General features: G+C 43.9%; 1 protein-coding gene across 3 annotated transcripts; it reads right to left on the reverse strand.

The window, feature by feature from the left end:
* Nucleotides 1-10810: 10810 nt before the first annotated feature.
* TBPL1 (TATA-box binding protein like 1) lies at nt 10811-110662 on the reverse strand. Of its 3 annotated transcripts, XM_030198461.1 has the most exons (8): nt 110559-110662; nt 104548-104733; nt 94702-94784; nt 80802-80865; nt 50768-50871; nt 50568-50662; nt 13606-13652; nt 11214-11315 (listed from the first exon to the last, which is right to left on the reverse strand). In XM_030198461.1, the coding sequence occupies exons 2-8, from the start codon at nt 104680-104682 to the stop codon at nt 11304-11306; spliced, it is 540 nt and encodes a 179-aa protein (XP_030054321.1). In that variant the 5' UTR covers nt 104683-104733; nt 110559-110662; the 3' UTR covers nt 11214-11303. The 3 variants fall into 3 exon arrangements, with proteins under 3 accessions (XP_030054320.1, XP_030054321.1, XP_030054319.1); XM_030198460.1 differs by lacking the exon at nt 13606-13652 and having other exon boundaries at nt 10811-11315; XM_030198459.1 differs by lacking the exons at nt 11214-11315; nt 13606-13652 and adding an exon at nt 14432-14643.
* Nucleotides 110663-144179: the final 33517 nt, after the last annotated feature.

The raw sequence follows: 144179 nt of genomic DNA on the forward strand, positions 1-144179 counted from the left end.
CAGCAACGATTGTGTGGGGGTGTGGCAGCGGCCCTGTCCCGGACCCAGTTCAGTCTCTCAGCGGCCCTGCTGCCAAATACTCTTACATATTAGGTGTTCCTCAAGGTGCCATTCTGGCTCTGACTCTAGTCCGTTTTTTTATCTCTCCTTTGATCTCACTCATTCAGGCCTCGATGATCAAATCCCCTACATTGTTCCAAACATCACTGGAAATTAGCGCTAGAACAGTGCAGGGGCTTAAAGCTCTCATGATCAAAACTAACAGTGCAAATTTTTGCACTCTATTAGTTTTGATCTTTGGGGGATTTCTGCAGGAGGATTGTGCCTGGGCATGCTCCCAAGGCACAGTCCTAGCATAGAAGCTGTTTTGACAGGTCCGGGCTGTCAAAAAAGCCCAGAGGTTCCTCCCTCCCTCCCCCCGCATGCAAGGGGCTGGAGTTCCAATGGACTTGCAGCTCCCTATCCCCCCTGAACAAGTTTCCTTGGTGGCCCAGTGGCCTTCACCATCCACCCCTCGACACAAGGGCACAGGGGGGTTAGAGGTCCTCTAGCCCCCCCTAATCCCCAGATACCAAAAGACTGACCCTGGTGGCCCAGTAGACAACCCTAACCCCACCCCCACCCACCCTAGTGACCTAATGCCCCCCAAACCCCCACTACTTTGAGAAGGGAGGAGGATTAGCCCTCCCTCCTCCTTCCAGCTCCGCATCCAAAATGGTGGTACCCTGCCCTGTCCAGTGCATCCTTCCTATCTTCTCAAGGTATGGGGGGTTGGGGGCACTAGGCCACCAGGGTGGGTGGGGGGTTGGGGGATAGGGTTGCTCACCGGGCCATGGGGTCAGTTGTTTGGTGTCACAGGTAGAGGTCCACAGGACCTCCAGCCCCCCCCCTTTGCCCTTGTCAGGACCTCCAGCCACCCCCCATGTCTGGGTAATTGGGGGAGAAGGCAACTGTGCCACCAGGGAAATTGGTTTGGGAGGGGTTAGGGGGGCTGGAGGTCCACCGGACCTCCAGCCCCTTGAGTGCAGGGAGCCCCTGGACCCCCAGAACTGATGGTGGCAGCCTGAGCTGACAGTGACATCCCAGGCTGCCTGGCTTGGGCGGTGGGGGAAGGAAGAGAGGAGTTTTAATCTAATGCCAGCTCCAAGCTGGTGTTGGGTTAAGGCACTATTCTGCCCATACAATCAGTGCGCTGTACTCTGATTAAACGGGCGGAATACCGCAGAGCTCATTTAAATATAATTTAAATGAGCTCGGCGGTATTTCCTGGGGCGGGCGCTGTTTGCCATGCCATACCCCTCTGATCATATGTGCTCTGGTAAATGCAGGCCAGAGATTGGTTGGAGGATGTGGCATCAAAAGTCTGTCTCAACAAGCTGCCCTATAAAGAAAGGCTATAAAAATCAGAATGTAGACCAAAATGATCCAAAGTAGTGTTTATTGAACAGACAACAGAACTAGAGGGATAATCATATGCCCGACTCAGCCAAGCTTTGCCCTGTGTTGGAAATACCAAACTGGTGTAGGGTAGTTGCAAACACCAGGCTGGATAAAAGCACGTCTCTCTCTATCATCAACACTACGTCTGCTGCAATTGTCTGTTCAATAACCTCTACTTTGGATCATTTTGGTCTACATTCTGATTTTTATAGCCTCTCTGTATAGAGCAGCTTGTTGAGACAGACTTTTGATGCCACATCCTCCAACCAACCTCTGGAGTCACAGAAACCAACAAATAGAATCTAAAGTGCCAGACTCTTAGCTGAAGTCCTAATCAAGTCATACATCACATTCATCAGGATGGCCATGCCTCTCTCGAGATGCACCATCTCAGACACTTCCTCTGAAATTCCTGGCCACAGCCCATTAGTACAACTGTCCACCCACCTAGAACAGACCTGAGCCATGTAACTTCTGAAGACTGTGGCCTGCAAGGCAGCATCACCACTTTGAAGGACATATTCAAGAGGTCCTCCACATGTCAGTCCTGAGATCTTTCAATACTGTTCCACCTTCCATGGAATAGTTGTTTTCTTCATCACTGTGGACACCAATGGGTCCACTTTTGGGGAAGCAAAATCTCTCCTTATCAACAGGGATTGACTGTCCCAAAGATCAGCATCTGCCATTCTGTAATGCTCTTGATGTTTACACAGTGCATTGGAAAGCCCCGGTGGGCTTCCTAATGCCTTTGAGGAACAGATCTCCATGTAATTGGCTCTGTCATAGGTATTTCAGTGATCTCCAAAATTCCCAAGACCTGAGAAATCAACTCACCCTCTGAAAGATCCAGCAGGGTGTCTTTCTGGAAGGGCCTCCCCCTACTCTAGGAGGCCCTCCTTCCATGGGACTGCATTCTGTAATGCCGCCTCCACAGGATCTGTTGAATCCCCTGATGCTAAGGATGCACAATCTTCTGAGTCCCATCCCAGCAAAAGCTATGGTCTCTTCACTCCTGATATGCCCTTGGGCAAATGCTCCCCAGGGTCCTCCTCTGGCACCCAGGCTCTTCTTCAGACATAAGGCTTGGTTCATCACAAGGATGAATACCGGAGTAAAGCATGCTACTACACAGATCCAAGTCTGAAATCAAACTTCTGCAATATAGAAACTAACTTCAGTGTTTTTACCCTTCACAGCCACTTCTAATTCTATACATCCAGCATTTAGATGGCATGCTGGTTCCTCTTCATTACTTAAGTTTTTTTTTAAAATTGATATTAGAGTTCCCTTTTAATTTCAAGCAGTCTACAAGTTCAACTCCTGAAGAAGGCTGAATAGCCGAAACATGGCCTGTGTTGAGTGAACCTGTTTGGGACTATGTCTTTGTACTCAATTTTAATTAAGATTGAATATATAGCCATCAATAAAGAAATCATTTTTCCACCATTTTGGATCATCTTGGTGCTTTATCACTTCCATTCCTGATAAGAAATCATTTTTCCACCATTTTGGATCATCTTGGTGCTTTATCACTTCCATTCCTGAGATTTGCTTGTGCTTTGGTGTGGGAGTATTGGTTTTCTCCTTGTTTTTCAGACTCCAGGTCTGAAATCACCATCTGCTTAACTGCAGGAGGCTCCTCCTCTCCATGCTGTTCACCAGAAAGGGCCGAGACAAAATGATAGCATTTCTCACCAAAATAGAGTTCTCAGTAAGATTGGGCCTTCTGCTCACAATGCTACCTGATCCTCTTCAGCTGAGCATCCTTCTCTGAACCCCTCCACCTGTAGGTTCCCAGAACTGCTGAGGGTGAATTGCATCAGTCTACTCAGCAACAGCCCTGTCTTGCAATTCCCACAGAGCGCACATTAGTAGCCGTGCTCTACTTGCTCTGCCATGCAATCACAGCTGCTTCTTCAGTTGGTCCTGTTCTGGTTCTCTCCTACACCCCCCTTTCCCAGAGAGTCTTCTGAGAAACTAGCTGATGTAGTCATCTATTTCTAGTCTCAAGAAGGCCCGGTGGGGGGGGAGAGGTGAGGCATACATGGAACAGCCTCCAAAGTCAACTGAGGTGGGGTAAGGAGCGATCCGAACCATCAAGGCATCCCAGATGGCCTTAGACCTGTCATTTCCCCCCCCCCCCCCCCCCTCTTAATAGGATATACGGGGCCAAGAGCAGCATACCCTAAGGAGAGGGAAAAATGGACTCTTCTGGGATTTCTCAGTCATAACCAAGCTAGTCTGGACTGCACAGGAGCTCACCTACTATCTGCTGGAGATTGAGAAATACTGACTGGTTGCAGACTACACAGGATCTTTTATAGGGTGAAGGCATTAAACCAGTAGTTTCCTTCTACCTTTCCCATGAATGCTTGAGCTTTCCTGAGCCAGATCAGCTTACTCCTTACTTGTGAAGCACTGCTAGGCTGCACTATTTTCAGTGTGCTACAATATGGGTAAATTATCATCATTCTTAATATACCATCTAATATAATAAGCTCTAAGTGGTACACACTATAGAATGAAAGGGATGAGAGTAGGTTCAAGGCAACCTGGGATGGACGAAGGCTCCCAGGGTTCCCCTAGTGTTAAATGTTGTTAGTGTACCCCTAGGGCATCACATTAACATTTCACTAACTCCAGAGATGATGTTAAGACAGTGGCCTAAAAGACTTTGATCTAATTTGCATGTATTACACACATTAATGGGTCGTGGCTGGTTTAAATACGAAAGCCAAGGATGCAGTGCATGCTAAGCTTTAGTAGACAGGCCCCTTATTGTCAACTATTTTGGCTCTTGCATATTCTGATTATGAATATGAAATCTTCATTGTCTACAGTGATGAAAAATAAGCCTCCTGCAGCACAAATTTGGGAATTATTCCAGCTTTCACTATGAGCTTAAGACACATCTAGGTTCTCTCTTCCATGGTGACAGCTCATAAAAGCAAAAAGAATTGTGTTCTTTGATGAACGAGGAAATGCCTTCCCTTCATTGTATTCACTCTTTACAGATAATGTCAATACATACGCACAAAAGCCACCCAACTGCCAAGCCAGAAACAGCAGCTGACACACAGCTCAAAGATCTGCCCAGGCTCCTGCTCTAGAAGTACTGTGTAGGATCTACTTTCAGGTTGGATAAGGACACAGACTGTAGACTACTTTTACTGAACTGAATTAATCATTAGCCATTAACACATATTAATAAATAGGTTCTACTGCACAAAAATGGGACCTGAGGTAAAACAAACAAAAAAAATGCATAATACTACTACTACTTAGCATCAGGGTTACGCATGTTAAGCAACAAAGAAGAAGCAATTTCCACATCTAGAACAGCAGCAAACAGACAGTGGAGATGACCAAAGACCAGGGTGTGACCAGAAAGTGTTCAAATCTTTAATAAATAAATTCACATAAAATCATACAAACAAAAATGTGCATAACCATAGTGAGGACTCAACATGGACTGGGGTTCAGCAATAGTGCCGGCATCAGAAGTTCACAGTATCTCAAATCTAAATACAGCATATATACATTTAAAAAGAGACTACGTTAATATCTTCATTTATGTATAATGAATACACATAAAAAGAAAATCAACAAAATCAAACTCCAAGTGGGAGAAAATGAACTGAAAAGTGCAAGAACACAAACGAAAATAGACCCCAAATTATGTGGGGCTAGATAGGATTATAGTGAAGAGATTGTGGGAGAAAAAGGTGCAGTGAGAAGCCTGTGGGATAAAAGTGGTAATTATGGCAAGGAGGGTTTTCAACCCACACCAGGGAGGAACCAAAGTAAAAAAAATGAGTAACACTGATTTATATATGAAACATGTACCAAAATACTGCTATGATTGTGGCTAGAAACATGCAGAGCAATGCAGAAATGAATTCCCTCAACATGACATGCAGTGATTATAAAAGCAAACCGTGGCACCCTAAAGAACACCTGCAAATAAACAATGCAAGATGTAAATATCACAAGCTGGAAAGCTGTACAAAGCTTTTCTTTAAGAAAGGAGAGGCATCTTTACAAAAAATAATCCATTTATTGAAAAGGGCACATACCTTAGGGGAAGATAAAAATGGCACTTTCCCTTAAGAACATAAATTTAAAAAATGAATAAAAAGCAAACAGAGGGAGTGAGGACTGAATAATTTCTGTAAACATGCCAAAGCAATAAAGGCAAAAAGGTTAAAAGAGCCAAAAGCATAAAAGCAGTATTTAAAGTAGTGGCAATCAACAGAGGCGTACCCAGCAGTATCCCTTCTCTACTACCTGAGAAAGAGGAGCTGCCATAGAGTTAAAATGGTTAGCTTATAAGCAGTCTTCAGAGATGAGAGCTCACAAAGCTGCGCTAGCGTTTTAGCTCGCGGTAAATGCCGAGACGCCCATAGGAATATAATGGGCTTCTCAGCATTTACTGCCAGCTAATTTTTACTATGAGCTAAAAACGTTAGCATGGCTTTGTAAAACACCCCCTTAATTATTAAAAAAAGGAGCACTAAAACCACCAAGTTAAAAAAGAATAAAACTGAGGATGGGAATAAAATCAGGGAAAAGTGGACCAGATTATGGGGGTCAAAAGGTTAGCTTGAGTTATCTGCAGCAAGTCCCATTTTATTCCTGTGGGCCCTACTGCAGATAACTTGAGCTAATCTTTAGTCAAAGACCCCCTATATTGCCTATCATAATAATTATCGTTCAAATAGGAAAAAGAACAAAGTCAAACTTTCAAAGTTACAGATCTTAAAAAAAACGATTAAATTCCAATGGTAAAGTATATACACACCAGAAACACTATCAAAACAAAAAAGTCCACAAGGGAAACTTGAAAACTTTGTGGGAATGCTAATAACTTTATGCATTCCAGTGGCCATTTTTTTTGCATTCCAGTAAGATGTACGGCCGCTGTTACACATAAAGTTAAGAGTGTGCCTGCGTACTTTCCAAGTTCCCCTTGTGGACTTCTTTTCATTTAAAATTGCATTTCCAGGTGTGTATATACTTTAACATTGGCATATACACTCAGTATTTTTTTTTTTTTTTTTTAAGATCTGCAACTTTGAAAGTTTGACTTCGTCTTTTTACCTGTTTGGCCAATAATTATTATGATAGGCATTATAATTGGGTCAACATTTTCCTGATTTTATTTCTGTTTTATCCTTTTTAAAATACTTTTTGGTGGTTTTAATGCTCCTTTTTTTAATAATTAAAAAAGCAGTGACCTCTGAATACTGCTTATAAGCTAACCATGGTAACTCTATGGCAGCTCCTCTTTCTCAGTCAGTAGAGAAGGAATACTGCTGGCTCAATAAAGCTATGTATAGTATATGTGTGTGTATATATATATATATATATATATATATATATATATATATATACACACACACACACACACACATACACATACAGCGAGCGAGCCAGGGTAAGGATCAGAACAAAAGCAGAGAATGAATCCATATAACACAACAGACCAAATGTCACAAAGAATGATAACAACCAGCCCCTTAAACACAGTATATAAAGCTACTCAGTCAAACAGTACATGAACATCCCGCCTTTGACCAATTTTTTATAAAATAGAGAAAAGGCTAAAGAGGTTAGCTTGGAAAAGAGACTGATAAGGGGAGATATGATTGAGGTCTACAAAATCCTGAGTGGTGTAGAATGAGTAGTAAATCAATTTTCTTCTTATTCCAAAAGTACAAACACTAGGGGACACTCGAGGAAGTTACATGGAATTACTTTAAAACAAATAGGAGGAAATATTTTTTCACTCAACAAATAGTTATGCTCTGGAATGCATTGCTGGAAGATGTAGTAACAGGAGTTAGCATTTCTGGGTTTAAAAAGGGTTTGGACAAATTCCTGGAGGAAAAGTTCATAGTCTGCCATTGAGACAGACATGGGGAAGCAACTGCTTGTCCCAGGATTGGTAGCATGGAATGTTGCTGCTAATTGAGTTTCTGCCAGGTACTTGTGACCTGGCTTGGCCACTGTTTGGAAAACAGGATACTGGGCTAGATGGACCATTGTTCTGACTCAATATGGCTATTCTTATGTTATGACCTGAGCCAGTTCTGGTCATTGGCACTGCTTTCTGTCACGCAGGACGCCCACTGTATGGACCCATTCAGTACACATTATGTTGTCTGGAATTTCCATGCCCAGCTGACCTGGCAACCATTGCTCAACAAAGTCCCAAAGATCTTTGTCCTTCAGATTCAGGTAGGCCTATAATTCAGAGGTTATTACCCTACCACAGTTTTCTTGGTCATCAACCTGTTGTAACAGCTGCCGGCACCGAGACTCCAGTGCATTGATCCTTGTGTCTGCAACCTCCGCTTGGTCCTCTTGGCATGAAATGCGGTCTTCAGCCTGTTGGAGTCGAGCGCCATGTCTCTCTTGTGATTCCTTAATATGGTCTACAGAGGCCTGAAGTTTAGAAAGTCATTCAAGAGTCGCAGTAATCTGTTGGGTAATCTCTCGGATTGCCAGCGCCAGCAAGGTTACCGCGGAGGAGCCTACTGGTGGCGTCACCATCTTTGGATTCGGGAGCTGCACGCGGTTTCTTCCTGCCCAAGGGGTCTTCACTGGCATACCACTCTCCAAAAGTGTATTGAGGTCCAGAAAACTCCCCAAAAGGAGCTCCCAAGACAACAGCACTTAATTGGGGAGAGACAAAGCCAATTCAGGGGAGTACAAGCAGGTTATTCAACGGGGTTTAGGGCAGCTGTAGTGCAGCAGAATTAAGAGACGTCTGTTCAGCTAGAGAGCATCACGTGACACCATACCTGCCTCTTTCAACCTTTTTGTCTTTATTGCGTTGCAATTTTAAAAGTCATTCAGTCCTCACTCCCTTTGCTTGCTTTTTATTCATTTTTCAGATTTAATGTTCTTAATGGAAAGAGCCATTTTTATCTTCCCCTAAGGTATATGCCCTTTTTAATATGTGATTTTTTGTAAAGGTACCTCTCCTTTCTTAAAGAAACGCTTTTGTACAGCTTTCAGGCATATATTTACATCTTGCATTGTTTGGGATTTGCCTTCAGGTTTTAGGGTGCCACTGTTTGCTTTTATAATCACTGTGCATATTGACAGAACCAAATTCTGCTTTGCTCTGCATGTTTCTAGCCACAATCATGGCAGTGCATTAGTATACATTTCACATGTTAAATTGGTGTTACTTGTTTTTCTTACTTTGGTTCCCCTGTAATATGGATTGAAAACCTATGATTCAGTATTCTATTTCACACTACTTCCCCCTTGTCATAATCACCACGTTTTTCCCCACACGTTCTTCACTATAATCCTTTCTAGCCCCACATCATTTGGGGGTCTATTTTCATTTGTGTTCATGCACTTTTCAATTCACTTTGTCCTGCTTGGACTTTGATTTTGTTGATTTTCTCTGTTTTCTTTTTTTGTGTGTATTTATTAAACATAAAGATATTAATGCAGTATTTTTTAAGTGCATGTATGTTCTATTTAGATTGGCATTCTGTGGACTCCTGATGCAGCCGAAACACGACCCATGTCGAGTCCTCACTACAGTTATGCACACATTCTTGTTTGTATAATTTTATGTGAATTTATTTATTAAAGGTTTGAAGACTTTCTGGTCAAGCCCTGGTCAATGGCCATCTTCACTGTCCTGCTGCTATTAATAAATGTTAGCATGCAGTAATGTGGTAAAAGCTAAGTGGACTAACTGAAAGGAAGAAATCTAAGCACATCTTTCTGCATATTGCCTCCCCTTACTCCATTCCTTTTCCCTGAACTTATGTGTGTTGTGAGGTGGAAATGTTATGTTTTGGGGGTGTTTCTCTGCTAAGGGCACAGGACTACTTCACCGCATCAATGGGAGAATGGATGGGGCCATGTACCGTACAATTCTGAGTGACAACCTCCTTCCCTCCGCCAGGGCCTTAAAAATGGGTCGTGGCTGGGTCTTCCAGCACGACAATGACCCAAAACATACAGCCAAGGCAACAAAGGAGTGGCTCAGGAAGAAGCACATTAGGGTCATGGAGTGGCCTAGCCAGTCACCAGACCTTAATCCCATTGAAAACTTATGGAGGGAGCTGAAGCTGCGAGTTGCCAAGCGACAGCCCAGAACTCTTAATGATTTAGAGATGATCTGCAAAGAGGAGTGGACCAAAATTCCTCCTGACATGTGTGCAAACCTCATCATCAACTACAGAAGACATCTGACCGCTGTGCTTGCCAACAAGGGTTTTGCCACCAAGTATTAGGTCTTGTTTGCCAGAGGGATTAAATACTTATTTCCCTCTGCAGAATGCAAATAAATTCATATACTTTCCACAATGTGATTTTCCGGATTTAATTTGTGATGTGCTATCTCTCACTGTTACCAATAACCTACCCTTCAATTATGGGCTGCTCATGTCTTTGTCAGTGGGCAAACTTACAAAATCAGCAAGGGATCAAATACTTATTTCCACCACTGTACTTTATTTACTGAGTGAACAATTTTCAGCCCAGAGAATTCATCCATATTGCTTTCCCAATCTGTTTGTATCCCTCCCTTGGCTTCAAATAAAAGCACCATTTTTAGTCTGCTTTTTTTTCGTTTGCAAAATGATACATACTATACTTAGGGCCCTGTTTACTAAGCTGCGGTGTAGGCGTCAGTGGCGTTCCTAAGCTGCCTGACACCCGGGGCAGATCGCCGATGCACTCCCCCAGGTGCAGCGCAGCCCTCCCCCCACCGGCGAAATTACACCCTCCCCCCTGGATGCATTTTTACCTGCTGGGGGGGGGGGGGGGGGCACGCACCTGTTGGCCGAGTCCGCTCGTTCCCTCCCTGCTGCTTCCTCTGCCCCGGAACAGGAAGTAACCTGTTCCGCGCAGAGGGAGCAGCTGGGAGGGAACGAGTGGACTCAGCCAACAGGCGCGCGGCACAACCCCCCCCCCCCCAAGGGCCTGCACCCAGGGCGGACCGCCCCCACCGCCGCCCCCCCTTGGTACGCCACTGGTACGCGTGCAATCTTTTTAACGTGCGCTAATGCTAGAGACACCCATTGGAATATAATGAGTGTCTCGATCATCAGCGTGCACTAAAGTTAGTGAGTCTAAAGTGCAGCTTAGTAAACAGGGCCCTTAGTTCTATCTAGATTTATTCTTTGGGGGTAAAAAAAAAAACTTGAATTGTGAGCACACTAGAGACAAAGAAAGTACCTGCATATAATAAATGTAAACCACTATGGCTGTATCACTGAAAGGCAGTATATCAAATCTATAACCCTTTAGCATCTTTTATTAAGGCTAGTCCTGTATGTTTTACCAGTGTAAGAACTTAAACAGGAATTTTAAGTTATGTACAAAAATGCCAGAGATTTTCCAATCTTTTATTATTACACATCTGAGTGAAAAAAGAGAACTTGTACAGCTTCTTTGGTGCCCATATTCAGCATAAAAAATGTAAAAGACTATTCACAAATAAAAACACACAAGCTCCAATAAAATGTTTAACATTAGTGCACATAGTCACAGCTCTGCTTATGAGTACACAGGAATTACTGAACAAATAAATAGTACGTCCTTTAAAAAGCAGCAGATTCACTTCTTGTAAACATGTTTTCCTGCAAAAGTAATGTACAAAACAAAATCCGAAGAGGCTGGCGTTCAGACTGCAGCTGTGAAGAAGTAAAATGGAGTCTGTATTCCTCAATTAAAATTGGTCCAGTTTTTTTTTCCTTTAATCCAATCTGCAGTAGCATTTACAAAGGTGTTAGGTTAAAGAACCTAAGTAGGATTGTATAAGATTTCTTTCCTGCATTCAAACACAAATGGATAAATCTGCTCCACAGCGTTGGCAACCGACTTTACGTTCGGACCTGAAGTACCGGAAAAAAAAACTGAATTAGTGTTCAGTAATATTTCTGGTTGATATCTGGTTCTAATATATTAATAAATATTAAATGCAAAAAAAAAGCCTCTCATTACGTCTGGGTATTTGAGTACCATTCTGGTCATCTCCAACACCATTAAAAACATAGATTTAAATAGCTGGCTTGTAGTAAACTGTTCTGTATCTGGATGATGCTGTCATCACACCATGGATTCAGCATCATGGCAGAATATATCATATCACATCATCTTACAATTAATAAGTACAAAACCACCACCAACACAGGAGACTTTGCATATTTATTTCAAGCTGTGTTTTTTTTTTCTTTTAAAAAGTATTATTTGCTTCACAGCACGGCAGTGGAAGTGAAGGCTTTTCTGACAAACACTCCAAGGAATGACTGTAAAGACAAGAACAATTAGCTGGTATTATACCAGATAGTTAATGGATACAATACTTTTTCCACTTAATTTGGGCCTTTTCAAATATTAAAGCTGTACTGGGCTCTTCTCAGCTAGCAATAAGCCCTTTTGTTATGAGGTTAAGAAGTTTGTTGTTGCAGTAAATATTACAGGCCTCAAAAATAGGGGAATTAAGTAATAAATCAACACTGAAAATAAAATAATGTTTACTTAGGGCCCCTTTTACAAAGGTGCGGTAAAAGGGGCCCTGTGGTAGCATCAGCACATGGATTTGCCATGTGCTGAGGTCCCCTTTTATCGCAGCGGGTAAACGGCTTTAAAAAAATAAAAGAAAGAAATGGTCATGTGGAAAGTGTGGCCATTTCCTGGGGAAGTCCTTACTGCCACCTATTTAGAAGGTGGTAGGGGCTCCCACATTAAAAAAGAAAAAAATATTTTTTAATCGCTGGAAAATGACACACACTGGGGGCAGGCACTACCACCGGACTCCTGAGGTAGCCCAGCGGTAGTGCTGAAATGACACGGCAAAGTGGCAATATGTATACCGTTGCTTTGTAAAAGGGGCACTTAATTAGTCTATCATCTTCTTATAGTTGCAGATAGGACCTAACCCTATTGGCATAAGGATAATTCACATACGTAGCCCAGAACACAGTCATACCTTAAATATATAGCACACAACAAAATGTTTAAGAGCATGGAAAGTTCTACAATTAAACAATGGTTTTAGGCAGTGGTGTGCTGGTAAATGTTTAACAACGGGCTCTCTCTCTCAAACCCCCCCCCCCCCCCCCCCCCCCCCACTGTATACATGAATGTACCGTATGTGTAGCAACCAATTTACCAATAATATTAAAACATACAATATTCTTTAATGTAAATTCCATATGGCCAATTGAATTTCCCAGAATGCTTTGATTGATTTTTGCATAACTCTTGTATCTGTAGCTAACCTATGTTTGCTATTCACTTAAGATTTAACAAATGGAGTTGCATCCCAATCTGATAACTCTTTTCCCAATAAATTTATCGACATAAAATGTGCTATATTAGACCTGCAAATCAGGGAGAAGAAATGAGTCTTGAGAAGGGACAAGATGACAGGGAGAGTCTTGGGGAAGTTCTGGGATGCTGGTAGGTCCAGATGAACACAGAAAAAACTTGTTCCAAAAATAAGGATGAGCTTAGAAAAGTTGAAAAGGATTTCATCCCTACATACAAAGAAAACCAACATTTTGATCTAAGAACACGCCAGTAAGTGTATGACTACGAGCCTCTTGTTGACCACCTACATGCCCAGAGTCTTCCAAGATGTCCAAATACCACCTCCTCCTCCCTTCAATAATTCAGCACATCTGCATTTGCTCTCTGCCAGGCTGAAGCAGCAAGCCTCACTGTGACACAGCATGGGCCAGCTGCATGTGGAGGCCGTCACAGACGTGTCAATAGATCAGGTGACCTCTGATGGTGCTGGCCAGTGCACGTGTCAGTGTGAGTCTTGCTCTATCAGTCTAGGCAGAGAGCAAGTGTGGCTGCACTGAATTACTGAAGAGAAGAGGAAGTGGTACTTGGGTATCTTTGAGGACTCTGGGTAGGAAGATGATCACCGAGAGGCTCATGTACTCCCGAACCTCGCGGACCTACACGGGGTTCCCGCTGATTCTTGCAAACCTCATTCCTGTGCAGTGGCTTGCCGTGGCCTAACAACTGGCTCGCAAAATTCGTGGAAACTTAACAGCTGGCTCCAGCACACCACTGGTTTTAGGGAATTATTTTGCTCTTTGATAAAGCAGCACACTTCTAAACAGGAAATATTCCAATATTATTAATTTACATTATTCTAATTTCACATACCTTAGGCATTTGCCAGATAAGTTTACAGGTCTTTGCTTTCTCTCTCCCTAAAGCAGACAAGTGAAGACGAGGATCGAGTCAAAGCTTGATTTGAACAATCTTGAAATTACATGTGAATTTAGATACACTGTCTGCTGCCCTAGTTTTTATCATGGGCAAGGGCCTTCTGGATCATCTGAGATCTTTGCACTACAATCACTTTACAATTTACATATACAAAAAATGTTTGACTTACCAACCTAATAAGGAAGGCTTTAAAAGTACCTTTATCAGGGAACAGAGGTAAGATGGGCATGCAAAAATTACAATTAAATCCTGGGAATGGGGAGAGATAAAGTTCTGTTATTAAATGCTGGAATACTGAAGCAGTAAGAGATTGGAAGACAACAATATCATCAGATATAAAATGGAAGGCTGTGAAATGGGGAGATCAAGGCAAGTGGTCAAATAACAATGGGACAACTGATACAACTTCTATAGGGGAACAAATAAGAAATAAATAAAGGTAAAGGAACAACTTTGAAAGTCATGTGTACAAATGTTCACAGTCTACCCAACAAATTCACAAAGGGAAGCAGGAAAAGAAATAGGGAAGCAGGAAAAGTAATAAGGCAGGCAAAAACTTAAACAGATGCTTATACTGCCAGTCAAAGGAAGGAGATAAAACTTTCCTTAGATATCTGAGAAAAAGAAGACCAAAATGGAAATAGTAAGCATCAAATAGACCAATGCAATTAGTGAACAGGAGGATCACAAGAAGGCAGACCTCTTGAACAAACAATTACTTTTGTTTAGCATTCACAGTAGAAAATGAGGTTTTATAGGCTAACGGACAAGGGCAAAAGAGAAAAAAAAACTTTACAAAGTGAACACATTGCTATTTACTAAGGACGCAGTATTCAAAATGTGACCACAACTAAAATTAAAGAAGGCCATATGATCTGATAGAATTCTCCTCAGAATAATGAAGAACAAGATGAAACCTTGTTAACCTACCCCAAAGTTCCAAGAGACTAGAGAAGTAGAGTGGCATCACATCTGTTCAAGTGTGTGAACAAGGAGGAAGAAAAACAAAACAAAACATAAAAACTATAGAACTCTAAACACTGTTGGCAAATAAAATAATGGAATCACTGTATCTTGATATTAGTGTGTTTCAGAACAACATGGTTACAACAAGAGAAAATACTGCCAAACAAGTTCTTTGATATAGTGACCAGTGGTGGATCAGGGAGATGCAGTACTGATGGCCTATCTGGATTTTAGTAAAACCTTTGACAAGGTTCCACACAGAAGACGGGTAAGCAAGTCAGTCAGTCTGGGAGTTGAAACAAATTATAAACAGGGTGAGAAATTGATTGAGCAACAGAACTTGGAAAGTGGTAGTCTATGGGGTCCATGCAGATCAAGAGAAGGTCAGAGACTGATTGAATGGAGTTTCAAAATGATTGGCTGCTTTTGAATATAAAAGGATTAGTTGTGCAAGTTGATTTTCTTTCTCTGTTGGTGGAGCTGTGTGCTTGTTGACATGCAAGTATTTTTTGGTTCGCAGGGATATGGATATGTCTTTATCCCCCAGATTCCTTATAGTGCGACTGGATTTGCATGCGCAACTAAATTAGCTTAACAAGCCAATCAGCACTGATAATTGAACCTAACAAGCAATTATTGACACTAATTAACATTAATTATAATTTATGAATAAGCTGAAAGGGCTGAACTTAGGACCGAAAGTGGTAAGCTGGATAAGAAACTGGTTGACTGACAGGTGGCAGAGGGTGGTGGTAAATGGAATCCGCTCGGAAAGGAAGGTGAGCAGTGGAGTTCCTCAGGGGTCAGTGCTGGGGCCTATTCTGTTTAATATCTTTGTGAGAGATATTGCTGAAGGGTTGGAAGGAAAGATTTGCCTTTTTGCGGATGACACGAAGATAGCCAATAGAGTGGATACCCTGGAGGGAGTAGAAACGATGAGAAGGGGTCTCTAAAAGTTAAAAGAATGGTCGAGGGTGTGGCAGTTAAAATTTAACTGGGGAATTAATAAAAGTTCTGGTTTCTCAATTGGTAATGCTCAAAAAAATATAGAAACCTAATTCATTTATCAAAAACATGTAAATAACTATATTTTTTTATATATGTATGTGATAGTGCTCAGTACTGGGTGCATATCATTGAGCTAGTGGATAACTCGTTAAATAGCACCTACGCCCACCATCATTGCACTGTGCGTCCCTACCTCCCTACCACTTGCTTTTGTTTTGGTTAATCACAGACCTCTCCACTGTACTATGACATTAACGATTTTTTATATATCAGTGAGAGACCTCTACGTTATGCTATAACCTTAAGAATTTATGGTATCTCTAAAAATTCAACTTATCTTGTAGGGGCGTGCTGTCTCAAGCTCTCTTTTGTAGTGCCAATTGGTGGGTCGTGGCTCAAGTTGTTGTTCTTTTTTTCTTTGCTTTTTTGAAAATGCTCCCCAGTTCCACCTGTGAATAACATAGCGCTGCACGCTGTGCTCTCTATCTTGGTTCTCACACTCCCGCTCCCTACAAGCTCACGTTCCGCTATGCGCGTCTTCACAGGAACGATTCACTAAAATAGAGAAATTTAAGAACAATATTTTCCCTTCACATCATATCCATTTAGTTTTCCTTAGTACGTAGAGGTCTCTCACTGATATATAAAAAATCGTTAATGTCATAGCACAATGGAGAGGTCTGTGATTAACCAAAACAAAAGCAAGTGGTAGGGAGGTAGGGATGCAGAGTGCAATGATGGGGCGTAGGTGCTATTTAATGAGCTATCCACTAGCTCAATGATATACACCCGATACCGAGCACTATGACATACATATATAATATATTTATTTACAAATGAATTAGGTTTCTATATTTTTTTAAGTTAAAATTTAACGTCAAGAAGTGCAGAGTGATGCATTTGGGGTGCAGAAACCCAAAAGAGAGATACCGAATAGGAGGGGAGAGATTAGTAAGCTTGACTCAGGAGAGAGACCTTGGGGTGTTGGTGTCCAAGGATCTGAAGGTGAAGAAACAATGTGACAAGGCGACGGCCGTGGCCAGAAGGATGCTAGGCTGCGTAGAGAGGTGTATAACCAGCAGAAGAAAGGAGGTGTTGATGCCCCTCTACAAGTCATTGGTGAGGCCCCACTTGGAGTATTGTGTTCAGTTTTGAAGGCCATATCTTGCTAAAGACGTAAAAAGACTGGAAATGGTGCAAAGAAAAGCTACAAAAATGGTATGGGATTTGCAATGCAAACCGTACGAGGAGAGACTTGCCGACCTGAACATGTATACCTTGGAGGAGGAGAAACAGGGGTGACATGATACAGACGTTTAAATATTTGAAAGGTATTAATCCGCAAATTAACCTTTTCTGGAGACAGAAAGGTGGTAGAACTAGAGGACATGAATTGAGGCTGAAGGGGGGCAGACTCAGGAATAATGTCAGGAAGTATTTTTTCACAGACAGGGTGGTGGATACGTGGAATGCTCTCCCGCGGGAGGTGGTGGAGATGAAAACGGTAATGGAATTCAAACATGCGTGGGATAAACACAAAGGAATTCTGTTTAGAAGGAATGGATCTATGGAATTTTAGCGGAGATTGGGTGGCGACACCGGTAATTGGAGAGTAAAACTAGTGCTGGGTGGACTTCTACGGTCTGCACCCTGATGGATGGGCTGGACATTAGTTAACTTCAGAACTTTTAGTACAGGAATAGGGCTGGGCAGACTTTTACGGACTGTGACCTGAGAAAGGCAGGAACAAATCAAACTCGGGTACACATATAAAGTATCATATACCATGTAAAATGAGTTTATCTTGTTGGGCAGACTGGATGAACTGTTCAGGTCTTTATCTGCCGTCATTTACTATGTTACTATGTAAATGTCTAAGCGTATTCTATAAAGTAGTGATGTGCATAAATTATAAGACATGGATTTGAAAAGGGTGAGTGGCCATGGGTGGGTCATGGGCAATCCTAGAATTTATATGCCCTGTTATAGAACATGCCTGTTCTGCACATAATTTAGGTGGAGGCTTTTATACCAGGTTTTTTTTTGCATAAATGGCTGCGACTAAATGTAGTCACAGAAAACGGGTGTTGGGCGTATTCTATAAACACCTAGATTTAGGTGTATGCTATAAACTGCACCTAAATTTAGGAATGGTTTATAGGATATGCCCAAGCGTAGGTTTTTTTATTGCACCATTTTTTTTTTTAGGTATGATATATAGAATCTGACCCTATATGTATGTTTGTTTGAAAATTGTTTTTTTAAATAGTGTATGAAATAAGGTGTTTTATTTTTCATAAAGCACAGAACTATAAATACAGAGAAATTTTAAAGCGTCCATGAAAAAGCCCTGTTAGGTGAGTGTTTTTTTAATAAATTGTTTTGTGGATTCGCTTTTTTTTTCCTATTTGTATGAATACAGCAAAATATGTAATAAAAGTTCTTTAGTTGTTGTAACAGCATTAAAAAATATTATTAAACTATATAAAGGATTTATTTCTATACCGCTCTAAACATTGTAATCCTTGATATGCCCATCTCAGCTTGGATCTGTCAGGGCATGGATATACCAATTCTAGGGCCGTCAGGATTAAAGAAAAACAAAAAGCTAAGTAAGCCTACCACCACTTTTGGTCTGCTCTAGATAGACAACACCTCTTGAAATTCAGCCTGCACAAAGCTGCTGTTTTCTATCTGGTTCTCTCTTATGTTTCAGGGTACAAAAGGGTTTATACATACCAGAAGACTTTTCACCCAGAGGGCTGAGAAAGTGAATGATACATACCTGTAGCAGGTGTTCTCCGAGGACAGCAGGCTGATTGTTCTCACGACTGGGTGACGTCCGCGGCAGCCCCCACCAACCGGAAAAAAGCTTCGCGGGACGGTCGGCACGCAGGGCACGCCCACCGCGCATGCGCGGCCGTCTTCCCGCCCGTGCGCGACCGCTCCCGCCAGTTGAATGACTAGCAAAAGATGAAACACGCAACTCCAAAGGGGAGGAGGGAGGGTAGGTGAGAACAATCAGCCTGCTGTCCTCGGAGAACACCTGCTACAGGTATGTATCATTCACTTTCTCCGAGGACAAGCAGGCTGCTTGTTCTCACGACTGGGGTATCCCTAGCTCTCAGGCTCACTCAAAACAAGAACCCAGGTCAATTGAACCTCGCAACGGCGAGGGTACAACAGAAATTGACCTACAAAGAACAACTAACTGAGAGTGCAGCCTGACCAGAATAAATTCGGGTCCTGGAGGGTGGAGTTGGATTTACACCCCAAACAGATTCTGCAGCACCGACTGCCCGAACCGACTGTCGCGTCGGGTATCCTGCTGGAGGCAGTAATGTGATGTGAATGTGTGGACAGATGACCACGTCGCAGCCTTGCAGATCTCTTCAATAGTGGCTGACTTCAAGTGGGCCACCGACGCTGCCATGGCTCTGACACTATGAGCCGTGACATGACCCTCAAGAGTCAGCCCAGCCTGGGCGTAAGTGAAGGAAATGCAATCTGCTAGCCAATTGGATATGGTGCGTTTCCCTACAGCGACCCCTAGCCTGTTAGGGTCGAAAGAAATAAACAATTGGGCGGACTGTCTGTTGGGCTGTGTCCGCTCCAAGTAGAAGGCCAATGCTCTCTTGCAGTCCAATGTGTGCAACTGACGTTCAGCAGGGCGGGTATGCGGCCTGGGGAAGAATGTTGGCAAGACAATTGACTGGTTAAGATGGAACTCCGACACCACCTTCGGCAGGAACTTTGGGTGGGTGCGGAGCACTACTCTGTTGTGATGAAATTTGGTATATGGAGCATGAGCTACCAGGGCTTGAAGCTCACTGACCCTACGAGCTGAAGTAACTGCCACCAAGAAAATGACCTTCCAGGTCAAGTACTTCAGATGGCAGGTATTCAGTGGCTCAAAAGGAGGTTTCATCAGCTGGGTGAGGACGACGTTGAGATCCCATGACACAGTAGGAGGCTTGATAGGGGGCTTTGACAAAAGCAAGCCTCTCATGAATCGAACGACTAAAGGCTCTCCAGAGATGGCTTTACCTTCCACATGATAATGGTAAGCACTAATCGCACTAAGGTGATTCCTTACTGAGTTGGTCTTGAGGCCAGACTCTGATAAGTGCAGAAGGTATTCAAGCAGGTTCTGTGCAGGGCAAGAACGAGGTTCTAGGGCCTTGCTCTCACACCACACGACAAACCTCCTCCACTTGAAAAAGTAACTCTTTTTAGTGGAATCCTTCCTAGAGGCAAGCAAGACCCGGGAGACACCCTCAGACAGACCCAACGCAGTGAAGTCTACGCCCTCAACATCCAGGCCGTGAGAGCCAGGGACTGAAGGTTGGGGTGCAGCAACGCTCCGTCGTTCTGCGAAATGAGAGTCGGAAAACACTCCAATCTCCACGGTTCTTCTGAGGACAACTCCAGAAGAAGAGGGAACCAGATCTGACGGGGCCAAAAGGGCGCTATCAGAATCATGGTGCCGCGGTCTTGCTTGAGCTTCAGTAAGGTCTTCCCCACCAAAGGCATGGGAGGACAAGCATACAGGAGGCCGGTCCCCCAATGGAGGAGAAAAGCATCCGACGCTAGCCTGCCGTGTGCCTGAAGTCTGGAACAGAACAGAGGCAGCTTGTGGTTGGTCTGAGAGGCGAAAAGGTCCACCGAGGGGGTGCCCCACGCTCAGAAGATCTGGCATGGAGCGACCACTCGTGCGGTTGCATGACTCTGCTCAGTCTGTCGGCCAGACTGTTGTTTACGCCTGCCAGGTACGTGGCTTGGAGGAGCATGCCGAACCGACACGCCCAACGCCACATCCCGACGGCCTCCTGACACAGGGGGCGAGATCCGGTGCCCCCCTGCTTGTTGACGTAATACATTGCAACCTGATTGTCTGTCCGAATTTGGATAATTTGGCAGGACAGCCGATCTCTGAAAGCCTTCAGTGCGTTCCAGATCGCTCGGAGCTCCAGGAGGTTGATCTGCAGATCCTTTTCCTGGAGGGACCACAGACCCTGGGTGTGAAGCCCATCGACATGGGCTCCCCACCCCAGGCGAGATGCATCCGTCGTCAGCACTTTCGTGGGCTGCGGAATTTGGAATGGACGTCCCAGGGTCAAATTGGTCCGGATGGTCCACCAGAGCAGTGAAGTGCGGCAACTGGTGGAGAGGCGGATGACATCTTCTAGATTCCCGGTGGCTTGGAACCACTGAGAAGCTAGGGTCCATTGAGCAGATCTCATGTGAAGACGAGCCATGGGAGTCACATGAACTGTGGAGGCCATATGACCCAGAAGTCTCAACATCTGCCGAGCTGTGATCTGCTGAGACGCTCTGGTCTGCGAAGCCAGGGCCAAGAGATTGGTGGCCCTCGCTTCGGGAAGGTAGGCCTGAGCCGTCTGGGTATTCAGCAGCGCTCCTATGAATTCCAGAGACTGAGTTGGCTGGAGATGGGACTTTGGGTAATTTATCACAAACCCCAGCAGCTCCAGAAGTTGAATAGTGCACTGCATGGACCGGAGGGCTCCTGCTTCCGAGGTGTTCTTGACCAGCCAATCGTCGAGATATGGGAACACGTGCACTCCCAGCTTGCGTAGGTAGGCCGCTACCACCACGAGGCACTTGGTAAACACTCGTGGGGCAGAGGCGAGCCCAAAGGGCAGCACACAATACTGAAAGTGCCGTGCGCCCAGTCGGAATCTGAGATACTGTCTGTGAGCTGGCAGTATCGGTATGTGAGTATATGCGTCCTTTAAATCCAGGGAACATAGCCAATCGTTTTTCTGAAGCATTGGCAGAAGGGTGCCCAAGGAAAGCATCCTGAACTTTTCTTTGACCAGGAATTTGTTCAGGCCTCTCAGGTCTAGGATGGGACGCATCCCCCCTGTTTTCTTTTCCACAAGGAAGTACCTGGAATAGAATCCCTGCCCTCCTGCCCGGGTGGTACGGGCTCGACCGCATTGGCGCTGAGAAGGGCGGAGAGTTCCTCTGCAAGTACCTGCTTGTGATGGGAGCTGAAGGATTGAGCTCCTGGAGGACAATTTGGAGGCAGGGAGGCCAAATTCAGGGCGTATCCGCACCGCACTATTTGGAGAACCCACTGGTCGGAGGTTATGAGAGGCCACCTTTGGTGAAAAAATTTTAACCTCCCTCCGACCGGCAGATCGTCCGGTACGGACACTTGTAGGGCGGCTATGTTCCCGTGGATCCAGTCAAAAGCCCGTCCCCGGCTTTTGCTGTGGAGGCGCAGGGGGCTGCTTAGGCGCACGCTGTTGACGAGAACGAGCGCGCTGGGGCTGTCCCTGTGCCTGACGAGGCCTTCGGGCCGGCTGGTTGTACCTACGCTTTGCAAAAGAATAGGGTGCAGCCTGCCGGGCCCGGGAAAAACGTCCACCTGTTGAGGTGGATGCTGAAGGCGCCCGGTGGGAGAGCTTGTCGAGAGCGGTTTCCCGCTGGTGCAGTTGGTCCACCATCTGCTCGACCTTCTCACCAAAAATGTTATCCCCCCGGCAAGGGACGTCGGCCAGTCTCTGCTGGGTGCGGTTGTCCAGGTCAGAGGCACTCTGCCATGAGAGCCTGCGCATCACTATACCTTGGGCCGCAGCACGAGATGCCACGTCACAGGTGTCAAAGATACCCCTGGACAGGAACTTTCTGCACGCCTTCAGCTGCCTGACCACCTCCTGATAAGGCCTGGACTGCTCCGGCGGGAGCTTCTCGACCAGGTCCGCCAGTTGTTGCACATTGGTCCGCATGTGAATGCTCATATAGAGCAGGTATGACTGGATGCGGGTCACGAGCATGGAGGATTGGTAGGCCTTCCTCCCAAACGAGTCCAGAGTGCGAGACTCCCGCCCCGGGGGCGCCGAGGCGGTATCCCTCGAACTCCGTGCCCTCTTGAGAGCAGAATCCACGACCGCCGAGTCATGGGGCAATTGTGGCCGCATTAGCTCTGGGTCAGAGTGGATCCTGCACTGGGACTCTGCTTTCTTGGGAATGGTGGGGTTAGTTAATGGTCGCACCCAGTTCCGAAGCAGCGTCTCCTTAAGGACATTGTGCAGCGGCACCGTGGAGGACTCTCTAGGTGGTGATGGATAGTCGAGGACCTCGAGCATCTCGGCCCTCGGCTCTTCCACAGAGACCACGGGAAAGGGAATGCTAATAGACATATCCCGCACAAAGGAGGCAAAGGAGAGACTCTCGGGAGGTGAGAGTTTCCTCTCCGGTGAAGGCGTGGGGTCCGAGGGAAGGCCCGTAGACTCCTCTGAGGAGAAATATCTAGGGTCCTCCTCTTCCCCCCACGAGTCCTCATCCTCGGTGTCGGACATAAGCTCATGTAGCTGAGTCCTGAACCGGGCCCGGCTCGACGTCGAGGCACCAGGGTCTCGGTGTTGTCGAGCGGTGGACTCCCGCGCCGGCGGGGACGGAGCTCCCTCCATCGACGTCGACGGGGACTCCACCTGCGTGGCGGTCGAGACCGGCACCGCAAGCGGCGGCGGTGTCGACGGCCCCGGCGCCACAGTCATCGGTGCCGAGGGCGCAAGCACCCCCGGCGCCGGCACAGCCTGGCGCATCAGCCCTTCCAGGATCCCCGGAAGGATGGCTCTGAGGCACTCGTCCAGGCCCGCTGCCGGGAAAGGCGGTGGGGCCGGTAGGGGTGTCGGTGCCCGAATCTGGTGGGAGCCAGGAGACGGCACCGAGGTGCCGGGACCCTGTTGCGTCGGCACCTCTATCACCGACGGGGATCTCTCCTCTCGATGGAGACGCTTCGGCGTCGACTCCTCTCCGATGTGCATCGAGGGCGACCGGTGACGGCGCTTCTTATCCTTCTTCCGATGCCCGTCACCGGCGCCGGGAGGCATGGAGGAGGAGGATGACGATCCCCCTCGGTCTCGAGGAACCGGGTCAGACAGGGTTCGGTCCCGTGGGCCATGGGCTGAGGGAGTGACCGGGGCCGACTGCCCACGCGGCCTCTCACCTCTACCCTCACCGGAGGACCGGCGGGCCGACGGGACCTGTTCTCCTGGGGTCGATGCCATCGGTGCCGATGTTTCGGGCATCGATACCGGTACCGAAGGACCGGGCGTCGATACCGATGCCGTCGAGGTCGACGTCGAGGGGCCGGCGCAAGTTCCAAAAATACGGTCCCGTTGAACTTGCCTCGCAACCTGAGTCCGTTTCCGGAGACCGAGACACAGGGGACACGACTTGAAATTGTGCTCCGGCCCGAGGCACTGGAGGCACCAAGCGTGGGTGTCGGTCTGCGAGATGGGCCGGCCGCACCGACCACACTTTTTAAATCCACTCGGGACCTTCGAGGACATCGACGGAAAAATCGCGTCGGCGAAATTAAAGTCGTCGATGGTGGCGGAAATCACACCTCGAAAATGAAAAACGACCGTGCGGCCACCAGGCCGCAACGCAACGTCCCCGCTGGAAGCGAGGGAAAATGGGAGCGCGTGCTCCTTTTTTTTTTTTTTTTTTTTAAAGAAAAGAAAAGAAAAGTGGAGCGCGCGGCAATTAAATAAATATAAAAGAAAAAAAGAGAAGTTCGCGTAAACGCGACGGTTTTTCCGGGGCTGAAACAGAGAGAGCGGCACAGGCACGACTCTCTCCAGGCGCGGAAAAAAAGGAACTGGCGGGAGCGGTCGCGCACGGGCGGGAAGACGGCCGCGCATGCGCGGTGGGCGTGCCCTGCGTGCCGACCGTCCCGCGAAGCTTTTTTCCGGTTGGTGGGGGCTGCCGCGGACGTCACCCAGTCGTGAGAACAAGCAGCCTGCTTGTCCTCGGAGAATATTTGACACAAGCCTCAATGCAGAACTGGAAGGTTCTTATTTGATTCAGGAAAGGATCATGGACAGGCTAAACAGATTTCTCAGAGGTATGTCCCACTCAAGATACACTGTTTGACATCCTGACCCAGAGAGCAGTCATAGGCATCCAAAATCTGAGTATATCTGCCAGACAGTTCTGTCTCCCCTACCAAGTATATGGCTGAGGGTGGCCCAGTGCAAAACAGCTAGTTTCACACTCAGAGAGAGAAGGGGTGATCCTACTTGCAAATTCAACTAAACCACAACTACATACTTATTTTTATCAAGACAACTTTGGTGGCCACTAGACCCTCTGAAAGTCCACAGAATTATGTATCCTATTGCCCACAGTTGCAAGCACCTGAAGTGCTAATTTTTTTTTTCCGGGGTGGGGGGATAATAGGATTTCTGGATATGAAGCCCTTATGCCCGAACTCTCCAGCCCAGGTTAGAGACACCTGTCTGATAAGGCACTCCCAAAATCAGATTTGAATGGGAGTGCCTCAAGATAAGTCTCCGAGCTGCTCCATGACACAGGGTCCCTGAGCAGCTCAATTCTATCACATTTTTAAGGACTATTGGACTTACCTCAAATGCAAATATGCCATAGGAGCAATATGTGCAGTGAAGACCAACATCCTCAACATGTCCTAAGCTGATTACTGATTCAGACATATGACATCATTTCTGTGATCCCGTTGGCATGACGATAGGCCTTTGTTTGACCCATGTTAAGCAAACCCCACAGAATTCCAACTAACTTTAAGAAATTATGTTAGACTTAGTATAACATTTATGGTGAATCCTAGAAGTCCAGCATCCAAATAGTGATGCACATTGATTTATTCATTTCTGCTTCAGGTATACTCTTGCCCAGCCAAATTATCCAAGAAGTTCCTCCTGAGAAAATTAAAAAGTCATGGGATAGGAGACTATCCAGCTTATAATCGAAAGACAAAAACGCCTATATTGCGACCTAAATCGGGAGATAGGTGTTTATCTCCCAAAAACGAATAACGCGGTATAATCGAAAGCCGAACTTGGACGTTTTCAACTGCACTCCATCGCGGAAGCGTACAAAGTTGACGGGGGCGTGTCGAAGGCGTGGTGAAGGCGGAACTGGGGCGTGGTTATCGGCCGATCAGAGATGGGCGCCTTTCGCCGATAATGGAAAAAAAATATGCGTTTTTAGCGAGAATTTGGGGCACTTTTCCTGGACCCTGTTTTTCCACGAATAAGGCCCCAAAAAGTGCCCTAAATGACCAGATAACCACTGGAGGGAATCGGGGATGACCTCCCCTGACTCCCCCAGTGGTCCCAAACCCCCTCCCACCACAAAATATGCCGTTTCACAACTGTTTATTTTCACCCTCAAATGTCATACCCATCTCCCTGGCAGCAGTATGCAGGTCACTGGAGCAGTTATTAGGGGGTGCAGTGGACTTCAGGCAGGTGGACCCAGGCCCATCCCTCCCCTACCTGTTACAATTGTGCTGCTTAATGCTTATTAGTCGTCCAACCCCCCAAACCCACTGTACCCACATGTAGGTGCCCCCCTTCACCCCTTAGGGCTATAGTAATGTTGTAGACTTGTGGGCAGTGGGTTTTGAGGGGGATTTGGGGGGCTCAACACACAAGGGAAGGGTGCTATGCACCTGGGAGCTGTTTTACCTTTTTTTTTGTTTTTGTAAAAGTGCCTCCTAGGGTGCCCAGTTGATGTCCTGGCATGTGAGGGGGGACAGTACACTACGAATCCTGGCCCCTGCCACGAACAAATGCCTTGGATTTATTCGTTTTTGAGCTGGGCGCTTTCATTTTCCATTATTGCTGAAAAACAAAAACGCCCAGCTCACAAATTGTCAAATAAAACATGGACGTCTATTTTTTGCGAAAATACGGTTCGGTTCGCCCCTTCACGGACCCGTTCTCGGAGATAAACGCCCATGGAGATAGACGTTTTCGTTCAATTATGCCCCTCAGTGTCCTCCTGTAGATTAGGAATTGGGTACTGGACAGAAAACAGACAGTGTGGTTAAATGGAAATTTTTCTCAATGAAAGAGGGTGAATAGTGGAGTGCTGCAGGGATCTATACTGGGATCGGTGCTATTTAACATATTTATAAATGATCTGGAAATAAGAACAATGAATAAGGTGATTAAATTTGCAGATAACACAAAACTATTCAAAGTTGTCAAAACACATGCGGATCATGAAAAATTGCAGGAAAACCTTAGGAAACTGGAAGGCTGGGCATCCAAATGGCAGATGAAATTTAATGTGGACAAATACAAAGTGATGCACATTGGGAAGAATAATCTGAATCATAGTTACCTGATGCTATGGTCTACCTTAGGGAGTCAGCATCTAAGAAAAAGATTTAGGTGCTATATTAGACAATATGCTTAAATAGGCTCCAGCTGATGCAGAACACTGCAGCAAAACTGATATATAGATGTAGGAAGTAGGATCAGGTATCCCCATTGCTAAGAGAACTTCATTGGTTGCTGGTGAGAGATCGGGTGGATTTTAAGGTGGCTTGTATGGTTTATAAGATTATGTATGGGCTGTTGTCCTGTTTCTCATGCTCACCTGGTTAGCCTTCCCTTCTAGTAGGATAATGCCCCATTTCATTTCTTTGTTAAGGCTAGGTTTCTCTTTAGATAAAGATGTACAACTTAAGTGCTTTCATAATACCGTGTTCATGTATCAGTCTTGTAACATTTTGAACAATATACCTGTTTCCGTTTGGATTATCCCCATTTATTTAATGTTTAGGAAAGCTCTGAAGTACTATTTATTTGGCAAATATCTTTTTTTAATGTAACCTGCTTCGATACCGTAGTTGATTTAAGCGGGATATAAGCAATGGAATGGAATGGAATTTTCTGCCCAGTGTGTGGCGGCGGCCAAAAAAGCAAACAGGATGCTAGGAATTATTAGGAAAGGCATGCAAAATAAGACCAAGATTACAATGCCTCTATATTGCTTCATGGTGCGACCTCACCTTGAGTATTGCGTTCAATTCTGGTCGCCGCATCTCAAAAAAAGATATAGTGGAATTAGAAAAGATTCAAAGAAGAGCAACCAAAATGATAAAGGGGATGGAACTCCTCCCATATGACGAAAGGGTAAAGAAGTTAGGGTTCTTCAGTTTGGAAAATAGATAGCTGAAGAGGGGATAACATTGAGGTCAACAAAAACCTGAGTGGAATAGAACGGGTAAAAGTGAACTGATTTTTCACTCTTTCAAAAAGTACAAAGACCAAGGACACTCAATGAAATTACATGGAAATACTTTTAAAACAAATAGGAGGAAATATTTTTTCACTCAAAGAATAGTGATGTCTGGGACTTGTTACCAGAGAATATGGTAACAGTGGTTAGCATATCTGGGTTTTAAAAAAGCTTGGAGAAGTTCCTGGAAGAAAAGTCCATAGTCTGTTATTGAGACGGATATGGTTGAAGCCACTACATGTCCCAGGATTGGTAGCATGGAATGTTGCTACTAATTGGCTTTCTGCCTATTACTTGTGACCTATGTGGCCACTGTTGGAAGCAGGATACTGGGCTAGAGGGACTATTCGACTGACCTAGTATGGCTATTCTTAAATGTTAATATTACAAAAACCATCAGTTTGAATAAGCATATAAACAAACCTTAATGGTTTTCAAAAAGGCATATCAAAAATATTTATCAAAAACGAAACCTCAAAGTCTCCCAGTGAGGAAATTCAATTAGAATAATGGTATCACCAAGTGATACTCAAAGTTACTATCATCGGTTTCTGCTATTAATAATGGGGGAAAAAGAACCAGTGAAAAAAAAAAACCCAAACACTGGAGAAAAACCATTGGTTCCAAAAAATCCAACCCAAAGTCTTACCAATTAATTAGCAACCATGAGTGAATGTACATGTGAAAAATACATAACTCCTCATGATCATGTTAAAAAATACAAAAAAAAAAAAGGGCAGTAAACTGCAGGCTTATGTCAACACATTGGATCTCAGAAAATCAGAAGAGCAAACAGGCTACATCCACATACTTATCAATGAGTGGCGCAATGGGATCATCCTATTAAAGACTTGTTCTGAGGAAATCGTGGACTTTGATAAGTATTTGGTTGTAGACTGTTTGCTCTGCTGATTTTCTGAGATCTACTGCAGTTTACTGCCACTTTAAAAAAAAAAAAGGTTTTTGAACGCGATCGTGAGTTGTTATGTATTTTTTACATTTACATTCACTTGTGGTTTCTAATTAATTGGTAAGACTTTGGGTTGGAATTTTTGGAACCAATGGTTTTTCTCCAGTGTTTGGAGTTTTTTTTTCACTGGTTCTTTTCCCCCCCATTATTAATAGCAGAAACCGATGATAGTAACTTTGAGTATCACTTGGTGATACCATTATTCTAATTGAATTTCCTCACTGGGAGTCTTTGAGGTTTCGTTTTTGATAAATATTTTTGATATGCCTTTTGAAAACCATTAAAGTTTGTTTATATGCTTATTCAAACTGATGGTTTTTGTAATATTAACATTTAAGAATAGCCATACTAGGTCAGACGAATAGTCCCTCTAGCCCAGTGTCCTGCTTCCAACAGTGGCCACATAGGTCACAAGTAATAGGCAGAAAGCCAATTAGTAGCATTGGTTCTTCCTCCCCCCCCCCCCCCCCCAATTATTAAAAGCAGAAACTGATGACAGTAATTTGCTCCTTTATCAGTTGAGTATCACTCAATGATGCCATTATTCTAATTGAATTTCATCACTGGGAAACTTTGAGGTTTTGTTTTTGATAAATATTTTTGATTTGTCTTTTTGGAAACCATGAAGGTCTGTTTATGTGTTTATTCAAACTGATGGTTTTTGTAACATTGATATCAATTTGTTTCCTATTTGTTTATATTGAATATTCTTAAATGTTGCAATGATTACCAAATATTTTGTAAAAGTTAGTGGAGCTGTTGCTAGTTCTATGCTAGAAACTGTTTAAGATACAGGATGGCTTGGAAGTGGCAATGAAGAATGTTTTATAAGATCTTCCACCTCCCAGTGGCGTTCCTAGGCTGCCTGACACCCGGGGCGGATCGCCGATGCACCCCCCCCCCCTTGGCTAAATTACCCCCACCGGCGAAATTACACCCCCCCCCCAGCAAAATTACACCCTCCCCCCCCCAGGTGCATTTTTACCTGCTGGGGGGGTGCCACGCGCCTGTTGGCCGAGTCCGCTCGTTCCCTCCCTGCTGATCCCTCTGCCCCGGAACAGGAAGTAACTAGGCACATATACAACTTTAAGTGGTGAAGGGAGTTCACAATCAATCTGTTCTCAATATACTCAACTTCACAACACATTCATCCCTTATATCACAAAGGTCCAGGTGATCAGAGAATCATAATAGGATCCGTCAGATCAGTGTACCCGCCTCCAAATTGGCTAAATGATTTTTATGAGCCAAGCTTACTTCTAGAGGCAGTACCGCAATTCTCATCAATCCAATTTTGAGATTTTTACTTATTTTTCATCAAGACAGTTATTTATATTATTTATATTATTTTTTGCTTTTTCACAAACATTCTTATCCTCAATCTTCAAATTAGTACTTAGCTTTTCAGCTACAATCAACGATACATGGTGGAGACCAGTTGTCACCGACATAGATCCATGTTTCGCTTGTGAGCTGTTTCAAGGTAGTCTCCTGTAGAATAGATTAATAACATAGTTGATCCTCAACTATTGACAGAGCTATTATGCCCCAACACAAAACCTGACTGGCGCTAGATATTACGTGAAGATTAATTGGCTATAAAAGCCTCCCTTAAAAATACTGGGCGGCCATCTTAGAAACCACCAGCTAGAAGTATTATTGGATAATAAGAATGTTTGTGAAAACGCAAAAAATAATATAAATAATATAAATGACTGTCTTGATGAAAAACAAAAAAAGTAAAAATCTCAAAATTGGATTGATGAGGATTGCGGTACTGCCTCTAGAAGTATGCTTGGCTCATAAAAATCATTTAGCCAATATGGAGGCGCGTACACTGATCTGATGGATCCTATTATGATTCTCTGATCACCTGATCCCAAACTATTACGGCAGAATTGTGTGAGAGGATGGTAGTAGTCCAAGCTTTCCATCATCCAACTAGAAGAAATACAATAGTCCAATAGAGGTTAAGATATCAAATAAAGATAGAAGAGGACCAACATTTAAAAAGAATATAAGGGAAAAAAATAAACAGAAAAATGCACTGAAATATGTAAAAATAGATAAGCAACTGAACGTTTAGGTCTTGCCAGTCCCCTGCTACTACTTCAATGTGAGATCCTTGGTCAACATGGCCACAGTAGTGAGGGACTGGCTGGAACTCAAACAGCCCGGATTGGTGTTTGTGACAGAAACATGGTTACAATCAAGAGAGGATCCAGTCCTACAAGATCTCTTACCAGGAGGATATAAAATCACGCATGTATTTTGCACACTCAAAAGAGGTGGCAAGGTGGCAATAATATATAAAAGCATTTTTAACATTCAGATTGAGGTGAGTTATCAGTCATCCTGCTTTAGAATTATTATCATGCAAGATCAGAGATACTTCACTACTAGGTAGCTTATTGTATGCTACTGCCCTCCAGGGAAGTGGAATGAAGCCAAAGGAGAATTCTATGAACTTACAGTGACTCCAAGTCTAAAACCCAGAGCACAATTAATTGTAGGTAACCTAAATCTTCATTTTGATGATGAGAAAGACAAAAACACCAAGGACTTTAAAATGTTTTTAGAAAACAAACATGAAGATAATTCCAGTCCAAGGAACACATTAATTAGGCCACCAACTAGACTTTGTAACCTGGAGTACAGAATCTGAGACCCAAATAAGGATAGAGGCTGGTCACCACTAAGGTAAAATTATGTATAATCATACCTGATAATTTTCTTTCCATTAATCATAGCTGATCAATCCATAGACTGGTGGGTTGTGTCCATCTACCAGCAGGTGGAGATAGAGAGCAAACTTTTGCCTCCCTATATGTGGTCATGTGCTGCCGGAAACTCCTCAGTATGTCGATATCAAAGCTCCATCCGCAGGACTCAGCACTTAGAGAATTACACCCACGAAGGGACACTCTGCCCAGCTCACCACCGCCGAAACGGGGGAGGGGAATTAACCCAGCTCATCCCCACACAAGTGGGGGAGGGGAATCCGTCCAGCTCATCCCCGCGGAGCGGGGGAGGGACACCACACCCGCCGATGCGGGGGGATCTGGCTTATCCTGCAACCGCAACCGCGGGAGGAGCTGACTGACCCTAACACCGCCGAAGCGGGAGGGGTACAAAGCTGCCCTACAGCCGCACGAAGAGGGAGGGAGTGCCGGCAGAATTTTAAGTCTCAATCCAGCCCCGTAAAACGGAGGGGAGAGGAATGCAGCAGCTCACTGTAACACAAACTCGTCTTAACTCTTGAAGAATCCAAGTGAAAAAACTTGAACACGAAGTCTTTCTGAAGTAACTGAAGACTAAACTTGAACCTGAAATGCAACCAGAATAAAAACAGTACAGATATCTGGGAGGGGCTATGGATTGATCAGCTATGATTAATGGAAAGAAAATTATCAGGTATGATTATACATAATTTTACCTTCCATATCATCAAGCTGATCAATCCATAGACTGGTGGGATGTACCGAAGCAGTACTCACCCAGGGCGGGACATTGAAATCCCTGACCTCAACACTGAAGCTCCAAACCGGGCCTCCGCCCGTGCAGCCACAGTCAAATGGTAATGCTTGGAGAATGTATGAGCCGAAGCCCAAGTTGCCACCTTGCATATCTCTTCCAAGGAGACGGAACCGGCCTCTGCCATCGAGGCCGCCTGAGCTCTCGTGGAGTGAGCCTTCAGCTGGATAGGCGGCACCTTCCCCGCGGCCACATAAGCCGCTGCAATGGCTTCCTTGACCCATCTTGCCACTGTAGGCTTAGCAGCCTGCAGACCCTTACGAGGACCTGCAAACAGGACAAACAGATGATCCGATTTCCGGAAATCATTGGTCACTTCCAAGTATCTGATGATGACTCGTCTCACATCCAGATATTTAAGAGCAGAGTACTCCTCTGGGTAGTCCTCCCTACGAAAGGAAGGGAGACAGAGCTGCTGATTCACATGGAAGCGAGAAACAATCTTGGGTAGGAAGGAAGGCACTGTGCGAATAGTCACTCCTGCCTCAGTGAACTGCAGAAAAGGCTCTCGACATGAGAGCGCCTGGAGCTCGGAAACTCTTCTGGCTGAAGTGATAGCCACCAAAAAGACTGCTTTCAACGTCAGGTCTTTCAGAGATGCCCTCGACAAGGGTTCAAAAGGCGGCTTCTGCAATGCTCTTAGTACCAGGTTGAGATTCCACGCAGGCACCACTGAGTGCAGAGGAGGGCGCAGGTGATTAACTCCCTTGAGAAAGCGCACCACATCTGGCTGCGAAGCCAGGGAAGCACCCTTCAGGCGGATCCTGAAGCAAGCCAGAGCCGCTACCTGGACTTTAAGGGAACTGAGCGACAGGCCTTTCTCCAGACCTTCTTGCAGGAACGCCAACACTGAAGAAATTGGAGCAGTGAAGGGAGAAAGTGAGCCTGCTTCACACCACGCTGCAAAGATACGCCAAACCCTGGCGTAAGCAGTAGAAGTAGAGCGCTTCCTCGCTCTCAGCATAGTGGCGATGACCTTCTCTGAGAAGCCCTTCTTCCTCAGACGCTGCCGCTCAATAGCCAGGCCGTAAGACCAAAGGGGGAGGGATCCTCCATCACCACGGGACCCTGATGTAACAGGCCCTGCTCCACTGGCAGCCGCAGAGGATCGTCGACTGAGAGCCTGATCAAGTCCGCATACCAGGGACGCCTGGGCCAATCCGGACCCACCAGGATTACCCTGCCGGGATGCTTTGCCACCCGGTCTAGCACCCTGCCCAACATGGGCCAGGGCGGGAACACATAGAGAAGCTCTTGTGTCGGCCACTGTTGGAGAAGAGCATCTACTCCCAGGGATCGAGGGTCCCGTCCTCTGCTGAAAAAGCGCGGCACTTGGCAATTGGCCGATGACGCCATCAGATCTAGGCTCGGCTGGCCCCAGCGCTTCGTGATGTCCAAGAACGCCTGAGCAGATAGCTGCCACTCTCCGGGCTCCAAGGTATGGCGACTGAGAAAGTCCGCCTTGACATTCATGACTCCTGCAATGTGGGCCGCTGACAGCTGTTCCAGGTTCGCTTCCGCCCACTGGCATAGACTCATAGCCTCCTTGGCTAGAGGGGCGCTCTTGGTACCTCCCTGGCGGTTGACATAGGCCACAGCCGTGGCATTGTCCGACAGGACCCGTACAGGCTTCAACACCAGTACAGGGATGAACTCCAAAAGCGCCAACCGAATGGCTCTGAGTTCCAGGAGGTTGATAGACCACTTTGCCTCTGCAGGAGACCAGAGCCCCTGCGCTGTCCTTCCCAAGCAGTGGGCTCCCCAGCCCGACAACGAGGCGTCCGTCGTGACGACAATCCACTCTGGGGTCACCAGAGGCATTCCCGCAGACAACTTGTCTGTCTGCATCCACCAGCTCAGCGCCTTGCGCACTGCTGGGTCCAAGGGAAGGCGCACAGCATAATCCTCCGACATCGGAGTCCAGCGCTGCAGCAAAGAGTGTTGAAGTGGTCTCATATGAGCCCTGGCCCAGGGCACAACTTCCATCGTGGCCGTCATAGAGCCCAACAGCTGCACATAGTCCCAAGCCCGAAGGGGAGAGGCTACTAGGAACTGGTCCACCTGAGCCTGAAGTTTGACAATCCGATTGTCTGGCAGGAACACTCTGCCCACTTGGGTGTCGAATCGAACCCCCAGGTACTCCAGGGACTGAGTTGGGCGCAGCTGGCTCTTCTCCCAGTTGATGATCCATCCCAGGGAGCTCAAAAGAGCAACTACCCGGTCCACAGCTTTGCCGCACTCTGCATAAGAGGGGGCTCGGATCAACCAGTCGTCCAGATAAGGATGGACTTGTACCCCTTCCTTTCGTAGGAAGGCCGCGATGACCACCATTACTTTGGAAAAGGTCCGCGGAGCAGTAGCCAACCCGAAAGGGAGGGCTCTGAACTGGAAGTGTCGTCCCAGGACTGCAAAACGCAGAAAGCGTTGATGAGGAGGCCAGATGGGTATATGCAGGTACGCTTCCTTGATGTCCAAGGATGCCAGGAACTCTCCTGCCTTCACTGCCGCTATAACAGAGCGGAGAGTCTCCATGCGAAAGTGCCGCACTTTCAAGGCCCGATTGACCCCTTTGAGGTCGAGGATAGGCCGGACAGAACCTCCTTTCTTTGGTACCACAAAGTAAATGGAGTAACGTCCCTTGCCAAGCTGACTTTCTGGCACCGGAACGACCGCGCCCAGGCGGATCAGATTGTCCAAGGTCTGCTGCACTGCCACAGCTTTGACCGGAGACTTGCAGGGAGAGAGTACAAACCCGTCTTTTAAGGGTCGGCAGAACTCTAGTTTGTAGCCGTCTCTGATGACTTCCAGCACCCACGCGTCTGAAGTTATTGTGGTCCACTCGCCCAGAAACGAGGACAGCCGTCCTCCAATCTGCACTGGGGCGTGGACCAAGACCCCGTCATTGGGTACGAGACCCTGGGGGAGGACCGGAGAGAGCACCTCCGGGACGGCGGTCTCTGCGAAAGGAATGCTGCTTGGGGGAGAAATTCCTCTTGAAGGAAGAGGGGGCAGAGGAACCCGACTTGCCCGGGCGGTACCGACGGGCTTCCTGCAACCGTCCTCTGGAGGTACCGGGACGAGTACTAGCCCGAGCCCTGACCTCTGGTAATTTCTTGCCCTTAGACGTGCCGAGATCGGTCACGATTTTGTCCAGCTCGACCCCAAAGAGCAGCTTGCCTTTAAAAGGCAACCTAGCCAGGCGGGATTTAGAGGCTTGGTCAGCAGACCAATGTTTCAGCCAAAGCCACCGCCGCGCAGAGATTGTCTGAGCAATGCCTTTCGCTGAGGCCCTCAAGACATCATACAGCAAGTCTGCCAAATAGGCTAAGCCCGATTCCAGGGCCGGCCAATCAGCCCTCAAGGAATGATCCGAGGGGGAAGCCCGCTGCACCATAGTCAGGCACGCCCTGGCCACATAGGAGCCGCAAACTGAGGCCTGCAAACTTAAAGCAGCCGCCTCAAAGGACGACCTTAAGGCCGCCTCCAATCTTCTGTCTTGGGCGTCCTTTAGGGCCGTGCCACCTTCCACCGGCAACGCCGTTTTCTTAGTCACCGCAGTGATTAAAGAATCCACGGTAGGCCACAGATAGGCCTCACGTTCACTCACAGCCAAAGGATAGAGGCGGGACATAGCCCTAGCCACTTTAAGGCTCGCTTCTGGGACATCCCATTGAGCCGAAATTAAGGTGTGCATGGCATCATGCACGTGGAAGGTTCTAGGCGGGCGCTTCGTCCCCAGCATAATGGCAGAGCCAACAGGGGCTGAGGGAGAGACGTCCTCCGGAGAGGAAATCTTCAAAGTGTCCATGGCCTGTAAAAACAGGTTGGGCAAATCCTCTGGGCTAAAAAGCCGCGCTGCAGAGGGGTCATCCGCTCCATCCGAGCGGGGATCCGTCTCCTCCAAGGAATCCGCAAAGGACCGTTGGGAGACCTCAGACACGCTGCCCTCATCTACATCGGAGGAAACAAATTCCTCCAAGGCCTGGGAATCAACCCGAGGGCGTTTACCTCTGGGAACCTCAACCTCTTTACCAGACGAGGGAGCAGGGGCAGCGTTGTGCATGAGGAAGGCCTGATGCAGCAGCAAAACAAACTCGGGGGAGAAACCCCCCAGACTGTGCACTTCCGCAGCCTGGGCAACAGCCCTAGACGCACTCTCAACCGGCGCTCGCAATAGCGGGGGAGAGACATGCTGCGCATCCAAAATGGCGTCCGGCGCGAAACTCCGCGAAGGAGCCGCGCGGGAAGAACGGCTCTTAACTTTAGCCGCTTCTGTGCCGTCGCCCAAATTAAGGGCGTTCATGGCATTAATGTCTCCAACCTCAAGGGCGGCCCAAGAAGAAGCCGTCCGAGCCGCGTGGCCGGCCAACATGGCGGAGGCGAGGAGCGGGAGATGGGCGTTTATGGCGGGAAAAACCGCCACGCCGGAGGAAGGACCGGGACATTCATCGGTCACGAAACTGTCACCCAACAAGGGCGAATCAGGCTTTAAGACCCCCGCATCCCCTCTAGAAGCGCTCAAGCGACCCGGGGAGCGACCCTTTGCGCCCTCGCCCTCCGACGCCATATGCCACGAGGAGAAGAATCGGGGAACCCCCTGCCCGCTATAAAAAGGTAAAAATTACCTGCTGTCCGCTCCGAGTTGTAACGACCTGGTGTCCCAGTGAGTAGCTGCAATAGACGCTTAAATAAACGTCGAAATAAACGCCTTTAAGGACGTTCAAAATTTTTTTTTTTTTTTTTTTTTAACGGAGCCAGCGGGAGGGGGGAGAAAAGGAGGGACCTGGCACCACCAGGTTTGCACTTGCTCAAAAGAGCCCTCAACCCCAGGCACTCAACAAAACCTAAAAATTAGGCTTGGAGGCCTAGCCAGAGCTGCTGCTGTGTGTGACCACCACCTGCTGAGATAGAGAACATACTGGGGAGTTTCCGGCAGCACATGACCACATATAGGGAGGCAAAAGTTTGCTCTCTATCTCCACCTGCTGGTAGATGGACACAACCCACCAGTCTATGGATTGATCAGCTTGATGATATGGAATTTGGTCTTACCATTACCAATCACATGTAGTAGTATATTGGCAAGAAAACCCCTTAGGCAAAAATTAGGAAAAAAGAATACGATAACCAAACAGGAATTAAGAGAAGTATGCAAAAAAAAAAAAAAATTGATAACAATGTCTTCTGGTCCAAAGTGGAAGAAAATCTGAAACAATCAGATTATCAAGTAACTACCACCCAGTGGAACAGCTTTAGAGCCAACACTAAACAAAATAGTCCCTATAAAACTGAAAAAGGTCACAAAAAGGAGTAAGGACCATTGTTTTAACGAAACCTTACTAAAACTGAAACAATCCTGTAGGAAACTGGAGAGAATATGGCTGAAAACCCAGAGCAAAACAGCTAGAGAGAAGAATGGTAAATGTATAAATTTCAAATATAGCCAAATAACAGTACTTTTCTGAAAAAATAGGGAAAGGTACACCAGATATAAAAGAAAACTACAGTGGGGGAAATAAGTATTTGATCCCTTGCTGATTTTGTAAGTGTGCCCACTGACAAAGACATGAGCAGCCCATAATTGAAGGGTAGGTTATTGGTAACAGTGAGAGATAGCACATCACAAATTAAATCCGGAAAATCACATTGTGGAAAGTATATGAATTTATTTGCATTCTGCAGAGGGAAATAAGTATTTGATCCCCCACCAACCAGTAAGAGATCTGGCCCCTACAGACCAGGTAGATGCTCCAAATCAACTCGTTACCTGCATGACAGACAGCTGTCGGCAATGGTCACCTGTATGAAAGACACCTGTCCACAGACTCAGTGAATCAGTCAGACTCTAACCTCTACAAAATGGCCAAGAGCAAGGAGCTGTCTAAGGATGTCAGGGACAAGATCATACACCTGCACAAGGCTGGAATGGGCTACAAAACCATCAGTAAGACGCTGGGCGAGAAGGAGACAACTGTTGGTGCCATAGTAAGAAAATGGAAGAAGTACAAAATGACTGTCAATCGACAAAGATCTGGGGCTCCACGCAAAATCTCACCTCGTGGGGTATCCTTGATCATGAGGAAGGTTAGAAATCAGCCTACAACTACAAGGGGGGAACTTGTCAATGATCTCAAGGCAGCTGGGACCACTGTCACCACGAAAACCATTGGTAACACATTACGACATAACGGATTGCAATCCTGCAGTGCCCGCAAGGTCCCCCTGCTCCGGAAGGCACATGTGACGGCCCGTCTGAAGTTTGCCAGTGAACACCTGGATGATGCCGAGAGTGATTGGGAGAAGGTGCTGTGGTCAGATGAGACAAAAATTGAGCTCTTTGGCATGAACTCAACTCGCCGTGTTTGGAGGAAGAGAAATGCTGCCTATGACCTAAAGAACACCGTCCCCACTGTCAAGCATGGAGGTGGAAATGTTATGTTTTGGGGGTGTTTCTCTGCTAAGGGCACAGGACTACTTCACCGCATCAATGGGAGAATGGATGGGGCCATGTACCGTACAATTCTGAGTGACAACCTCCTTCCCTCCGCCAGGGCCTTAAAAATGGGTCGTGGCTGGGTCTTCCAGCACGACAATGACCCAAAACATACAGCCAAGGCAACAAAGGAGTGGCTCAGGAAGAAGCACATTAGGGTCATGGAGTGGCCTAGCCAGTCACCAGACCTTAATCCCATTGAAAACTTATGGAGGGAGCTGAAGCTGCGAGTTGCCAAGCGACAGCCCAGAACTCTTAATGATTTAGAGATGATCTGCAAAGAGGAGTGGACCAAAATTCCTCCTGACATGTGTGCAAACCTCATCATCAACTACAGAAGACGTCTGACCGCTGTGCTTGCCAACAAGGGTTTTGCCACCAAGTATTAGGTCTTGTTTGCCAGAGGGATCAAATACTTATTTCCCTCTGCAGAATGCAAATAAATTCATATACTTTCCACAATGTGATTTTCCGGATTTAATTTGTGATGTGCTATCTCTCACTGTTACCAATAACCTACCCTTCAATTATGGGCTGCTCATGTCTTTGTCAGTGGGCACACTTACAAAATCAGCAAGGGATCAAATACTTATTTCCCCCACTGTATATCAGATAATGGAACAATCACACTACCCACTGCAAACTGTTTAGCACAACACTTTGAGGACAAAATCAAAAATGTAAGAAATACAGTAAAAGGGAAGACAATAAATCTCAATGACTACGAAGAAATTATCTCCAGTGAAGAGTACATAAGTACATAAGTAAGTACATAAGTAATGCCATACTGGGAAAAGACCAAGGGTCCATCGAGCCCAGCATCCTGTCCACGACAGCGGCCAATCCAAGCCAAGGGCACCTGGCAAGCTTCCCAAACGTACAAACATTCTATACATGTTATTCCTGGAATTTTGGATTTTTCCAAGTCCGTTTAGTAGCGGTTTATGGACTTGTCCTTTAGGAAACCGTCCAACCCCTTTTTAAACTCTGCTAAGCTAACCGCCTTCACCACTTTCTCCGGCAATGAATTCCAGAGTTTAATTACACGTTGGGTGAAGAAAAATTTTCTCCAATTTGTTTTAAATTTACTACACTGTAGTTTCATCGCATGCCCCCTAGTCCTAGTATTTTTGGAAAGCGTGAACAGAAGCTTCACATCCACCTGTTCCACTCCACTCATTATTTTATATACCTCTATCATGTCTCCCCTCAGCCGTCTCTTCTCCAAGCTGTATAGCCCTAGCCGCCTCAGTCTTTCTTCATAGGGAAGTAGTCCCATCCCCGCTATCATTTTAGTCGCCCTTCGCTGCACCTTTTCCAATTCTACTATATCTTTCTTGAGATGCGGCGACCAGAATTGAACACAATACTCAAGGTGCGGTTGCACCATGGAGCGATACAACGGCATTATAACATCCTCACACCTGTTTTCCATACCTTTCCTAATAATACCCAACATTCTATTCGCTTTCTTAGCCGCAGCAGCACACTGAGCAGAAGGTTTCAGTGTGTTATCGACGACGACACCCAGATCCCTTTCTTGGTCCGTAACTCCTAACATGGAACCTTGCATGGCGTAGCTATAATTCGGGTTCTTTTTTCCCACATGCATCACCTTGCACTTGCTCACATTAAACATCATCTGCCATTTAGCCGCCCAGTCTCGTAAGGTCCTCTTGTAATTTTTCACAATCCTGTCGTGATTTAACGACTTTGAATAACTTTGTGTCATCAGCAAATTTAATTACCTCGCTAGTTACTCCCATCTCTAAATCATTTATAAATATATTAAAAAGCAGCGGTCCTAGCACGGACCCCTGAGGAACCCCACTAACTACCCTTCTCCATTGTGAATACTGCCCATTTAACCCCACTCTCTGTTTCCTATCCTTCAACCAGTTTTTAATCCACAATAGGACATTTCCTCCTATCCCATGACCCTCCAATTTCCTCTGTAGCCTTTCATGAGGTACCTTGTCAAACGCCTTTTGAAAATCCAGATACACAATATCAACCGACTCCCCTTTGTCCACATGTTTGTTCACTCCTTCAAAGAATTGAAGTAAATTGGTCAGGCAAGATTTCCCCACACAAAAGCCATGCTGACTTGGTCTCAGTAATCCATGTCCTCGGATGTGCTCTGTAATTTTGTTTTTAATAATAGCCTCTACCATTTTCCCAGGCACCGACGTCAGACTCACCGGTCTATAATTTCCCGGATCTCCCCTGGAGCCTTTTTTAAAAATGGGCGTTACATTGGCCACCCTCCAATCTTCCGGTACCACGCTCGATTTTAAGGATAAGTTGCATATCACTAGCAGTAGCTCCGCAAGCTCGTTTTTCAGTTCTATCAGTACTCTAGGATGAATACCATCCGGTCCAGGAGATTTGCTACTCTTCAGTTTGCCGAACTGCCCCATTACGTCCTCCAGGTTTACCGTAAAGTCAGTAAGTTTCTCCGACTCATCCGCTTGAAATACCATTTCCGACACCGGTATTCCACCCAAATCTTCCTCGGTGAAGACCGAAGCAAAGAATTCATTCAGTCTCTCCGCTACGTCTTTGTCATAAGATAGAAGAAAAGAGAATGTGTGGCAGATAGAAACTGGTCAAACTTTTCACCTATTGAGACAAAAGTATTCAAAAATTTAATGCTAAAATACTCAAAGTCCCAATGCCAATTAGATACCTGTCCAGCCTATTTACTGAAAAAACCCTCAGAAAGTTCTTGCTCTAGGAATTACATGGATAAAAGAATCCTTAAATACAGGCTCTTTTCCAAAACAATCTGGCAAAATTATACTTACCCCCTTCCCAAAAAATCAGAAAGGAGACCTAGGAGATGTCACCAACTACAGACCGGTGGCTTCAAAATCTTAGAAGGTATAGTCGCAGAACAATTAACACATTTTCAGGAATATCTATTACATCAAAACCAATCTGGTTTCAGAAAAAAACTACTGTACAGAAGCACTGCTAGGTACCTTGGTTCATGAATTCAGAAAAAGTGTGAGTACTGGTCATCAAATAGCACTGATGCAAATTTGACCTCTCAAGTGTCTTTGAAATAGTAGACCATAAGATACTCCTGAAAATCCTAGAATCCCCCCCTCCGAAGGGACACCACCTTGTAGGGGTGGAGGGGCTTGTGTGTTTCAATGACTTAGAGGGCTATGCTGAAGGGTTACCCATATCAGACAGGCCTCTGAAGAGAAACCAGACAAGGAGTGTCCCAAACTGGGAGAGTGGTAAGATGGTGACCTGAAGTTCGTATGCCCAATGGCCCAGCTGCCCTCTGAAGTTTCGTCTTCTTTTTTTTTTTTTTTAATTGGATTTCAATACAATACAATAGAAGCAGGAGCTCACCACAGTACGTTACCTTAACTGAGAGGAAGGGGACAACCGGCGGTCAGCCGCCGATAGCCAGCGTTTTATCCCCTCAGCAGCAAGTGTGGGACCGCTGCGCGACGAACTGCCAACAGATGAAAGGGTTGGCGAGTCCTTAGATTAGCGCCGGTGAAGGAGCGTCGACGCTCTTGGACCTGGAAAAAAACAACTCCATCGCTCCCGAATTATTCAACCACCATGTCCAAAGGAGTGGAGGAGTGAGTTAGAGGTATATGCTAAAACGGAGGACGTTTACAGCAGAACCCGAATCGGCGGAACCACTCCTAAACACCTATGAGAAATCAACTTGGAGTTTTTGGCTCCCATGGAGGTTACATTGAATACCATCTGGAACGCACCTCGGGACCTAACGGTGGCAGTAAATAATTTTGTTTCAGATATAATTTTATTAGAGAGTTACATGGACAATTCAACTGAACCCTTTGAGAGTAAAAAATTGATATAACAAATGATTCTACATGAGCAAGATGTGGTTATGATTTTGAAAATGATAATAGACCAGAAATTTTGAATAATAAAATGAATATTATTATAGATGATTAATATTGAGATTATTGTTTTTCCCAGAGTTCCGGGTATGACTCCTAAAGTTTTCTTCAGAAATATTTCCTCAAATTATTACTTTAAAAGGAGTGAAGCCTGTGAAAACTGGGATTACTTTAATCAGTGGGATTTGAATTAGAGACTTAAGTATATGTATTGTTAAATAACTTCTGGTTTTTTAAAGAGAAAGAATGTAATCAGATGTATTATTTTTAACTAATATTGGACAATAAGTATGTTTTCAATGAAATGATTTGACTATACACCGTATTGGCCTTGAAGAAGCCAACCAGATGATCAATGTGGAATAATGAATTAGACGAGTAATATCTGGGGATAATCAGGTTAATACCACGTTTTTTTTTTCTGTTTACTGTTTAATTGATCTCCTTATCTTGTTTCACTCTCCCTATTCAGTGGTCTAAGGAAGAGAATAGAATTACCTGACTGAAATAATTCCTACATATTACTTTCTCTGTATTTCCAGCAAGTTGTTTTATCGCTTGTAAAAATTTAAATGGTTATAAATAAAAATTAAAAAAAAAAAAAGAAAATCCTAGAATCCCTTTCCAGTCTCTTGCAAGCCACCTTGAGACTGCATTCTGTGGGAAAAGGTGGGGTATAAGTGCTCTAAAATAAATAAATAAATGGCATAGTTTTGGAATGGATGAGAGGTCTCTTCACCCTCAGATCTTACAGTGTGAAATGGGGTGGAATCCTGTCAATGGACTGGAGCACATACTGGAGTTCCACAGGGATCTCCTCTATCACCAGTCCTATTCAATGTCCTGATGTCCACCCTGGGTTTCTATATGGAAAGGAATGGAATTAACTGTTTCTCATACGCAGAAGACATAACACTATTTTCCCTTTTATAAAGGCAAAGATGATGTTAACACACTGGTCAACCACGGTCTGACGTTGGTTGACAAATGGGCATCATAGAAACATAAAAACATAGAAACATGACGGCGGATAAAGGCCAAATGACCCATCCAGTCTGCCCATCCTCTGTAACCCCCAATTCTACCTGTTCCTAAGCAATCCCACATCCTTATCCCATGCCTTTTAAAATTCTGGAACAGTCCTAGACTCCACCACCTCCACCGGGAGGCCATTCTACGCCTCCACCACCCTTTCTGTGAAATAATACTTCCTTAGGTTACTCCTAAGCCTATTCCCTCTTAACTTTGTCATATGCCCCCTCATTCCAGAGTTCTTCTTCATTTGAAAAAGGCTCTCTTCCTGTACATAAATGCCCTTGAGATATTTAAACGTTTCTATCATGTCTCCTCTCTCCCTCCTCTCTTTCAGGGTATACATGTTGAGGTTCATAAGCTTGTCCCTATAATTTTTGCATTTAAGACCGTTTACTAATTTCGTAGCCGCCCTCTGGACCGACTCCATCCTGTTTATATCTTTCTGTAGGTGCGGTCTCCAGAACTGCACGCAGTACTCCAAATGGGGCCTCACCAGAGACTTATACAATGGCACTATCACCTCCTTTTTCCTGCTGGTCATGCCTCTCTTTATGCACCCAAGCATCCTTCTGGCTTTGGTCGTCGCTTTTTATGTTTGAAAGCTTTAAGGTCATCAGACACAATCACCCCCAAGTCCTGCTCTTCCTTCGCACACTGAAGCACTTCACCCCCTATACTGTACTGTTCCCTCGGATTTTTGCAACCCAAGTGCATGACCCTGCATTTTCTGGAATTAAACCTTAGTTGCCAAATATCGGTCCATTCTTCTAGCTTTGCTAGGTCCTTCCTCTTGTCATTCACACTCTCCAGGTTGTCCACCCTGTTGCAGAGTTTAGTATCATCCGCAAAGAGACAAACCTTACCAGACAGCCCCTCCGCAATATCGCTCACAAAGACGTTAAAAAGAGCCGGCCCTAGGACCAATCTCTGCGGTACTCCACTGACAACCTCCTTTTCTTCAGAGCAAGCTCCATTTACCACTACCCTCTGTCTCCTACCAGTCAACCAATTTTTAACCCAATCTGTTACTCTAGGTCCCATACCGAGGGAACTCAATTTATCAATCAGTCGCCTGTGCGGAACCGAGTCAAAGGCTTTGCTGAAATCCAAGTATACCACATCAAGCGCCCCTCCCACATCCAACTGTTTGGTCACCCAGTCGAAGAAGACAGTCAGATTTGTCTGACACAACCTGCCACTAGTGAAGCCATGCTGCCTCGGGTCCCGCATTCCATGTAGTTCAAGAAAGCTCACAATCCTCCTCTTTAGAAGCGTTTCCATTAGCTTACTCACCACTGAGGCCAGAATGAGAGGTCTGTAATTCCCAACCTCCTCCTTACTTCCACTCTTGTGCAAAGGAACCACATTCGCCCTTCTCCAGTCCGCCGGGACCACTCCAGTATCTAAGGAAGCATTGAAGAAGTCCATCAGCGGAGCCGACAGAACTTCTCTGAATTCCTTAAGCACCATCGGGTGCATCCCATCAGGCCACATCACTCTGTCTACTTTCAGTTTGGCGAACTCCTCACGAACACAGTCCTCTGTAAACGGGTCTTGGTCTACCATACATCCATCGCCTTTAGCCTTTGTTTTCTGCAGCCCTACCCCAGGTCTTTCATTTGTGAACACAGAGCTGAAATAATCATTAAGCAGTTCAGCTTTATCCTTATCATCTTCCACATATTTCTCTCCCTCAGCTTTGAGCCTCACAATGCTATTATGGCCCTTCATCTTGTCACTTACATATCTGAAAAAGGTCTTATCCCCCAATTTTACCGTATTAGCTATCTTTTCCTCCATTTGCCATTTTGCTTTCCTGATAGCTTTTCCAGCTTCTCTTCGCTTATTTAGGTATTCTCTCCTATCCTGAGACGTCTTGTAACGTGCAAATGCTAGCCTCCTTCCCCTTATCTTTTCAGCTACTACATTCGCGTACCAGAGAGGCCTTCTTTTCCTCTTACTTTTATGTAATTTTCTAACATAAAGGTTAGTTGTCTTTAATATAGCTCCTTTCAGTCTTGTCCATTGGTGTTCTACATCCTTCAGCTGTTCCCATCCCGCTAACTGTTCCTTGAGAAATTTTCTCATCTTGGCAAAGGTAGTTCCTTTGAAATCCAGGACCTGCAATCTCGAATGAGCCCTCTCTTCTGTTTTAATATTGAACCATACCATACGATGATCACTAGATGCTAAATGGTCCGCCACCTTGACGTCAGAAACGTACTCTCCATTCGTAAGCACCAGGTCCAGAACAGTTCCATCTCGCGTCAGTTCCGTCACCAACTGCTGCAACAATTCTTCCTGTAGGGAATCTAAGATCTCTTTGCTTCTGGACGACCCCGCCGCCGGGACACCCCAATCAACATCCGGCATATTGAAGTCACCTATCAGTAGTACTTCCCCTTTCCTAGCTATCTTGCGGATGACTTCAATTAAGTCCCTGTCCATTTCCTCTGACTGTGAGGGTGGTCTGTATATCACTCCGATATAGATACTTTTTCCTTTCCCTCTTTCCAGTTTAACCCACAGCGCTTTTTCCCTACCCCACATGTCCTGCAGTTCTGTATATTAAACTGAATTGAAAAAAAAAAACAAAGATTTTAGTAATCACAGCACCTACTATGGATGTGTCAAACATACATCAATGGAATACAACTGAAAATTGAAAAAGAACTGAAACTACTAGGGATAACGATCGACAGATACCCAACCTTTGCTAAACAATGTCAGCAAATGGGTTAAAAAGCCTTCAGTGTACTCAAAAAACCTCAGGAGAATACGTCATTGCTTCAGCCGAGACAATTTTAGACTATTGGTACAATTTCTCGTCCTTGCACAAATCGATTATTGTAACGTATTATATGTAGGCTGTGTAACATCAATTAGAATAAAAGATACAAACAGTACAAAATGTTGTAGCTAGACTGATCTTTTCTAAATCAAAATATGAAAGTAACTACTTTGTACATCACATTACACTGGCTACCGTTTGAAGAGAGAGGGATTTTAAAACTCTGCACCATGATACACTTATTTCTACAAGGCAAAATGTCAGAATATCTAAACCGTTGGATAGTACTACCCAAAAAGAGACTGAAGAATGAAAGGAAATCTTCCTGGACCTAGTATTTCCATCAACAAAAGGTGTCAGATTTAAGATAGCACACTCAACAACTTTATCGTATCTAATGGCAAAATGGTGGAACGATATACTAGTGACAATAAGATCAATATCAGAGTACGGAATTTTCTGTAAACAGTTGAAGACTCACCTATTCAGAAAATATGCTAGGGAATGAGGGATAATGTGTACAGCACCCCAATATCCCCCCTAACCACAACGATTATGACCCTAAAATGTAACAATGTTTTTCTTCTTGAAATGTGTTGAGTCTAAAATGTAACAATGTCCTTGATCTCTTAATGTAAGTCGCGCTGAACCCAGTCTGGGAATGCTTGCGACTAATAAGAAATAAAGTAAAGTAAAGCAGAGAGGATCTCTAAAAAAGAGGAGAGGATATTAGAGATTAGTAGAGGACATGGAAGGGCAGACAGGATCGGCCATATAGCCTTCATCTGCTGTCATTTTCTGTGTTCTTCTGTCAGCTTAGCCTTCTGTGCTGTAATTAAGCTGCCCAAGTATCTAGGGGCCTACACTTTTACTAGCTGTATATTTCCCCTTCCATCCCTGCCTATCCAGGAGAACACCTCTCAGACTAAGAAGGAATTGAATAAAAGGATCCTTGAAGCTGTCTTTCAGTAACTCAAAGTTATTGGCACCAAGCATTTCTCCTCTAATACCAGTGCAACGGAAATGTCTTTGAGACCTTCACCTCTGCACTTATATTTGTGTTTTAGATTTTTGATATACCACCCAGGTGTCCCAGCAGAGCTGGAAGGGAAATCTTCTTCTACTGGACAGCACTGCTCAACTCTAAGGATAAGAGGACCATCCTGCATGCCTGCTGAACTTATCTTTCAGGAATTTGTACAGTCTCAGACTAATTCCATCACCTCCACCAGGATGCCGTTCCATGCATCTACCACCCTTTCCATAAAGGAATATTTTCTTAGATTATTCCTGAGTCTATCCCCTTTCACCTTCATCCTATTCCCCCTCATTCTAAAACTTCCCTTTAACTGAAAGTGTCTGCCTCCTATACATTTGTGTCATGGAGTTTTTTAAATGTCTCTACCATACCCCCCCTCTTCCACCCTTCTTCCAAAGTCTACTTATTGAGATCTGTCCTCATATGCTTTTTGACAAAACCACCAACTATTTTAGTAGTCACCCTCTGGACCGACTTAATCCTTTTAATACATTTTTAAAGGTGTGATCTCTCAAATTGCACACAGTACTCCAAATGAGGTTTGACCAAAGGCTTATACAGTGGCAACATCACTTCTTTTTTTCCTGCTGGCCATACCCTTCTCTATTCACCCAAGCAGCGTGGGGGGGGGGGGAGGGGGGGGAACAAGTGATATTGCCTCTCCATAATTCTGTTTGGCCACCTTAAGATCATCACATACATCATCCCAAGTTCCATTCTTTTTTTGTATACAGAAGTACTTCATCCCCTATACTGTACTGCTGATGCAGTCATTTGGGAGGCTGGATAGTAGCTGCCACTATCTTTCTGTTTAGAGCAGATGGCAATAAACGCCCATGCTTTGGTTCCTCTATACTCTTGGTGCCAATGCAGTTATGGAACACATTACCCACAAACTTGAAAGCAATCAACGAAACAACTATCTTTCGAAAATCTCTGAAGATATTCTTCTTCAACAAGGCCTACAACGAGAACCTACAGCCTCACTAAGTCACCTCACCAACTCACTCAATTATGAACGCTTACCTTCTATAACTACCCTAAGCACTCTCTTCCTTCTTCTTTTTTCCCTTCCTAATCGCTACACATTACTAACTGTATCTGATCTGATATCCTGAAACGACAATTAACAAATCTATGTAAGCCACATTGAGCCTGCAAATAGGTGTGGGAATGTGGGATACAAGTGCAATAAATAATAATGCAAATTCAGACACTCTTTCCAAAGTCAAGAAGATGCAATCTTTGGAGCCTTTAAAGTCTCCTAGGTGATATTTTTGAGCCAATGTTCCAGGCTGTGGAATCGGAGACAATAAAACTGAACCTTAAAATTCAGATGGTTAAAAAAAATATGGGTGGAGGGTGGGGAAGAGGAGAGATGGGTATGACCAAGACTGATAGGCCTTGCATGAAACACAGAGCAAAAAGTAACTAACATCACTGAAAAAATATGACCAAGGCTAAGAGGCTTTACATGCAACACAGAACAAAAAGTAACTAATATCACTGAAAAAATAATACAATTTGAAAATGGTGAGAAACGCGTCAAGCAATTACTAAAATGGGGCCTGATCACATTAAAAAAAAAACCTTTGTAAAAAAAAAAAAAAAAAAACAATAAATAGGACTGCGGGAGCCTTACCTTTGCAGTAACAGCTATGTGAAAAACCCTGCCCATATTCAGAAGAAAAACCTTTTTGAAATGTGGTCTCTGTTGGCACCATCAAATGAGGTTACTCATATGCATGGCTCACAAAGAATTTTACCAAGTTATTCTAACTTTTCATCCATAGCCACAACTCGTTCTCTTCCCTTCCACCTACTACCTCTTGATTTCCACCTACAGTCCCTGGATGAGTGCAATAGAACTGGAGTCTATCACTGTTCTTGTGGTGCTTCAAAATTGTCATCTAGCACTTTTTTTGTTTTTACTATTTTTAAAAATGACATATGGAAAGCTGATAACAAGCAACTCTAGGAAATATGGAACTAAGATGTGGGAGGTAGGTGGGAACAGAGTGAGGTGAGAAAAGTAAGATTAAAAAAAAAAAGATGCCAGTTTCAGTGGGTAAACAATGAACCGAAGAGGGGGAGGGGGAAACACAGAGATAGAGAGCATGAGAGCAGATTATTAAACAAAGAAAGCAAACTGTAGAAGAGAAAAAAGGATGACAGGGGAGAAGCAAATGTTGTGCAATGTTGTCAGTCTGCCAGCCACGTCATTTCTTCCTTTCTTGTGCATTTTGCTTTCCACACACCACCACCTCAAGAAGCTGCCTGGCTTCTTGAGTAACATTGCAGTCTAAGACCTGATGAAGGCTATGCTATGGGCTCTTCCATGCCTTCTTCAGAATATTGCATTCTCAAGACCCCTAAAATGTATATTATCTGTAATAAGCATTTTGTAAAACTGAATTTACAACCAGAAAAGGATGCAACCATTAGGGCTCATGTACAAAATGTCTCACAGACACAAAAAGGAGCAAATGCTCTACTACATTTGGCCAATTATCTCTCAAAGAATATCATATGGTCACCAGTTTCTAACACCTTCAGTGACTCAGTCATTACTTAGTACACCATTGCTCAGCTGGTCATGCACAATACTATTCTATTTCATAACCTCAGTGACACTCAGTTCTGCAGAGCATTATTAAATATTATCAAGGTTGACCATCATTTACACACAGCTTTGGTCTTTATACAAATTCTCTATGACATTATGTCTATCCTTGTATATTTCACACCAGCTTCATCTATTCTCTACTTGAAGGAGTAGCTTCCTTTTAACTAGCCAACCAAGTATATCATCCAGCCATCCAATTTCTGGATTAGAACTGTCAAAAGCCTCCATAGCAGAATAGATGCAGTACCTAAAAAACATAACCTAGGATCTTCTGGGAGTCTCTGTGGTGAGCACTTTTTTAATTAACTATTTTCTTTAAATAACTTACAATACTTCTAAATTTAAAAAAAAACCCACACACATTTTAAAAATGAGGTGGTGGTAGTGGTGGGGGAGGGGGCAAACAGGAAATAACGTTAATAGATCTGTTTTTAATCTCATGTATAAGCAAACCTTCCAGGGACATCAGTGTCAAGTTCTGTAAAACTACCTGTGACTGTGATGCTTCCTGTTGAGAAAATCTGCAGGGTTGCTCTTAGAGATTTGATTCTGTAGCATGCTGCAGGATGAAGTTCTGGTTCATAACTACAACAAAGAAAAACTTTAGATGCAATGCAACAATTCAAAACCAGATAATTGATTTAAATAGTAAAAATCACTTTGGTTTTAAATCCATATCAGAAAACCTACCTAGCGTGAGGTCTGTTGTTCTTTGTGAATTCTGGCAATCTTATCTCAAATGGCATGGTACACACGGCCAAAACATTGACAACTTTAAACTCAGTGAATTTTACCTTTGTGAAAGAAAAGGAGGAAAGAAAATGTTAAGAGCACATTTGAAGGTTCTTCATGTTTTAAAACTTGACTCCAACCACTTAATCTGCTTCAGGTTTCAGCAATTGATGAATCAGATTTTATTCAAAACATAAATGTGTATTAACAAAAACCACAAAACAGCCTATGCAGGCACCACAATACATAACACTCAAAAATGCATTGCAAACTAACCCACTTTACAGATGGATACCAAGCATGTAAAACCTGGAAGCACACTGGAATGCTTTTGAAATTAAAGACATGACAAAAATCCTATTAAAGAAAAAAATACTGCTGATGTTTTAAATACATCCAGGGGTGTGCTGGTAAATTTTTAACAGGCTCTTTCTCCGGACGTAGCCAGCTCTGCAGTTGGAAGGGCCGGGGGGGGGGGGGGGGGGGAGCAACACTTGCCTCTCTCTCCTCCCTCCCTTCGTGCGGGCACGCTAGGCATACCTTTGCTGGCAGCCACCACTCCCAACGTCTTGCTCTGAGCAGCATGCTGGAACTTCTCTCACATGCTTGAGAAGTCTCAGCCTGCTGCCCAGAGCTGGAAACAAGGAGTGGGGAGCAGCAGTAGTCTATTTACTTGGTGGCAGGGCTCAGCATCCCCACCAGCAAAGTAAAAGAGAATTCAGCAGGGGGCCCAAGCCCACATTTTGGGAGCCAGTTGTTAAAGTAGCCATGGAGGGCCTTACTTTAACAACCAGCTCCCAAAATTCTTAAAAACTTAACAACCGGCTCTTAAGAGCCTGTGAGAGCCTGCTCTAGCACACCACTGAATACATCTGATATTAAGTCCAATCTGAAAAATGGGTCACCGATTTAAGCAGTAAAAGTCATTTTGGTCAAATGAAAAAGTAATACCTCCATAGCTTTTAAGTGGAGATACTGCAATGAATAAAACATTTATTTTATTTATTTGTTACATTTGTACCCCACATTTTCCCACCTATTTGCAGGCTCAATGTGGCTTACATAGTACCGTAAAGGCGTTCGCCAAGTCTGGTTGAGAAACAAATACAAGGTTATGTTGTGGTCGAATGAGGAAGATGTGTATCAGATATCATGAGGGTCAAGGGGAGTGGAGATTATATATTGTCCAGTATGATCATTGGTATTGCTGTGTTGCCTGATGTAGGGGTTTATGTTGGATCAGTGGGGTAAGCCTTTTTGAAGAGGTTGGTTTTTAGTGATTTCCTGAAGTTTAGGTGGTCATGGATTGTTTTCACAGTTTTTGGGAGTGCGTTCCATAGTTGTGCACTTATGTAGGAGAAGTTAGATGCGTAAGTTGTTTTGTACTTCAGTCCTTTGCAATTTGGGTAATGTAGATTTAAATATGTTCTTGATGATCCGGTTTTGTTTCTGGTTGGTAAGTCTATGAGGTCTATCATGTATCCTGGGACTACGCCGTAGATAATTTTGTGGATCAGGATGCAGATTTTGAAGATGATCCGTTCTTTGATTGGGAGCCAATGCAGCTTTTCTCGGAGGGGTTTTGCACTTTTGAATTGTGTTTTGCCGAATATCAGTCTGGCTGCTGTGTTTTGGGCAGTTTGGCGTTTTTTTGTGAGTTGTTCTTTACATCCCGCATAGATTCCGTTGCAATAATCTGCATGGCTTAGGACCACTGATTGCATTAGGTTTCGAAAAATTTCCCTCGGGAAGAAAGGTTTTTCGCGTTTAAGTTTCCACATTGAGTAGAACATTTTCTTTATTAAGGAGTTTACTTGGCTCTCAAGAGTAAGGTTGCGGTCGATTGTGATGCCGAGTATTTTTAGGCTGTCTGAGGTGGGGAGGGTGTGTCCTGGAGTGTTTATGGTTGTGGGTTTGTACTTGTTATGTTGAGATGAGAGGATGAGGCAGTGTGTTTTTTCAGTGTTCAATTTCAGTTGGAATGAATTTGCCCAAGAGTCCATGATGGTCAGTCCTTCATTGATTTCATTGGTTATTTCTGTCAAATCATGTCTGAAGGGGATAAAAATTGTGACATCATCTGCACAGATAAACAGGTTGAGGCCTTGGTTGGATAAGGACTTGCCAGTGGGATCATCATTACGTTGAAGAGTACTGGTGATAATGGTGATCCTTGAGGTACTCTGCAGGCTGCTTTCCACTGTGGTGATATGGTTGAGTTTGATTTTACTTGGTATGTTCTGGTGGTTAGAAAACCTTTGATCCAATTAATTATATCTCCAACAATCCTGAAGTGGCCAAGGAGTCTTAGTAATATATTGTGGTTTATCATGTCGAATGCACTTGACATGTCAAATTGGAGGAGAAGTATGCTTTTACCTATAGCTATTTCCTGCTTGAATTTGGCCAGGAGAGTGACTAGTACTGTTTCCGTGCTGTGGTGGGAGTGAAATCCTGATTGTGAGTCGTGTAGTATTGAGAACTTGACTATATAGTCAGTAAGCTGTTTGGTCACCAGGCTCTCCATCAGTTTGGTTACAAGTGGGATAGATGCCACTGGGTGGTAATTGGTGAGATCGTTAGTATTTTTCTTGGTGAATAAAAAATGAAAATAATGATTGAAACTTCCTCTTTTTATTTGAAAATCTTTTTAGAAACTTGCTCTTTTATCACATGTCAACACCATTCATCACACATGACTAACAACTATGGACAAGTTTTTGAAAGCCGTCGAGGAAGAACTGTATATCTTGTCTCTTCAACCAGTTGCTCACAGTCCTTTCCACCCCTCATTCAAGCAGAACAGATGCTTCCTTCAATTCTGAAAAAAAAGATGGAAATCACACGGTGCTAAGGCTTGGCTGTATGGCAGATGAGGTAACAGAGCACATCCCATCTTTGCAAGTGCCTCTGTGGTGTTTCATGCTGTATTGAGTCCTAGCAACAAAATTTCCTTTTTGTGCTTCCAAACTCTTCCCAATTGTTCTTTCAAAGTTTTCAGGATGCTTTGACTTGATCCTCCGATTGTCTTTTAGAAGTTTGTCAAACTCTTGTGTGAGACTCATCCGTAAGTGTTATAGGTCATCCACTTCATTTTTGATCATACAAATCATCCCCTTCCTGGACCACATTCTTTACACTTTTTGGCCCCTCGACACACAAATCAACACATTTACCACCATAAACAACTTGAATGCTGTAATGAACTTCAACTGGAGGGACTCCTTCAATAGTCAGATATTCTATCATGGCATGTTACTTAAATCGCACCAAGTGCTCCACTGCATACTTCCTTTTCACAAGCAACAGCAAAACAACTTTTTCACACAGACACTTCTATTCAGCTGAGATGAAAAAACAGATTTCAAAGAACAAGTGAACACATGTAGCATGTCAGTGCTGCCATCTGTTGATGGAATTATGGAGATGGAAGCATTACTTTTCATTTAACCTTCAAATAGTGGAGAGGCCAACTTCAAGTTGAGGTCATTTTCTGGCTGAGACCTGCCTGAGATCCTTGAAAGGATGACTGTTCTTAATTTTTTAAATTGCTGGTTAAGTTACTGGGTAGATTTTACCGAACAGTATTTTTATTTTCTTTAGGAAGTAAAATTGTTTATTTAGCTGTAGGGTTTTCGTTTTCTCTAGCGTTAATCTCTGAAGTTGGGGGTGTGGGGCAATAATACTGTTTGAAGACAAATCAAACACCTGAAGTAAACAGGGATAGACTAGAGAGAATTATCTCTGTTTACTCTGGGCATGTGTCTTTCAGATCACTTGGGAGTTATTTCTCTTTATATATCCATTTATATATACACATTTTATATATATATATATTATTTTTTTCATTTTCATCTCATAGTGTAATTTATAAATATAACAGTAGTGCTCGTTTGATCTTTTATGAGTGATTGGTATAGGTATGTCATTTTAGTATCCCTGTGTCTCTTCAACTTAATCTCAATTTTAATTAAATTTTTGTTTTTCACGGATCCAAGATGGCGACGGTCTGAGTTGCGCGACCAGACGCGATCTGTCTCCTCCCTTGAAATGCGGCGGTTAGCGGTTTCCTACCTGATTCTCGCCATGGGAAAAAGGAGAGGCAAAGTCAGGGAGATTCCCTCTCTCCCTGGCGGGTCTAACCAGCTACGCCAAGCGAAAATGGAGGAATTTAACATCGCGCTGGGTCCTGGGAGAGTTTCTACTCCTTCCGATAAGGCTGGCGCTTCGACGCTGGTCGTCAGTGAAGACGGGGCTTCTCTGAGCCCTGTCGAACGTGCGGCGCCCCTGCAACCAGGAAGTGAACGTTTCCTTCAGAGCCCAGATGCCTCGGCCCGGAATGGAGTTCGATGTGCACAGGGAGGGAGCCAGATGGAGACGCATAGAGATCGAAGTGCTGTCAGCACAGAAGTTCCAGTGATGTTACCATCTTCGACGCTGTCTACACAGACAGTGAGTACCCTGGAGCTGGCTGCAAATGCACCACTTCCTGAGTTTAGTGCTGGGAAAATGGAAAAGCCAGCCGTAGTGACTTTAGAGTCACTATGGGATTTAACCTTCACAGCATACGCCTCCCTACAATCTCTGGTGGTTAAAAATGCGGGGACTATTAAAACTTTATCAGAGGCTGCATTATTACAAATGAAAAAGACTGACTCTCAAACCGAAGAAGTAAAATGTCTTACCGAAAGAACTTCTAAGATGGAACTTCTGGCTCAATCCCTGATTAAAGAAAAGAATTTTACTTCACGACGGTTGGAATATCTTGAGAACCAGTCTAAAAGACTTAATTTAAGGCTAATAAACTTTCCTAGCTCTCCTCTAGTATCCCCAGTACAAATGGTAAAAAAATATCTTGTAGAAATACTGGGTATGTTGGACACTTCTCTCCCACCCATTACTCGAGCATTTTATTTACAAACTGATCCTAGGGTATCAGAAAAATTTCCTCAAGAGGGTGGAGAGATGAATCTAACAGCCTTTTTGGAATCATCACTAGAGGTTATTACGAAGAGAGCAACGTTAATAGTCACCTTTGCTTTAGAGATTGATAGGGATGCAGTTTTGAGGCTCTCATTAAGACACTTGGATTCAAACTTTTTGGGGTCTAAAATAAGAATTTATCCTGACTTATCAAGAGAGACTCAAAAACGGCGTAAAGCCTTTTTGGCTTTGCGCACAAGAACTTTGGCAATAGGAGCTAGTTTCCTGTTGAAATTCCCTTGTGTTTGTAGAATTGTATTTCAGTCTAAACAATTCCAATTCTTCGATCCCAAACAGTTGGAGGAATTTATAATAAGTAGGGAAGAAGTAAATGTTAAGGTGTAATCCTATATGTACACTGATTAACCGGAGCAGGTGGAACTACCCAAGTCGGGCGCATCATTGTAAATTGTGTTACTGATTTATTTCTTTTTAGGTTATTTGAATAATCTTTCTTCTTGGATCATTTCTTTAACTTGTGGTCGATATAAAGTTTGTAACTTAAGTTTAGAAATTATTTCTGTTGGATATTTCTACATAGTGTAATATCATTCATAAATGTGAAATTATGTTTGTTAAAAGCTTAATAAAAATAATAATAAAAATAAATTTTTGTTTTAACTGTAACTTTAATTCTAAACTATTATATATTTTTATTGTGTAACAGTGTTATTATGCTTATTTTTATAGACCATAAAGTTTATACATTTTTGACATTGCATTATAATACTTAACATATAAACACACACACACACACACACACACACATATATATATATATATACACACACACACACACACACATTTGAGTTGTTTTCTTATTTTTGTTGTATATAATTGTACTTTGTTGACATGTACATGTATTTATTGTTTTGTTTGTAGATTCCTGATGCAGGCCTTTTGGCCAAAACAAGATGTGTCGAGTCTTTGTTACCTTCCAATAAAGCTTTTGCACCATACTGTTCGTTTTGGACTTTTTGTCACCTTTGCTGCTCGTTGCTTTTGCATTTTATGCAAAGGTTTCTTCTTCTTTGTGTTTGTTCTGGTGGACTATAGTGCCACATAAGTGCATTCTGGATGTCACTATAAGTTGTACCAGGCATATATAGAGGGGAGAGGATAGGTATAGTGTTTGGTGGCCACATCTCTGCATCAGGGCCATGCTTAAAGGCTGGTATTGTATTTTTCTGTTTCTGGGGTGTTTCCACGTTCTTGTTATGGCACCTGCATTACCCTCTATTCCAGTAGTTTGGAGAAGTAAAGCTGTGGACCACTAGAGCTATGGAATGCTCTCAGGGACTCGGAGGGCTTTCAACTCCAGGGTTTATTAATTTTTAATTTATTAGGATTTAGTTACCACGTTTTTGAAGGAATTCACTCAAGGCGGTGTACAGCAAGAATAAGTCAAACATAAGCAATAGACAATTACAGCAGTAAAAATATTCAAAGTATGGCATAATATGCTGCATTACAATGTCAACAATATGTAATAAAACATTTTCATAAACAATCTAGAGTATAGCAAAGGTAGATAGATACATAGATAAGAGATAAGATAGAGTCACAGGAGTAAGAAAACAAGGGGATTAATCTTGAATTCTATCCGTTTTTCAACAGGCAACCAGTGTAATTCATACAGTACTGGTGTAATAAGATCTGATTTTTTAGCTCATGATAACAATTTTGCAGAGGTATTTTGTACAAATGGTAAACGGTTTAAACAGACCTTACTCGGACCAATTAATAATGAATGACAGTTCTGTAGCCTACTACTAATGAATGTATGAACCAATTTTATCAAATTTTCTTTAGTAAGAATCACTCTCAATTGTTTTATCATGCATAGATGGTAAAAGCATGATTTCACTGTATGGCTTATCTAAAGATGAAATGACAAGTCACTATCAGGCTTATTTTCGAAAGAGAAAGACGCCCATATTTTGACCCAATCGGGAGATGGGCGCCTTTCTCTCATGGGCGCCCAAATCGGTATAATCGAAAGCCGATTTTGGGCGCCTCCAACTGCAGTCTGTCGCGGTAACGGCCAAAGTTGATGGGGGCGTGTCGGAGGCATGGTGAAGGCGGGACTGGGGCGTGTTTATCGGCCGAGGAGAGATGGGCGCGCTCGGCCGATAATGGAAAAAAGAAGGGCGCCAAAAGCAAGAATTTGGGTCACTTTTTCTGGACCCTTTTTTTTCACGAACAAGTCCCCAAAAAGTGCCCCAACTGCCAGGATGACCACCGGAAGGAATCAGGGATGTCCTCCCCTGACTCCCCCAGTGGTCACTAACCCCCTCCCACCCCAAAAAAACAACTTAAAAAACTTTTTTTGCCAGCCTGTATGCTAGCCTCAAATGTCATACCCAGCTCCATCACAGCAGTTGTATGCAGGTCCCTGGAGCAGTTGTTAGTGGGTGCAGTGGACTTCAGGCAGGTGGACCCAGGCCCATCCCCCCTACCTGTTATACTTGTGCTGGTAAATGGGAGCCCTCCAAACCGCCCCCAAAACCCACTGTACCCACATCTAGGTGCCCCCTTCAGCCAAAAGTGCTATGGTAATGGTGTAGAGTTCTGGGGAGTGGGTTTTGGGGGGGATTTGGGGGGCTCAGCACCCAAAGTAAGGGAGCTATGGACTTGGGAGGTATTTTAAAAAATTTTTTAATTGTTACAAGTGCCCCCTAGGGTGCCCGGTTGGTGTCCTGGCATGTGAGGGGGACCAGTGCACTACGAATCCTGGCCCCTCCCACGACCAAATGCCTTGGATTTATTCATTTTTGAGCTGGGCGCCTTCGGTTTCCATTATTGCTGAAAACTGATACCGTCCAGCTCAAATCCGATGCATTTGCCCGGCACCAACCGTATTATCGAAACAAAAGATGGACGCCCATCTTTTTCGAAAATACGGTCTGGCCCGCCCCTTCACAGACCCGTCCTCGGAGATAGTCGCCCATGGAGATGGGCGTCCGCATTCGATTATGCCCCTCTATGGGCCCCTTTTACAAAGCGGCAGATTGTACATTAGTCTGGAACACTACTCTAGGCAAGCAATTTAACGTAGTAACATAGTAAACAATGGCACATAAAGACCTGAACAGTCCATCCAGTCTGCCCAACAGTCACACTCATTATCAAGTCATGATTAAACCAACAATGAATGTGAGATAGAATCTGTTCCTTGGTTAAGAGTAATTTGTGGCATCACGATGGTCTTGCAACAAGTAGGATGTGTGGAACGACAATGGCAGAAATGCCAGTCAGCAGAGCTGTTAGCTCATTGTAAGAAACTACAGAAATTATAAGGGACTGAAACTGGTAAAACAGGTGTATATGGAAATTGTTAGTAATGCAAATCGCCAAGCACAGTGAGATAGTTATGGATCATCTTCGAGAAAGTTCCCTCAGTGTTCCAGTTCATATGCCCTCTCCGGAAGAGCTGGGGAATTATTTCATTTCTATGGCATATACCTTGGAATCATCTCTGCCTTTGTTCTGGATCAGGACTGAGGACTAGTGTTTTCCCCTTATTTAGCCTTGTTGAGTTTTTGACAAGTTGTCACATCTCAAAGATAGGGATGCCCTGGGAGATCAAGCTAAGGTAATGAGGGGGGGGGGCACACTTTCATTAACTTATTTATCTAAGCTGCTGTTGCTGATGCAATTTATATACAGTAAACTTAGATCTATTACCATCCAACTGGGTTAAATTGCCTAGCTACCATTGATTTTATTGATGGTGAATCACATCAGGCATCCAGGCTATTTGGAAGCAAGCTTTAGTTTGCGCTATTTTGAAGGCACTGTACTCATATCCATTGATCCCTTCTAATGATAGACCTATTTCAAATGTTAAACTTTTATTTATTTATTTTTTAATCTAAAAGCAGTGGAGAGGGTAGTGGTATAATAGTTGATGGCTTTTTTGGAAACTACTGTCTTACACAGCCAAGGCTGCTGGGTTTTTGTAGAGGGCACAGTGTGGAGTGAAATGAATGAGATGCAAGGTAATGGTCAGATCTTACTGATGGGTTACTGGATCTGGCAACAGCATTTGATCTAGTGGATCATGTATTTTATTGCAGTGGTTGTATTTGATTTCTGGTGTAGTATATGATTGGTTTAAATGTGTTTTTTATCCAAATGTGTTTTTGTAGTATCTATAAAGTCCTTGGTGTCAGGATTATCCCCATACATGGGAAGTACTGCAGGGATGTGTAGTCGCTTATCTTGGTTCATTTTTTTTTCAGTGCATTAGCTTCTTCCCCCCCCCCCCCCCCCCCCCCCCCCACCTCCCAAGACAATTTAGTTAATTACACAATAGTAAAATTGTGGCTTTGCATCTCTCTATCAACAGCTTTTGATTCTTCTCAGCAGACCAATAGGTTTCAGGGGCCACATTAGATTCAAAGGGGCTAAAGAAAAGCCAACAAATATCTTCCCATGTGGAGCCACGACACCGACTAGTGTGTGCCAAATGACATGCATCCACACCAATCTGTCTGTTTCTCTGAAATGCCCCTCCCCTTATTTAGGCTTATGCCACCAGTCTCTGTCAGATCTTTCCCATCTCTCCATCCTGCACCTGTTCACCACCATTTTCTCTCTCTCTCAACTTTGCCAACCACTCTCCTTCTCAAACCCCACCCCTCCCATCATTTTGTTTGTTGTCTTACACAATCCTCCCTTCATAATTGAAAATTAGCATAAATTACATTAATCATAAATAGAATAACTAGCAATGCAAACCTCTAAAACACAATATCTTCAATTTCTTATCAAATCATTTTCCATTTTGACAAAAACTAAACTGGAAACCCCAAGACAACAAGACTCTGCAGCATGCAGTGCAATACTATAGATACTAACAGAAAAACATTTCCTTGTACTTTTCTCTACCTTTATGTGGGCATTTTTTTCTAATAGTCTCAGTCTCTTTGGTTTTGCTTTCTTCCCTCTCCACCTGGCCTACTTTCACCCTCTCTCTTTTTCCATGAATCCTCCAATCCCCACATGCCTTCGTCACCCAGTCTCCGAGTCCCTGCATTTTAATTCAATCATGTAGTCCACACTAACTTCCCATCCCTGGGTCTATGGCCCCTCAATATCTCCAACACCAGGCTCTGCTGTCCCTCTTCCCCCCCCCCCCCCCCCCCCCCCAATCCTGTTTGCCATTCCCCTCCATACAGTTTGTTGCCATCTGGTATACTGTCATGGTAGTTTACAAATCACAAAATCAACAAAAAAAGGAGGTAAAAGACCTCACTATATATAGTGTACAAATCACATCATAATGTAAGAAATAACATACAGCCCGCAAATCCAACAGTACCCTGCTAAGTCTCGACTCCTGTGGATGCCTGCACTGTAGGCACCACAGTTCCTCACCTCAGAAAATGATGCTGTTTTATAGGGGTGAACAATAGGGACAGTGTTTCCGGGCTTCAAGAGAGAGATCCCAGGAGTGAATTGAGGGTGGGTCTGGACATGGACCGGCTGTGCCAGGCCTGGAGTTATTTCAGAAGTGGTGAGTTCCTGTCAGGTCCACCCTCAGCTCACGCCTGGGTCTCTCCCTTACTGCATAGGAGCCATGCTTCATGAGGGACGTATGCTAGGCAGGTGTAGGTCTGTAGACATGATACCCTCTCTTTTAGCCTTTTTAGACAAATTCACTGTTAGATATTCCATCTTTAGAATTCTTGGTCCTTTACTGTAAAGCATAGGAGAAAACAAAAACACACCAGAAGAGAGTTTCTGCACATCTCCACTCTGACATGCTTCAGCTATTCATTCTTCCCAGACCAGTAGAAAAATGAAGGAAATAGTTTATATTTTGTCTCTTCCAAAAGCATTGTTAAAGATGCATTTCAGTCACTTTTTAAAATGCTGAATATTGACACGTTGTGCCACTTCACATCAAAGGTACTTTTCTTTCACTATTTTCTCTACAGCAATCCTTTAAACATTATTGTTACTTTTCTTTGGATAGCCTTCTATTGCTACTCTTTCCTTTTGGCTATGGTGGTAATTTTTCAGTTTCTATCTGTTTTTGTTCACTTTTTCACCCCAAGTCTTTTGTAAATTGGCAAGGTCCCTTTAGACCTAATGTATGTTCCTTTTTATTTATATTTTTTAAATGCGCTTTCCTTTCACTTATAGAGATTTTATAAAGCATCACTTTTTATACACTGAATGATTTGTCTCTCATTTTTACATATATACGCATACAGTTTTTGAAAAATATACATACATATCTTTTGATATTTCACCTGGTCTAATAATATGATATCCGATCCGGTCAGTCTTTTGGGTTTATATTTTTGGGTATGCCTTTCTTCAGTGCCCTTCTGCCCGATATTCTTGATGCATTCATTTACTACTATTACTACTTATCATTTCTATAGCACTACTAGACGTACGCAGCGCTGTACACTTAAGAGACAGTCCCTGCTCGACAGAGCTTACAATCTAATTAGGACAAACAAGAGATAAGGGAATATTAAAGTGAGGATGATAAAATAAGGGTTCTGAACAAGTGAATAAGGGTTAGGAGTTAAAAGCAGCATCAAAAAGGTGGGCTTTTAGCTTAGATTTGAAGATGGCCAGAGATGTAGCTTGACTTACCGGCTCAGGAAGTCTATTCCAGGCATATGGTGCAGCAAAATAAAAGAAACGGAGTCTGGAGTTAGCAGTGGAGGAAAAGGGTGCAGATAAGACAGTAGATTGTAAGCTCTTTTGAGCAGGGGCTGTCTCTTTGTATCAGGTGTTCAGCGCTGCGTGCGTCTGGTAGCACTATACAAATGCTAATAATAATAATAATTTACCCAGTGAACGGAGTTCCCGGGGAAGAATGTAGGGAGAGATGAGAGTGGAGAGGTACTGAGGAACTACAGAGTGAATGCACTCATTTCTTTAGTTTCTTTGATGTATACACCTGTTTTGTGGTTGGTTTACAACATCTTTTTCTCTAACCTGCTCATGCTCATTCACTTTACATTTATTTTTATTATTTATTTATTTAAAAAATTTATATTCCGCACTATCACCAAAGTTCTAGGCGGATTACAGAATTACATACACAATAATACAACTCATACACATTTTACAACATTACAAACAGATAATTCACTGTTATTTAGGCCATCTTAATGTTTGTGTGTGGAGTGGAGAAGTAGCCTAGTGGTTAGTGCAGTGGACTTTGATCCTGGGGAACTGAGTTCAATTCCCACTGCAGCTCCTTGTGACTTTGGGCAAGTCACTTAACCCTCCATTGCCCCTGGTACAAAATAAGTACCTGAATATATGTAAACCGCTTTGAATGTAGTTGCAAAAACCTCAGAAAGGTGGTATATCAAGTCCCATTTCCCTTTGAAGGAAGTATCTCTGTAACTTATTGACAATCATCTCAAACTCAACCCATCCCAATGGTCTGCTAGGTGAACTTTATGTTAGCACACTTTTCCAGCAAGCTTACCCACCTTGTCTGGTCTCTAGCTGTCTCCCTGCGTGTAGCAGGGTTCAAATGGACCCTGGACTGAAATTTAAGCAACAGATTTTCTCATTTTTTTCCCCACCTAAACTGCATATGGATTATTCACCCCTCCTTATATAAAGAGACTCTTCATGTACTTTAGTCACTTCTTGATTATTAGTAGATTAGATTACTGTAATGGTCTGTACTATGGACTCTGAGGAGGCTCCAGAAAGTCCAAAATGCTGTTCAGAGACATTCACTTTGCCAAAAAGTTTGATTGCTTAACCCCCTTGTCTTTGTGGAGTCACTGGCTCCCTACTGCTTATAAAATAAAGTTTGACTTTCAAAATTCTTACGTCTGGGTTGTTCAGGCTCTACATTCCCAGAGAATAAACTACTTAGTACCCTACCTGTTTTATATGCATGCTTTGACCATACTTGAGGATCAGTTTTTCATTTTCTTGCTCCCAAGCTTTGGGGAACACTTTACCACTATCTTTTCTGGTAAATTCCCATAAGACATTTTAAGGCTGATTACTTTGCCTTGGCATTTGGCCTAGATTGAATATCTTGATGTCTGGTTTGTCCATGTCTCTGTGTGTTGGGGGAGACTCACAGCGTTAATTGCCTTTAGGTATTCTTTTCTTTCCGCTATTTTAATCTTTGATTAAATTTTGTGAACTTCTTTGCTCAGAACATGAAGGATAGAATAGCAAACCGTGAAACAATTTTTTTTTATTTTAGCACCATAATTGCCTTTAAAGTGGTGCAGTTAATGTATCACCACCAGTGCATATCATCTAAGAGGAATACTCATTTGTGTACCCCTCTTATTTTGAATGGGTGTTTAGCTTATTTCATTTATTGTTTTTACCTTTAGTAGGTTCATATGAGAGGCTTTTTCAGTCCTAGGCAAAAAGGATTATTCTAGCTGTCTTGGTGAAAGAAGATATGGGATATCAAACCCCATATGTGAAACATATGATCGAGGCACATCAGCCATACTTGAATGGTCAGGTGGGAGGTGCCTTGGAGGAAGCTGAATTTTAAATACACTGAATCTGAGGTTGCATCTGGCCTGGAAATAGTTCTAGTTGGAAACAAGAAACTTAGTTTATGCCTTGTATATCGGCTTCCTTGGGATGATACCTAAATCTCTTTCAGCATGTTGTTCGCTTTATGGCATCTAAAACTAACACCTTGCACTATCAAATCATCGGTGAGTCTACCTACAAAAAAAGGACAGATGGTATATATAGAGGGGCATAATCGAAAGGGACTCCCAAGTTTTGCAGAGGACGTCCTCGTAAAACGTCCCGGTGGAGAAGCGGGGAAACCCGTTATCGAAACAAGATGGACGGCCATCTTTCATTTCGATAATATGGTCGGGGACGCCCAAATCTTGAAATTTTGGTCATCCTTAGAGATGGTCGCCCCTAGACTTGGTCGTTTCTGATTTTCGGCGATAATGGAAACCAAGGACGCTCATCTCAGAAACGACCAAATGCAAGCCCTTTGGTCGTGGGAGGAGCCAGCATTCATAGTGCACTGGTCCCCCTGACATGCCAGGACACCAACCGGGCACCTTAGGGGGCACTGCAGTTGACTTCAGAAATTGCTCCCAGGTGCATAGCTCCCTTACCATGAGTGCTGAGCCCCCCCAAACCCACTACCCACAACTGTACACCACTACTATAGCCCTTACGGGTGAAGGGGGGCACCTAGATGTGGGTACAGTAGGTTTTGGAGGGCTCACATTTACCACCACAAGTGTAACAGGTAGGGGGGGGGATGGGCCTGGGTCTACCTGCCTGGAGTGCACTGCACCCACTAAAACTGCTCCAGGGACCTGCATACTGCTGTGATGGACCTGAGTATGACATTTGAGGCTGGCACAAAATATTTGTAAAGATGTTTTTTCGAGGATGGGAGGGGGTTAGTGACCACTGGGGGAGTAAGGGGAGGTCATCCCCGATTCTCTCCGGTGGTCACCTGGTCAGTTCGGGCACTTTTTTGTGGCCTGGTTGTAAGAAAAACAGGACCAGGTAAAGTCGTCCAAGTGCTCGTCAGGGACACCCTTTATTTTTCCATTATGGGCCGAGGACGCCCATGTGTTAGGCATGCCCAAGTCCCGCCTTCGCTATGCCTCTGACACACCCCCGTGAACTTTGGCCGTCTCTGCGACGGAAAGCAGTTGGGGATGCCCAAACTCGGCTTTCGATTATGCCGATTTGGGCAACCCTGTGAGAAGGATGCCCATCTTCCGATTTGTGTCGAAAGATGGGCGTCCTTCTCTTTCAAAAATGAGCCTGATAGTCTTTCTGCCAACAAGAATGGCTAAAACTTTAGTCTATCTGTGCTGGTTATATCGGCCCCATAGTCAGACAACTCATCCTTATTTCCTGGTGGCTTATTTTCCCATCTAGATCAATTAGGATCATAAGGTCAGAGCATTTGTGGCATGCCACAAATATAGATAGTGCTATAATCAGTAAATAACCGAGATAAAAGTTTTCTATTGCTGAAACTGATCACTTAACTGTCAAAGTGAATACCTGTAATGAAAGCCTACAGGCTCTGTATCCATAAGGCAAACTCTGGTGTTAATAAGTATGAATATGTTTTTAGTTAGGAAAAGTTATCCAGCCAACATAATGGACCTCTTTTACTAAACTGCGCTAGCGACTCCTGTGCGGCAAATGTGCCGCAGCCCATTAAAAATGAATGGGGTATGGCACATTTCCCACACTGGGAATTACTAGTGCAGTTTAGTAAAAGAGGCCCATTATGTCCTAACCACATAAATTTCAAGAAAAATATTCAAAAAAAATAGTTGAACTCAATATTAAGGTTCCCCCCCCCCCCCCCCAAGAAAAAAAACAAACAGAAATTTTTTTGGGACCATCAGCGGACATGCTTAAACATTCCTTCTATTAAGTAACAGCCATATTTCCTCATAGGTCCAATTGAAATACAGTGCCATTTTAAAGAATTCATAATCATAACTTCAACTGCTGTATTTCCTTATAGTTAAAAAAAACTAATCTTAGTTGATCAACAAAGTGTTACATAATGTTAAGATTACAAATACTTTAAAATATTTTTCAAGCTGTTGCTTAATGGAGGGAATGTTTATTAATGGTCCCAAAAAATTCTCTCTTTTTTTTTTTAAGATAATATACCTTAATATCAAGTTCAACTATTTTCCTTAATATTTTTCTTGAAATTTATATAGTTAATATTCTATCATAATGCAGCATGGTATACCAAGGAGCTTATTTTTAAGAAGGTTACATTTAAACTTAATAGGGCTGAAGTGTTTTCCCCTCCCCAGGGACAAGGGACAGGATTACACACTAGATAGATTTATATATTTCTCCTATATTTTTATGACTGAATTTTGTTTCTTTTATTTATTGCTTGTTTTTGTTAATTGTCTATTGTACATTGCATTGAACTCTGAAAAGAGAATATAGTGGTTAATAAGAATTGATTTGCCCTACATTCACTGTACAAGGAGACAAATGCAGCATGGTAAATGAATTGGTAGGCTAGCACAAGTGTGTTGACACTTTTTGCAAATGCATATACCAGAGCCCCACAGTTAGTCCCAGAAAAGCACATAATCTCCCTTGCACCAGTCCGTTCCCCCCCCCCCCCCCCCCCCCCAAGCCAGAAAACAAATATGTCTAGCGATTCTCTCGCCAAACATAAAAAGCCATGTTTGGTGGGAAAAATCAGTAGACATATGTCTTTGCTAGGCTGGGTTTGCAGCTGTTTACATATGAATGGCTTACTCTACCAGGAAGGTTGTTGATTCGTTTGATATAGATCTAGTCTATTTCTACCGCTATATTTCCTGTATGCCAGACAGACTCCTGATGCAGGCCCTGCCACCAAAACACGGTTTGTGTTGAGTCAGATTGAAGAATTGTTTAAAGATCTACAGCCTTTCTCACCCACTCTGCTGTTTGTTTTCCTTTTGTTCGTTTTGTGTGGCTTGTGGACTCTTGTGCTTTTTGCTTTTACCACGTTATAAGTGCCATTTTGTGTATGATTACCAAACATAAATCGAGAAATTTTGACTTCAAAATCCAATCAAGCCAGGGTCATCTTATCTATGGATTATTCTCATCAGTACCATAGCACTTTTGCTACTGCTAGCTTCATGGAAGTATGGTGAAAGACTCTGGCTGCGCTGAAGCTGCACAAGAGGATACAACCAGTACTAAATATGTCCCTGATACAGGGTGAGCTTCAACATTGCATACTTACATAAATATTGCCATACTAGGACAGACCGAAGGTCCATCAAGCCCAGCATGCTGTTTCCAACAGTGGTCAATCCAGGTCACAAGTACCTGGCAAGATCCCAAAACAGTACAATACATTTTATGCAACTTATCCTAGAAATAAGCAGTAGATTTAGCAAAACCAGTGGTGGGCAGACTTCTACGGTCTGTGACCTGTTCGTGACTGAATAGATATGGATGGGCTGGAGTGTAAATTTTAAGGGGCTTTGATGTTTAACTTCAGAAGTTGTAGTACATGTACAGTGCTGGGCAAACTTCTATAGTCTGTGCACTGAAAATGGCAAGGACAAATTAAACTTGGATATACATATAAAGTATCACATACCAAGTATCTTGTTGGATAGACTGGATAAACCATACATGTCTTCAACTGCCATTATTTACTATGTTACTATGTAAGTCCATTTTGATAATGGCTTATAGACTTTTCTTTTAGGAAGTTAGCCAAACCTTTTTTAAACCCAGAAAAGCTAACTGCTTTTACTACATTCTCCGGCAACAAATTCCAGAGTTTAATTACACACTGAGTGAAGAAATATTTTCTCTGATTCGTTTTAAATTTATTACTTAGCTTCATTGTGTGCCCCTTAGTCCTAGTACTTTTGGAAAGAGTAAACAAGCAATTCATATCTACTCATTCCACTCCACTCATTATTTTATGGATCTCTATCATATCTCCCTTCAACTGTCTTTTCTCCAAGCTGAAGAGCCCTAGCTGCTTTAGCCTTTCCTCAAAGGGAAGCTGTCCCATCCCCTTTATCATTTTCATCCTTCTCTGTTCCTTTTCTAATTCCACTATAAGTTTTTTTGAGATGCAGTGACCAGAATTGCACACAGTATTTGAGGTGCGGCTGCACCATAGAGCAATACAAAGGCATTATAACCTCATTTTTGTTTTCCATTCCTTTCCAAATACTACCTAACATTCTATTTGCTTTCTTAGCCACTGCCACTGCATACTGAGCAGAGGGTTTCAATGTATCAACGATGACACCTAGATCCCTTTCCTGGTCAATGACTCCTAATATGAAACCTTGTATTACGTAGCTATAATTCATGTTCCTCTTTCCCACATGTCTTCAAATTAAAGAGAAGAAATTTGGAAGAGGTGTGCAAGTGTAAATGGGGAATGATAAAAAAATAAAGAGTAGTGATTGTTTAAAAATCTGTAAATGTTTTGGCTGGTTGAAAGTTTGTGCTAAGCATGTACACAAAGGAGGGCATGCCTGCAGGAAACTGTACATGACAATATCAGGAGTTACATGAAAATACATCTAAACTTGTTGCCAGAGGATATGTTAACAACGGTTAGCTTTTCTGGGGTTTTTTAAAGTTTGGACAATTTTCTGGAGGAAAAGTTCATAGTCTGCTATTGAGATAGACATGGGTGAAACCACTGCTTGCCCTGGGATTGGTAGATTGAAATGTTGCTACTATTTAGGTTCTGCCTGGTACTTATGACCTGAATTGGCCGCTGTTGGAAACAGGATACTGGGTTAGATGTATCAGTGGGCTGACTCACTATGGTTATATGTTCTTAAGACAGATAAAAGCCATTTGACTGGCTGATAGCTTAAGCAGTAGGTTCAAAGAGGAAGTTTAGCTGAACTAGTATGGAAAAAGTACAAAGCAGATCGTAAAGAACGTAATTTATTAAACAATTAAAAATATAATAAAAAATAATAATAATGATATAAATACATATGAAAAGTAAGCCCGACACAGGCCGTGTTTCGCCCAGCAAGGGCTGCTTCAGGGGCTACACAAAAATCCTTTCAAGTTGGAAAAATAATAAGCAATTTGCAATAATGCAATATGCTAGCAATCCCAGTATGAAAAAACAGCTCTTCGAGAGGGCCAAATCAACATAACCTGAAGCTGCCCACCAACAAGCCCGCAGCTTTGCTTCTCCGCTCGAGCGAGTTGTGTGTGTCACAGACGGGAGACGGGGGTACGGGAGAGCGGAGAAGCAAAGCTGCGGGCTTGTTGGTGGGCAGCTTCAGGTTATGTTGATTTGGCCCTCTCGAAGAGCTGTTTTTTCATACTGGGATTGCTAGCATATTGCATTATTGCAAATTGCTTATTATTTTTCCAACTTGAAAGGATTTTTGTGTAGCCCCTGAAGCAGCCCTTGCTGGGCGAAACACGGCCTGTGTCGGGCTTACTTTTCATATGTATTTATATCATTATTATTATTTTTTATTATATTTTTAATTGTTTAATAAATTACGTTCTTTACGATCTGCTTTGTACTTTTTCCATCTTGGAGCTTGCAGACCGTCTGCCTTTGTGCTTGCTTGGCTGAACTAGTATGGAAAGAATTGGCGAGCGAAATTCTGATTTTCTTTTATTAAAAAAAAAATAAAAATATGGGTGATGAGAAAATACTGATTCTTGCATAAAACATTCTCCTTAGTCTCCAAAGTTTAGAGTGAGGGACTTATAAATATACAATTCTCATGTACTGAAATCTGATGATTTAGCTGTTTCCTTCTGGCTTTAAGTCTGTTCTGACTGCTGTTTAAATCTATGAAGCTGTGGGCTATGGGAAGGGGGGGGGGGTGGGTTTGGGAAAAGAAGAGGAGATGCTGGAGGGGAGAGCAAAACAGAGCAATGTTGGACCCAGAGGGGAGGGAGCAAAGTGGATGCAGTCTCAACATATACATGGGTCATAGCACATACGGCCATTTTTAGTCCTAAAACTGTCCTCGACTTATAAACGAGATCAATTTATAGACAAATATACAAGATAAAACTCATTTATAAATGAGGGTGAAGTTTTTAAGACCACAGTCTGAAATTTGGTTAGCTTTGCCAAGACCTTCCACAAACTACAAAATGTCATAGCTTATGGACCTGTCTTAGAATGAGTTCTTCCTATCGACTGTTTAGACAGCAACTGAAAATTTGCCTTTTTCAAAAATACCTGGGGTTTTTTCCTGTGAATTAGTGTGATATATATGTACTTTTAAAATTGTAACTGAAATATTTCTATATTTTTACTGTAATTTGCCTTGAGGTGAAAGGTGAAGCGGAATATAAATGCTCAAGTTTAGGGCTGGCCCACGCCGATGGTTACAGCACACTAAATCCTCTATTAACTGCTTAATGTTGTTATTTAACAACAAACCTAATGGGAATGATGGTCCTCACACGTGACATAAACAAAGCAAAGAAGACATGATAAAAGGACATTAACATTTTTACCTGAAAGATTGCAACAGAAACTTCTCACTGGCTTCACAGTAAAACAAGAACTGAATGGAATTGTGGGGTGGGGGTGGGGGGGTGGGGGAGGGGTCCTGTATGACAACGATAGCAAAGGAAGTGTACCTTGGTTAAAGCATTTACCCCTTAATTCTATAAGCTTGTGTGCCCAATTTTATGCTTAGCTTGCAAAGTTGCACACACAAGTTGTACAATAGTGTCAGTTGTGCAAGTAACTGGTTTAATTACCTGCAAATTGGCTATAACTGGTATTAATTGGCACTAATCAGCAGTTATGCATGCAAATGCCCTCAGTCAGAATTCTGTAACTTGTGTGCGCAACAATCTATCGTGCACAACTGCAAAGGGGCTGTAGATGTGGGAGGCGCATGTGCAGGTCAGAAGTGTACCTAGCACATACACGTGCAGGTACTAAAATACTAGCAGTTATGCACCCCCATGAGCCTTTACACCAGCCATTGAGTTTGCCTAAGCAAAGTTAAGTGTGTAAATGCAGATGAATGCCAGTAGTCTGTAACGGCAACTGTGTGCACAATTACTGTTATAGAATTCATGCTTAGTGCACATCATTCCAGTGTCTCACTTCAGCCAACTTTTTGAGAATTGCCCCCTGAAAGCTTCTACAAGTTTGCCGACATAGAAAAGCTTTTCTCCCCACTCAGATTTGTCACCCACTTGTGAGGACTTGCAGTAATGCCTGTACTTGTAGAAGCTGAACATATTTTAAGCTTGTGCTCACACAAAAAGTAGCCTTGTCTATGTGTATGTGTACAGGTGTTTGTTAAGTATTGGGGGGGGGGGGGGGGGGGAAGGTTGTAATGGCATACACTGCTGTACACTGAAACTCTCTTTTAAAAATTGTTCCACTTGAGAATGCTTTGGGAAAGAAAGCACTTTATGGGATGGAAGGATTAGAGAGGGAGAGGATATTGGTGGAGATCTCTGCTCTCTACTTACACAGAAAAATTAAGTGCTCAACGGTAAGGCACAATCGCACATGCCCTTGTGAAAGTGCACATACTAGAAACCATCAGCAAGCATTTAAAGATAAACTTTACTATGCGTGTTTGAACACATCTTTTAACTGGCTGAATACATTTCACAGTGACATATGCAAGAAACTGAAAAAAAAAAATCCCAGACACACAGCCACTGAATAAGAGAAAAATTTCTGTGCAAAGATGATTACTGCTTCTTGCTTTCTGGGAGGGGGAGGTTCTCATCTTTCTTTTTAAAAGACAATGGTACATGCATTTCAAGCTGCTGAGAAGACATAGGGAGAAAGGTAATTGAAAAAGAAATAAAAATAAAATAAAGCTTGATTTGAAAATCACATTATTGCATAGGAAACCTGAGATTCTATTCTTTATTCCCTGGGGGCTGGCACAGTTCAATCATATTGTGGACATGAGCAACTCCACATATGTTGGCTTACAACATCCAAGCCTAACTGAAGCACTGGTGGCGAATTTCACAGTATCACTGATGCTGCCACCAAAGGTCAATATGGATAATACAGCCTGCCTATGCAAATAATAGTATTAATTTAATACTATTAAGAGATGTCTAAAGGTCAATCTGAACAGCTATACACAAGAAACTGTGGGAAAGGGAAAGTACTGTAACCCACATAACACTTTCTGTAGGTTGAACAGATGGCGTGGGTGACATCCTACAAAGTAATGATGCTAAATCATTATTTACAAGTATCTAGTTACAGGGTCCATAACTGGTGTACATCTGTTTACAAAGGGAAACTCCTAACCTGTTAAATATTCCCGTATCCAAAAATGAACATATGAGGTGCGAGATTGTGGTGTAGTGTCAAACTCAGAAACAGATGTCAAGCAAGCCTGAGCACAAAGCCAACTCTGCCACTTGATTCCATGCAACCTGCATTAAAAGTAGTAATACCATGCCATACTTTATTTGAATATTTTTATTGCTGTAATTGGCTATTGCTCATGTTTGATCTATTCTTACTGTACACCGCCTTGAGTGAATTCCTTCAGAAAGGCAGTAAATAAATCCAAAGAAATAAATAAATCTTAGACAAGTCCTTTCATGTCCCAGTGGCAGTTTATGCAAATGTCATCAGGCAGGAAAAGTAACGATGCTAGGAATGTAAAGCTCTCAGAGGTGTTGCTTGGATATAAATCCTCCAATTTTTTTTTAAACAAAATTTAACTTGCTGAGCATTATGTTCTTGGCAGGAAGGCATTTGAATCTGAAGCACCACTGGTTATTTCACAGTTATTCGTGTTTTTCTTTCCTGAAATCTTCTCATATCTACCCAGATATCACAGTAACAAGTTCTCTGACTGAGGGAGAGAGACCAGAGATCCCTTCCATAAACAGGACAATGGTGCCCTAAAGCCAAGTGGCACAATTCATTAATGAATAACGAGCACTGCTTGTTTCAAGACTTCACAGTCTCTCATATGAGAAAAGGCTAAAGAGGTTAGGGCTCTTCAGTTGTAAAACAGACGGCTGAGGGGAGATATGATTGAGCTCTTCAAAATCCTGAGTGGTGTACAATGAATAGAAGTGAATCGATTTTTTACTTCTTTCAAAAGTACAAAGACTATAAGACACTTAATGGAAATATTTTTTAAAACAAATGGAGAAAATATTTTTTCACTCAACGAATAGTTAAGTTCTGGAACTCTTTGCTGGAAAATGTAGTAAAAGTGGTTAGCATATCTGGGTTTAAAAAAAGGTTTCGACAAGTTCCTGGAGGAAAAATCCGTAGTCTGCTATTGAGATATATAGATATAGGGAAGCCACTGCTTGCCCTGGGATTGGTAGCATGGGATATTACCACTATTTGGGTCTTTGCCAGGTACTTGAGATCTGGATTAGCCACTGTTGGAAACAGGATACTGAGCTAGATGGACCACTGGTCTGACCCAGTGTGGCTATTCTTATGTTCTTCTTCTGTTCTTATGACTGAGATTCTTAACTAAACGCCTGCGAATTCAGAATGTCAGGCCCACTACAGTATTTTTATTTATTACATTTGTACCCCGTGCTTTCCCACACATTGCAGGCTCAATGCGGCTTACATAGTAAATACAAATTACAAATTGTAGTAAACGTAGTAGTTGTGAGGTTTGAGAAAATGTGAGTTGAATATAGAGGCAAGCAAAGATGGGATGGCAAAAGGAAAAGAGATAGGGAAGGGTAAGGAGTAGGAAGGATGGTAAGGAAAGATAAAGGGAAGTGCATAAGGAAATTGGGAGATATAGTCTAAAGGTATAACAGTCATCAGGACCAGGATCAAGTGGATGGGTTTAAAAGTTTAAGTACAGCCATTCGGGTAAGCTTTCTTTAAGAGGTGGATCTTCAACATTTTCCTGAAGGGTAGATGGTCGTTGATTTTTTGGATGGATCTTGGCAGAGTGTTCCAAAGCTGGCTGCCCAAGAAGGAGAAACTGGACGCATAGGAGGTCTTATATTTAATACCTTTGCAATTTTGGAGGTGTAAATTAAGGTGGGTACGAGACAACAATGGTCTGTTTCTGGCTGGGAGGTCGATGAGGTTGTTCATGTAGTTAGGGGATTCTCCATATATGATCTTATGAATCATAGTGAGGATTTTAAAATTTATTCTCTCTCTGATGGGAAGCCAGTGGAGCTTCTCTCAAAGAGGTGTTGCACTGTCAAATCTTGACTTGCCAAAGATAAGTCTGGCTGCCGTGTTTTGGGTAGTCTGAAGCCTCTTCAGAATTAGGGACTTGCATCCTGAGAAGACACTGTTGCAGTAGTCTGCATGTGTGAGCAAATCTGCTCTTGCTAAACTTTTCAGCATACACTAAAACAAATAAAAAAACTTTATTTACTCAGTATGGCTTTTCTTATAAGCCATACTGTGTCAGACCTACGATTCATCTAGCCTAATATCCTGTTTTCATCAGTGGCTAATCAAAGTCACAAGTACCTGCCAGAAACCCAATTAGTGCTACCAATGCCAGGGCAAGCAGTAGCTTCACCCATGACCACCTCAATAACTATAGACTTTTTCTCCAGGAACTTGTCCAAACCTTTTTTAAACCCAGATAGGCTAACCACCGTTACCACATCCTCCGGCAGTGAGTTCCAGAGCTTAACTATTTTACGAGTGAAAAAATATTTCCTCTTGTTTTAAAAGTATTTTCATGTAATTTCACTGAGTGTACGCTGGCCTTTGTACTTTTTGAAAAAGAGTGAAAACTCATTTCACTTTTACCTGTTCTACACCACTCAGGATTTTATAGACCTCAATCATATTCCCCCCCTCAGCCGTCTCTTTTCCAAGCTGAAGTACCGTAACCTCTTTAGCCTTTCCTCATACTGGAGTAGTTCTATCTCCTTTATCGTTTTGGTTGCTCTTCTTTGAATCTTTTCTAATTCCGCTATATCTTTTTCAGATATGGCAACCAGAACTGAATGCAATACTCAAGGTGAGGTCACACTATGGAGCAACACAGAGGCATTATAACATTCTTTATCTTATTTTGCATCCTTGTCCTAATAATTCTTAGCATCCTGTTTGCTTTTTTGGTCACAGCCACACACTGAGCAGAAGATTTCAGTGTATTGTCTACAATGACACCTAGATCTTTTTTCTTGAGTTCTGACTCCTAAGGTGGACCCTAGCATCAGGTAACTATGTTCTTCCCAATGTGCATCACTTTACATTTGTCCACATTAAATGTCACCTGCCATCTGGATTCCCAATCCTTCAGTTTCCAAAGGTCTTCTTGAAATGTTTCACAATCCGCCTGAGTTTTGACAACTTTGAATAGATTTCTCTCATCTGCCACTTTTTGCTCTCCAGCATATGCTACTATAAATCACTTCTATAGCGCTACCAGTCGTATGCCTATGAGACCTGCTGGCCTGAGGCCTGGAGAAATATCTCCTCTGATTCACACTGTTAAAGCTATTCATTGGCTGGAAGGGGCTAACATGGCACTTGCAGACATCTTCTCTCAGTCTCAGTACATCACCTCTGTGGAGTCTGTGTACATCACCTCTGTGGAGTCTGTGTACATCACCTCTGTGGTATGCTCAAGCTCAAGTGGTTCTGAGCCCAGAATATCCCATGCTAAAGTGTTACAACCATAGATATGAGAAAAACAGCTTAAAAGTCTCATTCTAGAAAGTACTGTAAGCAAAAAGGATTTATATTAAAGGATTTATTTCTTTAGTTTTGAAACCATAAGCCAAGAGCATCAAAAGAATAACCTCCTGAACACCGCTGAAAGTGATGTCATTAAAAAAGTCTTTTGAAAAAGGTAGCTGGCTGGCTCAGCTGCTTCTCCTGAACCCAACCTCGGCAATCATCAGCCAAAGGGATAGTGAACTGCATATTCCAGCAGACCCTGAGAGTTTCCCTATTGATCCTCCAAAGAATTTTCTATGGTTAATCTCAGAAACTAACATAAGCAAACTACACAAACAAGAGCTGCATTTGTTTGCTTGTCCCTAGGCTGAATGTTCAACACTGGGGGAACTTCTGCTGGGACCAAGCCCATTTCTCCAAAAAGCAGACTATGGGGTTGGGTGGGGAGTGTGTTATTGAGCATGAACCATAAGGACAGATTTGCTGGCAAATTTTTACAGTAGTACACTGAAGGGGAAGGAGCTGCTATCTGTGGCAAAGCTTTTTTTTATCCCCACCCCCCTCGAACACAAGTCCTCCAGCTGCCTCTGTATAGCTCCATGGTGCGACCGCACCTTGAGTATCGTGTTCAGTTCTGGTCTGCTGTATCTCAACAAAAACATATAGCAGATTTAGAAAAGGTTCAAAGAAGAGCAACCAAATGATAAAGAGGAAGGAACTCCTCTTGTATGAGGAAAAGCTCTTCAGCTTGGAAAAGAGACAGATAAGGAAAGATATGATTGAGGTCTACAAAATCCTGAGTGGTGTAGAACGAGTAAAAGTAAATCGATTTTTTACTCATACCAAACATACAAAAGACTAGGGGACAGTCAAGGAAGTTACATGGAAATACTTTTAAAAACATTGGAGGAAATATATTTTCACTCAAGAATAGTTAAGCTCTGGAACTCTTTGCCGGAGGATGTGGTAACAGCAGTTAGCGTATTTGGGTTTAAAAAGGTTTAGACAAGTTCCTGGAGGAAAAGTTCATAGTTTGCTATTGAGACCGACATGGGGAAGCAACTGCTTGCCCTGTGATTGGTAGCATGGAATGTTTACACTATTTGGGTTTCTGCCAGGTACTTGTGACCTGGCTTGGCCACTGTTTGGAAACAGAATACTGGGCTAGATGGACCATTGGTCTGACCCTTCATAGCTACTCATGTTCTTACCTGCTGGTATCTTCCCTCTATGGTCTAAATTATACAAGACTGGCACACTTCATGGGTACCACATGGTTCCGACAATAGAGGAAGCTGGAAGAGGGGCGGGTAGATAAGCACCACTCTCCCAATTCTTCCTGCCGGTCATTAAAATCGTCGGTAGCACTTGAAGATTGGAGGATGGCCAATGTAACACAGATTTTTAAAAAAGGTTCCAGGGGTGATCTGGGAAATTACAGACCAGTAAGCCTGACCTCAGTGCTGGGTAAAATAGTGGAAGAATAAAATTACAGAACACATAGATAAGCATGGTTTAATGGAACAGAGTCAGCATGGTTTTAACCAAGGAAACTTTTGCCTCACCAATTTGCTTCATTTCTTTGAAGACATGAATAAATATGTGGATAAAGGTGAGCTGGCCAATTCTCTCAATGGAGGAGGGTGAATAGCGCGGAGTGCCATAGGGATCTGTACTGGGACCGGTGCTATTTAAAATACTTATAAATGATCTGGAAATCGGAACGACAAGTGAGGTGATTAAATTTGCAGATGAGAAAACTATTCAAGATTGTTAAAACACATGCAGACTGAAAAATTGCAAGAAGACCTTAGGAAACTGGAAGACTGGGCATCTAAATGGCAGATAAAATTTAATGTGGACAAATGAAAAGTAATGCACATTGGGAAGAACATAGTTGCCTGATGCCACCTTTGGGGGTCGTTGTAGATAATATACTGAAATCGTCTGCCCAGTGTGCAGCAGTGGCCAAAAAAGCAAAGAGGACGCTAGGAATTATTAGGAAAGGGATGGTAAATAAGACTGAGAATACCATAATGCTTCTGTATCGCTCCATGGTGCAACTTCATCTAGAGTACTGTGTTCAGTTCTGGTCACCGTATTTAAAAAAAAAAGAGGCAGAGAAATACAAAAAGGTTCAAAGAAGAGTGCCCAAAATGATAAAAGGGATGGAACGCCTCTCATATGAGGAAAGGCTAAAGAAATTAGGGCTCTTTAGCTTGGTAAAGAGACTGCTGAGGAGCAATATGATTGGAATCTACAAAATCCTAAGTGGTGTAGAAGTGAATTAATTTTTTTACTCTTTCAAAAAGTACAAAGACTAGGGGACACTCAATGAAGTTACATTGAAATACTTTTAAAATAGGAGAAAATATTTTTCACTCCATGGTTAAGCTCTGGAACTCTTTGCTAGAAGATGTAGTAACAGCAGTCAGCGTATCTGGGTTTAAAAAAAAAAGTTTAGACAAGTTTCTGGAGGAAATATCCATAGTCTGTTATTGAGACAAACATGGGGAAGACACTGCTTGCCCTGGGATTGGTAGCATGGATTGTTGGTTTTTTGGGGGTTTCTGCCAGGTACTGTGACCTGAATTGGCCACTGCCGGAAACAGGATACTGAGCTAGATGGACCATTAGTCTGATCCAGTATGGCTATTCTTATATTTTTATGTTATCTAGGAGTGAGAGGTTATGAGGTCACTGCTGCATGAGAGTGAAGGAATGAGAAAGGCTACAACAGGATAATAAATGAGTATGGGGATTGACTAATCTGTGGACTTATAAATGGGTGTACGAGAAATGAGAAGAGAAGGGACTGTGAGGGAGTATATACTCCTCATCCATCTGCCAGCCCACTTTTTGTTCAATTTGGCCCAATATAGAAATGAGTTGCCTATGGTTAGAGCACCAGACTGAGAACCAGTGAAGCTAGGGTTCAAATCCTGCTTCTCCAACTGATATGTCTTACAACCTTGGACAAGTCATTTACCCTCCACCATTTTTGAGGTATAATTCAAGATTATAGGCAGGGAAATAACTTGTGTACTTATCTCATCCTGAACTTGAATCTGGAAAAAGCAAGTTGTCAAAAATAAAAATATCCAAGATCCTGTAGTAAGTGCATTGCTAAGTAAATTGTCTGTTCTATATATGTGTTTCAGACTAACTGCTGCATTTTATAACTTTTAGGTTGTTTTTTTTTTTTTTTTTGTCTTGAAACTGACAGTGTTAGTTACTAACACTGTTATAAATGTCAGCAGACACAGCTTGCACTTTGCTTCCACCTGGTGGAGAAAAAACAAATATAACGCCCTAAAGAACGATAAACCCCAGTGAGGGCACAAAGCATAGGTTGGATATACTGTAACATACAAAAATAGATGAATTAGTATAAGTTATAACTCATATCCCAGGGTTTCTTAACCAGTGGTGCCCTCACTCCCAAGGGGTGCAGGAAGAGGTCAAACAGGGTGCAGAGAAGGGTCCTGAAATCTGAGGAAATTTACTGAAACTTTCTAGTCTGGCCAAAGGCAGTTAAGGACAGTTTTCAAAGGAATTTACCTGAGTAACTTAAGTTAGCTATGTAAATTCTTCAGGCTGTAAGCTTTACTTAGTATTCACACAGGTAAATTATTCAACACCATTATGTACAATGTATGCAGCACTTTAGCTCATAGAAGCCAACTTTTCAAAATAAGTGAATGCTCCCTGATTACACTAAAGGAATTTGCTCAATAGTGGGGATGCTCAAGCACTCGGAGCACCCACCTATGCTGAAGCTTTACGTGCAACTTCTTTGGTAGTATTACTGTGCACTACTATAATTTTAAAAAGAAAAACAAAAAAGACAACAGTCTACTTGCTGCATATATGGAGTGGAGGAGTGGCCTAGTGGTTAGGGTGGTGGACTTTGGTCCTGAGGAACTGAGTTCGATTCCCGGCACAGGCAGCTCCTTGTGACTCTGGGCAAGTCACTTAACCCTCCATTGCCTGCCGCATTGAGCCTGCCATTAGTGGGAAAGCGCGGGGTACAAATGTAACAAAAATAAAAATAAATAAAATATGTGTATCGGTCTACTTTTTATAACAGACTACTATAATTTTAGCAACATGTTAACCGCTAACAGTGACATATGTAACTGTCAGTGGTCATTAGAGGATATATGGTTTAGGAAGGGGTGTGAGGGTTTCATTGATCAGTTAAAGGGGTGCGGGAGCCAAAAAGGGTTAAGAACCCCTTTTGTGGCTACTATCAAAGTTTGGACTCTTGCTCCTTTTCCATATTCAGCTCACATAAGAGAAAGAATGTTAAAAGTGCAGGACGTGAAACCTCAGCAATGGCACTACTGTCACACACCTGAAATGTGTGCATATTCACCCAACTTTCCTTGTAGAGCAAGAGAAAGAACAATAACATTCCAGTCCTGCTAAAGAACAGAAAACAAAAGGGAACACAATTTTTTCATTTAAGAAATCCTTTAATAGTGAATTTTGATTGAAGAAAGACCTGACACGGGCCGTGTTTCGGTGCCACCGCACCTGCGTCAGAGGTCACACCGAATGAAATGTGTGAGCTGTGTGAGCTTTGCACTACATTTCATTTGGAGGGAATATATCACACAGAATTTTGGAAAGCATCAGCCTTTTGAAAATTGGTCTATTGAATCCTCCTTTGTCATTGGTGTGACCCCTGACGCAGGTGCGGTGGCACCGAAACACGGCCCGTGTCGGGTCTTTCTTCAATCAAAATTCACTATTAAAGGATTTCTTAAATGAAAAAATTGTGTTCTCTTTTGTTTTTAAAGGCCCTTTGTGCGTTTTTTTTGTGCTTGGTCTTTTTTTGTATTTGGTTCCCTCTCTTTGTTACATTAAAGAACAGAAAACCCAATTTACCTGAAATCCTAATTTCTGCAGACATCGTGCTAACCGTCTGGCACCGAACTTAGCTTCGTCTTCACTAAAATTAAAAAAAAAAAAAGATTATAGCAGCATTGCTAGTGAATCATCATAGCAAAATCTTAAGTCTCAGGATAAATAAATGTAAATAATTACAAATGGAACAAAAATATGAAGATTGTGTCGACTACACTAATACTTGTGGCTTCTGCTGTCTTCTGATTCTAGTGAGACTTTCGAGGACAATGATGCTATTGCCTTTCTCAATGATAATGAAAAAAATGGTCTTCATAGGTACTATTATTTTCTGTAAGAAAACTGCTGATTTTTGCAGCCACTGGCTGCTTGGCCATAGATGCAGAGATCATCTGGAGGATGGAGCAGTGGCTCTTTGTTAGGCTGAACAGTTTTTTCTAAACCTTCTTTACAAACAGATCTTATATATCTGCTAGTTTAGCATGGATATAATTCTAGGCTACGCTATCTTCCTTGCTCCAATAGCATCTACTGAAGCTATAGAAGTATCAATATTCCACACAAGGACCCCCTGCATTTGACATCCATTCTAGAATTTTCTCTCTCTTTTAGTAGTATAGAGTCAAAAAATTGCATTAAGTTTGGTAAACAAGCATGCATTCACAGCAATGTGTAGTAGCTGGTATTCTACAATTTCAACACTCAATGCTGTGCTCCAAAGTTCTTTCTTATAGAGGTCTAAGATCCTCTGGTCCTTCCCAGTACATGTGTTAGTCTCTCACAGTTGAAGCCGTCCTGAAGAGGGCAATGTGGCAGGTGATAAAGTGGACCACTGAAACTTATATGAGAGGTCCAGTTTTTTCTTGTAACTGGCACTCCGGAGACTAAGGTTTGTCAAATTCACTTCTATAGTTCTGGTTATAGGTAGTGAAGGATGAGATGGAATTCCTGTAGATCCCTCTGGTTCACATAAAGAAGGGTATGAATGCTGTTGAACTTTTCCACTTTTTATTCAGCCTTACTGTGGCTCCCTATGCTCCACATGCTGAGGACAACTAACTTTCCACATCTTGTTCTAGAAATTTATTTGTTACATTTGTTTCCCACATTTTCCCACCTATTTTTAGGCTCAATGTGGTTTACATAGTACCGAAGAGGCGTTTGCAGGCTCCGGTGTGAACAAATACAATGTGATGTTGTGGTAAGATAAAGTTCATGTGCACAACCACATTAGGGCATCGTATAGTGGAAGATTTGTGTTATGTCCATTACGTTCTTTAGTTTTGTTGTATTGCAGAGATCAGGAAAGGGATCGTTATTACGGTGCTTCCAGGAATGGTGACATTACTGTTTAATCAACTGCTGATGACACTTAGGCATGTCCACAAAATAATTCTTTACTAGTTTGCAGAAAAATGGTTTGCACACCTTGTTCATGAACTCAATCCCTAGGAAGTACTCTTATGCCTCGGGTACTAAGACAAATAATGAGACCAACAGCATTGCTGATGCCTGTGCAGATGTGATTTTCGGAGTTAAGGAAACCTGCAGCACCAAGAGAAATAAAAGTCTGCAGTACTGTAGACTATGATGACAATTTTGTTTGTGACGCCACGACGAGCTCGGCACCAGTGAATCTGTGCCGAGGGTACGGTCGACGTTGGAAATGTCTGCCATAGGACTGGCACCTGTACAATGCAATACTTCTCTCCTATGAGTTCTGTCTCTATATGAGGCACTCTTCAAGTTGGAATCAGCGCCTATGACCTCCTCCCTCCTGGCAAGTAAGAGGATATTATGTTTCTAGCTTGAAGTATTCTAGCAACAGTACATCTCCTAGCCAGAGGTTTTACCTGAGCCCCCAGATGAACCAGACCTTGCATTTCATAATCCATTCTTCTTTTAGGGGGCAATGTCCCCAGATGGATTAGGTCTGCACATACTCTGACAGTAACATATTTAAAAACTATCTGGAAGTGGGAATGATGAGTGAGGCGATTAAGTTTGCAGATGACAAAACTATTCAAAGCTGTTAAATTGAAAAGTGGACTCAGAGAAACTGGAGGAGGACCTTATGAGATTGGAAGACCAGGCATTAAGGTGAAATTAGATCTTACCTGCTAATTTTCTTTCCTCTAGACCCTCCAGACCGGTCAAGACGCATGGGTTATGTCCTCCTACCAGCAGAGGGAGACTGAGAAACACTGAGCTTTTGAATACTGTATATATAACCTGTGCAGTACATCCACTAGCCAGTATAACCCTGACAAAGCAGAGAAAACAAAAACATCAACTAGAACTAACAACCCCGTACGTGGTCACTGTCAACTGGACACTTTCTTCATATCTTTCATTGTGTCCTTTGTATTGTGTGTGCTTCCACAGGTGGACTAACAAACACGGTCACACCTGACCAGACTTATAAAAACAAAGTCTGAAACCATAGAAACCACACTCAACAGCTGCCAAGATAGAACAACAGACAAACCGACCTCCTGGCCTACAGTACAGACAGGGCGGGCCTTGACCGGTCTGGAGGGTCTAGAGGAAAGAAAATTAGCAGGTAAGATCTAATTTCACCTTCCTCCACGACCCTCCAGACCGGTCAAGACGCATGGGACGTACCCAAGCAGTAAGATCCTAAGGGCGGGAACCACGTAGGCCAGAGGTCAACACTGCAGCCCCAAAACCTGCCTCGTCCTTGGCATGCACATCAATCCTGTAATGTTTAACAAAGGAATGCAATGACGACCAAACCGCCGCTCGACAAATATCTAACGGAGGAATCATGCTACTCTCCGCCCAGGAGGTCGCCATTCCCCTGGTAGAATGAGCCGAAAATTCCTTAGGTACCACGCGGCCCTTCAGCAAATACGCCGAAGCAATTGACTCCTTCAACCATCTAGCTATCGTAGCTTTGGAAGCCGCCGCGCCCTTTCTTGCACCACCATGGAGAACGAACAAACGATCAGAAAGCCTATAGTGTCGAGTTCTGGAAACGTAACAGCGCAAGACTCTTCGCACATCTAACTTGGCCAGCCGGCGCTGCTCTGCATCCCCCGCCAAATCACCCAAAACTGGCAAGGAAATCACTTGATTCACATGAAACTCTGAAACCACCTTGGGCACAAAGGACGGCACCGGGCGCAACAAAACCTTCTCCTTGGAAAAAGACAGAAAGGGCTCTCTACAAGACAAAGCCTGAAGTTCTGACACTCGCCGAGCTGACGTAATAGCCACCAAGAACACCGTCTTTAGGGACAGATCCTTATCTGAAACAGAAACCAAGGGCTCAAACGGCGGCCTCACCAAAGCCTCCAAAACGAGATTCAAATCCCACGGAGGCACCATCCGCCGCCGGGGCGGGCGCAGTAACTTAACACCCTTCAAAAATCGAACCACATCAGGACTAGAAGCTAACGACTTTCCCTGGAGCTTCCCACGGAAACACGACAAAGCCGCCACCTGCACCTTCAAAGAGGACAAGGCCAAACCCCTGTCCATACCATCCTGTAAAAACTCCAAGACATCTGTCACCGACGCCCGAAAGGGAAGAACCTGCCTACCTGCACACCAATGCTCAAAGACTCTCCAGACCCGGACATACGCCAGCGAAGTGGACTGCATACGCGAGCTCAACATTGTATCAATCACTCTGGACGAAAAACCTTTCTTCCTTAACCTGTGCCTCTCAAGAGCCAGGCCGTAAGCGAGAACCGATCCGGATCTGGCATAACTATCGGTCCCTGACACAACACCCCTGAATCTGACAACGGCAGAGGATCCGCTATCGCCAACCGCACCAGATCTCCGTACCACGGCCGACGTGGCCAATTCGGGGCTAACAAAATCACTTGTCCGGGGTGCCGAGCGATGCGCTGAATCACTCGACCGACCAACGGCCATGGGGGAAACACATACAGCAACTCCTGCGGCCACGGCATTAGAAGCGCATCTATGCCTTCCGCTCGAGGATCCCTCCGGCGACTGAAAAACCTCTGAACCTGAGTATTGCGGGCCGTTGCCATGAGATCCATCACGGGAAGTCCCCAGACCGCCACAATGCGATTGAACACCGACCGATGAAGCGACCACTCCCCGGGGTCTAGAGCATGTCTGCTTAGGTAATCTGCCTCCACGTTGTCTACTCCAGCCACATGCGCCGCGGAGAGCGCTAGAAGATGGACCTCCGCCCATTGACACAATAGCGCCGCCTCCTCCGCGACCGCCTGACTCTTTGTGCCCCCCTGACGGTTGACATAAGCCACGGCGGTGGCGTTGTCGCAAAACACCCTGACTGCTTTCCGCACCAGCACGCTCTGAAACGCCTGAAGCGCTAGCCGAATGGCCCGGGTTTCCAAACGATTGATGGACCACTGAGCTTCCACCTGAGACCAGCGTCCTTGAGCTACCTGACCGAGACAATGAGCTCCCCAGCCCTGAAGACTGGCGTCTGTGACGAGAACCACCCACTGCGGAGCCTCCAACGGCATTCCCTTTTCCAGATTGCCTGGATCTAACCACCACTGGAGACTGAGGCGTGGGGTTACCGGCAGCTGAAGGCGTACATCCAACTCCTGCGACAGAGGCGCCCACCGACTGAGAAGAGCTGACTGCAACTGCCGCATATGCGCCCGGGCCCACGGAACTACCTCTATGGTGGCCGCCATTAACCCCAGGACTTGCAGATACTCCCGGGCTGTCGGAGCCGCCTCCGACAGAAATAGACGAATCTGACCCTGCAACTTGCGAATCCAGGGGCCCGGCAGGAAGACCCGACCGTTCCTGGTATCGAATAGAACCCCCAGGTACTCCAGCGACTGCGACGGCACCAGGTGACTCTTGCCGAAGTTCACTACCCAGCCCAGAGACTGAAGAAACTGCACCACTCGAGCCGTAGACACCTCGCTCTCCGACTGGGACTTGGCCCGAATCAACCAATTGTCCAGGTACGGGTGCACCAGAATACCCTGCTTCCGCAAGGCCGCCGCCACTACCACCATGATCTTGGAAAAAGTTCGAGGAGCCGTTGCTAAACCGAAAGGCAGAGCACAAAACTGAAAATGCTTCCCCAAAACCGCAAAGCGCAGAAATCGCTGATGAGCGGCCCGAATGGGGATGTGCAGATAAGCCTCCGTCAGATCCAAAGACGTGAGAAACTCCCCTTCCTGCACCGCGACAATGACCGACCTCAATGTCTCCATGCGAAAAGAGGGAACTCTGAGAGCCGCATTGACTGCCTTCAGATCTAAGATAGGCCGAAAGGCGTCCTCCTTCTTTGGGACTACAAAATAGATTGAATAGCAGCCCAAGCGGCGCTGAGCGGCGGGAACCGGTACCACCGCCCCCAGACTGATCAGACGAGCCAAAGTGTCTCGCACTGCTGCCCGCTTGAGCCTCAAATGACACGGGGACTCCAGAAACCTTTCGGGAGGCGAGCCGTCGAACTCCAGAGCGTAACCGTCTCGCACCACTTCGAGAACCCACTGATCCGATGTGATTTGGGCCCAGTCCTGGTAAAACAGGCTCAGCCGAGCCCCTACCCGAACCAGAGCCTGGACCCGCACACCTTCATTGCGAATTACGCCCCGAAACCTGTCCTCCCGCGGAGAAATCACGCCCTCCGCGCCGACTCCCACGAAAGGACTGTGTTCGCTGGAAGAACCGACCTCTAAAGGCTCCACTAGACCTCCCGGGCCTATACCGGCGAGCCTTCTTAAACCTGCCTCGGGAGGAAGTACCCCTGGAAGCCGCCTTCGGACGAAAATCCGGAAGCCGAGGGGCCTTGGCATCGCTGAGTCCACGCACCAATTTGTCCAAATCCTCACCAAAAAGCATGGACCCCTTAAACGGAAGCGAACAAAGCTTAGCTTTGGAGGCCGCGTCCGCGACCCAACCTCGCAACCACAGTGCCCTACGTGCCCCCACCAGCATAGCCATATTCTTGGCCGAGGCACGGAGCAAATCATAAAGCGCATCAGACAAAAAGGACGATCCCAATTTGGCTAATTCCTGTACCCCGGAGGTCCCAACCTCCACCGAATCATCAAGCAGTTTCTCGGCCCATCGGAAACACGCCCGCGCAACTAGCCCCCCACAAATCGAGGCCTGCAGGGCCAGGGCTGACAAATCAAAACTCCGCTTGAGGAAGGACTCAAGCCTCCTATCCTGGGGATCCCGGAGAGCAGTCCCCCCGTCCACCGGTATAGCCGTGGCTTTTGTAACTGCTGTCACCACCGCATCCACTGTGGGAGCCTTAAAGGAATCTCTATCTTCCTGTGGGAGCGGGTACAGTCTAGACATAGCTTTAGACACTTTACAGGGAGAATCCGGCGAATGCCACTCTTGAAACACCATATCCCGGATGTCCTTATTCATGGGAAAGGACCTAGCCTGCCGCTGAATCCCCTTAACCAAGGGATCCACCTGTCTAGCCTCCCCCAAAACCGCCTCTGGCTGTTCGAACTTAAGGGTGGAAGAAATCTGCTCAATGAGCTCCGCAAGCTCCTCCCTGTGAAAAATCCGCACTACAGAGGGATCCTCCCCAGGGACCACCAACTCCGGATCCTGAGGACCCTCGAGCCCCTCAGGATCCCCAATATCACTCAAAGCACCTTCGGATCCTACAGGGGAGAATCCCTCCTCGTCATCCCACTCAAACCGAGGCCTCTTCGCCAGCGCCGCACTAGTCCCCTCCCCTAAAGGTGGGGGACCCGCCTTCCAGGCTTGAAAAAGGGTCCAAACGAAATCCGGAGGAAAACCAACACCTCCTGTACCCTCAGGCGCCACCTTCGGAGCCGATCCGGGAGCAGCAGGGCCAAAAACAGCTGATTCCGCGGGACGCGCGGAATCCAAAATGGCGGCCGTTCCCGCCAAAACTAAATTTGTTGAAACCGTCCCTGCCGGTGCCCCTGCTGCCCCCGACACCCCCGAACTAGCTGGGGCCTCTGCAATCAACACCGGGGGTGCCGCCATCGGCGAGGCCTGTTTTGGTTCGCCGCACAAGCGGCACTGACCTCCCGGCGCTTCTATGCCTCGGCGCGAGCACGCGCAACAGAGGAGAAGTTTGCCTGCCATGACCTCGAAGCACACCACACGCTGTGCTGAGCGGCGCACACCCTGTCTCTCACTGCTTCCCCACAACAATTAGCCGCTCTGCTCTCCCTCGCCAGCAATAGGAAACGAACCTGCCGTCCGTTCCTATCTACATAAAGCCTCAGACGGCTCTTAAAGAGATATCACCCAATTTCTTTCTTCCTTTCTTTCTGGCAGCTGAAAAGTGGGGGGCTCTCAAGGCTACAATCTTAGAAAGCAGCCGAGGCACAAAGCTGCCAGAGTCTCCAAGGAGAGCAGCACAGGGGGAGGGACCTGAACACAGGTGTAACACCCCAGGGGGAAAAACTGGGCCCCACCGGACCCAGGGCCCCGAAGCACTTTTTTTTTTTTTTTTTGTACCACGTACAGGGAATAGCCCAAACTAATAACTTAGGCAATAAGAGAAGAAACCCCTTAACTGAATAATCAAACTACCTCACCAGACTATTGAAGACTGCACAGGCTGTCCATCTACCTCTGCTGAGACTGAGAAAATACTGGCTAGTGGATGTACTGCACAGGTTATATATACAGTATTCAAAAGCTCAGTGTTTCTCAGTCTCCCTCTGCTGGTAGGAGGACATAACCCATGCGTCTTCACCGGTCTGGAGGGTCGTGGAGGAAAATAGCAAATGAAATTTAATGTGGACAAGTGCAAAGTGATAAACACTGGGAAGATTAATCCAAATCATGTCTTCAAGATGCTAGGTTCTAGTATCATTGTGGACAACATAGTGAAGTCTTCCACTCAGTGTGGTGGCAGCAAAAAAAAAAAAAAGTTGAAATTATTAGGAAAGGAACAGAAAATAAAACAAAGATTATAATAATGCCTCTGTATCACTCCATAATATGACCTCACCTTGAATACTGTGTGCAATTCTGGTCACCACATCGCATTGAAAAAAAAAAAAGATATAGCTAAATTAGAAAAGGTACAAAAGGTGATCAAAATGATTAAAGGGATGGAACTCCTCTCATATGAGGAAAGTCTAGAGGCTAGGGTTCTTCAGCTTGAAGAAAGAGATTGAGTGGGGTAGAATGGGTAAACGTGAATTGATGGTTTACTCTTTCAAAATGTACAAAGACTAGGGGGACCTCCTTGAAGTTATACGACAATACTTTTAAAACAAAAAGGACAAAATATTTTTTTCATTCAACAAATTAAGCTCTGGAATTTGTTGCCAGAGAATGTGGTAAAAGCAGTTAACGTATCCGAGTTTAACAAATGTTCGGACAAGTTCCTGGAGGAAAAGTCATAACATAGGCAACCGAGACCTCTCGTGCCTGCCAAGGACTTCGTGATAACATAAATAAAAACAGGACTCAAGGCATTTTATGAACGTGGCAACAACTTGGACGCAGCTTTATTCAAATACAACAAAAACTTGCACTGAGTATACCCAAGCCAACCAAAGCTTTCCAGCTTTAAACGCCAACACAGTCCGTCGTCATTAGCAAGACTGACACAAACAGTAACCAGAGCTCCCCGCCGAACAGGAAGGGGGCTCAACCGTAAGCGCAGCTGTCCCAGCTGCCTAGCTTATCTCCATCAGGCTTGGGTACACCTGCCCTAAACTGCGACATAATACCTGCGTGCCCTATCCAACAATTAGGGAAGGAGGGCAGGGTGCAGGCTAATGGACAAACACCATGTAAAGATGGCGTTTGGGCTCTTCCCAGGGATTATAAACCCCCGGCTTCACTCCTCTCACAGCAGGGTGCCGATGCGCGGCGGGATATTTTTCTACCGCTCAGTGCCAAGCCCCCCCCTCCCCCCGCTGCATACCTTGCGCAGGCTCGTCGGGGCACGGCGCCATGTTATTGTCGGCTCCGTGCACCCAAGGGGCACTATGCCTTGTTTATAAATGCTATTAAGATAGAACAGGGAAAGTCAATACTTATCCCTGGGATTGGTAGATGGACCTTCGGTCTTTACTCAGTATGGCAATTCATATGTTCTTCATAGTGAACCTCACTCCTAAGCCACGATATGTGGAATATGATCTCAGTCTCAACTTAGTGCTAACACTTGCCATAGTACTTACATTGTGCCAAAAAGAGCTTCCTTTTACAGTTTAAAAAATATAACATGTATAAGCTAAAAGCAGAAATTGATGGTAAGGTAACTTCTCATTCCTCTTGCCAACTGGCTCAATTGGTACAATTGGGAATAACATAGTATGAACCCAGAGAAAGAACACGTGGTGGTGTGGTGGTGAACTGGGTTCAATTCCCACTGCAGCTCTTTGTGACTCTGGGGAAGTCACATAACACTCTACTGCCCCAGGTACAAAATAAGTACCTGTATATAATATGTAAACTGCTTTGAATGTAGTTGCAAAAAAACACAGACAGGCGGTATATCAAGTCCCATTCCCTCTTCAGCAACCCCCACACAACTCTAAAAAAACTCCATGTTGTCTAGTGACCCTCCTCCCGTTCCAGAAAATCCTTAGTGGTCCACCTGCATCCCCTCCTGCCCCTTCCAAGCAAAAAATCCCCGGTGGTCCAGTAGACCTCACACCACCTCTCGGCCCCCCAAAATCAGCATGTGGTCTAGTGACGCTTCCTCCTCTCCACATACGTCTACAGTTGGAGGCAGGAGAAACGCCTCCTCCCTCCTGCCTCTGGGCCCACCTTCTCAAAATGGTGGTGCCCAGCTCCTTATATTTTATTGCATTTGTATCCAACATTTTCCCACCTCTTTGCGGGCTCAGTGTGGCTTACAATAAGATATGAATAATGGAAATACAATATGTTACAACTTGGTTATGGATTACATTGTGCAGAGTTATGCGAGACAATCGAAGTATCATTAGGCATGGTGCTTTGCCCCTCTCAGTGCATCCCAGAATGCCCTGGGCAGGAGCTGGGCACCACCATTTTGAGAAGGCGGGTCCAGAGGCAAGAAGTGTTGCTCCTACCCTTCTGCCTCCAACAGTACAGATATATGGAGGGGAGGAGAGGAGGGAGTCACTAGACTACTATGGCAATTTTTGGAAGTGGAGAAGGGCTCAAGAGGACCAGGGATTTTTGCACTGGGGGGGGGGGGGGGGGAGGTCAGAGTCTACCAGACCACCAGAGAGGTTTTTAAAGGTCTTGTGTGTGTGTGTGGGGGGGGGGGGGGGGGGGGGGGTCAGTGGTCCATGAGCACCTAGCATGGGGAGCAGTCTACTTACATAAGTACATAAGGGTCCATCGAGCCCAGCATCCTGTCCACGACAGCGGCCAATCCAGGCCAAGGGCACCTGGCAAGCTTCCCAAACGTACATTCTATACATGTTATTCCTGGAATTGTGGATTTTTCCCAAGTCCATTTAGTAGCGGTTTTAGGAAACCGTCCAACCCCTTTTTAAACTCTGCTAAGCTAACCGCATTCACCACTTTCTCCGGCAACGAATTCCAGAGTTTAATTATACGTTGGGTGAAGAAAAATTTTCTCCGATTTGTTTTAAATTTACTACACTGTAGTTTCATCGCATGCCCCCGAGTCCTAGTATTTTTGGAAAGCGTGAACAGATGCTTCACATCCACCTGTTCCACTTCACTCATTATTTTTTATACCTCTATCATGTCTCCCCTCAGCCGTCTCTTCTCCAAGCTAAATAGCTCTAGCCTCCTTAATCTTTCTTCATAGGGAAGTCGTCCCATCCCCGCTATCATTTTAGTCGCCCTTCTCTGCACCTTTTCCAATTCTACTATATCTTTCTTGAGATGCGGCAACCAGAATTGAACACAATACTCAAGGTGCAGTCGCGCCATGGAGCGATACAACGGCATTATAACATCCTCACACCTGTTTTCCATACCTTTTCTAATAATACCCAACATTCTATTCGCTTTCCTAGCCACAGCAGCACACTGAGCAGAAGGTTTCAGTGTATTATCGACGACGACACCCAGATCCCTTTCTTGGTCCGTAACTCCTAACGTGGAACCTTGCATGACGTAGCTATAATTCGGGTTCTTTTTTCCCACATGCATCACCTTGCACTTGCTCACATTAAACGTCATCTGCCATTTAGCCGCCCAGTCTCCCAGTCTCATAAGGTCCTCGTAAGGTCACAATCCTGTCGCGATTTAACAACTTTGAATAACTTTGTGTCATCAGCAAATTTAATTACCTCGCTAGTTACTCCCATCTCTAAATCATTTATAAATATATTAAAAAGCAGCGGTCCTAGCACAGATCCCTGAGGAACCCCACTAACTACCCTTCTCCTATACAGTGCAAGCAGACTGCTCCCCTTAAGGGCAGGTCCAAACCTGCCGCAAAATTCTTTACATTAAAAAGGTAGGCGTTCAGGTTTGCGCATTGTTCGAATGCTCATTTTAATACTAATGAGCTCGTTGTAATGCATTTGCATAGGGTAGTTGGTAGCTGATGCACAAAGCCTCAATCTCCCAGTGCCAACGAGGATGATATTGGGTCCGTGCGCGTCCTCGGTATCGGGTTGAATGCTGACCGGTCCCAGGGCCTGCTATCAGCGCCCGGTGTCGAGACTGGTGGAGACCCACTCGATGTCGGTGCACTCCCAGTAGATACCAAAGTCTGAGCAGCCATGGAGATCGATGCTGCCGGTGCCTAAGTCAATGGTCCTTCGAGGAGCCAAAAAGTTGCTCTCTCTGAGCCAGTCACACCTGCTGAGATCTCGCCTGCATTTTTTAAAAACAGAGCTCACAATCAGAGGGGATATGATCTGGCCCAAGGCACCCATTGTGAAGGTGCCTGGTAGAAATCATGTGTCTACATTTGAGTAACCTCTTGAAGACACTGGGTGTCTTCTGGGACATAGAAAAAAGTATCTGGGCCAAATTAAACTCCTCAGTCTTGAACACTCAAAAAGGGGCACGTTCAAATTGAGGTTGGGGCTGTTGCCTAAACCTGGCAGCCACATCCGAAAAGAAAACTTAAAAAGAGCCGAAAAATCCTACAAAAAAATACACAGGGATGGGAAAACAAAAACAATGAGAAAAATACAAGGAAAATAATAAAGAAACCTGCACAGGAAGGCATTCATCAAAAAGCACAGCATGAGGACAGCACATGCGAATGCATCCTCTCAGCTTCGCAGAAAAAGATCCACACTCGAGCATGGGCACGAAAGCACCAGCATATGCTTGGTGGGATGCTGCTTGAATTTTCTACCGTACTCGCTAGTCAGCGTCCGCACCGGGCTTCGTCGGATGACAGCACCCAGATGTGAGAATGAGAAGACCTGCTTGAGCTCTGAGAAGTATGCGATAATTAGATTCAAATGGGGACACAAGCAGGCTAGCTAGGGAGGAAAAATCCAATTACATTTATTCTAGCCTTAGGTGGCTGAACCTGTACTAGTTCAGTCATACATCCACTTCCTAACACAGATGTTCATTATTGAAGCGATATGTCGCATGTTTCATACAGTCTTAAACCCAAGACAAGGAAAAACTTGAAATTTTGTTGCCCCCCCCCCCCCCCCCAGTGTTGTTAAAGGTGCACGCTATGGGGCAATAACAACCCACCCTCTGATCATAACCCAATGCCCCTGACCATCACCCCACTCCTCCAGCAGTCAGCATCACCTTCCCTCAAGAAAGAGACAGCCGATCCTCTCCTCATCTTGCAATGCCAGCCCCAGCTCATAGCCGGGTCCTTGATGCTCTGATGAGGAAGCCACCCCTGCTCATTGCTGCTCCAAGTTCAAAATGGCAACCTTGACACTTAGCAGTAATCTGGTAATCTCATAAGACTACAGCTAGGAGTCAAGGGTGCCATTTTGACCTTGAAGCAGCAATGAGCAAGAGTGACTGGGGATTGCTCCTGCTTCCACTAGAGCACCAGGGACTCTGTTAAGAGCTGAGGCTGGGTTTAGGGGTGGGGGCAGGGATGACCACATGCCTCTTCCATGGGGGGGGGGGGGGGCGGTAATGGCAACATCTGGGAATGGGAGAAAGGACAGGATGACTGATGATCAAGTGGTTTGGGTTCTAATTAGTGGTGGAGGAGTAGTTGGAAGTATAATTGGGAAGGTTTAGGTGATTTGCTGTCATCTTTTTTTTTTTTTAATGTTTGGGCAGCCAAAAATCCTAATGAAAGTAAACCAAAGCGAAAACTTTTAGAAAAAAAAAAAAAAGATGAAGAAATGCTGCAAACTGCTTGGAAACTGAATATATATATATATATATATATATTTTTTTTTTTGGCCTGCACACCCTAATACCACTATCAGGATCCCTAGAACTGCTGTAATGGCACAATATGCCAACTCCTTAGCTGTGCATTGATACTGACTGGACTTTGTCTGGGAATAGCTAGGAAAAGATATTATGTGAAATCCCTTCTGTAATAGCACCGCCAGACTTAGACCCTTACTCTTCACCCACACAGCATGACAGGCAAACTGATATAATAACATTAGCAGCCAAGGCATTTCCAACCAAAACTGCCACCTACCACCATTCACCCTATGGCTTACACAAAGCTGACCAAAGGATTCATCTGCACTTCCTCTCTGTGTCCCCAAATTAGGAACATAAATACAAAAAATCATGACAATACTACTACTAATAATAATAATCATTTCTATAGCGCTACTAGATGTACGCAGCGCTGTACACTTGAACATGAAGAGACAGTCCCTGCTCGACAGAGCTTACAATCTATTGGAATAAAGGGTGTTTTTTTAAGTCCCTTAAAAGAGACACTTCGGTGCTAGGCACCTTTAATCTTTATTGACGAATAAAAACCTGAATATTCCACATACAATGCTATCAAAAGCACAGTCATTTTAGAAATCTATTTCACAGGCTTGAAAGCATAATTTGCTCTGGATATAATACTTACCTTGTAGCTCCTGTACAAATGATTTTTCCCGAGGACCAAATTGTAGCTGTAATTCTAGGTTTCCTAAGTTTCATTAATACTTTCTGCAAAACAAGCACAAAACAGGTTTTACTAAAATATTTTAGGATAAAAAATATTGGTTTGTGTTGTTAACACTTAGGTGATAGAAGTGATTTAAAGTTGGCTTGTTTCTCCCCACTTCCTCTTCATTTCTCCCTAACCTTGGCGTCCTTTCCACAACTTTCCCCCTCTATTTCCCTACCCTATCCCTCTCCATATCCCCCTTTTGCTCTCCCAGGATCTTTTTAGTTTTGGGAGCATACTATAGTAACAGCGATCATATCCCCCCCCCGACTGCTCTTCCCCTATGGTGCCGTGTTTAGTTTGTTTAATGACAGAAAGCATGAGATGAACAGGAGATGCAGCCACTGTGAATGGGAGTACATGCATACTATGTCCTTACACTGCTAGCTAGCCATCACTGCTGCTTATCTCTCTGGGAGGCAAGGTAAAGGAGGAGGAGGGTCAGTCTCTTAGAGAAGGTAACAAGGTAGTTTTTACCAAGATGATGTCCTGTATTCAAGAGACACACTGGCCACCCTATTTATATCACAGGGATCAGAAGACCTAAGCCTCATCTGCTCCATCTAGAATGCAGGGAAATCAAAGAAAGAAAGCAGACAAGTGGGGAGGCTTAGCACAAAAGAAAAAAAAAAAGCCTAAACACAGTATCACTTACTACATTCAAAAGAAAGACAGGCTGTGATGTCATAGTCCATTCACTTGGATTCTTAAAATTGTGTTCAAAATTAGAACTCCCAAGGGGGCCTTTTACAAAGCTGAGCTAGCAAATGGGCTTAGCGCATCCTTACGTGGACCTTTCCTAAGCGCTAAGCCCATTTCTAGCACAGCCGTCAAAAAGCGTTTTTTTCTATTTGTTGCATTTCTGGTCATGCACTAGTGTTAATTTTTTTTTTTAATGCCCGTGCGCTAATGCAAACATGGAAGCACTTACTACCCCTATTTAGAAAATGGCTCCTGCATTATGAGTGTGCTAATCAGTTAGAACAGCAGTAATGTCAGCATGCTAGTTGATGTAACTGTGCCTGACACTCCCTTCCCCCCCCCCAAGAAAATGTACAACCCCTCTCCCCCCAAAAACAAAACACTGTACGCTTAACACGTGCAGATGGCAAAAGTAACACTGAACGCTTTAGTACGTCTCGCATTGTCATTTTTTCCTGTATTAGGCGCATGTTAGCACCTAAGGGCCCTTTTACTGAGCTGCATAAATGGTGCACAACATAAATGTATTCAATCATTTTTATTGGTTTTAAATAGAACAATCAACTGTTACAACTTAAAAATGAGTAACTTGGCAACAAGCTGGAACTATCCCTAACAGTTAACACAGAGGTTTTGTGGTTACAGCACATTAAATTTGGTAATTAGCATACAATAACTGCATAACCTCAGCACAGCTTAGCACAATGAGGCCTTAATATTCCAATTCCAATTATAATGTATAACAGTTAAGGCTATTATCTCAGCTATTTCATTATTCCCTTCTTTCTTTACATTCTCAAACACTAAAAAAAAACAAAACCCAAAAACATATATATAGTTTTTGCTATATCAAATATAATGAATAAAATATAAGGAGAAATTATATCTTACCTGATTTTTTTTCCTTTAGTCAGCTACACTATTCTCCACAAGTAGGTGTTATCCCCTCCTACTCGCAGATGGGAGGTAGAGAAACTGAATTTTACCAGTGACCTTACTGGAATTAGGTGGCAGTGCTCCCTGGAAAGATCTAGTATACATCTGCCAAAGTAGCAGAAGATCCCTTTTTGTAACACACCCATGCCCTATCAACCACTGCAACTGCAATTATAATCAAGCGAGCATTACACAGAGCGGCACTTGCTACCCTGCATAGTCCAGGATATAGCAATTTCACAGGAAATCTGTATTGCTGTAAATTGTGAAATGTGCGACTTGTCTCTTCTCATATTTGGGATTTTTTTGTTCTTTACTGCAAGGGAAAGCACAGAGCACATCCAGAGTTTCAGGCCTAAGTCTTCCGAGGGCAGATTGCAGAGCAATGTAGCTAAGTACAGGAAAAACAAATCATCAGATAAGTCAATTTCTCCATCGATAGTGTCTACACAAGTGGAATGTACCAAACCAGATCTACTGGACACGGGAAGCCAAGGCCCCCTGAATGATGGCTCTGCCAAAGTCAGAGTGGTCCCTAGTTAACACATCCAGCCTGTAGGGTTTGACAAAGAAATTGAGCAATGACCAAGTCACTGCCCTATACATCTCCTCAGAAGCCACTAGGGCCTCAGTCACTGGGGGGGTCTGGATCCCCAGGGCTGATGGTGGCAGCCCGGACTACCTGGCATGGATGGGGGAGGGAAGGAAAAGCCTTAACCCTAACGCTAACTCCGAGCTGGCGAAGGGTTAATGCGCTATTTGGCCCATACAATCAGAGCATAGTACTCTGATCAAATGAGCGGAATACCGGAGAGCTACATTTAAATGAGCTCTGAGTTATTCCCTACACACTTGCGCCAGACCCTCTCTGATCATCCGTGCTGGGTAAATGCGGGCGCTAATGGCCTCTAGCACCTGCATTTACTTTTGATCATTGGGGCCTATTTTGGAAGCTAAATGTAGAACTATGCCAGACACTATTAATAATCGATACTGAGAAAGTGAACAATAGGATGGAGTAAGTATTTGTGCTGAAAACCTTAACACAGTTTGGACCAGGTAACAATTTTCTATCCTGCGTTAAAGCAGTGTAAATAGTTCCCCTAGAGCTAGGATAAAGGTAAAATGACAGATACTCAAATATCTTCCACCTCTCTAGAGGGATGAGGTAGGATATCCACTGTCACCTTTATTATTTTTCTTTTCTTAGAGCCCCTTGCAGCTAAGATTTAGGAACTGGAAGAGATTACGGGGCTGCAAATAAATAGGGAGGACTATAATAAGATCTTGCTCTTGCAGATGACATTATCTTTACTATCAACTTGGCTAGCAAAACATAGAAAAAATGTAGACAGATAAAGACCATATGGCCTATCCAGTGTGCCCATCCATGCCATCTACTCTCCCTATCACTCACTTAGAGATCCTATATACTTATCCCAAGCTCTCTTGAAGACAAAATCTGAATTTGTCTCCACTACTTTTACTGGGAGGCAATTCCATGAATTCACCACCCTTTCTGTGAAGAAGTATTTCCTCAGGTTACGTCGAGTCTATCCCCTTCCACCTTCATCCTATGCCCCCTCATTCCAGAGCTTCCTCTCAATTGAAAGACTCGCCTCCTGTGTGTTTATGCCTCATAGGTATTTAAAAATCTAGCGTATCTCCCCTTTCTTCTAAATTATACAAATTGAGATCTTCGGTTTGTCCTCTTATGCATTATGACAAAGACCACTGACTATTTTAGTAGCCGCGCTCTGGACCGACTCCATCCTGTTTATATGTTTTTGAAGGTGCGGTCTCCAGAATTGTACATAGTATTCTAAATGAGGTCTCACCAGGGTCATCATTACCTCCTTTTTCCTACTGGCCATTCTTCAACCTATGCACCCAAGCATCCTTCTAGCTTAGGCTGTCACCTTTTCTACCAGTTTAGCCACCTTAAGATCATCACATACAATCACATCCAAGTCCCATTCTTCTTTTTTGTGCAACATTTTTAGCATAAAATCTTAGCTACCAAATTCCAGACCATTCCTTACCAGACAGCCCTTCAGTTTATTACTTTTACAAAAATGTTAAAAAGAGCTGGCCTAAGAACTGAACCTTGTGGCACACCATTGGAAATGAGAAATTCTATCTGATAATTTTGTTTCCATTAGCCTTCCCACTATTCCAGAACCTGTGGGGATAGCTGTGTCCATCAAAAGCAAGTGTAAATAGAGAAATGGCATCCAGTCCAGCTCCTGAATATTTACGAAGAGAAACGCAGAATAAACACAACAAGCTTAAACAACTCGCTAACCTAACACTAACCAGACGAGCAAACAAGTGTAGACCTCATCTCTGGACAATTTGTAGAGAACAAGAGACTTTTTTATTTTTATTTAAGTAGTTATACACCACTTAAACCTAAGTGGTTTACAATTTCTTATATGTACTGGCACTGTCCCAAATAGGCTCATAATCTATTTTATCTGGGGAAATGGAGGGCTAAGTGACTTCCCCAGGGTCACATGGATTTGCAGAGGGCAATGAACCCAGTTCCCCAGATCTGCATTCCACCGCACTAACCATTAGGCCACTCCTCCACTCCACAGACAGGATATGCAGGAAGCACCATGCAAGGTGACAGTCAATATTTCACCTATTACGTTGCATCGACTAAACAGCTCAGAAACCTCAGACGGGCCTCTGGAATAGTGGAAAGGAGTAATGGAAAGGAAATTATCAAGTAAGCCCTAAATTCTCCTTTCATTACATAGCTTCCCACTATTTCAGAACCTGTGAGATGTTCAAAAGTAATCCCTAAGGGCAGAAGCCCCAATACTGGCTTCTGAGCACACCACAATATCCACCCTGTAGTGATTGGCCAAGGTATGCAGTGTTGACCACGTTGCCTTGCAAATATCTGGAGACAGTAAGGAAGTCTGCCCAGGATGTCGCTGTACACCTCATAGAATAAGCCTGCAAGGCCTGAGGAGCCTGGATGCTCCTCTCTGCTCGCAGTCTCTTGGTTGAAAGAGAACCAAGTTGGTTGAGGTTCAGGTCACCACAGATTACTTGCTGGCTCTCTGTGCCATTGCTCCCGTTCCTTAAGCCAAACAGGCAGATACTCTGTCTACTTCATTGTCCCAAAGAAGGCAGGCACCTTTTTATTTGGCCTTAGATCTCAAAGGTCTAAACTGCTGCTTTTTAGTGTCCTGCTTAGAGAATGACGCGGGGACAAAGTTTGTCCCCGCCCCACCCTGTCCCCGTGAACTCTATCCCCGTCCCCGCGAACTCTGTCCCTATCCACAGAAGCCTCGCTGTTTAACCACACTTAAGATTTGCCTTTGGGTTTAAAAAGCAAAATCATGTGCATGTAAGGACTGCATACACGAATTAAAACAAATGCCCTTAAAATGTAATAATACTGGACTGGTCTGGCAAGCAATAATGAAACAGTGATGGAATATCCACATAACAAGCAATAATGAGCACTAATTTTCTAATCATTCTACAACTCCAAGCACATTTAATTCTTTTCTCACCATACAAAACAGGGAACCGCAGAAAAACTGAAATAGAGATCTCCCTCAAGGAAGCCAGGTAAACACTGGTAAAAGAGAAACAGAAATGTATATTCTCCTGCACTCTGCAAAATACAAAAATAGAAAAGACATACATTTCACAAAGCAGGCACATCTCACTCCTTAAAAAGTATTAAATAAAAATACAGTGCACTCCATTTAAGTGCACGTCGGATAAGCGCATGCTCTGTTTAACTGCATGCCATACTTCGGTCCTGTTTTTGGCGCCATCAATTTCTATGGGGACAAACTTCAGTTTAGCCCACCACTGATAAGTGCAAGATTCGCTTATATGCATGGTTTAAGACTGCTCCTCTTCAGGAAAGACTCCGCATAAGCACGCGTGGGGAAAATGGAAGCCGATAGGCGCGTGACAACCAACGAGATTTCAAATTTACCGCCCCTTTAACTGCCACAGGCAGAATAATCAAATGAATGTTGTTAGAGTGTACACTGGAGTCGGAGTCGTCGCACAACTGTAAGACTTTAACACTGGCTGAACGAATAAAAGTTCTTAAAAAATTAGAAAACAAACAAAGTCGAGCATCTATTGCTAAAGAATATGGTGGGGGCGGGGATAAACTTTGTCCCCGCATCATTCTCTAAGCAGGACACTAAAAAGCAGCCGTTTAGACCTTTGAGATTTAAGGCCAAATAAAAAGGTGCCTTCCTTCTTTGGGACAATGAAGTAGACAGAGTATCTGCCTTGTCCCTCTTCAGCTTAAGGAACGGGAACAATGGCACAGAGAGCCAGCAAGTAATCTGTGGTGACCTGAACCTCGACCACCTTGGTTCTCTTTCAACAAGGAAACTGCAAGCAGAGAGGAGCATCCAGGCAAGAGAATGCCAACTTGTGGTCTTCTGTAAAAAAATCCAGAACCCATTGGTCTGAAGTGATTTTGGCCCAAAACTCCTGAAGACATCCTCCCGTTGGAGGAAAAGAGGAGAAGAGTGGACCCGCCTTGCATCACTGCAACGCTCTGGAGGCACTGGGTGCTCTAGCTGACAGAGGAGGACTTCCTGTCCACATAAAAGGCAGATATGTGTGTCTGAAAGCGGGACTTCTGACTATATTGCTGACGGCCAGGCTGGAACCGTCTGCTGTCCCAATAACGGACAGCCAAAGGCTTTCAGCTTATGCTTTGGCAACCACTGTGGCTTAGTTTCCCCTAGTTCCTGAGATCTTCTTCAAACAGCCACTAGCCCCAAAAGAACAGTTTAACCAGAAGTGACTTTGACGCTGCATCCGCTGTCCAATGCTGCAACCAAAGATGCTGATGTGCCGTGACAACCAAAGACATACTGTGGGTTGTAACATGTCATAAATGGTATCTGCCAAGTAAGTCAACCTGCCACCATCTGGGTGTTATGATGCCTGTCTTGTGTTGCCAACTGCTGATGCCACTTCAGGCATACTTTTACCACAAATGACCTGCACACTGGTCGATGAAGGCCCAAAGATGGCCTTCTAGCTTCCTATGTCTTTTCAGGCAATGTCTCCTTCCAACAGCAATGTGGTCTTCTTAGTCACCACTGTAACCAGGGAGTCCACCCTGGGAAGTCGCAATTTATCTTTCTCCTCCAGAACTAATGAGAGGGGCAAGCCATGGCTCTTTCCACTCTCACGCCTGCGTCCGGTAAGACCCATTCTGCTGTAATCAGGTCCTCAATGTCTGGATGCATCGGGAAATCCTTAGAATGTCCTCTATGCCCCCCCCCCCCCCCCCCCACATGATGGATGAGGATGAACATATGCTGAAGCAGAAGGCTCCTCAATGAAAAGCACTGCCAGTGCCTCAGAATAAGAGTACTGAGCTCCTGTTTATTCAACAACCTCAGTACTTCAGATCATCCCCTCCTCAGGGGGGGGAACTCTCCCTACTCTAATGGATCCTTCAACGATGGCTCCACTGAATAGACTGAGGCCACATCAGATAAGGAGGAAGAAGCAGAGAGCCTAATCTGCCCACTCCTGGAGGTCTAAACGAAAGCTCTTAGGAGCCGCAAGGGCAGCGGGGTGAGAAACTGAAGCACCGTGCAGCAACTCTGATTGTCCCTGCTTCAGTAAATAGGTCTGATGTAAGAGCAATATAAACTCCAGAGAAAACAAAGATCCCGATGCAACTGAATGCTCTGTCGGGCCCTGAGACTGTAAAATGTTTGCTGTGCTTTGCACATGATCAGAGGCTGCTCCTCGCTGCCAGTTAGTCCCGATCAAATGGTGCCCATTCCCGCACTCTCCTGCATCAAACTGCACACTAAACCTGCTAAAGAGCCCGAAGACCCCAGTATATTTGGATGCTGCGCCAAATCCTTAGATGTGCTGCTGCAATTTCCTCTGCACCTGTGAGATTCCCGGTTTGCACTCAATGCAATACCCCAACACAGGCCGGTGGGTCTCACAGAGGGAACACCGCTTAACTGCCTCCGCAAGATTCGTCATTCACCACAACTGTCAAAAGAGCAGCACAATGTGTCCCTAGCAGCAAGTAAGGATCCCTCCCTTGCTCCAAGTACAACCTGCAGCCCTCCAAGTGGTTCTGAGTCAAACTTACCACTCCCGGCTGCTCCTTCCAAGCTCACAGTCTCACAAGTCTTACCACAGATGAGGAAGTCTCAGAACTGATACTCTGTTCCACCCTCTCCAGCAAACCTCTTTCCTTCTCTCTCTCTTTTTTTTTTTAAAGGTTGTTGTGCTGGAAAAAAGGAGAGCTCTACAGGAAACAGAGGATAGGTGAAGGGAGGGAAGTAAACTCATGGGGCACCAGAGAGAGGGCTCTGAAGACCTTCAGATATGACTCTGCAGCCACCCGCAAAGCTCAACTGAGAACCAGCTGCCCAACTGGAGCAGGAGCAAAGCACTGAGAACCAGAGGTTGAAAAGTGTTGTCCATTCACCAGCTGAAAATAGAAAACACAGCTGGACTGGATCCCAAAAGAGAGATGTCTCAGCTCAGTTTTCAGTCCTCTTATCTCCACCTGCTGGTTGATGGACACAACTATCCCACAGGTTCTGGAATAGTGGAAAGCTATATAATGAAAAATGAAATGTTACCAGGCAGGTGCACAATAATTTAGGATACACAATTGGCCTTAGTTTTCCATTGGAGCATAACGGTGAAATTATGTCTTACCTGATCATTTCCTTTCCTTTAGTCAACCACACTGTTCTCAACAAGTGAATGTTATCCCTTCCTATCTTCTTACCAGCAGATATTTACTGGTATAACCTGTTGGTGCTCAGGGAAATTTTCAATATGCAAAGTAGCAAAAGGTCTCTTTGTAATGCATACCTATGCCCCATTAACCACTGCAGCTGCAATGATCACCAAGCGAGCATAACACAGAGTGTCACTTGCTATCTGCATTTCTAAGGATTCCCTCATTGTTTCCTCTCATTAATTTTTCTCTCTTTTTTTTTTCAACTGTAAGGAAGAGAGCAGAGCACCCTGAGAGCCCCAGACCTTTCCCAAAGGTGGGCTTCCAGAATGGTGCAGCTGACTAAAGGAAAGGAAACTATCAGGTAAGCCATAATTTCACCTTCGTTGTTCTCTGGCTGCACCATTCTGAACAAGTGGGAGGTACCCAAGCAGATCTACTGGGCAGGGGGAGACCAGGAGGAACAATTAAAGACTACCATCTGCTAAAGGTAGAGAAAAATACTTCAGATTTCCCTGAGCACCAGCAGATTATACTAGCGAGATTACTGACAAAAAAAAAAAGAAAAAACCCACATTTTTCTCTACCTTCATCTGCTAGCAGGAGGGGATAATATCCATTTGTTCAGAACAGTGCAGCCAGACAAGGAATGACGATTCACTCCTATAGAGTAGCAGATATTACATAGTAACATAGTAAGTGACGGCAGATAAAGATCTGAATGGTCCATCCAGTCTGCCCAATTGTCACACTCTCTCCCTTTCCATAAATTGGTAGAATTTCAGAAAAAGCTACAGTCGGTACCAAAGGTTTTAACCCCTCCCCCAACTCCTGGAAAGCTCTCTGTGCTACAAGTGGGGTATTGTTGGCTAGATCATTTGTTCTCAGGTGGATAACATCAATGTTAGAATCCTTAGTCTCTTCTCTGATTATAGTCAGTATTTGCCTGGCACTCCTGGTAGCTGAGGGTCCTGGAAGGCATTTTACTTTGTTGGGCCCCTTGAACTGAGTTCCAGAGTTAATGCCTCTGATAATGGAATCCCCTAGCAGCAATAATTTTCTGGTTTGAGCTTCTTTATAAGTGCTTTGGGGATGTCTTTTCTTTTCGGCTACCATCAATGTTTCTGATTCCACCTCAGGTCTCTTTTCTTGAGCATCACAACACTCTAATGCAGCGAAAGAATTATATAGGGGTAGCAATTGTGAGGGCGGATGCTACTGTGTCATATGTCATAATCTGCCTGAGCCTACTGTGACCCATCTATTCCTGGGTTGTCTTATTCTTTGAGGCAATGGTGGTAAACTGGTATGACTACATCACAAATGGCTCTCATCTACAGGAACCCCCATGCAGATGAGATAGCTCCTTCTTTCCTAACTCAGGAAATACTCACACCAACATTATGCTTGTAAATTACATTTGCTCCCTCCAATGCAATCTTCCGCAAATTCAAATGGCATCTTGTTCGAAAAACGCAGACCACATTTGTGATTAAAATGTCCAATGCCACATCACTGTCCGCATCCATTGAGGTGGTTGATGCTCAGCTTCTCTCACAAAACACCATGAAGATTATAGCCTATGAGAGATAAATATATATTATATACATACCAGTCTTTATTATGCAAAATAATGACCTGCAAATAAATTAGAGCCAGAGACCGTCTGTTCTCAAACACAGACTAGCGGTCATTGGAGCTATGGTTGTGTACAAGGAGCCAAGAAAGCTGAAAAACAGAAAACGAACTTGCAGTACAAAGGATGCAGAAGAGCAAGCCCAAATGCTAAAAAAAAAAAAAAAAAAAAAGAGACAAGATTACATAAAATGACAATGTTATCAAATCTATGTAAGCCACATTGAGCCTGCAAATAGGTGGGGGAATGTGGGATACAAATGCAATAAATAATAATAATAATAAAACCACCTACACCAATTCAAAATAGTAAAATGTCCCTATTCCACCTAACAAGAAATTTTATTTTACCTATTTCTGTGTTACAAATCTGGAGAAAAGGATTGGTCTTTGATGTCCTACTGCTATCAAATTGTACAGTCCTTATCTTCTACGACATAGTGTATGGTATAGAGTATCACAGTATAAAAGGAGACTGGGTCGTTAATGAACAAAAGCACAGAACATGGTTGCATAAGATTAGCTTGGAGATTATCATTTGAAATAAAATCATTAAGCAAACATACTACCGAATCTTTCAAAAAGAAAAAAAGCTAAGTACAGTAAATATTTCAAGGTCTTGACTAACACACAGCTTCAGGGAATGTATATTGTGCTCGTAAACTTGGTAAACGCACATAGCCCTGATAGCTTTGCCAATAGAACAAAAGGGAGACGCTGAAGAAACAAAAACTACTGCTGGGTCATTCCCATAACCCACGCTGAAAAGTGTTACCGAGGAGCCCAAAGCGGGGAGGTAGGGAGAGAAAGTCACAAGAAAGGAAAGGACTCAAACACAGGCTGAAAGAAGGGAAAAGAAAGAAACAGGGGCCCTCAAAACAGAACATATTAAAAGAAAAGGATTGGGGGGGTTTGGAGGGAAGTGGGATGTTTTTGGGGTACAAAAACAAAAGAAAATGTGGTTTGTTTGTTTTTTGCTTGTCTGTTCAGTTTCTCTGTTTAATAAAGAGAATATAAAGAAAAGAAAAAGCTTTGCGCACAGAGAAAGTGAGCTGCAAGGGATGGGGCCTGCACAGTGCTGTAACTACTTCATGGAATTCTTGAGGGTTGTTTTAAGATGGATAAAAAGGTACATGGAGAAACGTTTTATACAACAGGGAACCTAGGCTGTATGCCTTTATAAAATAGCCCCACAACTAGAGGTGTGTGCAGGGAACTCATGAAAACTCGCAGGAATCTGCAGAGATGGGTACAAAAAAGTCATTACTATCATGGGGACTGGAGGGGATGTGGGACTAAATTATGTCCCTGTGCACACTTCGACTCCCAACACCTCAGCTTAAAAAAATAAAAAAAGAGCTCATCTTGATGAAAACCGGCCCATGTGTTCAGCAATTTTGGCAATCAGGGAGACCACTGAAACAAAATGTGAGAATATTCGTCAATTTTGGAAGCGTATAATCTTCACCGAGATAGTCTGATGATCTAAGTGACTGATAATGATGACAGCTGAAGCGTGGAACAGTGCCATAAACAGACTGTGAACACTGACAGCAGATCAAGCTGTAGTTAAGGTACTGCCAATTGCCGAACAGCCAACATAACATCCAAAACGAGAAGAAATCGGAGGTGGATTTATTTTGGAAACTTATTCAAGAGCCAAGACACAGCTTCAGTGATCAACAAAGTGAATATGTACATATCAAGCTCAGACAAGGAATTCTGCTTTTCTCTTACTACCTACTGGCATCAGAGGTCCCCATGTGCAGCCAAAACTGACATGCTGCCTGCTCCCTGCTTGGAACTTCTGCCACCAAGTACATCATTAGAAAGTTCTTTTTTATTTGCAGGATGAACAACTGAGGAACACATAACAGAACTGAGTTCTGGCTCTGTAGGTGGTTTATTATTTTTAGATAGTTTTGTAATTTTCTCTCGCAGTCCATGTTAATAAATAATATATTTTTCTTGCATATTTAAAGTTATACCTATTGTTTTGTGTGAAATTTTAAGACGTAATAGGACACTTTTGATGTTTTGTTTGAATTTACAAAATCTTTTAAATGGGGGTTGGGTACAGGGATAGGAAAGAATGTGGGGATGGAGTGGGGACTAAATATAATTGATTGGGGATGGGGACCAGATTATGTGCACACCTCTACCCACAACTCAGAAGGTAGGCACAAATGGATATACACCTCTCTCCTAACTCTGTCCCATTTCCAACATCCTATGGCCCCAGGCACACCTACATGTATATAGAGAAAAAAAATAGAACACACTTATGCATATGTCTTTTAAGTTATTGGGATGTCTGGGGTCCAGCAGTCCTACTAGACTGGCCACACAGACAACCCAACAGAGCAGTGGGGCAGCCTAGGGGGGGGCTCCAGGAATAGTCAAAAATGTACCGTACCCAACTGTGCACCACTACAATAGTCCTTATGCCTGCAGGTGTCACCTATATGTGGGTTTGGTAAGGTATTTTTTGGTTTTTGGGGCACTGCCACTTTTTCATCACAAGTGTACCAATTAGAGTAGGATATGGGCTTGGGTCTCCTTCTCTACAGTTCACTGAACCAATCACTAGCTACTCCAGAGACGACCTTGCTGCTCCAATAGGAATGATCATTATATCCGCAGCTGTCATAAAGCCTATTGTGTACTGTCAGCTTCATCTCTTGGGGGCGTGGGAGGGGGGGGGGGGGGTCATTGACCACTGGGAGATTAAGGAGGGTCATGCCTTTATCCTTCCAGTGGTCATCTGCTCAGTTTGGGCACCTTTTTGTTACTTAGTTGTTATGAAACAGGTCTAGCTAAAAACATCTTACTTTTTTGCCCTTGACGTTTTTACAATGTTCCATTATCGCAGAAAAACATCCAAATTGTAGGCCTGCCCTAGTACTACTCAAAGCATGCCTCGAACACGCCCCCTTGAGATTTAGGTGAATCACATAGAAAAACATCTTTAAAATGATTTTTGAAAATGCAATTTGGATGTTTTTATTTAAAAAAAAATATTCATCTACTGCTCTGTGCCGTCTTTTGGATATTATTCTGTTTCTAAAATGAACCCCATAATCTAAAGGTATCATATAATACATAACATTCATAGCAATGATGGTAAAGACTGATCTGGCTCATCTCGTCTGCCTAGTGAGAAGACTGGAGAAATCTACTAAACATCAAATGATAAAGCTTTGGAGTGCACTTCGGTAGAAGTGAAATCATATTTATCCTATGCTCTCTTTTATAAACAGTTGAAAACCACATTTGTTTTCAAATTTTTTGTTATGAGATTATTGTCACTTTTCTGTTATTTTTAATTATCATCATCAAATATGGATTGTGCTGTTTTTATATGGTAATTGTTAACCTACTCTGAACCTAAATTTAGGGCGCGAAGCAGGCTATAAGTAGCCATCATCATCATTGCTGCTCTGGGCAGGTTACCCTGCATGCTATTGTTTAGGGTTGATTATAATCTTTGCTTTACATTTATCTCATAAGCACTTTAATGTTTCTACCACATTTCCCCTTTCCCAGGGTAGACGTTTGCCATAAAGCACATTTTAAAGATCTAAAAGACCAATGATTGCTTTGGTAGCTGACCTGTTGACCAACTTTCTGATTATATCTATCTATATAATTCACAACCCCAACGTTCTAAATGAAGTCACCACAGAAAGTTGAAGCGTCGAGATCAGCTTTCCCCACCGGAAGTTGAGGCGTCGAGATAGTTGCTTTCCCCATCAGTGTGTGCCCCGCCCTCGCGTCAGTACGTGATGACGACGAGGGCGGAGCACTGATACTGGACGAAACGGAGCGCCAGCACCAATGAAGACATAACCGCTCACTTACACTGCAGCACCGACAACACGAACAGCGCTGAAAGAAATCCATTTTGATGGCCATGCTCCTGCTCTGCGTATGTGAGTCACCCCCCCCCCCCCCCAAAACAAGCTAGCGCCCGTTTCATTGCTCTGAGAAACGGGCCTTCTTTACTAGTGTGTGTGTATATATATATATTTTTTTTTTTTAAGTGCAGTTTTCAGAATTGCACAAAATATACAGAGGCACTATCCCCTACTTTCCTTCTGCAGGCTACTCACCTAATGCACCCAAGCATCCTTCTGGCTTTTCCCATTGCCTAACCTATTTGGATACCTTAAAATCATCATGTTCTGTCCGTTTGTGCACTGAAAATCAGTCCCTAAACTGTATTGCTCCTTTGGGTTTTACAGCCCCACAGCATTTTTAGCATTAAGTCTTAGCTCTGGACCATTCTTCAAGCTTTGTTAGATTTCTCCTAGGTTACCCACAACTTTCAGGGTCTCTACCGTGTTGCAGATTTTAGTTATCTACAAAAAAGCAAATCCTTCCCAACGGCACCTCCACAATGTCTCAAAAATTATTAAGAGACAGATCAAGTACTAATCCTTCTGAATTCCATTCAGCACTGCCTTTTGTCGCTTCCCACTCAGTCATTTTTGTGCCATACACAAAGGTACTCATTTTATGTCATCTATGCAAACCCATCTCATAGACTCTACTAAAAATTCAAGTACTCTAGCTCTCATGTCACCTAATCAAAGAAGCTGATCGGGTCATCTAAAAAGACCTTCCTCTGGTAAAATTATGCTATCAGATTATTGTGTGTTTGAAAAGTCTCAGGCAAGCTTTCTGCCTAGCCCTAAGGCCGGAATTCCAAAACTTGTTCTGGGAAGTCAATTTTTCAGGATACCCAAAATGAATATGCATGAGGTCAATCTGCATACACTAGGCCTCCGTGCATATTTATTATAGGTACCCTGAAAACCAGCCCTTAAGGTCAAGCAGCATCTACAATTAAAATATTTCACATCTTGATTTTGCAAGATCCCCCACACAAATTAAATGCATGAACTTTCCATAAAGTACAGCAAACGTTTCTACATTATCACTACTATGTCATTATGAGGCTATGATCTTCAAGACTAAGCTCCTAGCTCTCTCTATGCATACACATAGTATAAATATCCTGTCCCAAAATGGAACCTGTTTTATGCGACTCCTGCCTCTTTTGCAGGTATATCTAGCATTCTGCTTTCATCAGTTGAAAATTAGGAGCAAGTTACACGCATACACAAACGTTCTGCCAAAATAAAGGTCTCACACAGCTCCCTCTCAATGGACAACTCCACTAAATTTGCCATCCGCTCATGTTTTCTGTCAGTATGGGAAGAGGGGATCTTTGCCCCAACATGGGGGGGGGGGGGGGGGGGGGGAGGGGAAGACAACAAAAGAGCTTCAGAAACCTCCCAAAACAAGACACAGTAACAACAACCGGGGGGAGGGGAGAACAGAGAACACATGATTGCTAGGAAGTTGTAGTACCAGACTGTATGTGAAATGTTACTCATCGATCGTCTACGTATACACAAAACACGTGTGTGTATTGTATGTACACACACACACTTCCTACAACAAAGAGCCACTGCAACTCTAGATATGTTCTAAGAAAGGCCTTTGCTTCAGGCTAAACAGACACACTGAGAGCAGTCACATGCACCACGCCGAGCATCCTCTGCACACGCGATCAGGGGGGGGGGGGGGGGGGGGACTCCCCTTCCACGGTTTGGCATCTCTCTCCCTCCCTCTTCCACTCTCTCCAGTCCAGCATATCTCTCCTCTCCTGCTCCCGTCCGTGGGTCCAGCATGTCTCCCTCCACTCCCCTAACCCCACTCACCGTCCGGCACCTCTCCCTCATTCCCCGGCCCTGCTTCCTACCTTCAAACTTGTGTCTGAGGTCACCGGCAGCAGCGGCAATTCACACAGGTTGCCTGGCACCGGCCCGGGGCCCGACCCCGGAGCTTTCCTTCACCGGTGTCCCGCCCCCCTCTCGCTCTGATGCGACGACTTCCTGTTTCCTGCAGAGGTAAAGAACGAAGTTGCGTCAAAGAGGGGGGAAGGCAGGGGGGGCGGGACGCGCTGGTGAAGGAGGAGGTTTGAATGAATGAGTTGTCGCCGCCGCTACCGGCGATCTGAAAGACAAGTTTCAAAGGTGAGACGCCGCGCGGTGTTAGACAGATAGAGAGATGCTGTGATTTACAGAGACTGAGAGAATGCTGGATCGGGGCAGAGACATTGTTTTCTCTGGTTTGGAGATGTTGACCCTTTTCGTCCCTGCGTTGGGGTTGTCTGGGAACTGCCTGCAAGAAGAGTGTAGGACCCTTCCTTGGGCATTCCTAAAAAGAGAGCTTCCCCTCCAGAGCCGTACTTACTATTTTGCCGTAGACGTTGCCTGTGTCCAGTAAAGAACATCTGGACTGGAGCCTGTCTGGGTAAAACCCAGATCCTCCGTATCCTCAATAGTGCCACCTTAAAAACGGAGCACTAGTTTGCTGAGCGTGCAGCACTTGACTCCTTCCTCAAAAGAAAAGAGGGGGCCTTCCTTCCTGCTCCAGCAGCCAGCACGCATTCTCTTAACCCTGTAATGTGCAGTATCCAGCAAACATTTATTTATTTATTGCATTTGTATCCCACATTTTCCCACCTCTTTGCAGGCTCAATGTGGCTTACAATACATCATGAAAAGTGGAACTATATAAGAAAATATACATTTAATATAATAACAGAAGGATCTTGAGTAACATGATAACGATAAAACATGATAGAAGTTTGACAAGTAAATACAGTAAGGCTCGACAGTACTTCTTTCAGGATGACAACTCCGGGAAACAGCATTCATCTCAAAAGGGCTAGAACCACTTTGGACCAGCACTGTTTTCTCTCAAAAGGGCTGCGTGACTGCGTCCACCTTGATCCAGCACCCCCCCCCCCCCCCCCCCAGAAGGGCTGTTGTCTTCTGGCTCCAGTACTGATTCTCTTTCGAAGGGATTGATTCATTATCCTGGGCCCTACCCTGGTTCTGTTTAGAAGGGCTGCACCCACCAGTATGAAGCACTCATTCCCCCTGGATCCAGCAAATCATTTCCCCCCCAAAAGGGCTGCATCCCCCTGGATCCAGCACTCATTCATCTCCAAAATTGCTGCATGAACCTGGATCCAGCATCCCCAACATTGCTGCCTGGATCCAGTACTGTTTTCTTACAAAGGGCTGCAGGGTCATTCCATGTCAAGTGGTCAGGGGTTACCATATGGCTCCAGGAAAAGGAGGACGGATTGAGCCAGCCGGGTTTTACTTCCATTGCTTTCCATTGAAAGCAATGGAAGTAAAACCCAGCTGGCTCAATTACTTCCATTGAAAGCAATTGCTTTCCATTGAAAGCAATGGAAGTAAAACCCGGCTGGCTCAATCCGTCCTCCTTTTTCTGGAGCCATAAAAGGTGGTCCCTGTGCGACCATCATGGATTTCGATGAAATTTTCTGTGAACATTCATACATGTCCCCAATGAACATTGGTAAAGTTTTACATTCGCCGATGCAATACTTGCTAAGATATAGTAATCAGTTTGACCCCATACTACAGCCTTCTATGGTATGACTCCGAGATTTCGGCAACTTTGAGACACTGTATCTCCTGCAAAATATTGAGAGAAACAAAACTTGGCCATCTTGTACAACTTTTTGCGCTCTATTAAACAAAATAATAAAAAAAATCTTAATGAGCGATTTCCATGAAGAAAACTTGGTCTGAAAAATTTGCGGCACAAAAAAATTGTAACGTTTGGCTTTTTATATCTCTGGAATTAAAGGTGTGATAAACGTGAAACCTTGCACATAACAACTTATCAACACAAGGTTTTCGAATATAAAATTTCATTCTCCTAATATTTTCCATTAGTTCACAAATTGAGTGTAAAGTTGATTATTTTTGCAAAAACGCCAAAATAGGGTATGTTTAGCCCACTTTTACAAAAAAAGACCTTCTGGAAACTCTTTTTAATCATTTTCATTAGAAAGAGCATGTTTCAAACCCCTTAAAAAAGTAGGGTTGGTTTTTCATCGCTGGCATATAAGGCCCTAGAGATAGGGACAAAGTTGAGGACGCTGCTATCGCACGCTGCTATCGCAACATCACATGCATTCTATTATTTTGTTTTATACAGACATTATTAGTACCTAAATTGCATTGGTCCATGGTGACATTGTCACTACCAGTTCAGGAACTTGAACCAGTAACCCCATTGCCATAGGGGTCACGCCATCACCATAGGGGTCACGCCCGATAGCTGTGCAATACCAGCCACAGGTGGTACGCTAACCACTAGAGACACTTCTATGTGCATGTCTAGCATTTAGCGCGTGCTAAAAATGCTATCACGCCTTTGTAAAAGACCCCCATAATGAGGTGTGAGGTTGTTCAGTAGGACTGCAAGCCACTTGACCCTTGGTGCATTCCTTCATAAAGCATTACAAGATAGACCTTTGTCAGGGCAGTCATTTAGGGGGCCTTAGTGTCCCCCCCCCCCCCCCCCCCCCCCCCCCCCACACACACACACACACTCTTAAAGGACTGCTCTTGTACATTTCTTTGTTTAGTGGAACAATAAAGAAGGTGAGATTTATTCATACTTGTTAATTTTCTTTCCTTTTTGGTCTGGATCTTATACTGCTTGGGCAAAGCAATATTTGAAGTCACTTTATACTGGTGATGTCCCTAGAAAAGTTCAGATTCTTTTTCTCCATCTTATGTTCAGGAACAAGAATAGCTATACTGGGATCAGACTGATGGTCCATCTTGCCTAATATCCTGTTTCAAACAGTGTCCAGTCTAGTTCAGTAGTACCTGGCAGAATCACAAAGCGTAGCAAGATTCCATGCCAAGAACTCCAGGCATAAGTAGTTGCAGATCATGGAGTCTTCCACCAGGAACTTGTCCAAACTTTTTTTTTAACCCAAATTTGCTAACTGCTGTTAACTAGAGTTCTTAACTATTCATTGGGTGAAAAAAGTATTTTCTCCTATTTGTTTTAAAAGTATTACCATGCAACTTTATAGAGTGTCCCCTAGTCTTTGGGAAAGAGTAAAAAATTGATTCACGTTTACCTGTTCTACTCCAGTCAAGATTTTGTATACCTCTATAATAGGAGGTCCAGACACTTTAATTATTTTGGTCACATTTCTTTGAATATTTTAAAATTCTGCTATATCTTTTTTAGGATGCTGTGACCAGAATTGCACACAATACTCAAGATGAGGTCACACCATGGAGCAATACAGAGGCATTATAATATTCTTTGTCTTTTATTGTCCATCCCTTCTAAACATTCCTAGCATTTTGTTTGCTTTTTTGGCTACTGCACACTGAGCAGATTTCAATATATTGATTACGATGACACCTAGATATTTTTCTTGGGGGGGGGGAGGTGACTCCTGATGTAGAAGTAATTATGATTTGAATTATTCTTCCCAACGTGCATCATTTGGCATTTATCCACATTAAATTTCATTTGCCATTTGGATACCCAGTCTTCCAATCTCCTAAGGTCCTGCAGTTTCTCACAGTCCATATGGGATTTAACAATTTTGAATAGTTTTGTCATTTGCGAATTGAATCCTAAAGCGGAGTGTAAACTAATAGAAATTTCAAAGTGCAGTGGAAGCACTTCATTTCAACAAGGAGTCCATTTTATGTAACATGTTTTCTTCAACATATATCATCAAAATATAATAAAAATGTAGCAAAAGTGTTTTTCAGCCTTTGTATAGACAAGCTATAAATAGCCAGGTTAAATTCATAAGCCAGACATTTAGAAGGAAGATGAATTTGGCATTTAATAGTTATTTATGTAGTGAACTCAAAATGCAGCATTGTTTATACTCTGACCTGTTAAATTCAGACAGCAAAAATACAATAGAAATATTCATTTTCCCTTCTTTTCTAGGATGCTGTGCAGATCGCTGGAAGCAGTGGACTTGGACAGATATCCCTGGAATTCTACCAAAAATAAAAAAATAAAAACCACACACACATTGGCCTTTCTTAGAGCAGTGTTTCTCCAGTTGGTCCTGGAGTATCCCCTTGCCAGTCAGGTTTTCAGAATATTCACAATGAATGTGCATGAGATTTGATTTGCATCCACTGTCTCCATTGTATGCAAATCTTTCATGCATATTCATTGCAGATATCCTGACTGGCAAGGGGGTACTCCAGGACCAACTTGGGAAACACTGTCTTGGATGACTGCATCCCTTGAAGTGTGGACCATCAAGGTCAGTGTTGTGAACTTTGGCTGATGAGCAAGAGCAACAGATATGCTGGGAAAAACTTGGTGAAAGGATTAATATTGTGGAAGTGAGGAACAGGCATGAATACCTGCCACCGATGCCAACACAGAGGTGGACAATGTTCTTGTTTTATATTTATGCAATTTACAAGTATTACAGTATCTTGTACAGAAGAATGCTAACAAGCTATCATAAATGAAGTTACACTTAATAAAAATAAATTTCTCAATAGCATACTTCAAGCCCACAATAGGAAGAAAAAGACAGAAAACTGAGAAGAAATAAGCCACACAATTTAGCAAAAAGTAGCAAACAAGCACTATGTTCCAGGAGCATTTAGATTTACAACAGAGACAGATCTTAAACAGGATCTACACTTAAAGCTCCCAAGACCCTGTTGCTATTAATAAAGGTGACTGTAGACGTTTGTAAAATAGTCTCATTGCAGAACAAGATTTTACTTTGCATTTACATGGAAAGTGAGCAGTGGTTTTGATAGAAAATAAAAGGAAGTTCAGCGTTGCTTGTACAAAATCTCTTACGTTACAGATTCACATGGCACATCTGTCACCACCAGAATGGTCAAGGGCATGCTGGCTCTCTGGTTAGAGCCACTTGCCATAGAGCTTTATGAGCTTGTAGGAAGCTTTTGTAGTTAGCCTCAGTTTGCTGTAGCTGGAATGGCCAGGACACCTGCCTGCATGAGAGGACATGGTGTGCTAAGTTTGTACATTTCTGGCTTGGTTCTTTTATTCAGAACCTATCATTTCTTGAAGTCCTGAATGAGGCAGATTTTCTGGTAATGACAGCTGTCTACTAAAGGTGTAAAAACAATGGCTTTCTTTTTACTTGTTGACTGGTATCCCTTTGTTTTACACCTCTGCATTTTGTGACCTTTAACTCTAGTGCCTTATGTTCCACATCCTTTGTACAGCACTTCCCACAGCACTCGAGTTTAATTGTTTCTTCTATTACAAAGCTCTCAATATAAAAAGCCTCTGTTTATTGTCGGCAGCTTTTAGTATAGCTTGAGGCTCATCTTCAGACCTTTTCCATGGACATAAAATATCTCTGAAAACTAATGTTGGTTGTGGGTTTTTTTTTTCTTTGCAGTTTTTCTCTCATAACATGGAAGAGCTTGGCTGCAGTAATGCTATCTGTCAGAACTTATTTCACAGGTTCCTGTCATGCCATAGACAATTTGACTGTTCTACTTTCAGATCTGAATAAAAATAGTACCAGTGGCTGGCTCTGGCTAGACTGTTAGGGACAGTAATGGGTTTACATTCCACTAGGACGAGGAGTGGCCTAGAAGTTAGAGCACCGGTCTTGCAATCCAGCAGTGGCCGGTTCAAATCCTACTGCTGCTCCTTGTGATCTTGGGCAAGTCACTTAACCCTCCATTGCCTCAGGTACAAACTAAGATTGTGAGCCCTCCTGGGACAGAGAAATATCCAGTGTACCTGAATGTAACTCACCTTGAGCTACTACTGAAAAAGGTGTGAGCAAAATCTAAATAAATAATAAGATATACCTCAGTTTTTTTTTGTTTAAGTCTTTTTATTGTCAAAAATGACAGTTAATACACGCAGAATTTGGTCACTTAAGGAACAATTCAGTACCACCAACATTTATCTCTTCTGCTATCAACAAATAACTTTTCTTTTCCTATTTCCCCCCTTCCCCCCCCCCCCTTTTATCCCTCTTTATTCTTATTGTATTGAACTTTAACAACTTAGAACAAACTATTACACTAATCCATTATATAGGCGTTTTTTTAAACTCTGGATCAACCATTTAATCCTTATCTCACAAAGATTACTTGATCTGACATTGTGTGGTCAGTCTCTCCAAGGTAACCATGCCTTCCGATGTGGTCTATACCACGGTAATACCTCAGTTTTTTTAATAGTTTACATTAGATTGCACACTTCCTCTTCTGATTTTAATGGGGTATTTTAATCTTTATTTGGAAGACATGCTGCTGTCATGGTTAATGGAAGGGGTTTTCTTTGTTATCTAGTTTTCTTACTCTTTGTACAAATTAGGGCTCCTATACACAATAAGGGGAATATATTAGATTTGATCTTCTACTGGATGAGTTCAGAGAATATTTTCACCCACAAATGTGACTGTTTTTCCAGTTCCCTAGTCAGATTATCATTTAGCTTTAAGTTAAATTCACTGAGCTCATAATTAAGAGGAGGGAACCAAAGAGAATGATTTATGAGCAGGCCAGGACTGAGCTGGGGAAGTTTATTAGCATTAACAAAAATGGGTTGGGAGTGTTCAGTTGTGGTCAGAGCCCAATGGGTTTCCTTGAAGTTGGGAAAGTTTAAAAGAAAACTATGTTAAACGGATCATAAATGGAGACAGTCATGAAAGGGAATAGGTGGAGTTGTACCACTACTTGGGATTGTTGATGGAATATCTGTCAGAAGGGACAAAGACTGTAATTTTCAAGGAATATTGAGACCATTGTCAATCACCCTGCAGAACTACTGTACATTTTTCAATACATATTCTTTATTCAAAATATAAGTTTGTTTCAGTAGTCCCATAGCAATTTGCTTCATATTAATGTGGAAGTTGATTGGTGAACTCTGGTACCATTGCCTTAGAGCAGAAAATTACATTGTAACTGAAGTAGAGAGTTATGGGGATCCATCACTCAGATGAAAAACCTTCAACACATCTCTTACTTAATTGATGAATACAACTACTAGTACCCTTGATAGATGTCCCATAAGATATTACTTCTCGGTGCAGGCAGCGATTGGCTGGCAGCGTCGTAGCTTCCCTCTGCGAGTCCCGCCTATGCGTAAACAGGAAGTTGTAGGCAGGACTCACAGAGGGAAGCTACGACGCTGACAGCCAATTGCTGCCTGCACCGTTCGCTTCTGAGTCCGATGCTGGCTGGTAGGCAGTGAAGGAGGACAGCTGGGGGATGAAGAATCGCTGGATATGGGAGAGGTGAGGGCAGGGAAGAGACAGAGAATCGCTGCATGTCAATGGGAGGGCAGGGGAGAGGCGGAGAATCGCTGGATATCGTGGGAGGGAAGGGCAGGGGAGAGAATTGCAGGACATGGGAGGGAAGGGCAGGGGAGAGAGAATTGCTGGACATGGGATAGGAGGGAAGGGCAGGGGAGAGAGAATTGCTGGACATGGGATAGGAGGGAAGGGCAGGGGAGAGAGAATTCCTGGACATGGGAAGGGCAGGGGAGAGAGAATTGCTGGACATGGGAGGGAAGGGCAGGGGAGAGAGAATTGCTGGACATGGGATGGGAGGGAAGGGCAGGGGAGAAAGAATTGCTGGACATAGATGGGAGGGGAGGGCAGGGAAGAGAAAATTGGACATCAATGGGAGGGAAGGGCAGGGGAGAGAGAATTGTTGGACATTGATGGGAGGGCAGGGATGAGATAATTGCTGGACATGGGGGGGAGGGCAGGGAAGAGAATTGCTGGACCGGGGGAGGACAGGGATGAGAGAATTGCTGGACATGGAGGGGAGGGAAGGGAAGAGAGAATTGCTGGACATGGAGGGGAGAGAGGAGAATCGCTGGACAGGGAGGGGAGGACAGGGAAGAGAGAATTGCTGGACATGGATGAGAGGGGAAATGCTAGAAATGGATGGAGAGGAGAGCAGGAGATAGATGAGAATTGCTGGACATGGATGGATGGAGGAGTTGGCTAGGAGAGAGGAGAAATGCTGACTTGGATGCAGGAGAGGGGAGAGAGAATTATTGCTTTATATAGATACAGAGGAGGGAAGAGAGATGAGAAATGCTGGACAAGGATGGAGGGGAGGAGAGAGGAGAAGTGCTGGACATGAATGGAGGGGAGGAAAGAAAAAAGAAGATGCACATGGATGGAGATGAGGGAAAGGGAAGAGGAGAGAAACTGCACATGGATGGAGAAAATAGGCAAAAGCTGGATCCACGTTATACCTCCTCCAGTCAATTCCATGGAGGAGGAGGACCCAGCTTTTACTTATGGATGCAGGGCAACAAAAGAAGAAGAAAGGAGGAAAGTAAAGAAATAAATGGAAAGGAAGCCCTGGAAACAGAGTTAAGAGAACAGATAGCAGCAGAATCAGAGACTGGGACCAATATGGATAGAAAAACAAAGTCACCAGACAACAAAGGTAGAAAAAAATCATTTTATTTTCATTTTAGTGTTTGGAATTTGTCTTATTTTGCACTGGGTATACTGGAGCTGTAACAGCTTACAGATATTATTTATAATGAAAAAAAAATCACATTATTTTTTCTCCTATACTAGTATAATATTTTCAATGATGTCTGTTTATATGTGCCATGGCTGGTATAAGGGGTGTGGCTAATGTGGGTGTGGCTATAATAGGGGCGGCACCATATGTGGTGACCCCGCCCATAATGAGTACCGGCACCTTTTTTCCTACAAAAAAAGCACTGAGTATTACATATTGGATTTCTGGCTTGGGAAGACTGTGCCTTTGGTAGAGCAGTCTTGGAGAAGCATGTGTTGTCTTCCCACCTGTATTAGTTAAGCTTGGGCACATCCCAGTAGTCTGGACTAGTCTAGCAGGACGATCAGGAAGGTGAAATTTATTCTTACCTGCTAGTTTTTCCGTTCCTTTCCTTTCCTCTAGTACTGCTAGACCAGTACAGAACCCACCTAAGAAGGCAATGGACTACTGTGGTGTGTCTTGCACTGAAGATTGTTAGACTATGTGGATCCTGGTCATGCTGGGGCCAAGGATCTAGATGGCCACCTGGTGAAGGGAGAGGGTAGCATTTGTTCACTGGTTTCTTATTGGTTTGTTTGAAATGGTCGTTATTTAACTCTGCTTTGCCTAAAGTAAACTGGCAAGTTTCTGGACAGCACTAATACTGCAAGTCAGTGTTCTCTGCCTCCATTTATAGGCTGGTGGATAAAGTCCATTTGTCTGGACAGGTCTTGCAGGACTAAAGGAAAGGAAATTTAGCAAGTAAGACCAAATTTCACCTTCTATTTATTTATTTGTTACATTTGTATCCCGCATTTTCCCACCTATTTTATGAACTGAAGAGTCTGATTTGCTGTCTTTACAATTATTTACTGCAGAGTTTCATGTGGGTGTACTTATATGTTCCTTGGAACCACAATTTAGGTATTAGTTTGAACTGATTACATTATGTTACTGTACACATAATGGGGCTCATTTTCAAAGCACTTAGCCTTACAAAGTTCCATAGGGTACTGGGGAACTTTGTAAGTGCTTTAAAAATATGTCTCATATAGTAACAAGTGGTCCTCCCCACCCCCACCCCCACAAAACATCTGAAATATCACTGACTATCAAGAACTCCAGAAAGCTATGTCTGCATGTTAATCAGGAAAGCAATAACATAAAAAGACCAGAAATTCATCCATCTGGCCAGAATCCTGTTTTCAGCTGTGGCCAAGCCTGGTCACAAGTACCTGGCATATTCCCAAATACTAGCAAGATTCTTTGTGCTAGATAGAAAATAGTGTCACATGTGGGGAAAAAACAGTGCTTTGCGGGGATGAGAAGCTCATGAAAAAGAAAATCATATTTCAACCCCCTTTGCCTACTTTGCACTTGCCTGCATGCTGTTATGAACAACCTGTCATATCATACATGACAATTATTTTTTGTGTGTGTGTCAGCTATCTCCATAAATATCTGCTTTTACAAGTTATTTTTTTTTCTCCAATAGTCACCTTTGGAGGCCAGAACAATTTCTGGTGACTTGTAACATTAAGGCACCACTTTCCTTCCCCCACTAGATTAGTTCTATTGGCAATGTGTAAAATCATAAGAATTTAAGTATTGCCAATAGAACTAAGTATACCAAAGATGGCACAGAAATAAAATAAAGAGAAAAGGATATAGTTAAAAAGCAGGAAATCAATATTTTGGGAAACCTTGTATATTTTACTGTGCACAGCATAATATCAACTATTTCAATAAAATGTTTCCTGTGTTAAGGAGTGGGGGTGTTGGATTGGAAAACAGCCGCTAATTCCAACTTCTTAGAACTGTGACCAGTTCAGGATAACCTCAGGTTTGTTTTCCATTTCATTATCTTTTAATTACTTCCTGAAGCTTCACTTATCCTCTTGTAAGTTTCAAAAAGAGACGAAAACATTGTAGCTTGTCTCTTTGCAGGCAGGAATTGGGAAACAAGATGTGAAACACTCCCACATCCCACGATTAAAACAGTTATAGCTTTGGTCCAGTTGTTCCCAGGCTCCAGTTTGGGATGACAGCTATTTCAAAACAAGCAAATAATCATAAGCACTTAAAAAAAAGTTTAATCTGTTTATTCACCTATCTTATCTTGCAAAAGTACTGTTGCACATGGGGACAGTAACTTCAAATTTGTGGATTCTCTTTGACTTAAAAACATTCATTACATCTCTGTAAAAATATGAACTCGAGTAGTAGTTTTATTAAATTGTAATTTTAATTTGGAATTCTCATAAGAATAGCCAAACTAGATCAGACCATTGGTCCATCTAGCCCAGTATCGTGCTTCTAACAGTGGCCAATCCAGAAACCCAATTAGTAGTAGCATTCCATGCTACCAATCCCAGGGCAAGCAGTGGCTTTCCCCATGTCCATCTTAATAAGCTCCTTTTGCTCCTTCCTGATCTAACAGTCCCACAGATTCCATTGCAGGCTTCCTACTTCTGATGTACCTGAAAAAAGTGTTACTATGAGTTTTTCTTCATATTCTCTTTTAGCCTTCTTTATCAGTGCTTTGCATCGAGCTTGACAGTGCTTATGTTGCTTCTTCTTTTCTTCATTCGGATCCTGTTTCCGTTGCTTGAAGGATGTTCTTTTGGCTTTAATAGCCTCTCACCTCACCTTTTAACTATGCTAGCTGTCATGTCTTTTTTTCTACCTTTGTTAATATATGGAATACATCTAGTCTGGGCTTCCATGATGGTATTTTTTTAACAATGTTCATGCCTGATTTAAAGTCCTAACCATTGTGGGTCAATCCTTTCAGCTTCTTTTTAACCATTTTCCTCATTTTGTCATAGTTGCCATTTTGAAAATTAAAAGCTGCTACAGTAGATTTCCTTATTGACTTCTCTTCATGTATCAGCTCAAATTTGATCATGTTATGATCACTATTTCCCAGCGGATCAAACACCGTTACTTCTCATACTATTCCCTGCATTCCATAAGGATTAGATCCAAAATAACTCCCCTTTTGTTAGTTCCTGGACCAGTTGCTGCAAGAAGCAGTCATTTTTTACATCTAGACATTTTACCTCCCTAGCACTCCCTGATGTAACATGTATCCAGTCAATATTGGGATCATTGAAATCACCCATTATTATAATATTTCCCAATTTGCCAGCTTTCTAACTTCTGTAAGCATATTTTCATCTGTCTGTTCTCTATGGATTTCTGATGAACTAAATTGTTGAATTAAACAATGAATTTAGGACAAAAGGTTGTGTATATATTTCTATTGTGATAGAGTCACATTCAGGATAGTTGGGTTAAGGCAGTTTCTGAAATACAAGTCCCAGAAGGCATTGCAGGCAAGGAGCCAGGGGGTGAGATGAAGAACCCGGACTGGACTCCTAGCTGCAATAAGGGAAGTCATGGGTGTAAGCTGGCAGGATGTGTAGATTGGCTGCCACTAGGGGGAAAGAGAGATAGGAAACCCTGTGTGCAGGAGTTCATCATTAGTCTAATGCTCAACTCAGCTGGTATGGGTGTGAGGGAAGCTAATGGAAGGAAAATGATTGGTTGTGAGAGCAGAAGCCAGGGATTGATTAAGCAGGTGGGAAGGAGTCCCAGGGAAGAGAGAAGCAGTTGCAGGCTAAAAACCCTTGGGTAAGAGAGGTCCCTAAAGTACTGAAGCAGGCTGAAATCTCTTGGGTGTAAGTAAGTCCCAAAAGTATTTGCAGGCTGAAAATCCTTGGGTAAGGGAGGTCCCTAAAGTATTGAATTTACCAGTGAAGCTGATGCAGGGTGAAATCCCTTGGGTATGAGGAGTCCCTAAAGTATTGAACTCTCCTGAAGGTAGAGAGAGTAGAAGGTAGAAACTGCTGCTCTGTGATTTAACTGTGATGGTGAATTGAATGAACTGCTTCTATTTGGAATTGAACTACTGTTTATTGTGCACTGGATAAAGAGCCCAGACTGGAGCTGACTGTGAGCCTGTATTGAATCCTGGTATGTGCTGTTAGCCTACTTAAAGGGGACTATTTGCCACACACTTTCAGGTGGCTTATATGTGCTTAAGATTGAAGGTGAATGCTGTTGTTGGAACTGTGTATCAGGTCTACTAGAAACCTGCATGGAATAAAGTCCTTAAGATTGAAGTTGCTGGTGGACATTTATTTCTTGACTGTACCAGGAGCCTTTGGCTGGAGGAGATTGTTCTATCCTTGGCTGCACTTAGAGGTACCTGGTTAAAATATCACCTAGTTAAAGAACAGAGAACTTAAACAAACTCCAGCTCTCTTAGAGGCCACGAAAGATGTTAAGTGGGAAGGTTCCATAAACACACATTTTACCATATTGTATTGTACTATACATTTGCAAGGAAATCTAAGATAGAATGTGCCTCCTAGCTGCAAAACGGCAGGTTTCAATAATAAAAATTGCCTACGCCTTCTCTGCGTATCTCTCGAGACATCTGGGAACAAAAGTATTTTAAGGCCCAAGAATAATTTGTCTTTGTTCTGAAAAAACACTTGAAAAAGCCATTGCTTATCTGGCAGTAGAGCCACTGTGGCTACCAAAGTTGCAGCTGTGGCCAATTCAGTTTCAGATGTCTCCAGTAGAGGAGTGTGGTAGCCGTGTTAGTCCACTCTTAAGGTTATCAATAGAAATCAAACAAAATAAAACATGGAAAAGAAAATAAGATGATACCTTTTTTATTGGACATAACTTAATACATTTCTTGATTAGCTTTCGAAGGTTGCCCTTCTTCGTCAGATGTCTCCAGGAAAGCTGTAACATCTAGGGAATTCTGTTGCTGTTGTTGTCCCTGTTCTCTTTGAGGTATATAATACACCTGAGTGAAAGGAGGTAAACTTGTTTCTGGAATTTGTAATATTTCTTGAAGATATCTTTTTAACATATCCAATTGCTTTACCATTTTTAACTTTGGGAAGTTTATAAATCGAAGATTACAATGTCGTATATGATTCTCATATGTTTCTGTTTTACTTCTCAGGATTGAGATATCTTTTAACATTGCTGTTTGTAAATTTCCTGTATTTGAAATATTTTTTCCACAGTCTCAAATTGTTCAGAAGAAAACTTTATATCAATTTCATTTTTTGTCATGCTTTGTTCAATCCCAGCAACATTTTGCAATGCTAAACTAGTCTGCTGTGAGAAAGTTTGTGCCAATTGAGAAATTAAGTCCCACAAGGAATCCAAAGGTACCTCTGCCGATTTTTTTCAATATCCCTGGAAGCAAATTCTTCAACGGTTCTGGGATCTTTCCATGTTCAGTTCCTCTTTGACCCGCACCTGTTGTAGCCGGGCTGCTCTCCTTGGGGGATTCCAACTGTCCACCCGTTTCCCTTACAAGATGGTTCTCCTGAACTTCACTCGATTCAGGGGCTACTCCACTCAAAGGTGAGGGCCCCGTCGATCCTTTGGTGGGAGAGCTAGTCCACTGTGATTGCGGGGGCGGAGTTCTCAGGTTGGGGCTCAGTGTAACATCATGCCCTGGAGCCACCGATATTTCCTCCAATTCGCCGGCGTTTCCTAAGGGACCGCTCATGATCTCACTGCCCTGTTCTGGAGTCCTCACAAAATGGTCCATAGGACCAACAGATAATGTGGTAAGCTGCAGGGAAGTCCGGGCTGCTGCTCTACCTCTTCTTTTCGGTATTTTAGATATCGTAGGAAACGAGGTCCTCAGCATCCTAGATGTATGCGGCCATCTTGGATTCTAACATTTTCATTTTTGTTTTCCATTCCTTTCCTAACATACTTCTTGTTGCTTTCTTAGCCACCGCTGCACACTGATAAGAGGTTTTCAATGTATCATCAACAATGACACCTAGATCCTTTTCCTGGGTGGTGACTCCTAATGTGGCACCTTGCATTATCTAGCTATAATTTTGGGTTCCTCTTTCCCATATGCATCATTTTGAACTTGCTCACATTAAAATCATCTGCCATTAGGATGCCCAGTCTTGTAAGGTCCTTTTGCAATTTTTCACAATCCTCTTGTGATTTAACAACTTTATTATTATTATTATTTGTTACATTTGTATCCCTCATTTCCCCACCTTTTGCAGGCTCAATGTGGTTTACATATAACTGTTAACGGCGGTAGCCGATTACGGTCGGAACAAATACATGGTATGAATGAATACAAAGTGATATTGTGGTAGAATGAGGTACATGTAAGGTAGGTATAGTTGGGGGGAACTTAGAGAGGAAAAGGGGGAAGAAGAGACATTGAATAATTGTGTCACCAGAAAATACAATTACTTCACTAGTTATTCCCATTTCTGTATCATTTATAAATATGTTAAAAAGCAGAGGTCCCAGCACAGACCCTTGGGGGAACTCCACTATCTACCCTTCTCCATTGAGAATATTGACCATTTTAACTTTGCTATGTTTTCTACCTTTTAACCAGTTCTTAGCCCGTAATAGGATATTACCTCCTATCCCATGACTTTCTAATTGCCTCAGGAGTCGTTCATGAGATACTTTGTCACAAAACAACGCAAGACAGAGAGATGCAATGGATGTTTCAAAAATCAAGGCGAATCAACAAAGTTGTCCTCATGTGCTCCTACTGAAAGATAAGGTTGGTAGATTAACCGATTGACCCAGAACCTTTATTTCAAGTGTTTGTGGTCACATGTTAGTTTTGAAGTGGCAGCCATTCAAAGCTGGAGCCTGGGAACAACTGGACCCAAGCTATAAATTCCATAGCACAAATGTACTTTAATAGAAATGATGAAATAAAGTGAAGCAATCCAAGAATCTCATTTCCTAAGAATCTGATTTCTGGTATCTGACAACACATTGTATACAGGATGATATCAAGAAACTTTTCCACCAACAAGACATTTACAACAATGACTTGTTAATATTAAGTTGCAGATGCACAACATAATGAGAGCATAAAGGGGAAGTTGAATGTTTACTACATATTTTATTACTATGTTAACAACAAGGATGATTCACACATTTTACTTCCAGGACCTTCAGAAGGGGATTGGCTATTTCATTCTTACTGCAATACCTATTCCGGTGCATTCAAAATGAGCATATAAAGAATTAAATTATATATGTTCACTACAACATTTTAAATGGCATTTGTATTCTATTTTTACCTAGTAAGTACAATAGCGAGTTTAAAATAAATGGGTAGCAGCAGTGGTGATCAATGGCCAATACATGTATCCATGTATTCTAGCACCACTGACTATACATTTTAATTTATATGCTTGTATTTAGCTTCAGCCCATCACTGTTGCCATTGAAACTTAGCCCCAGAATTACTGGGCATATGGATAGATATACCATGAGTCAATGTGGATTACGCAAAGGAAATTCATGTCTTATCTTCAAAAACGTTCTAGCAAGACACAATGTACACACTGGTGACCTTCCCAGCAACATTCCCACACACCTTCCTGCCCACCACCACTGCATGGAACCAGACAGTCTTGTTGGCAGAACAGTGAAGGTGTGCTGCGCCATTCTTCCCTCAGCTCACATTTGAGTTCGGCTTTTTGCTGCCTTCTGTGTAAGTGCTCTATGAGGCCAGTTTCACTTTGCTTTATTGTTCTGTAGTGTTTTTCAGCACTTGTAGGTTTTCTTTGTTTGCCGTAGCTCATCAGCCCCTTTAGGCTTAACCACATGTCCCAAACATGTCCCAGAAAACTGCCAATGGTTTTAAGAACCACTTCCGGTGTAGCAAGACCATGAGGGGCATAATCGAAATGGGCGCCCAAGTTTTCCTGAGGACGTCCTTGCAGTGAGAAGGAGGCAGAGAAATTGAAGAAAACTGAACATGAAAGATGAGTAACAAACAGACATATTTTGTTATCAGGTGTATGTAATTCCCAGAGTTTGTTCTGGTCTTAGTTTTTGTGACCCACTTAGAACTGAAAGGTGGAGGAGTAAGGAGGGAAACTTGTGACCTCGATTGGCCACTGTTGGAAGCAGGATACTGAGCTAGATGGACCATTGGTCTGACCCATATGTCTATTCTTATGATAAAAGGAGGAACAGACATGGCTTTCCAGGCAGAGAGGGAGGAACATAGCCCATAGTTTTGGTTTCAGCTGAACATGCACCATCATTTCTGGCCAAAACTGAAACAGATATGGGTCCAGTTTTGGTGTCAAAACTGAAATTCGGTCAGCCTCTATAATCATCTTCCAACTTCTCTATCTGATAATATATGCTTACGTCTGGTTGGTGTCATCTGTACCTTTCTTCCCTCTTGCCAAGGGCACGGTGATGTAATTATGTTCAAGATAAGGGTAAGAACAAGCACTATCTCTGTCCCTCTTCCTTCACAATACTCCCACTGAGAGTACTAGTACTACGCCTGCTGACCTCTAGATGCAGCTCACAGTTCCTATCCATGGAAGAGCGTAGCAATGTGTGATACACATGCACACATGAAAGTGGTTACTGGCCCCCGACTGAAGCACACAATTACCTACAAACAAGTTGTACTGATACAATACAATAAGACATTTATATTCCACTGCTATCTTTCAGAATTAAGTGTGGATTACAGTATAAGAAGCTGGATAGTACCAGAACTAACATTTCATAAAATTAATTTAAAAAAGGATTATATGACAAACATTGGAAATGTGAAAGTTTTTAATTTCTTCCTAAATCACAGGTCATTATGTTCTTGTGTAATTTCTACAGACCTGCTTGACCTGATGCATTTCTGGTTTCTATACGTGGCTCTGAGTATCTGCCCCGTCAGTGAGAGGCACTGTCCTGAAGCACACTTGCACACCACACCAGGCACTTGTGTTTAAGTGCCACTGCCTCAAGTCGGATAATGTAAGGTGGAAGCAGAATGGCAGGGAAGTGCTGGACCTGAGGCTGGAAGGAAGGAAGAGAGGTGCTGAACCTCAGGAGGATGGTACTGAAGGGAAAGGAAAGAGATGATGGACTCTGGGAGGAGGAGGGGCTGGAGGGAAAAGGGAAGAAGGTGCTGGACTTGTGGGAGGAGGGGGTTGAAGGGAAGGGAGAGATTGATACTGGACCCATGAGAAGTGGGGGCTTGGAGGGAAGAGAGAAAAGAGCTGGACCTACAGGGTGAGGGGTTCAAGGGAAGGGGTAGAAGTGCTGTACCTGTGGGGGGTGGGGCTGGTCCCCTGACAGGAGGAGGAGGGAGGGAGGGCTTGAGGAAAGAGAGAAAGGTGCTGGACCTACAGGTGAGGGGGGTTAGAAGAAAGGGAGAGAGGTGTTGAACCTATGGGAGGAGGAAGGAAAGCTGGAGGGAAGGGAGAGAGGTGTTGGACTGGTGGAAAGAGGGAGTCTGGAGGGAAAGGAGAAAGGTGATGGATCCACAGGGTGAGGGGGGGCTTGAGGGAAGGAAGAGAGGTGCTGGAGGGAAGTGAGAGAGGTGCTGGACCTGCAGGAGGGGGGGGGGGGGGGGAAGATAGATGCTGGACCAAGGGGATGAAGGAAAAGGGAGTCAAATACTTAACCTACAGCAGGATGGAGAAAGGGAAGGTGGGCAGTGAGCCAGGGGAAGGAAAGAGATTGGTAGAGAAGCTAGATACAAAGAACTTGCCATGATTTTAGCTAACCATCAAATTATCCCATTAGCATCATATCTATGTTAGTTGAATGCTCTAATGCATGCTTATTAGATGTATCAGTATTGTGCTAACATTGTATTATATATCTAGTATTTGAATTCCACTGCTGTTAAGAGTATATTTTAATACTGTTTCATGGTAGTTCCTATTATTAGGCTTCAATTTACTGTTTGCAAGTTTACCTCATTTATTGTATTAATATTTATTCTTGGTTATTTTACTATTGTTATGCTGTTAACAAAATTGTAAATTTTATGTTAAACTGTATCTGCTGTAAACGCCGCCTTTAGTGAATCTCTTTGTAAAGATGATGAATAAATCCCAATAAATAAATAAAAATAAATAGATGGGGTGGAGTCAGAGAGGGGAGAAGAACATTGGTGTGGGGGAAGAAGAGATGGGAGAAGCTGGCACAGGGAGGTATAAGAAACAGGGGGAAGATTATGGGCTTGGGAGGGAGCATAGGGACAGAGACTCAAAAGTGAGCTGTTGCATGGGGGTGTTATATGCACCCAGTGGGGCAATGCCGGACATGGGATGGGGGTATATAGACACAGAGGACAAATGCTGGATATGGAGGGAATAGGGACATAGGGGATATGAACACCGGGGAGATGCTGGATAGGGAAATATGGGGACACAGAAGGGGGGAAGATGGATGGTAGACATGAAGAGAGAAGAAATGTCAAATGGACAGGAGATCCTGGCGAGTGAGTTAAGAAACGACAGAGGGAAGCAGAAACCAGAGCCTGGGAGCAACATGATTTGAAAAATAAAATGACCAGACAACAAAAGGTAGAAAAAATTATTTTATTTCCTATTTTGTGTTTAGAATATGTCAGATTTGAAATGTACATCCTGCCAGAGCTGGTGTTAGACATGGCTGGGGCTCATGGCAAGAAATTTGGGAAGGGATACCAAAGCCCACTACCAGGCTACACTGCCTTCAGCTTCTGGCAGGCTTGGGGTTCTCTCTGTACAGGGGGCCGAGGGCAGTTGCCCTAGTTGCACCCCCTAACACCATCCTTGGCATGTGCCATCTTTATATTTTGCACAGTATAGGAGGAAATGCATCTCTTTCTATTTCTCTGGTGTTGGTGTTGTATTACATACAAGGTCTGGCTTCCTGGGGTTTCAGTTTAGTTTGTTAGTTTGTGATTACTTATTCTGTATTTGGCCTTTGTGTTGTATATGTGTGTGACCAGGGCCGGTCTTAGGCTGAGGCGACCGAGGCGGCCACATAGGGCCTCGCGCCTAAGGGGGCCCCGCGCGGCACACCTCAACTCTGCCTCCTCCATCCTGCTCTGGCCTCCGGGTGCTGCCTTCAACAGTTCCGCCACTGGCCGCCGCCAGACCCAGCCAGATGAAACTGCTCTGTGCCTCTCCGTGGTGTGAGCCTCCTGGTGCCTAACTTCTGCGGCACGCTCCCAGCGCTACAACGCACTCTCACCCCGTGACCTCCTGACCGCTGATGCAATGCGCGGCCCGCACACCCCAACGACACGCAGGCTGCCGCGACACAGCTTTCTTCCTCAAGGGTGGGCCGCATTGTACTGGAGGGCACTGCAGGAAGACCACTCTGAGTCTGTCTCCTTCCATTTCTGTTGCATGCATCCAGTAGTTGGGCACACCCACAGCCTGGTTCTGCTGCACTGGTGGTCTGGTGGACTAAAGGGAAAATAGCAGCAGCAGCAGCCGGTAAGTCCTAATTTCTCAGTGATTTTGAAGGAAGAGAGAGAAAGACTGGATCAGAAGGAGAGAGATACTGGGGAAACAGAGGGAAGGAAACAAGAGAGACCTGCTGGAGCAAAGGGGAGGTGGAAGATGTGGAGAAATGCTGGTCTGGGGGGATTGGTGGACGGAAGAGACAGACTGGATCAGGAGGAGAGATGCTGGACTATGAGTGAGGGAGGGAAAGAGGCTGGACCAAGGATGGGGGTACAGGGGGTAGGGAAGAGAGAAGCTGGACATAGGAACAGGAACATAGACAGGAAATGCAGACCATGGAAGGGAGCATAGGGCAAGCAAAGAGATGCTGACTATAGACAGAGGATATGGACACTAAAAGGACAGTTGCTGAATATGGAGGGAGGATAAAGACAGGGACACGGAGACACTGGTGGACAGGGTGAATAAGGAGAGAGAGAGAGAGACAGGGGAGAGACCGAAGGATAAAGAGAGAGAGAAAACGCTGAATGGAAGAGGGAGGGAGTGGGAGATGTTGGATGGGGGGAAGAAAGAGAGAAACACTGGATGAAAGATCATGTGACAGAGGGGAGAGAGGGGACATGCTGGATGGAAGAAGGAGAGAGGGGGCATTCTGGATGGAAGATGGGAGAGGTGGGAAAAGCTGGATGTAAGTAGAGATAGAGAAGGGGAGAAGCTGAATGGAGGAGAGAGTGGGGACATGCTAGATGGAAGGGGGAGGGGGAGATAGAGAAAGGGAGACACAGAAGTGGGAGAGAGGAGATACATTGGTTGGAATGGGAGAGTGGGGGGGGGGCACTGGATGAATGGGGAGAGGGGGATACGCTAGATGGAAGGGGAAAGAAGAAATGCCTTTTCCATATTTTGCTTTATTTTTTTATTTGTTAATTTGTAATGTGATTGGAATATGTCATATTTTAAAATTTACATCTGCTATCTTTACATTTGGCATATATTTTAGTGTTGCATTCATTGAAGAGTCTAGTTTCTTGGGGTTTGGTTTAATTTCAGAAGTTCTTAAAATCATATTAGTGTATTTTTAAGAATATGGGTTGAAGAAAATGTAAATATTTTACATATGACTGTACATCTGAGGTATGCCTAGTTATATTGCTGTAAATTAATCCATAAACATTTGTATTTTTGTCTACATATTTCTATTTTTAGTTCATGGTTACTTATTCTATACCTGGTAAGGGTCTATCCGTGTTCTGTATGTGTGAAAGACCAGGTATTCTGTTGACACTGAATGTCTATGTAGGGCTGATCTGTTCTAATCCGGTTTGTTTAGTTTTCCAGTATTAATGTTGCATTGTTTACGCTGCTGCCCTTGCTGTGTGACTCCTGGACGTTAGTGCTATTATGGTATTGTAGAACTGTTCTTTAGGTCCTAAGGACATTTTTTGTGTTTTATATCACTTTATTATGTGTGGTACTAGTCTTTGGGATGTGATTTTAGATCATGCCTTTCTCAGCAGTAGCTCAAGGCGAGTTACATTCAGATACAAAAGTCAATTCTTCCTTCTTCATGGAAGCTTCGCGGCAGCAGAGGGAGCTGATTTCAAAGCAGCACACCCAGGAGCAGGCGGACTAGATTTAGGACAGTCAGTCTATCTCCAATATAGCTGATTTATGGAAACATTTGCTACTGTAAATGTGTTGTGGTTTTGTCTTTAATGGGAACCTATGCACTTACATCTTTTTTTGGCTACTTGGGGATCTCAGTGTTGCCTCTCTGGTTTGATGGGTTACAGAGTAATAGGGGAATTTGAAAGTACTGGATCTTTTCTTAATTAATATTTTTCCTTTATTCTCCTTTGTTATGAGAATTGGAACTACTAATTGTAGTGGACTTGAACTGAATAATTTCGGTGGGGGGGGGGGGGTTCATGATAGCATTGTGCTTATTTCAATCAGTTTTTCTGTACAAGTTTAGCTTCATTTGTCTTTATTTGAAATTTCATAAATAAAAAAGTTTCTAAAAATTGAATAATCTTATCAATATCAATGGGGTGCAGCTAGGGCAGGGGCGGGGCTAGGATGGGGCCCCACAAAATTGGTCTGCACAGGGCCCCGCACTTGCTAAGACTGGCCCTGTGTGTGACCAAGGTATTACTTTTACAATATATATGTTATTGAGATTACACTACAACCAAAAATGTCTTCACATGGTAAGTTTTATATATATATATATATATTTTAAGGGTAAAGGTAATGTGTTTGATATACCGCTTTTCAGTGGCGTTCCTACGGGGGCTGACACCCGGGGCGGATCGCCGATGCACCCCGCCCCCCCCACGGCTAACCCCCCCCCCGGGTGCACGCCGCTGGGGGGGTGCCCCACGCCTGCCACAGCACCCCCCCCCCAGCGGCGTGCACCCGGGACGGACCGCCCCCCCCCCCCCCTTGGTACGCCACTGCCGCTTTTCTGTAGTACAACTAAAGCAGTGTTAGTTTACATATTATATACAGGTACTTTCTCTGTCTCTAGTGGGCTCACAGTTTTTGTACCTGGGCCAATGGAGGGTAAGGAGTGGAGGAGTAGCCTAGTGGTTAGTGCAGTGGACTTTGATCCTGGGAAACTGAGTTTGATTCCCACTGCAGCTCCTTGTGACTCTGGACAAGTCACTTAACCCTCCATTGCCCCTGGTACAAAATAAGTACCTGAATATATGTAAACTGCTTTGAATGTAGTAGCAAAAACCTCAGAAAGGCAGTATATCAAGTTCCATTTCCCTTTCCCTTAAGTGACTTCCCAGGGTCACAAGGAGCAGTAGTGGGAATCAAACCCAGTTCACCAAGACCAAGGTCTGCTGCACTAACTACTAGGCTACTCAGATGAATTTTTGGATTTCTTCTGTTTTCAGGTTTTGACAACGTGAAATTACAAGGAATATGTTGTTTCTAATGACAGCCCATCCCTACTGGCTAGTCCTTGCAGTGTCATGTTATGTTTTTCCTAAACCTAGGTTACCACCACACTAAAGCCTTTGATCTTTAACTTTGCCTCCAGATAGTTTGCTGCTGCCACCTGCTGTATCTGCACTGTATATGCAGCAAAGCACAGACCCATGAGACATAACACTTTCAACAATAAACAGAACAGTTGGAGAAACCAGTAGAGTCCCTTTAGGCTACTTCTGGAATTCCTCTGCAGGAACTTCTTAATAGATTGCAGTTGTAAGCCTCCACTACTCTGAGCACTGTATTTTTTGGGATAAGGCTTCTTCATTAGGCTACCTTCAGCTTAGTCCTCGGTCTACAATCATTATGGAATGTTTGTGGATGGACTTCCCCACCTCTTATTCTTTAAACTGGGCTTCTGTTGTAGCTTTCACAATCAGATTGTCTGGACCAAGGGCAAGATGTATCAACCAATCGTAAAAATATGTAAAACGTAAAAGTGCTTACCGAATTTGAAAAAACGAAGAATGCACTAAAAACACACCTCAGAAATGTTCGGTACGGTATTCAAAAGTCGGATGCATGAATACCTTAGGTAAAGTGTCGGTGCGTTAAAAAAAAAAAAAGGGCCCATGGACGTCCTTTAAGGATGACCTTCGCCCCCCCGCCCGAGGTTGCTGCTGCTTCCAGCTCCCCCCTGCATTAAAAAAATCGTGATTTTAGGCAGCCCCGGCCCCCCTCCCTTCCTTCCTCTCTCTATTTCTAAACAGCTCCCGCCATCTCTGACGTCAGACGAGGGCGGGCCCTGGATGAAAGGAGGGACGTCCGAAGACCTTCAGCGAAGAGGATCAGCTGTTCTTGCCCTCGCAGCGCCTTCACGCAGAGGTGAGAGGCACTGTGAGGGCTCGGTGGAGGGGGGAGTGGCGGCGACGACCTCAGGGGGTGGCGGGGAGCGGGGCACAGGATGGAGGATGGCAGAAGCTGTTTAGAAAGAGAGAGAGGAAGGGAGGGAGGGGGGCCGGGGCTGCCTAAAATCATGATTTTTTCAATGCAGGGGGGAGCGGGGAGCAGCGGCGACCTCGGGCGGGGGGGCAAGGATGCCCACAAGGACGTGTTATGACATGTCTATATGACAGCTCCGGCCTTACCGACAGCTCTGACCACACGTTAAATATATCGCGGTAAATGAATCGGTGCAATCATCGGTATGGTTAGTGCTTCCCGAATCGTCCACATTACAATGGTAGTTACTCGTTTGTATTCCGTTTTCCTTAGCTGCTACCGCCGTCGGAAAATGGCCTTTAATGCATGCCACAGTTCAAAATTTGTTTGTTAAAGGGTCGTTATTGGCTCTTTAAAGTTTAGTGCATCTGGCCCCAAGTACATTAGAAGTCGGATCGAGTTTCATCAGGTTATAAATTTTGTCCTGGATCCATTTGTACCTCTTTTAATTGCATGATGCTCATCGGGGCTAGGTTGGCATATGGGTAACTCATTCTCCATTTTCATTTCATTTAATTTCTTTGTATATGAATCCCACAAAAATTCCAAATTCTATTCAGCTCTATGTGGCTTACAGCAAAATTATAAAAACATTACATCAAAAATAAAAAAGACTATAAGAGCGAAGTTATAGTCCAAGAAAAATAACTAGGGTTGTTTACTAAATCTGAGCTCAAGTTATCTGCAGCAGGGCCCATAGGAATAAAATGGGCCATGCTGCAGATAACTCGAGCTAAGCTTTAGTAAACAGGGGGGTAAGTGAAATTCAATAGGTATGCGCTTCACTGATAAATTTCAGATCTTAAATCCCAATTAGATTAGATGTGGTCCACTAGGAGAAACTTCCTGAAAGGAAAGATCTTTAACATCTTTTGAAACAGTATGTAATGAGTTACATATCATAAATTCCTGAGAAGAGAATTCCACCATTTGGTAGCCTGATACATAAACCTAGCAGCAGAGACTGATTTATAAAGCAATCCTTTGCAGCTGTGAAAGTGAACAACAAGAAAATCTAACACCTAGAATGGCATTCCGTACAGGAAAATCTACCAATGACTGCATATAATCATATAAATTCTCCCAGCACCTCTTCATAGGTTCACTGCTGCATGGCTCTTTCTTGCTCAAATGTCTATAAAATAATGAGTGGAGTGGAACAGGTAGACGTGAATCGCTTGTTTACTCATTCCAAAAATGCTAGGACTACGGAGCACGCAATGAAGGTACAAAGTAGTACATTTAAAATGAATCAGATTTTCACTCAACGTGTAAATAAACTCTGGAATTCATTGCCAGAGAATGTAGTAAAAGTTAGCTTAGCGGGGTTTAAAAAAGGTTTGAATGGCTTCCTAAAGGAGAAGTCCATAGACCATTATTAAAATGGACTTCGGGAAAATCCACTGCTTAAATAAGCAGCATAAAATGTATTGTACTGTTTTGGGATCTTGCCAGGTACTTGTAACCTGGATTGGTCACTGTTGGAAACAGGATGCTGGGCTTGATGGACCTTCGGTCTGTCCCAATATGGCAATACTTATGTAGGTCTTTGAGGACTTACTATCCCAATAAGCCAACTGGTAGGCCTCAGGGCAAGCTGAAACTCCCTACTACTGCATCTCCCATTTCTGCATCTCTCCACCAGTTCTGCTCCTCTGAATAAAGCCAGAGGCTGTTGTGGCAAGAACCTTTATGGGGTGGTGCTAGGCCCTGCCAATTCAGAACCTTTGCTTTGGGAGAGTGGGACTCTATATGATACTGGCTTCCTCTTGAGATCTGAGAGAGATTTGGACTGGAAGGAGGAGTGAACTCCTCTCTGATAATCACCCTACTGGTACTCTGGGTGCAGTTATGGGTGTTGTCGTGGCTGGAGCCACAGCTCACTCTGAGGAGAAACAAAACAAAAAGGGGAACAACCAAAGAAGTGCCAACCAAGGGATATTAATAGTTATTGTCAGCACTTCTGGGTTCACTTTAGTTCAAATTCAATCAGCATTCACTGATGTATAAGACTGCTGCGTGTATCTGCATAATTTTTATTCACTTTTCAGTTTTTCACTAACCCTTCCGTATTTTAAAATAGCCATTCTACATGCTGCACTTCAAAAAAAATTTTTTTTCACTTGATCCAGGGAAGCATATTAAAATCAGTGTCTTATCAATTTCCATGCCCAAGTAGTTTAAAATGTGTTGTCACATTTCCATGTTTCTATTTGTATGTGCCTCCTTTGGTTATTGTAAAACCAATTATAATTGTGCTATATTTCATTGTATTTTTTCCAAAATAGATGGTGTTATATTTATATCTTGGCTTTAAACAGTACAACGGATTTACAAGTCCAGTTTGTATGTCATTACACCTATTGTGAAATATCTTTATCACATTGCTCTTTATTAATCATTGTAATTTTTCATCAATCATGTTTTAGTTGCGGATTCCTCTGTTCTTATTGGTATGGTTTTAACTAATGGAGTCTTGATATCATTTTTATAGATCCCTATGGACTGTATGTCTTTTTAGTTGTTCTTTGTATGTGACATTTTTAATAACTGTCCCTCGGTTGGCACTTCATTGATCCCCTTTTTGTTTTGTTTCTCCTCATTTGGTTTTGCAAAGGGGTTGCTTTGGCTTTTTTGTCGCCTCAGCTCTCTCTGCCACTTAAGTTCCAGTGAGTGTTCCAATCCCAGTTGGGAGTCCAATGACTCCTCAGATTTGAAGAATGATTTTTTTTTTATAGTAACAATAGTGTAAGATTACTGGAAAGGGATCTTGTTCCCACAGGCATCTTTGACACTGGACTTGTCCCACTGGGTTTCCCCCCTTTATCGAGAGGAAGATCTTGGGCTTTAGCTGTCAAGCCATTATTATCAGGTAGAATGGATAAGATTGGCATTGTCCCTTTCTCTGAGATCAAGTATGGAGCCCATCTCTGTGTTTCAGATTCAGTTCCCAAACCCGGTCCTGGAGGAAACCCAGTCAGTCAGGTTTTCAGGATAGCCACAATAAATACTCATGAGAGAGATTTGCATGCACTGCCTCTACTGCATGCAAATCCCTCTCTTGAATATTCATTGTGGATATACTGAAAACCTGACTGGCTGTGGTGCCTCCAGGACCGGGTTTGGGAACCAATGGCCTAGAGTATGCTTTACTTGCTTTACCTTACTTTTACTTACCTTTACCTTTGTCAGACCTGTGAGTTCTTGTACAAAGTAGAGCACTGCTGAGCCCAGTACTCAGACCAGGTTCTGGTTGGCAGCCGTACAACCCCGGGTTTCACCTGTGCTGACCGCCATTCCCCAGAGGTTGTGTCTCTAGGTGCGGGCAGCCTGCAGGGCTTATGAGATGGAGCAGGAAGCAGGGTGATGAACATAACAGCCAGACAGGCAGCAGACAAGAGCGTGATCCAGGTACAAGCACAGTCAGTAGGCAGGCAGCAGACATGAGAGTAATCCAGGTACAGGCAGAGCCAGTGGCGTACCAAGGGGAGGGCGGTCCGCCCCGGGTGCACGCCACTGGGGGGGGGTTCCGCGCACCGGTCAGCTTAGTTTGTTTCCATGCTTCCTTTGCCCCGGAATAGGAAGTAACCTGTTCCGGGGCAGAGGGAGCATGGAAACAAACGAAGCTGACTGGCGCCCGGCACCCCCCCCCCCCCCCCAGCAGCGTGCACCCGGGGGGGGGGTTCTTTCGCGGGGTGGGGGTATCCTTTTGCCGGGGTGTCGCACTGCACCGGGGGGGGGGGGGCTGCGCATCGGTGATCTGCTCCATGTGTCAGCCCCCCTAGGAATGCCACTGGGCAGAGCCAGTAGGCAGGCAGCAGACACGAGAGTAATCCAGGTACAGGCAGAGTCAGTAGGCAGGCAGCAGACACAAGAGTAATCCAGGTACAGGCAGAGTCAGAAATGAGGAACAAAGTAGAGGAGAAGCACACTACTGAGCAAGTAACACCTACCAAAGTAGAAGCCAAAGCACAGAGGCAAAGGAAAGTTCAGTAGAAATAGTGCTGGCGTCTGACGGCAGCAGAAACCAGCAGAGAAGGGAAGCTGCCATAGGACAGGAGATGATAAGGAGAGAGACAAGGGCCAATGAGAGAGAGGCAAAAGGGAATCCAAAATGGCCAATAGGCTGGGGATCAACAGAGGGAGGAGCACAGTAGCCCGAATGTCGGGGTTGGCCAATCCTCAGCAAAGCAGAGGGTGGACCGCAGGAAAAAATTACAGTATAATTCTATAGATTTTTCCATCTTACATTGAATAAAACAAATGAAAAGATGATAAACTAAAAGACTAATAATTTTACAATGTAAAATGAAGAATTTCCAAATTCATTATTATGTTATTCATCTATAGTCCACTACTTGGGAAGCATGTCACATTATATAGGCAATTGCTAAGAATTAAATAATAATTCTTTTCTTTAGGAAACTGAGGACTGAGAGGGAGTTCCAGGGGTTCCTAACTATTTCACGGAGTAGATGTAGTTATTTGTCTTGACTGTATAGAGGGTAGCAGGGCTATTTTAGAGCCCAAGAAGGAATTCAATTGTTTAGGATCAAAAAATATATATTTTACAGAATTTAATTTTACAACACATTTGCATGGGAAATTTAACCAGAAAAAGGCACCCAATTGTTGTATCTTTGGGCGTAATTTAAGAAATTCTTTACGCCTTTTCTGTTCCTTCCGTATAAAGCCTGGGCTAGCCAAAGAGAGTACAGTCCCCTGTACAACTGCAACTGCCGCCCTCCCCTCCTGCGCACTACAATCCCCTGCGCCTCTGTGGGCCCTTCCTAGTCCTACCTTGAAGCAGGGGCATAGCCAGACCTCACGTTGGGAGGGGGCTTGAGCCCGAGGTTGGGGGCACAATTTGAGTGCCCCCCCCACCGCCATGCGTCACCTCACCTCCTAACCCCCCCCCCCAAAAACAACAAAAACAAATACCTTTGCTGGCGGGGGTTGGAGACCCCCACCAGCCGAAGTTCAGTTTCACGTAAAGGAGCATCAGCATGCACAGGAGGAGCAAGAAGAAAGAAGAGCAGGGCAGCGAACGTGGTTGCGCCAGAGACTGGCGATGAAGAAGGCTTCGGCTGGTGGGGGTTGGGGACCCCCACCAGCCAAACCAGGGGCCTGGATGAAATGTGTGGGGGCCCAGGCCCCCGTGGCCCCCCTGGTGGTCTAGTGACTTCTTTGGAGGCAGGAAAGAACCTCACTTTTTCCTGTCCACTACCGCTATTCTGGCTGGTGCTGCTATGTTTTCAAAATGAGTGCTGAGACTTCCTGCCGCAGGGAGACTCAGCAGTCATTTTTAAAACACGCCCCTTCGAGAGTGGTGCAGTGGCCAGGGAACCGGAAACCAAACACAAAAATTTCCAATGGGGCTGAGGTTTAATACCAGTCCCTAGTTTCCCTCCAAAAGGGGTCTGCTCCTAATATTACCTCACTGGTTAGGAGAGCCCTCCCTTATTCTGGAAGATGCAGGGGTATATACCAAGGTCAGAGCTTTAGGGGTTTCTACATTTGACTGTCTTGTGACTCCAGAGGATGCTAGGTTTGTGAGTGTAGTCTTTGTCCGATGCTTTTCTGCAGTTATTAGTAATCAGTTAAATGTACTATATAAAGTATTCAATACCGAACTCTGCCCTGAACTATGCACTGGGTGAACTATGCACTGGGAGTATTACTTCAGCTTACATCTGTGGAAGTTGCCAGCTCTATTTTTGTCATCTGATGTCCACTCTCTACCCTATCTATTCAACCTACTATAATAACTCATCTAGCCACACGCAAAGTGTTTACCAAGAGACAGCTAGTAATATATTACACTCAAGGAAAATAAACAAGTTCCTTCAACTCGGGCTATTTTTGAAGAATAGGCAAGGGTCAATATTCAAAAGCACTTATCTGAATAATAGCACCTGCTAGCTAGATATTACCTCTGAATTTCTGTACAGACCACCTCAGCATTGTGGTGGCAATTCTATAAATAAAGTGCCAACATTTATGTGCTGAATATGTGCATCCATGGTTAGAATACTGGCCAAACATCTGCTCAAGTGTATTCTGTAAATATGTGCATATCATACATAGCACGTATGTGGAAAGGTGGGAGTATAATTGGATGAGTCTGGGTAGACTCATACTTATGAGAATAACTTATAGAATGCTGTAAGTTATGCACATATGTCCAGCAGGAGCGGACTGACCATTCAGGCAGCCAGGTAGTCACCGAGGGTCCACAGGCTCTAGAGGGCCCAGAGGACCTCCCCCCTCACTGCCCCCCACACACTACAAGCCCACAAGCTTCAGTGGGCCCTCCCTGGTCCCACCTTGAAGGGCCCTGGTGGTCTAGTGGCCTCTGTGGGGGCAGTTAAGAACAACACTCTTTCCTTCCTGCTGTCGCTATTCTGCCCAACGCCATACCACCGTGTTTTAAAAATGACTGCTGAGTCTCCCTGCGGCAGGAAGTCTCAGCACTCATTTTGAAAATATAGCAGCACCAGCCAGAATAGCGGTAGTGGGCAGGAAAAAGTGGGGTTCTTTCCTGCCTCCAAAGAAGTCACTAGACCACCAGGGGGGCCACGGGGGCCTGGGCCCCCACACATTTCATCCAGGCCCCTGGTTTGGCTGGTGGGGGTCCCCAACCCCCACCAGCCGAAGCCTTCTTCATCGCCAGTCTCTGGCGCAACCACGTTCGCTGCCCTGCTCTTCTTTCTTCTTGCTCCTCCTGTGCATGCTGATGCTCCTTTACGTGAAACTGAGCTTCGGCTGGCGGGGGTCTCCAACCCCCGCCAGCAAAGGTATTTGTTTTGGTTGTTTTTGTGGGGGGGGGGGGGTGAGGAGGTGAGGTGAGGCATGGCGGTGGGGGGGGGGCACTCAAATTGTGCCCCCAACCTCGGGCTCAAGCCCCCTCCCACCATGAGGTCTGGCTACGCCCCTGCTTCAAGGTAGGACTAGGAAGGGGCCACAGGCGCAGGGGACTCTAGTGTGCAGGAGGGGAGGGCGGCAGTTGCAGTTGTACAGGGGACTGTAGTATATCTGTGTGTGAGGGGGTGGGCAGCGGCCAGAGGGGAAGGGCCCAATGACCTTTGCTACCTGGGGACCCAGATCACTGTCAGTCCATCCCTGATGTTTAGTATTTAGGCGCAAACATTTACATCAGCTCTATGACTGGCCTAAGTACAGCATACATGCGTAATCTATCTGATTGTACTAGTAGTCTATATAGGAAAGTAGGCCCCAGATAGTGCCCCATTGGTGCCGAAATATAGGTGCAGTAGGCTGAAATGGGGTGGTGGTGAGTTGAGATATAGATAAAAAAATAGATGTTGATGTGGGAAAAAAGGAAATGCTTAGAAGATAGATGGAGAGAAGTTACATGGATGAGAGCAAACAGATGTAAGGGAAACAGGTGGAGAGGAAGAAGAAATGGAGAAAGGAGAGATATAAAAGGAATACCAGCTAAAGGAATCAAAGTAGCACGTATGAGTTTATCTTGTTGGGCAGACTGGATGGACTGTGCAGGTGTTTTTCTGCCATCATCTACTATGTTACAAACAATGAGAGGACAGGAAAACAGAGAACAGTGTGATGATTAAAAAAGAAAAAGACAAAAGGACCAAGCTAACGCCTGAATGCAGAGGATGTGGGCTCAATTCAGGGCACAAGTTTCTGCTTCCTGGGCTAGGGATGCTGCAGAATTGGCTCCATGTCATAAGGGACAGATCTATCCAGTCCTGGCTTTTACCACATTCCTTACATGGATTTGTCAGTCCATGGGTCATATCGTGAGAAAATCAGAACTGCAAGTTCAGCAATGCAATAGAGTAAAACCTGGACTGAATTAGCCCACTTTCTTTCTTATTAAACTTGATGATATACTAGCTTAGGGTTACCATATGGCTCCAGAAAAAGGACACATTGATCCAGTCCAGGTTTTGCTTCCACTAGCCCCCCCCCCCCCCCCCCCCCCTGCAAAAACAAAACCCAAAGTCTGGCTCAATCTGTCCTCCTTTTTCTGGAGCAATATGGTAACCCTATACTAGCTTACACCAAAAATCACAAAGCAGTTAACAGCCTTATTAGTGGGGATGGTAGGGTTACCATATAGCTCCAGAAAAAGGAGGACAGATTAAGCTAGTCTGGGTTTTACTTCTATTGCTTTTGATGAAAGTAAAATCTGGACTGGACTGACTCAATCTATCCTCTTTTTTTCTGGAGCCATATGGTAACCCATTTTTCTAAATGTTCCAGTCTGACATCTCTAGTATGTGAGCTAAACTCATCAGGTGTGGCCCTGGGGCTTAGTGATCAGGGCATAGGCAGCCCTATATCTGCCCTCTCTGATGAGTTCAGGCTCTCTCTAGCTCTGCCTTAGCATCCTCCAGCAAGACCCAGAGAGCTCTCCCTCCCCACTGCTCTGGGTCTGTCCTCTGCTGCAGCTCCACCAACCTTGCAGCTGTTCGTCTTCTTCAGCACCTGCACAGGAAGCTGCATTCTCTACCTACTCAGCCTGGGCAGATCAAGGGGTCCTTTTACATAGGCGCGCTGAAAAATGGCTTACGGTAGTGTAGGCGTGGGTTTGGGGTGCGCGCCGATTCACTTTTTTACTGTGCCTGTAAAAAAGGCCTTTTTTGTTTTTGCTGAAAATGGACATGCGGCAAAATCAAAATTGCCGCCCGTCCATTTTGGATCTGAGACCTTACCGCCAGCCATTGACCTAGTGGTAAAGAATACGGGCGGTAATGACCTATGTGTGTCAAATGCCACTTGACATGCATATCGGATGCGCGCCAAAAATAATTACCGGAAGAGCCACATGGTAGTCGGGCGGTAACTCCATTTTGGCACACGTTGGGTGCGCATAGATGCTTATGTGGCTTAGTAAAAGGGCCCCAAAAAGACTTCAAGCTAAGCCAAGCAGCTACCTGCAGTGTCCCCCTTTATTCAGGCTTCCAAGTAAAACTTCAAACAACAGAGGCATTTGAGGGGAAAGAAAGTAGAGTTATGGCCAGCCTCATGCCTCTGTTTTTCAGTAACATTTGTTGAGATGTGGAATGAACTTAAAACAAACTTAGTACATTTGATATATCTCCTTTCTGTAGATACAGTCAAAGCAGTTTACATATACTATTTTTTGCAGGTACTTTTCTGTCCCTAATGGGCTCACAATCTAAGATCAGGGCCGCTGAGAGAGGGGGCAGGGGGGACAAAATTCCCTGGGCCTGGGGCTCCAAGGGGGGCCCGGCACTGGGGTCTCTCTCTGTCTCCTGCTCCCAGGCCACCTGCACTGCAGTCCCCGGTCTCACCTGCCCGCTCTCGGCTCCGTCGCCTCCCTTCGGGCCCTCCCTCACTGTGCCCCGCCCTTGCAGAAACAGGAAGTGATGAGGTCGGGACACAGTGAGGAAAGGCCGAAGGGAGGTGATCTGCCTCTTTCACATGGAGGTGAGGCGCTGCCGATTTGAATGCAGGGGGCCCGGTCATGGTGGCCAATGGAGGGGGTCTATCGACGGAGGGGGGCTATCGACGGAGCCGAGGGTGGGCAGCTGAGAGCAGGGAATGCAGCGCCGGTGGCCTGGGAGCAGGAGAGGGAGGCGACAGTGGTAGGGATTGGGGGGGGGGGTGGCGATGCCCTGGGGGGGGTGGCAGGGACTCGGGGGGCGGCCTTGCCCTGGACCCGGCTCAGTCTCTCGGTGGCCCTGTCTAAGGTTATTTGTACCTGGGGCAATGGAGGGTTAAGGCTTGCAATGTGCCAATTCAGAGATACTACAGGAGCCTGGTGGTAGTTCCCACCCTCATTGCACACCATTT

The sequence above is a fragment of the Microcaecilia unicolor genome, chromosome 3 (assembly GCF_901765095.1).
Source record: "Microcaecilia unicolor chromosome 3, aMicUni1.1, whole genome shotgun sequence".
Lineage (NCBI taxonomy): Eukaryota > Metazoa > Chordata > Amphibia > Gymnophiona > Siphonopidae > Microcaecilia > Microcaecilia unicolor.

Coding starts and splice junctions, on each gene's coding strand:
- TBPL1 (XM_030198459.1), bottom strand. CDS start 104,682: ATGGATGCGGACAGTGATGTGGCATTGGACATTTTAATCACAAATGTG. Junction 94,785..104,547: donor TTTACAAGCATAATGTTGGT/GTGAGTATTTCC, acceptor CTTGTTTTGCAG/AAAGTATTAATGAAACTTAG. Junction 50,663..50,767: donor AACAACAGACCTCACGCTAG/GTAGGTTTTCTG, acceptor TCTTTGTTGTAG/TTATGAACCAGAACTTCATC.